This window comes from Malurus melanocephalus, unplaced genomic scaffold (genome assembly GCF_030028575.1).
Source record: "Malurus melanocephalus ecotype Western Australia unplaced genomic scaffold, MMel_1.1 scaffold_141, whole genome shotgun sequence".
Lineage (NCBI taxonomy): Eukaryota > Metazoa > Chordata > Aves > Passeriformes > Maluridae > Malurus > Malurus melanocephalus.
The window spans coordinates 1,713,050-1,845,768 of NW_026623373.1; the positions used below are offsets into that span (position 1 = coordinate 1,713,050).

The window sequence follows — 132,719 nt, forward strand, 5'->3', positions numbered from 1 at the left end:
AACATCTGCCAAAATGTTTTATCATTTCAGTCTTTCCTCATGCACAGTTTATCCTTGCTGCAGTTAGTGATTGTACTAGTTTGGCAGAATTGCTGCAGCAAGTACATGGAAAATATCAAAAAGTCACCTGAATGTGAAAACATTCAGGACATTGAATTAGGGTCTTTGCCTTTGTCTCCAGCATAAGAAGTTTTTAAATTTGCTGTCAGAAATGGCATCTTCTCTAARTGTTCATTGCCATGTCTGCTATCTGATGCTCACCACTTGCTGAAGTTTGTTGYTCCGCTAACAGACAAGCCTGGATATGTTTTTTGATGTCTATAAAAATCTATTGCTGAAGATTTTTCCTTTCTGAAATCTGTCTCCTTTCACTTTCTGGATTGATTCTGCCTCTTTATTTTCTATTATTGAATTTCTATTCACTATATATATCTTATTAGACTGACCAAGACATTTCAAAACTTGGCCTGGTCACAAGGGGAAATCTTCACTAAAATTAAGCATTTTTAAAAGTGTGTTCAATGTGATTATTTCTTCATTTTCTCAAGTGACCTCTGTCACTTGACCTCAGCATTCTCTGAGGACACTAAAACTGGACTTAGTATCTGAAATTCAATCACACAAAAAGCGTAATGCAGAGTTCATGTATAGTGAAATGGGGAATTTTTATTCAGACTGCATAAATTACATTSCAAGTCAGGCCACGGTGTCCCTCTAAGGAGTTATTCTCAGCCACTTGTTTGTCWAGGTTTCTAGCATTTGTTCCAAAGCAGTAATTCCCAGGAGAGACTCCTAATTCCTGGAGGCATGAATTGCATTTCTTGTTTTGGATGGGTGATTTAGACATTCGTATTTCATTGTTTGAGTCCGGATTATTTAATGAGCCTTGTATGAGCTGGTGTCAGGTTCAGAAYCTTAACTGGGGCTGAAGTGCATCCAGCCATTGATCATGCCACAGTATTTCTTCTAAAAATATTGATCAGTGTAATGCAGACATGAGAGTGAGTTTTTGGAAAGGTATCTCAGCATCATGTGAACATGTCTGAAAAAGTTTTAAATGACCTGCCACCATGATTTCTGCATGRTCAATGGTGCCATTTTTCACCCTTCCACTGAGAGCTGCACAAACCAGGGCTTCAGGCAAAAGGTGTCAGCAGCCACCTTTAAAAGCAAGGTTGTATTTCAGATCACAGTTCCTTTTGTGTCTGGTCTAGTGGAAGCATCTTCCTTCACCCATGGTTAAAAAACCAGTCTTTGATTAAATGCTGAAAGTCTTTCATCAGAAAAGTCCATCAATAACGAGGTGAGGGTAGAAAAGAAAGTCTCTTTTAAGCTGTAGTGGGAGCAGAGAAGCCTCCCTTCCTCTCTGGTGTCTCTCTTCACCAGTAGGAAAGCCCCCAGATTTATGTTTTATTCTTGCAGCATTTAGCTGTGCCTTAGTCTGAGTGCTCTAGTCAGTAATCTAGAAATATATATATATATATATGATGTATATTCTTCACTTAAAACAGGGGTAAAAAATAGTTACTTCTTTTCCAACCTCTCCATACCTTTCCAGCCACTTCAGCTGAAGTCTGGGTGGGTACTGGTGCTCACATCTTCCTTTCTGGATGGATGGGCCAGGCAATATTCATCTGCACCAGGATGGTAGTGGAGCCTTCTGAGAGGATTTTTCCTGGGACCAGAGGAGGGGTCAGGAGTCAGCAGCCCCAGRTGGGTCACTACAGTCACAGGGGCTGATCCCATCCCCATGCATTTATTATAAGAAATGCAATTTTTCTGTTTGCCCTATAACATCAGCTGAGGTGCTGTAACAGGCTGACAAATGAAAGSTTAATTCCTTCAGAGCCAGAAGGCTTTTATGCTCCAGACCCAAGCTGGCGCAAGGTGAATTTGCTGTAAATTGGCAATACCAAACAGAGCTCAGTGATCTGGCAGAAGAATGGGCAGAAATAAACCTGCAGGTAGCTGCAGAGCGATGCTGATCAGGGAGCAGCTCTCTGTGAGGGGATCTGAAGCACAAGAAAATTGAGAAACTGGGAGATGGGCAGGAAATCAGCATTCATCTTCGTCTGCTGAATTTCAATACAGCTTAAGAAATCTTSTTCAAATAAAAAGTACTAATTTGAGTTTGCAAATCCAACTTTAAATTAAAGTAGGACTATATTGAGGGTTGCTGCAATCCCAGTGAAACCAATGGCTCCCATTAACATAGAGGGGTTTTATTTCTTTTTTTGGCTTGAATAGTACATAAGATTGAAGGGTTTTGTCTGAACTTTCATTTCACATGAATGTTAATGCATTTAAGAACACCCTGYCTTCATTTTAAGTCCTTGAAGATCCTTTGAGGGTATTTTTCTTAAGTTACCAAAACATTCTTATTAAATTTATCAAAATGCATCTCTTAGAACATTTTCACATATTAAAAAGAAGCATTTGTCCCTTTACACTGCAGTAATCCAAATGACATTGTTTATAATTAATCTATTGCAGTAGTCTSTTTTAACACCAGAATTGGTCCCTTGAAAATTTCCCTTAATGTATTTCTGAGACTTTTCAGCTTTTTCCCYCTTACTGTACTTGTATATAACATTTCTTCTTTCCAGTCTCTTTCTTTGTGCACTGAAAACTCTCACTAACTGCTGCAGTATTTAGTACTGTGCCACTCTTGCACATCCTCATGCTATCAGTAGATGCTGTAATCTACTTTTCTGGATAAATAATGGGAGTTTTCAAGCATCCTGCATGTGCTCCCAAAACAAGGGGGCTGTGTGACAGCATAGGAGTCTCAGGACAAACTGAAAGCCTGTGATAAAACACACCAATCAATACAACTAGGAAGAAGGAATGAGTCTTTTTTCCTCCTCTGTTACTGTGTCAGCAGCCTGAGCTGGAATTGGAACAGGAGCTTTGTCTGAGCTTTCCTTCCTCCCAGAATTTGGTATCCTTTTAGTACCTTAAGTGTCCATTGCAGGTGCAACACAGATGGAAATCTGCTGCTGRGGGAGCTGACACTCCTGCACAGCCTCTGGTGAAAATGCTGAGWGAAGTTTTTCATCCTCCACTCCCTGTGTCTGCATATGGGGTACTCTGGAGMAGAAAGTGGAGCAGGAAGCTTTGCTGTGGCTCTGACGGCCCTTTACATGCTCATGGATCAGTCCTAAGGAACCTTCCCTGGGAGTGCCTGACACTGGAGATCTCTCTTTGCAGTGCCTCAGCCTCCAGACTGGAAAGGACAAGAAATAATTCAGACAGTGAGAAAGCAGAACTTATTTACTGTATTATTGACAATGAGTTATGGTGCTAGGAGTGAAATGCTATTCGATGCAGACACATGGCCTATATTGCRGTTATTTTTCTTGGAAAATACTTACCTGTCCTGGTCAGTACAATAATATTTTTTTTCCTAACATAAAATGACGAGTTTTATACTTAGAAAACATTTTTCATTTCATATCTGTAAAGCTGTGCTCATTAAATGTGTTTTGCAAACTTAAACATAATTATTTCCAATCATACACTTTGCATTATTTTCTGTAAAGTTCTATTTCTTCATACCAATATTTACAGCAGTCGTTTTTCACTTATACAAACCAGAATGAGGATTGTTTGCATTCACACTTGAATTTATGCTAGAAATGCTTTTCTAGGCATTTCTTTACTGCATTGGGAATTCAAATAAAAGCAGTAAGGAGAAGATAGAAAAATAAATTTTATATTGTGAGTAAGACAAAAGAAAACCAATTGTGAAGTCTAATTACTGGAAATAAACCTGATRTATTACTGTCTCTTTTCTTTAGCACTGAGAGAAAACAGCTCTTTTTAAATCATGAGTTCATGGACCTTATTAAATGCAATATAAGCTCTTGGGAAAGGTTTGGTAGAAAAATACTTGAATATTTAAAACATTTGAGACCTACTTACTCCTGTTTCATCTCTCACTGAGGGTTTTCAGCATCTCCTGTGCATGTAGCACACTGAATCAGCCAATGAAGGGGATCAGGATCCCTTGATTTGCCTGGCTGAATCACAYTGGGTGAGCTGCGCTCATCAATCCCAGTGCTTCAGGACCAGAGACACACTTGCTTTTGAGGGGTCTCTCATGCAAAGAAACAAATGATCTTAGATGAATAGTTTCAAAATATGTAAAATCTTAGGGGTGAATCATTGTCAATTCAAACAAAATTTTACTGCAACTATGCAAGCTCTGTCATAGATCAGGGATTTATCTTTTTTAAGCCAGCATCAAAACTACAGACATCTAATTAAGCTGAATACTAATTAAGGTACTCAGATAGCTTTTCTACACCATTAACTCAAGAAACAGATCAGCAAGTATCATACAAGTGTGAAAGTGGAGTCACAGATCATAGCAATGTTGGTTGGGAGAGCCTCAGGCAGTCCTCGAGTCCCATCTGCTGCTCGGGACCATCACCAATGCTCGACCAAGTCAGCTGTGTCTGTGCTGAGCCATAAATCTTGAAAGCTTCCAAATATGCAGATTTCATGGGATTTTTTTGAAAGATACATTACATCCTCAGTGAAAAAGTTTTTCCTAATACTCARTTTAGTCTCACATACTACAGTGTCTGGCCCCTTGTTGTATCATTTGGCAGTGCTGAGGACCTGTGGGTTTTATCGCCTTTGCTGCTATGCTTCAAGCAACTCATGGTTGCTCTTGCAGTCCTTCCTCTTTGCCCAGTTCCTGCAGCCCCTTCTCATGGTGCTCTTGGTCCCTTGGCACCTCTCCCCTGCCTCACCACTTYGTTGGCACTCCTGAGCTGGGGACTCCCAAAGTAAACCCAAACTACAGCACAGCAACTTTCCTGCATGTGCTGGACACAGACTGTAGTCCAGAATGCAGTGCAGTTTGCTTTACATATGGGAAGAATAATAAAATGGAAAAAAATCATCCTGAATTTAAGATGTTGGGAAATGATGTCATATGAGCAGGTTTTAGAAAGTGACCTTGGGGTTAAAACAAGTCCTGTTGATGAAAATACCATCTTTGAGACCAATAGCAGCAATGTAGTGAAGAAAATGCCATGCCAGAGGAATGATCAGAAAAGGAGCAGAGAACAGAGCACAGCATCATACCCTTGTTCAAGTTTAAACCAGTTTTGTGAAGTTGCAGTCCTATTTCAGAAGGACTCACTAAAACCAGAAAAGATATAAGGATTACAAAGGTAAACAAAGACTGGATCCTTACTAGTCAYAGATACTATTAGTAATTCAGAATTCATCAGTCTGATCATCAATCAACTGAGTGAAGGGAAAAAGAGGTTTGTGAAATTGTGAGTGGCGTGGATGAAAATGGATTTTTAAAGAAAATAACTAGTATYGCACTATCTGTTTGCAGCATATCACACTATCATTTTGCAGCAAAAGATGTTTTTAATAAAATGAGCAGCTATTCTGTAATTTCCTTCTTACCACTGGATGTTTTGAATGCTGGAATTCTACCATGAATCAAAACCAAAATCTGGACAAATAAAGAAAAATCCATTGTGGATTATTTGAATTCATATCTCTAGCTTGGTAAGTGCTAGAGATACAGATTGCTAGAGGGTGAGAAAATACCCTGGAAACATATTCACCACATGCTTGCTGTCTTATCTGTGTATTCATTAAGCATTTTCTRGTGGCCAGTGTTGGAGGTAGGACACTGGGAGCTACAATATTGCTTGGTAATCCCATACAGCTGCTTGATATCCATGTTTTACCTTGTTACAAAAATAATATTTATACSTTTTTTTTATCCTGAATTTAAATAAAAAATGGACCATGATACATAGGTTTCTAAATTAGCTACAGAAAGAGCACTTCTGTCCTGTTAACACCAGCCTGTTTCGTAAGTCTAGTGGTGTGAATGGAAAGATGTGAGCTGACTTTATTACAAAGTCCAGTGAGGATATGAGRACTGAGGAACAGGCAACTTAGAAAGTTAATTCACTATGCTGTCAAATATTTGTCATATCTTAATCCCCCTGACACCTCTCCTGCAGGGAAGTAAAATAATAAAAAGGCTCTCTAGCCTTTTTGTTATTTTATGTGTTTTGTTCCCAATTAGCAAGAGTTTCCCCTTCCATGTATAGATGTCTTGCTTATAAGATTTATGAAGTTAGAAGCAAGGCTTCAAAATAGCTGGTGACAGCTTTTTCTAGGGCTGGAAAAGATTTTTTTGGGACACTGTGTTTCTAATACAGAAAATGAAAGTGTTCTTCCTAAGGTTAGCACATGCTTCAGTTTTTCACATCAGCTACAGTCCTCTTCAAAACTATGATCGTGATTTCTTTTGTGCTGTCAACACAATAGTGAGACATTTGTCCCCTCGCTTTTCAGTGAAACCTAAATAAAAGTAGCAGAGCCAATTACAAAAGACCACTTGAAGACATTTTGCAAACGCTGCGCTTTAAATTARCTTCAACATATGAAGCCATACTCTCAGAGCATACTAAACAAAAGCTGGATCAGTATCTAGAGAGCCCCACAGCTTTTCCCTCTCTGTGCCCAGGATCAAAAGCCGTTGAAGTTCTTGAGGAACTTTCCATTTGACGTCRAAGGGCTTTATACCCAAACTAATTGTGGAATGCGACAAATCTCTGTAGCACCTCTGATACAAACTTTTAGTCAATTTTGTAGCTTCAGTTAGTGTGTGTGGGTGTTCAGGGCTCTTTTACTTCCATGGGYATAGCTGTCTTGTAGACAGTAACCTTTTTGCTAATGTGAGCATCTTAATAGGTAACAATAGGTAACAGCCTATCTGTAACTACKGTTGTGTTTTAGAAGTGTAATCCTGGGCTCTTGTAACTGCCACTAGAAATAAAAAACAAACAAACAAACAAAAAAACCCCCATAAACATAAAAATAAAAAAATAAGTAAATTAAAAAAAAAAATAAAAACCCAGTGAAGAGCAAAGCTGAACCTGTTGTATAGAAGGTCTGTAGGGTAGAAATAGTACTATATGTTATTAGTATGTTATATATTGCTGTCAGTGCTTAAATACTGTTCACATCTCCACATTCAATATCACTTTTTAAAGCTCTCTTCTAATACTTTGGATTGAAAGAAGGAAGAAAATAAGTTCCAGCTTTTTGCACCACTCTGGCAAAGGCAATAAATCRCTTCCTCTTTGGGGATGAATTTATAATCTCCTATATAATCTCTGACCTTAATAAGGAGACAGAACAACCAAAGCAATTTCTTTTGTTATTAAACTGTGCATATATGAACATTTTAGAGAACCTGGTGACTCTTGATAGGAGTATCTGAAGAAAAGCAGAATTCTCAGAGAGACAATGAATTTCTATTACTAGGCACCAGAGAAAACTGCTTTGAATGCTTTCAGAGATGTATTAGTAGGATGCGGAATTCGTATTATACAGATTGCAAAGCTGTAATCCATACCTTACTTCTAGGATGCCTCCTTCAAATAAAAAAATGGAAGAGAGGAAAGTTTCTAAACCTAGACAAACATGAAGAGACCTGAGGAATCGTAGGTTCATACTCAGTGCAGAGCCCTGAGTTCAGAGTAATCACAAAATCTCTCAGCAGGTCATGCCCACCCTGCTCCTCTGAAATGTCCATTAATAAACTGTTGCACAGTATCAGTGATAATAAAGAAGGAAATAATTACTGTATAATTGGTAATGCTTTTTTTTTTCCCCCCATGCAATTGGTAACTTTGAGCTTTGATTTATTTTCTGATCTAATTCTATATTACTGTAGTCTGTGTTCCAAATGCAGAGCTTCATTAATTCAAGGTAGGTAATGGATATACGCCTTGAGTTCTTTATCATTTTACTCTTAAAATTCCTTTTCCTCTTTTTTCTCTATTGGTAGTGAATTCCYAAGTCTGAGGTTTGCATAGGATACCATTTGATATTCTATATTGAACACAAAGACTCCATGAATAACACAGATTTTCCACATGATCACAGAATATTCTGAGTTGGAATGGACTCAGAAGGATCATCTAATTCAACTCTTGAGTGAATGGCCCATACAAGGATCAAACCCACCACCTTACTCACTGTGCTCTAAGTAACTGAGCTAATGATGCCCTGTGAAACCTCTCCAGAAAAACTTCAAATAGGGATTCATTAAATTTGATTAATCACTCACTTGTGTCAGTGCAATTTAAGCAGGATTCATTTAAATTTAATCAGGAGAAAAAGCTGGTCAATGTGGGCCATTAAAGCCCAYGGACCAGGGTTCTCCTGGTGTGGTTTCCAGTTCAAAGCAGGCTTTCTCCCCTGAGCCAGCCCATAGTTCTGTGTGGCACAGACAAAATGAAAATTCTACCCCCACGTGATGGTGCTGGTGGCCTTGTCCTTCACCTCTGCAGTCTGCACCTTTCAGAATGGGGACAGAGGGTGAGTCCCAGGAGTGAGAGGACATGGGGTAGCAAGGGGTGGTTTTGAGRGGCAGTAGGTTACAGCCATAAAATGGCAGAGCATGGGGATGGGCTGCAGTCACAGAGCTCCGGGCAGGAGGGACATCTGTGTGTCTCCCCTCACTCACATGTGTTCCCTTCTCTGCCAGGTGTGTTCTCCCAGCCCATTCTCCCTGCTGGAGCTGAAGACAATGCTGGGAGCTGCACTCCTTCCTGTCCCAAACCATCCCCTGCCCCAGGGTCAGCATGAGCACAGATTGTTCAGGCATCAGCAGCCCTTCTATCCTCAGGCTTTTGAATGTCCTCKGCAGCCACCTGCTCCATCTACTTCTGTTTGCAATTATAAAGGTTTTCTACTCTCAAATTGTCTATTTCATGCCTAAGTAATTCTAATCTTTTTTGCATTAATAACTGTAATAGCAATGCTTTTCTTGGTTTCATCTACACTATCATTTCCAGCAAAGGACTGTATTCAGCAGCCATAGGAGTTAAAAAGGCTGAGGGTTTGGGGTGGAATTCTGTGAAAACGTGAACATGATATAAGCAGCAGATTATTTGATTTTATTTTCAGGAGTTTGGTTAGATTCTTATTTCTCTTGTGATGATACTGACTCCCGTACTTCAGATATTTCATGTTTATAAGTCAAGGAAGTTTTTCTCAATAGGATGACACATAGAAAAAAATTCATCTAAAAAAATGGATGCATTTGTTTTGGTAGAATCATAATAGGAAGAATAAAAGATTTGGTAAATTTGTCCTCAAACTTCRGACATAAATGAAAGGCATTTAATTACATTAGCTGTTTTACATGGTGAGAAATTAAAGCTCTTGTATTTATAACATATCAATCTAATCCCAAGAATATGCTTATGTAAATGTAAATATTCTTTAAACCTGTTCAAGTAAGGGCTAAATCCCTCATACGTTAAAGCTAAAAGATGACAAAGCAGAGGCCATAATTCAAAAACCCAACATGTGTTTACATTTCATTATTCATAATAGACAAATTCATTTTTGCTTCATATATTCAACTTTTTTTTTCTAGATAACTCATTCATAACATCAGATGGTGATATCAGCTTAAAGCTAACTTAAATATTTTAAACCAGTTAGTGCAGAAAGAACACATTTATTAGACATATTACACTGAATTGGTCAAAGCAACAATGACAAGGATAAAAGGGAGAGATTGTTCTATTTTTTTTTTAAATGTGTTAGCCTCTCTTTGAACAGCTCTCAGTATRAAATTCATGTGAAACATCACTCAGATCCTCCAGACGAAGCTCCTGGCTGGTATGTTAGACAAACCCCCATCTTTGGTCTTTCAAGTCTTATGCTGCATGGCAAAAATATCCAGTATCTTTATCTTTTCTGAAGATGCTTGCCAGGATGTTATAGATGCCAGTCTGTCATSCCTAGAAAGCTCTTGGCTTGTTCTTGTCTGATTTGGCTCTCCAAGAGAATAGTGATTGTGTCAGACACAAAAAATGGTCCTTGGTTTGTGCAATGGAATGGGTTGCCTTCAGTGTTTACAGACATTGCTACAATGATTTTGACATTTCATGAAGGCTCACATCATCCAGATTGATGCTGACTGCCACAACAGCCAGAAATATCTTAAATTAGAAACATGATCAGGTAYTGAAAGTTGAATGTACATGAAGCTCAACATGTCAGCTTCTTTAATACGAGCAATTTATTTACATGTTTGTCAAGACTGGAAGTGTTCTTTTGGCTGGCACCCACTTTCTCAACRTGTAGCTTAATCTTAAATCTTGTACTTAAATCTTTCTGTCATTTGGTGTAAATCCAGAACAGTTCAGTTCCCRTTCTTCACTCCTGTTTTTGCTGTACTCTGAGATTGATGCTGTGTTCCAACAAAACCATGGATGTATTTCACAAGAAAATGATGCGACTAAACATGAATAAATACAGAGTTTGTAAAAATGATTGGGATCATTCATGATGAAAGGGCAGTTACAGATGTCAGATGAAAGTGCAAATAAATATTTGCTGGCCTAGATTAATGCTACTTACTGATATGACCAGCTGCAAAATACAGCTAAGTTGACGAGAGCTTGTATGGAACAGAATACACCTCTGGAGATTACCCAAATTGGTATGAGACCAGATACTTGAATTTTAAATTTTTCATCACCTTAAATTAAAAAATGAAGGAAGATACTTAGAATTCCTATCTGGACCCACGTGTTGAAGCTCATGATAATAATACTGTTCAATGTATTCAATGGTTCTTTGGACTAATGTAGCCTTTGTAGCCTTTTAAAAAAAAAAAAAAAAAAAAAAAAAGAAAAAGGTGGAAAGTTCATATTTTATTGCTTTAGTTTGGATTCCCGTGTTTGAAGAGATTGACAACATAAGGCAAACAGTCAGTTCTACCTTGCAATATAGAATGGCCTTTTCCTTTGCCAAAATGCTGATTAAGAGAATCCCAACCTATATTATTTTTTGCAATAGTGACCTTTCACATGCACAAAAAATGGAAGTACTGATAATTAACTTCAATGAAATGTGACTTAAACAAGGTACCAGATTTTTATAAGTTCCTRAGCAAAATATTCTTCTTATAATACCTGTGAATGATTCTGTGTGTGGTGCTGTAATCACAAAGGTTCAGGCTAAAGGCTACATTTAAAATGCAATTTTCAGAGACAAAGCAGGTCTCTGTAAATATTTTACTGAGTACCTCCAGATTTATGTTTAAAAAAACAAGTGCTTCAAGACGCTTCCAACCAAACAATTCCACAATTTTATGATTCTAAGTCCATGAGTTTAACCTTTCTTGCATCATTAATCTGTAAGTATGCTGGCTACAGAACTGCTCAAATTAAGTCACTATAACTAATTACTGACAGGCCTGGGTGAGCCTGGAGTTGTACCCAAGAACCCAGTTTGCAAATCATCCTTTATTATTTTCTGAAAAAAATAATCTGCATCTGAACCCTATAAAATTTGTCTTGGGGCATTAAAATTTGAAGATYAATTTCATGGCATGGGTCGAGCATCCAATATTTATTCTGGCTGATGAAAGCACCAGCTGTGAACAATCAAACCCAAATAATAAATACCTGTTTTCTCTATTGTGTTTCTGGGGAAGAAGCCATTTATTGTACTTGCTTTTGCAGCTGGCYTTTTGTCAGTTTATTTTACATGAATTGTTTGTGGGGAATGAGTTAGTCAATCAGTTTGTAGAGCTGGCTCTTGCAGGAAAAAGATGTCCACTGAAAAATATATTACTACAAAAATATTTGTCAATTTTTTGTCCATTGGGTAAAATAGAAAAAAAAAAACTATAAAATTGATTGAGAGATGAACTGATGATTTTGGATGTATCAAAGRGACAGAAGAGATTAGCACCATTAATATTGTGACATTATCACCGTTTTGACTCTGTTGGAGTCTGTGATTCAACAAAGGATCAACATTTGTTGATATGAATTCATGTCCAGCATCTAGGAAATAACAGTGTAATCCAGGAAGAAATCTTTTTTTTTTTTTTTTCTGTCTAGTAGACATGTCAGGTGTAAAGTTTATGCAAAAGCCAAAGGTATCTATTTGCATATTAAAAATAGATATTTAAAATATATCAGGAGGTTCTGGATGAAGTTTATACAAATTACAGAGAGGATGGCTATCTTTTTTTATTTTCTTCTTTCCATGTTTAATTTTTCTTTTTTATTTCATCTTTCCAGCAGCAGTCCTTTTMCACTTGAAAAACAAACTGAAAAGTTTTCTCACATTGCATGGATATCCCACAAACAACTTCAATGAAACAAAATAAGTGAGCTACCAGAGATAAATGAGAGGCAAATCAGCAAGGCAGGTACAGGTCAGTGCTCTTGTKATCTTCTGGTCTTTTGTGATTTCCTTTGTCTGTCAGAGCAATTTGGAGAGCTTTTCCCTGGATCTCTATAGTGAACAAATATACCGAAAGGAAATTCAGATTGTGGTGATTTTAGAATTTCTGCAAAGTGAATTAATTTTTAACTATTTTTGTATATTTATTACTTACAGTCCAATGCTGTTTCTCAGTAAGTCCTAAGAAAATTATTTCATAATACACAGTGYCATCCCAGTCAYTGCCTATGAGGTTTGTAGAGTTSCTGACTTTTCTTGTAGCTGWAGGATTGTTTGACTTGAAACYRCCAACTCTTTACTCTTGGWGTTTGTAGCTGCTGSCATCCAATTYAATTGAAGCTGAATGAGATTTAATKGTGGTAAATTGTCTGTATTGGYCCCTGTGCACAGCAATCTGTRTAYGTRTGACAGTTTTGCACGTGACAGAAATGTCTCATCCACATCATGTGGATATAACATGGAGTAACACATTGCCCTTTGTAGGAGGACATCTGCTGCCCTCTTTTACATGGTTTGAAAACCCAGAAGGGCCACRGGGGTTTCAGTTCTGATCAGTGTATCACCACAATTCCCACTGCTCTGTACATCATCATTGTCTGTTGTCAAAGTTCATTTTTTCTGATGTTTACTCATTTGGACACTACTCCAGTATCAGAAACTAAGTCAAACAATTCTGCTCCATTTGTCCGCTCATAGTTTTTTTTTTTAATTTCAAAGAGGAGCTGATGGTACTGCTTCTATGAATCTCAGGACTTSTGAACAACTTTCAGATGGAGGAGCCTGTATTCAACAATGCAAATGCCTTGATTTTCCTTCCCTGGAAAAGGTCTGAGTTGGGCTGAGTATATCTGAACATAAAAAAGTTGTATGAGAATAGAACATGGATTAAGGTCTTCCAAAGAAAGCAGCCCTCTGCTCCACTTACTACTGAAAGTGAGCTCTGAGCTCACCACRCAGGATTTACCTTAAACAGATTTGGGAGAGAGAATCTGGCTCATATCCAACAACATTTCATGATCACCTTACTAAGACATGTTCTTTGATCCATATCTGCTACTGCAGATGCTGAAAGCAGGATGTTTTTATTGTTGCCTGTGAATTGTTTGACTTGTCCTTAATCCAGCACTTGATTTTATCCATTCCAAGACACTGTGACATGTATTGCATAGCTTCATCTTTCAAATCAGTCTTATTATGCAGTAAAGTTTGAAAGTCAAACAACTTCTCTAAACAGTGACATCAACAACAAATAGACCTTTCTTTAAGCAGCCTCCTGACAAAGCTATTAGCACATTTCACAGATACAAATAGTCACAAACCATTAAGTCAGAAAAACACAGCTGTGTTCATCTAATCTCACTTGGGTAACAGGAATTACAATGGACAATTATCTGGAAATAATTAATACAAAGTACAAATCCATGCAAAGTATGAATTATTGTTGAAATTARGGAAATTATTATGTTGCTGTTATAAACACTGTTCCTCAGTAATCAGTATTTTCCACTCATGGAGCCAGAAATTCTTTCATGTCTCATCCCAGTATAATGAGTGAAGTTTGGCGACAGAAACAGCACAGGACAATGACCAAGCCTGTTCGACACTTTCTGAATTCAGCTGCACCATGGAACAGGACAAAAGTAGCAGAGTCCAAACAGTGATGGTGGGAGAAGTGAGCCATGCAGCTCAGAGGTGGACAAGGTTTTACAAGGGATTGGTTTGTTGTTTTTTTTTTTTTTTTTTTTTTTTTTTTTTTTTTTTTTTTTTTTAATACATAGTCAAATTAAATACCTAAATTAAAAGGAAATTCTAGATATAGAATTAAAAAACTCACTTCAAAAAAGATACTGGTGGAGCAGGAGAAACTTGTGGAAAGGGATAAACCTGCATCACAAGTAGGAGAAAGGGATTCTTGAAATTCTGTGGACAAAAATGTTGCTGCACTGAGAGAAGGTGTGTTGGCAGGTAAAGATATCTTTTAGGGTTCTTAAGAGGGCACTAGTACATGGATGAAGTAATGTTATATCAATGTCATTAACTTGAAATGTCATTAAACTTCAAAGATTAGTTACACCAGAATTACTGTCTATGAAGCAGAAAAACAGTTGWCACAGAAATAAAGCTTAGGAATAAAAATAAACTTTTATCAGGTTCCCTCATTTCCCTGAATCTGGATCAATATGTCCTTAAGTAAATGCAATTTAACTATTTAATTTTAAATTAGACAAAGAACTGTGTTCTCATGATCTACAGAATCTATTCCACTCCAAACTGCAGAGCTTATTTCCTTGCTATCCAGTTAAAACACCAATTAAACACTTCACCTTGTTAATCTTTAATCAAGAAAACGAATGCTACTTTTAAACTCTTATTCAAGTCTCATATCATAGCAGAACAACAACAATTCCTCTCATTTATGAGGGCTTTGATGTTGCATCCAGCTGTGTTGCTAATGTAACAGCCACGCAGTGCTCCCTGGTTATTTGTGCTCTTTTTATGTAATTTACATGGTAGTAGAGAAGACTGAAATATCTTGCCTAAATTATTAAAATAATTTAATGCATTTTTCACCTATTTGAGAGAAGCACCTAGCATGTTCTATCACTTTTCTTTATTAGAATTTATTTTTCTCTGTTTATATCAAGCTTCTCACGCTAATGGATCCTGAGAGGATCTTTGTTTGTTAGTTTGTCTTCTTTTGYATTATTTTGTCTTTTAATTTTCTGAGCAGTGAGTGACTCAATCCTGCCACATGTACCTATCATACACCTCTGTCTATGGTGGTGTTTGTTTCAGATAACTTTTACATGGCACATGTCACTGGGCCAGTGTGAGATGTGTGTTGGGAATCCCCAAAAGTAATGGTGGTAAGGGATAAATACCTCCAGAAAGMCAAARACCTGCAGGATAAATCAAGKTGTCTCTCAAAGACAGACCAGGAAYTGATTTTRGACTAAGTACGTGCCCTGAAGATGCCTGTTTATRTTTTACTGGAAGTGTTTGGTGTGGAGATGGAGGCACAAATGGTGAAAACCTTTTAGGGATTAGCTCTTGAGAATTTGCCACAGCTTGGTCTCATTTCCAAGACTTTAAACTGTACATTTCCACTTAAGTTGTACCCATACCATGGTCACACAAGCTTTGTTTTTTTCTAAATCTCACTATTCACGCCCTGCCACACAAAGTTTTAAGTTTTAGCTCTGAGGCCATGACTTAAAGGACATGGGAATGGTTTGYATTAAATGAGTGGTAATACAGTAGTGACTATGGGCAAAATAGACTAAATAATAATTGGATTTTCTCTAGTAGAAATAATTTACAAATAGAAAAATTAATTTAAGCAATGCACTACACTAAAAAGCAAATTCAAGTGTGTAACCAGGCTTGTAGTCTTTTCCTGCACCTAAATGTCACAGCTGTCAATTATAATTTCACACTGAAAAAGTGGTCTTCAAGATGTGTGGTATATTCTTAGTGATCAAGATTTTGTTAACATGGTATTTTGAGCATGTAAATGAGGATGGATCTGAAGGAAGGAATAATTCCTTTTATCAACCTAATAAAATGGCAACTAATCTTTCGGACATAAGAGCCATTTTTCAGGTATATATTTTGCCTTTATCTTCTAGAAGGAGGATGGYTTTCTTGTGAAAAATTGTATAATTTTGCTGAAAGGTATTTTCACTGAGAGTTGAATTTACTTTGGTATGATAAAATTATTGCTCTTTTTGAATTCTTTTTCTGAGATAATTGCTTCTTTGTTTTTATTATTTCCAGATTTCTCAGTGGAGGAAAAAAAGAGGAAACAGTTGGCAGAAAATCATATCAGTAACAGCCTTCTTAATAAGCTGGGGTTGTGAGTTTTTTGAAAGTGTTCCTCTTGTAAATGATTTTTTTTTTTTTAATTTTAACACTTTATACTAGATTTCTTCACTCATATCCAGTCTCCTGAGACCTTCATTTTGGATCCTGTGTTTTATGACACTCTTGTTCTTTAAAATTGAAAATGCATTGTTCTCACTTGTTGATATTAACTACAAGAAAAGTCTCCCAACAAAATTTACCATCTCAGTAATTATTTCTTGTTTTGCATTCTATAAATAACTGTGTGGAATATTTGCTATGAATTCACAAAATATTCACTGAAATGCATGAAGTAGGCTAACAAATATGTAATGAAAAGATGCTGTGGTATTTTTTCTAGGAGTTGTCTTCTGATACCATAGATGATTTGGAATCTGGCAAGAGATGTTGCATTTTAGGGTGTTTTGCTTCATCTCATTTATATTTCCATCTGTGAAAAAGCCAGCACTATTCTCATTCCCCATGCTATCAATGAACACAAAGGAAAATTTCTATTTGTTATCATCTCCGACTAAGGCTATTTTACAGCTTTCAAAGATCCTCTACATCCTGTCAATTTGGTGCATGAGAGAATGAAGTTTTTGTGTTATCAGGTTTCACTCCTATCTACCCAGGCACTCATGGTTGAGAAGTATGCACATCACTTGATAAAGAAAAGGTAATGAAGTGTAATCAGCTTTTGCAATAAATGACAAACCTCCCAATCACTGAAAGTGTTTAGTACTTTTTTTTTTTTGTTTCATGAGCTCAGTTTGCAAAAGCATCATGASGCCTTTGCTTCTAATCCTGCTCTGTGTGCAGTATTCTTGGCCAAGTTCAGCCCTCTGGGCATGCATGCTCTCAGCCTTAGCTGTCCTCTTCAGGATTTTAAATTCATTTATTCCTTGGTAAAAAAAAACCTCATATCCACTTTGTGGCACTTTTGTTTGTCTCCTCTTCTCCTGAAACTTGATTTGATCTTTTCCATTTAAGGAGTCCTTTTGCAAAGAACTGACTTTTTCTTTCAAGAATACTCAATAAAATCAGAATTTTGGCTTCATAAAGGAAACTGATCTCTTCATAAGAAAATAATGGGATTTTTCAGACTGTTTGGAAGAAATTTCAAATTTTCCTCTCCTGTATTTTATCTCTAGTGAACTGCTTTTTCCTGATTTAGATAAGATGCTTGTATCTGCAGTCAGAACTGTCAGGAAAAGCAGCAATGGCCCAGGAAAGTGTGCCAGGCAYGAATGCTGTTGCTGTGCAATTCATCAGTGTGTGCAGAAAGAGCTTTGGCAAAAGCCTGAGATCTCCCTGGCTCTTCTGACAGTGCAATAAATGGCAAACCTCCCAAAATTACCAGAAGATATTTTTGACTGCCTACATGCAGGGGAACATGGTGACCAAAACCTGACTCAGAATCAAAGCCAGATCTGGGTGGGGACCAGTCCTTGTTTTTGTTGTCCTGTGCCAAGACCAGAAGTCCCAAGGWCACAGAGAAAATGTGCATTAGCTGGAGCTGCATGGCTTTCACAAACTGGGGAGGCATTGGGATGAAGGTACTACCTTGTTTTAGGATACATGGAAAGAGTGGGAAATGCAAAATTACCTAATTACAAGAACTCTTTTGGTATTCAGATTCTGACAGGGCACTCATCAGAGAGCTTCTACAGAAAAAGACTTATCTACAGATAAATAGATTTGCACACTGTGGCATCAACACAACTGAATACTTCACTGTCTACAAGTCACTGTTCACACCTTCAGCTTGGAGATCTCATAAAATAACAGAATCATAGAGTTGTTTGGGTTGGAAAGGAACTTAAAAGATGGTTTACTTTCAAACCTGCTGCCATGGGCAGGGACAGCTTTCACTAGACCAGGTTGCTCAGACCCCCATCCAACCTGGCCTTAAACATTTTCAGGGATGGGACACCCACAGCTTCTCTGGGATACCTGTTCCAAGGGCCTCACCCCCTGACAATTTCCACTTGGACTTTCTTGCTATAGAGTAGGCATTTTGATGGCTATTAAGAATTTTGTTCTGGGGATCACTTTTGTATTTGGTATAAAGGACTTCCTTTGTCCTTGCCAGGYGGAGACTGTTCATGTGCATTTGTGTGATTTGAGTGGTCTATTTCTTYATTACTTCACGGATCATTAAGATGTGGTGATAAAATCGAAAATACTCAGAGATGATCTTTTAAAATGGGTTCCAGTGGCCTCAGATTTCTTACTGACCCTTTGTGCTAACTCATTTTTAAAGACTATCCATAGATGTGATAACTTAGAGAAACAAAGCAATAAGCTAAGAACCATGACAGTTTAACTGTACTTAATCTCAATGATGCAGCACACTCATCTTGAGGGAAAAATGAATCTGTCAGTTTGCAAGTTTTTCATATGTGTCCAGAACTTGAAAACATTTTACAACCTGTTTTTAAACTGTATTTCAAAATAATGCTTTYACTATCCTTAAAGAGAAAACAACCTTGGCAAAAATGTATGAGAAACCCCAAGCACTGAAATTTTGAAATGACAGATTAAATTATTTCAGTGAAGGCTGGGGACATTAAAATCTTGGGCCAATTTTACTGTGAAACTGCAGTGAAACTATTTTGCATCATTGCCAACTACCAGCTAGTTAGTTGGCCTGAGCCAGTTGTATAATTTCCTTAAATTGGACATGGGTTATTCTCCAAAATATCAAACCAAAATATTTCCAAAATASTGCAAGATTTTTTTTGTGGTGTTGTTGAAACATTTCTTTAAGTCATATTATATTTGATGGCACAGTGATGTGTAAAGCTAGTGCCTTTTGCCAAGTGTTCTTTGAAACTCTCAAACCAGAAATGTTCCTTGCTGTTATGAGACACAGTGAGGAATTGATAACTGCCAATTGTTTTAAGAGTTCCACTTTGCTTTTTAGAAGCAAATCATTAWACTTCGTAACTTTGACATGCAGAAAGTTGCTATTTGAAATACAAGCGATATTAATAAATTGTGTCAAGTTTACTACCTCATTGAACTGAATGTATTGGTATTTAAAATTTTAATGGCAGAATTCTGCACTGAATAAGACAACATGTGAAGYGCTATGTGCAATGGTCACAGAAATAATCTTCCAAAGGGAGGGKTTTTTAGTGCACAATATATTCTCCATTTGAAAACATACTACATGCAAAAGAGCAGAACTGGGCTTTATTTGTCTATCAAAACATTTCTCAAATTTGGAAACAGAAATAATACAGTCTGGCTTAGATGATCCTTCATAAACATRCAGAACAAATGGATACCAACAAAACAGTGTATCATTTGTACAAGGTGTTTGGCAAATACTCATGATTGTCTGATATGTACACAGAAATCAAGGCYTGTTTTTGGCTGATGTGTACAGAAAAAAAGGTTTGCCMGTGTATTAAAAATTAGACCTGTTCTACAGTTTCTTGTGAACTGCATTCAAGTGTAACACACAATTTGTTGAAAATACTGCTGACCACTGCATCTTGGAAGACTATGTTACCCAGATTAATAAAGCATAAAATAACTTTTTCTTCTATTGTTGGGTAGAGAAAAGCATTATATAGATAGATTAGAAAAAAGAAGGAACATGGAAATCCAAAACCCAAGTAAAAAATTTTTGTTCTTTTTTTTGTGTAGGGAAAAGACTGAAAAAGAAGTATGAGAACCCAAGCCTTAACAAACTTATGAACACAGTTATTATAAGCTGTTGCAAAACTTGAAGGCAAATTTCAGAGAAAGTTAGAAAAACTTTTGACAATCTGTWAAGTACAATAGAGCAAAAACCTCTGCTTGAGCACAGCCCTCCATTCAGCCTAAGTATAGTTCTAAATTAATAAATACATTATTCATATTTTTAAGGGAAATCATGCAGTAACTGTATTCCTTCAGTAAATACTAATCTCCTTCAGCTTTTTTTAACGTGCACAGAAAATGTTCAGTACATTAGAGATGTAGATCTTCAGACAAAATTTAGATTGCACCAAATTATAGAATAAAGGAGGAATCCCTGTGACATTTTCCCAGATAAATTGCAGYATGTCTGTGAATGCTTGTTAATTCAACAGCTACATTCCCTAATTTACAGTTATGCAACACACCATTAGATCTTCCCTTTTATCAATTACGTCAAAGACCATATAAGTAGTTTTAGCTATTGCAGAACAGAATTTTTTAACACACACAATGTGAGATGAGATGGTGCTGTGTAAAGTAGCAGACAACCCCACAGCATCAGTGAACTTGGCAAATAGAGGCAGCATTCAGATACAATTTCAGAAAGTTTGACACTCCCTGTCCATTCATCTCTTCTGCTTTTTCCCAATGATCCTTGTTGCATTGTACAGTATTGACATCATTCCACAGAAATTAAAGTGTCAACTGCAAATCCATAAATACAGGAAGAAAAGTTTTCTACAATTCTGTTCCTATAAACATGTGTCTTGTGAACATACTTAGGAAAACAGAATATGTCTTAATAARTATCTTGTAACAGTTGGAAGCATTGTGATAACACACATTTGTCATCAAATGTGAGAACTGTCACTCTCATGTGAAGGAAGAATATTATCTCTATAAATATGAATGTGCTTACTTTTTCCCATATTTGAAACAGTCTCTAAATAAGTTGAMTTTCTAGTTTTTCTGTTATGATATCAGTAGGATGAAGGTTCAACTGCTAAGAAATGAAATTCATATTAATTTTATGATTTGAAAACTGCTATTTATATTATATTCAGCTTTCTGGTACTGTAGTTTGAAAAGATTAAGGCGTTGATATTGGTGGGTTTTTTAAAAATTCTTTTTATGCCTAATCATTTTCAGACTAATTCCTGACTTTTGGACACTAAATATGTTTTCCAAATGAAAGAAGTGTGATTACAATAATCAGTAGATAAATGCATTGCAGTAGTAGACTAAGCATCCTATAAATAGGGTAACAAAGGGTTTTAATGGCTTTGGAAGGAGGTAAAAAKGTGCCTAAAAGATCAGTTTATCTCTGAACACTTTGAAAACAAAGAAAATCTGTAAATATGAATGCTATTTCCAGAGACTGACAGGGAGAAAAATGCTTAAAAGAAGAATGTGACTTGGGGTGCTTGACAGTCATCTGGTCTATGTGTACTATTCCTGTGCTAGTTTTAAGTACTTTATCCATAATCTGAAGAGAAGACTAAGAGATATAAAGCAGAGGCTTACAGATAGACTTAGTGAAGACAATCCCACTTGAAAAGAGAAAGTACTGTTAGTTAAAAGTAGTAAAGACAATTGGGGTTGCAGACAATGAATTAGTAATGCTAACATTTAGTAGAAAAGAGAGTCTGATTTTTTTCTTATTTTGATATTTGCCAGAAAACATTTATTTTGTGGGCTGAAGGTTTTCAAAGGGTCAAACCTGAAAAAACAGAGCCCACAAAAAATAACACTGTGCCCAAATATCTAGTGGTCTGTTGTGTATGGCACTCAGTGTAGGAGACACAGATTTAACTCACTGTTTTACTGTCTACCTTAGAGAGTAGCTCTTGCACCTGAGGCTGAGAAAAATACATCTTATGGTCAGTAGGTCACTKCTCTCCCTTCAATTTAACAAAGAGAAGATACCAACCAAGGACAGCAGTTGTCTTGCCTACTTTCAGCCAACTAGAATTTGAGAATGAAGGAAAAACAAAATCTTGATTTAGACAACTACTTTACTWAATAGACAAAAATGTTTCCTGGTAACTGTCTTGGATGAGTCCTCTCCAAGATGCACTTATTTGTCCCTATTGGCTATGGCAGAAGTCTGGACAGATCTTTTGCAGTGGGTTATGTGCTTTGACAAAGGAATCAGTGCTGAAGTTCTGGTCTCTTTTTCATACCAGAGTAGAGCAACAAGTTAGCAGCCTCATCAAACCTTAATGTCCCCTCAGCCCAGGTAATTTCCACTCTGAATGCATAAAGATTTGCTTATTCTCAAGGAAAGAAGAGATGAAGTCCTTGTCACTCAGAGTATTCTGCAAAAAGCTTTTCTTGATTGTATTGGAATGTGGAGCAAAAACACTTTTTACCCCCAAAATATTTCTGGCTCATTTAAATGACTAATATTAATGAAATTTGAAATGCAGCATAATGGGAAAGGCAAGAACAGCATTTAATGTCTGGACTGTTTGYATAACACAAAATGTTGTAGGCAGAGGGCTGTGAGCTCTCATTTTAAAGTTTGACCAAAAGAGTCTRTTCACTTCTAATATAATTTCCTAAGTGTTACTTTTAATAGTCTGATCAAATTTATGGAATTTACATTCTGTGAGAGGCATATGTAATAAARTTCAGTATTCAGCCACTACAACATCCTTGAGTGAGTACAAAATTTAAGTGAAGTTGTATAACTATCCACCCAAAAGTTTCTCAAATAATTCTGTATCTCCCTCAGAAATAAATATACTGTGGTCTAWAGCTGACTGAATAATGCAAGAAGTTATTAATGGGCAATTATTCTGTGAGAAATGGTCAAATTTACAGTAGGTTTTATTCACAATAGATTATTTGACCAGTTTCACTGCTGTGAATCAAATTTTCTAGGCAGCCTGGCTATCTCCTGTATGAAATGCACAGCTCAATGCTATTAAGTAAAATTAAGTATTTCTGCAATATTATTCATGGTTCACTGTAGCCAAAGAAATACCTTATACTCTGCAGAGGTTTTTATGGTGATATAAAATACTTCAAATACSTTTAAAACTATCAGATTATTGTCTCAGGGTTTGTCCGCAGTTAAATACCTTCYTTTCTGCATCACCATTTCTGTATCATTTTAATATTTGTATTTTACAATGCCTGCCTGTTGGCAGTCAATACACTGGCTTCATGAATAAATCATTTATTTGCAGACTGCTCTCTGATTAAATACCTGTGAGATCCAAGGGGTTTATTGTACTTCAGTAGTRTATAATATATTTTATGATTATTTGCTTATATCTTCTAACATCTTGCAGTAGGAAGAATACTGTGGTGATGAGAAACAGAAAATGCAGCTGATAAAACACATGGGTTTTTTTCAAGGGCAGGTAAGTGATTTTAAAGGCATCAGGGCTTGCCTGAACTGCAAAAAGACCCACCCTGAGCACCCAATGAGCTCATGGATAAAGCTGAGAAAGGGCAGGGYTGTAAGCAAAGGCAGAAACTGCTTATTTTTAAGAAAATTAAATTGATTCTATGAACTGGTGTGGAATGGTTCTTTGAACTGCAGTTTAGGATGAAAGATAGAAGATTATCCTTCAAATTTTACCATTACAATTTTAAAGCCCATGAAAGTCATTATATAATTTTTCCCAACTTGCAGGAAAATATATTATACTATGACTGAACAGATTTTTACCTGATGTCTATAGGGAAAAAAATATATTCAAAATACTAATTGTAAAAAATGCCTATATATCAACCAAGAGGAAAGTCAGTATCACCCTGATTTGTGCAGGGATTGCATCAAATAAAAATAAAACTCTCAAAACCCAAGTCTCTGTTCCTTCTTTTCTAYTGTCTTTCACTTCTAGTTTCATCATCACAGTCTTTGTCAAAATGAGAACATTGGTTACATTTCTCTAATTGATTATATTTTGATTTTCAGTCTTGTACTTTGTCACAGAACAGTCTTTAGTTAGTCCTTATTGGTGCCCCATTTTACTGAGGAGTTACTATGTTTCCAATGTTTAAAAAAAATGCTTTATTTAAAATTTCTGTCTTTGAAAAGGCCAAGATAGTAAAATTTCCCAGACCACTGGTGCTTCCTTRCTTGTCCTTTATCTTCCATAACTGACATAATTTCCTCCAGCATCAGAACTTTGAAAGTATAAAATAGAAAAGTATTAAAAATGCACCTTTTCCTCTCAGTGACCAAAAAAATACCATATGTATTTAATACGATTTTGAGATAGACAACTTCTACATATAGCATCTCAAAATAGATGCATGGCAATATTTTGGGATTTATTGAGGTTTTTTGGTATGACACATCTTTGCTGGTTCACTGCACTTACCAGGACAGTGGTTCAGCAGAATCACTTCAGASCACCACAGTGAAACTCTCACACCTTATAGCCCAATAATTAATATTCCTCTTGTGTGATATGGGAAAAAATGGGACAAGAGACTCCAGCTGGTACCTTGCAAATTTGCTCTCTGTCCTCTGCATCCTGAGTGATCTGAACTTGAATCTCATCTCCTAAAATTGTATAACTTGAGAATTCTGGCACTCTTSTGAGTGTCAAGGGCCTTGGTCTGTGTTCTCAAGAAGAAAATGTCTTCTGTGGAAAACTAAGTGGAAAATYAACCACRCCTTGTTTAGAGCAGAAAATATTTTGCTTTTGTATGGGCTGACTGGAACCTGCTTACCCACAAATCTCTCTCTCCTTCTGGCTCTACATTAATTTCCTAAAAGTCTGAAATGGAAAGTGAAGTGACTGTCATGATTACAAACACATCAGTTCAGAATTATTTTGATTAGGCAGAAATWTTGTCCTTCTTCCAAATGTTGCTTCATATTTACCATAGTTTTGAAATGTTTTCATTTGGATCYGCTGGAAAGTAAAAAAGAAGCTACCTCACTGTTTTCACAAATTTACCAAGGCTTATATGGTCTAATTTTGTCTCAAGATAAAAATAAGCAGGTTGAAGTTTAGCACCTTATTCCTCTCAGCTTGTGAAGGATAACYTACTCCTGAATGCAGCAGGGGTTTTATGGCTATCCACTAACGAGAAAAATAGATGTTAAAATGGAGCTTAATCAAACTGAATTTTTTGGCTATTCTTGGAGAAGGTTATCAGTCCAACTTCAGGAAAGAAGAAAAAAAAAACAAACCCATTCATAGGAAATTAAAGGCCATTGATACATGGGCTGTTGTTTTCCTGTTTATAGACAGAGATATGTTCATTTCATTTGACTGAGTTACCTCAGTGCTGGTTAAAAATATCTGAAAGTAAAATGGAGAAGGAATTAGCTAAGTGTAATAGGAAACCAAATAATTATCGCTGCAATTTGCAAAACTTATTGGGAAGGCAAAAGTATAAGAAACAGAAACTGAGTCAAATGCACCTGGAAGTGGATTTTTACTGTCCCAAAGGTATCTTGTGTTAGTTAAGACAACGAGTGGGAAATAAAGTCATTATATGGAGGCTTATTTCTCCTCTATCTCATTCTGAATGTGATCTAGCATCTCTCCAGGGGAAATGTGACATAAAAGATCCGGAAGAACTCAGGGAATACATTCTTCTGAATTAAACATGCACAGTCTATGTAGCAAGTGTCATTATAATGCATATAATTTCAACAAAATCACAGCGAATCATAATGAAATGATGTTTTTTTTTGTTCACTTTCTTCAATAATTGGAATAATTATCTGAGGTTTCAGTTGTCAGCATTGTGTCTGGTGGGTTTCGTATTATTAATGCCATGATCTGTGAATTGGAAGTGGAATTGCTTTATAAATCTGGTGACAGCACTTGCTGAGAAAAAAGTAAAGGGTACAATATTGACACTAAAGGGATCAGGCTTGTTGTCCAAATAATATTACAGAAAAAGGGAGAAAGACACTTAAATATTATTGTTCTGAATGTCGGACTGGAAAAATAAAAGGTTATATGATTTTTGTGTTCTAAAGACAAAAAAAAAATCAAGATTTGGGAAGGTTAAATCATAGCATTTGAAATCTAATTTTTTTTTATAACTATTTTGCTCTAATTTACTCGTGGAGGATTGTGAATGCTCATGAACCTCATCAGAAAATATCTTAAGAAGTTTCTTATTAATTGCAAGATGTGAAAACTGGAAGTCTGGAGGGATTACTAAGCAGAACCTCAGTTTTGCAAAACTCTTGCATACATTTGTAAGAATATGCATCCATATTCAGCCTAACATCCTTGATGCCAAAGTGACTACTCAGGATAATGGTGTTGACCTCAGATTTGGGCCCAGGAGAAATTTGTGTTGAGGTCATGGGCCACTGGTGTGGGGTACAGGAACACAGGGGCATTTCATACAAAGTACATATTAATCAAGAGTGTTAAGCAGAAAAATGTATAATTAGGAACCTTTATCTAACTAATCAGTGTTCCYAATCTACTTCAAATAAACTAAGCTAGTGTAATATTTTCTGTCAARACTGGCATTAAGATTTCTAGCTTCATATTATGCTGAAGAAAAAGGAATTGCTTCATGTTAATAGACATAAACCCATTTTCATGTTATTATACTTTTCCCTAAAAAGCAGTAGGATCTTTCAGAGGGCCCCAAGTTAATCCCCAAGCAAGAGAATACAGACAGGGAATGCAGTAATCATTTATTTGTTATGTCACTTTTAACAATCCTTCTCTTCAAGCTGTGCTAGAGATTTAGCACTGAAAAAGATAAAATTATAAAAAAGTAGCAGTTTGCAGAATTATGGAGTTGGTGACATATAGKATAAACCCAGAACATAAAAATATGAGAAAAATAGGTGCATTAATGTCTTCTCTAAAGTAACTGCAACTACTTTCCTCTCAGCTTTACCAGCCTAATGATCCATAAATTTTGCTGCTTCTCCTRGTATAGTAGAAATATGAGTATTGCCTTAAAAACTAATTGGAAGCCTTGCTAGGTAAATTCTGATATAATTCTATTTTAACTCTCTCAGCCTCAGTTAAGATTGTGGAGGATTTAGAGCAAAAATAATTATAATAGAAAGCTTTTTCCTTTAAAGTATGGTATGCAGGAAGCTTTTATTGCTGTGTCTCTTTTTAGCTGAATGTGGGAGTYGGTGTCACTTGAGAAGAGTTCTTTATGGATCAAGATTTTGCTTTCTTGATAAAGCAGGTTATTTCATGTCAGGATATGCAAAAATCTAAGTCATAAGCCATTTGCTCACATCCAATCTAAATGTTATGGTCTGTGACTTCAACTGATGTAAATCAACACACATCTTGACCCCAGTGATTCCAGGTCAGCCTCTGTCTATCAGATGGTCTGATTCCATTCCCTCCTACCTGTATTAAAGGACAGTGGTAAACCTTACTGATCTACTGTTTGAATCACAGTTAAAACTCCATAAAATCCAAGAGTGCCTATCAACCTGTCGTAGTGTCCATGAAGGAAACTAGCACGATTTATTCCTTAGGTTTCAGTGTCACAAGTACCTCTAACATTTAAAATAGACAGGAAGAAGACATCTCTGTGAGTGGGCATATGCTGCTGGTTTTTATTTTGTTCCAGAAAAGAAATAAAATTGAGGTGTCAAGTCTACGTAGAGAAAACAATGGAAGACTGTAGTTACTTCTCTTAATTCATTTAAGTTATTACGTAATAATTGTTAATTCTAAAACCTTACATTATTGGGAAGCTTAGCAGGAACTCACCAAAAGGTTAGAGAATTGCTGCAGACAAATGATGTCTCAAAGCATGAACCAGCCATTGGCAGGTGAGACTTCAGGTGGACTGTCCCCATGAGGAGTTTATTCCAGAGCGATCTACCCTGAAGCACTTTGTGGCTGTCTTGGAACATTGAAGTGATCACTTTAGGGTGCCTCTGTTCCTAAAAATACATGTCTGTTCTGCTGCCTTTGAGGAAGAAGTGCGTCAGTTTGTCACAAGATGTGTTTCTGTTAGAGCAGAAAAGATATTTCACAGTGGCAAACRCACACAGAGTTTAGTTTCTCCACTGGAACACATTAAAAATTAGAAACATGAACTGTGAGGTATGGTTCACCCTGAAATAGAGAGAAAAAAGTCTCTTCTACAGTGCTAGATGTCAGAGATCCCCAGCACACAGTAGGACACATGCTCATTAGCTTTCCCTCTCTTTGCAGGCACAGCTGGATGGCATTTCAGCTCCAAAAAGCACAACTGATGATCAGGACTGAGCAGTTCTGCACAACTGGGGCTCTCCCTTTCTCTGCAACATTAGACTTACACTGCAGAATTTCAACTGCATTTCTTCTGTTTCACAAATAGTTAAAGAGAAGGAGAAATTATTTTAGAGCACAGAATTTAGGTGCACAGGWCAGTCAACAAGTCTGACTTCCCATCTGCACAAGCCAAGCATTCTATTTGCATTGCTCATGTGTGATCCTGGGGGCTGCAGGCCAGACTGGGAAATGAAATGGGAATACAGAGATCTCTGCTACTGCATGTTTTTCTTCTGTTCATTAAAAATGGAAAACAATACTTTCAAGAGACTCTGCTGGGACAGGAGACACCCCAAGGATGGGAAGGSAATGGTGGAGCAGCAATGGTGGAGGGCTCCCATCCAGCATGGTGTAAGTCTGTGACTTCTGGCAGCGAGAGAAGGGCTCCATTTCAACCTGCAGCTATTTAGCCTTAAATACACTCCAGTGCCCTGGCAGGAGAGGAGAAACAAGTCCTGTTGGGGAAGGATCCTGGGTGAGATATCACAGATTTTACCATTGGGATCAATGCTACAAAGAAATAAGTGCAAGTGGAAGAGGCCTGTCATGAAAAGGAGCATTGGCATGGAAGGAACAGGCAGCCCAGCTTAGATATGAGCCCAGAAAAAGGAGGAATAATTGGAATCTCTGTTGAGGAGACCTTAGAATGTTGAAAGACTACAGGAAGAAACAAGATTTCAAAGTGAGATGGGACATATTTTGCTATGTTGTGGTGAAGGTCAGTAGGTGGTGGTGTATGGGCCTTAAATGGCTGTTTCTTATCCACGTGGGGAGCTTTCATACATCTGGAGGGCGGCATCATGGCATTGAGCAAATCAGGAAGCTGAAATAGCCAAGGCTTTTTTTTTTTTTTTTTTTTTTTTTTTTTTTTTTTTTTTTTTTTTTTTTTTTTGTGAATTGCTGCTTCCACCAATATGGTTGGGAAAGAGAGAAGCAGGTGACAGCTGAGGAGCAAAAGCTTCAGGGAAACTATTTAGAGCAGCTGAAAATCTTCAGATCTGTGGGATGAATGGGATACATCTGGARGCACTGAAGGAGCTGGCTGAAATGATGGTGACACTAATCTAAGAAAATTCATATTGATCAGAGGAGGCTCCTGCTGACTGGGAAAGAGCCAACACTGCATCCTTCATTGAGACAGATGAGGAGGAGGTGGAGAATTACAGCATTYTCACTGTWAACCTSATGGAGTCTAGGCTGGATGAATGARAAGTTTTCAACAACTTCACAGATTTTTAACAGACTTTTCTGAGTTGTTTCCAGTGTTTTCTGTCAAAATGGGATGTTGAGAAACTGGAAAGAGAAAGCGAGAGCAATATCACTGACCAGAGATACATTGCACGTAGAAATACCTGTTCCTGGTTGCTTYGAAGACTCAGCTATGGCTACTGCTCATCTGATGTAGTTGCTGGAATAGTCTTGCTTGGGGCAGGATGATGGGCTGGTTGACCTTCAGAGGACTCTCCCTCCAACATTTCTAAGGGTCTGTGACCACCACAATAGAAAGATGAAAATTAGTAGTGTAATTTTGCATGGGCTTTTTGCAGAATATTTTGCAGAACAGTTTTCATTCATGTTTTTTAAAACCCTCAAMCACATAGGTTTGGTGTCTGACATAATGTATGGGTTTTGTTGTATTTTTTTGTAGACATGTAGTATTTTCACCAAGGACATCCATGCCCAATAAATAGCATTTAAAACTGTCTCACTGGGAATGTCTTGGACTCTGTTGGATGAAACTGAAAAAGGAGTTTTCTGCAATATAATAAAAGATAGTGGGTTCTAAGAAGTGTTCATTGTTATAACCAGCTACACTGGAGAGCACTAGCTAATATTAATTGTAAAATAAGTTGTCTGGCTATAATCATTCTGTTTGGCTTATGCCATTTTATAAACCCGGCTTTATTTTCCAGACTGAAAAAAATTTTTTTTTCTGGGGAATAAAATAACTTTACTTCATAAAAGATCTTGTTTAGTTTTGTAACAATAGCTTTTTATTCTTGCAGGTCTGAATTATGGATGTGTCTGTAGCCTAAAAGAATAAATTCAGTCAGTACTCAGATAATGATGTTGACTACAGAGGAAAACATAAATATCCAAATATCCCCTCTATAAAAGCAGGCTCTGCACTATAATTAGATCAGTAAGAGCAACATGTTGATTATATTTACTAGAAAGGAAGGAGCAATAGGCTTTTAAAATTATTTGTTGTAAAGTTCTAAAGGAGTCATGAACAGTTAAAAAAATAGACTTTAGGGAAATGGAAGCATTTCTCTAACACAGAGTACTTTTGTAATTTTGGTACGTATCCATTTATTTAARTTAAGTTTTAGGCAACTAATCATGAATCAAACAATTGCTTTTGCAGAACAAATTTTGCAGTTCAATCATATTCCTAATTTTACCTTATTTCTTTTATACTTTATTTAATTTATAAAAAGATAGGTATACATTTATACAGCATCAAATGTTATTGTAATAGGAAGAGAATTTAGAGGAGGATCAACATTGTGCTTAAAATGTACCTTTCCAGGAATGGGCATGCTGCCATGCAGCAACAAATCAACCATTACTTGTGCTATACTCTTTCATTTCTCAGTTGGGTAATAAGAAATGAAATTTAGATTCTACAAACGTGTGTAGATAGCAATTTGGTGGTGGTGGAGGACAACACATATGATTAACCTTGCCAAGGTCAGAACAATTCCTTTCCTTCAATGTCTCTGGGACTCAGACTCTATACCCAAAAGATCACAAGTYAGAGAAAAGCAACCCCTTTATTTCAGATTGATTCAAACATTTTTCATTTTTTCAAAGTGCGTCTGTAGTGTGATTTGACACTCCACTYAAATCCCTCAAAGACAAAGTAAAATATCAATGTTATAGTAGAGGTTTATCTTCAATCACTGTCTCTTTCTTCCTGTGAGATCTGTAGGGATAGTGTAAAGCAATAGAAGAGCCAATATATCTAAGGGTCTGGCTCAAAGCCAAGACTAAAAATAAGTGCAACAAAAATCTCCCTGTGTAACATCCAAAGCAATGCTATGGATCAAAATGAATTTATAGAGAAATATCTTCCTACTAGAGGGCCAGCTGTGCCCTGGAATGCATCAAGCACAGCATCACCAGCCAGCTGAAGGAATTGTTCTGYTCTACCCTGCTCTGGCATGGCCTCATTTCGAGTCCTGTGCACAGTTTTGGGCACAAAATATATATATATATAAAATGAAATTATTCATGTCCAAAGGAGAACTGTGAGGATGGTGAAAGGTCTGGAGGGAAACCTTATGAGGAGTGCCTGAGGTCACTTGGTCAGTTCAGCCTGGAGGAGATTGAGGGGAGACCTCACTGCAGTACTGAACATCCTCGTGAGGGGAAGAGGAGGGGCACTCATCTCTTCACACTTGTGACTGATCTCAAGGAGATGGCATGAAGCAGAGCTGGGAAGTTTACATTAGATACCAGGAAAAGGTTTTTCACCCAGARGGTGGTGGAACACTGGAACAGGTTCCCCAGGGAAGAGGTTACAGGACCAAGCCTGACAGAGTTCAAGACGTGTGCTCTCAGGACCATCTCCTCTCCTGAGTTTGACGTGTCCTGTGCAGGGCTGGGAGTTGGACTTGGTGATCCTGATGGTTCCCTTCACAGCTCAGCATATTCTGTGATTCTCTGATTCTAGTTGTTTAAAATATGTGTCAGTGCCACCAACATGCCAAGCAAGATTTGGAAGTGTTTTTCTGCACTGCACTGCATAGTGCACTTCTGATGCTGATGCAAATGATTTCTAATATGGCACAAGATCTTGGCATGAGTTYTGCACACTCATTTTAYAGACTGAAGACTGTATTGCAGAACRCAGAGTGCAAACTGCCCAAGGTGGCACCACTACTGTATTTCACCAACTGTGTCAATTCTGCAACATCACTGCCAAACCAGAGATGGCTCTTCTTTCACAGGAAAGATGAACTCTGAAATTCTCTGGGTTTCTACTGAGACAAAAGAAAATGATGAAAATCAATCAGACTTCAATTCTAAAATTTATCAAAACCCAGTAATGAATTCTTACTCACCACCCACATTATCTTCTTTAATTTTTATATTTTATTTTTAATTTTTTTTTGTCTCATTCAAGTAATAAATTGCAGCACAGCTAAAATAATTTTCATTCTATGCTGTATCCCTCACAAAAAGAAATATGGGGTTCATGGGCCTTAAGTTGAGATTCTTTTTAGGATTATATATATATACATATTATATGATGTATAATTAATCTGTCTCAGAGAAAATCAACTACTATGAACAAATACTTCAAAATAAGTAATCTAGTATCTGTACATCTGTATATCAGCATGTCCTTTATATTCCTCTATCTGACAAGGATGCATTCCTGTTAAGCCAAAGGTTTTAGTAAGAAACATTCATTGGCTGATGAAAGAAGCAAAATRCAGTACAAGCAAAAATTGAATTTAGATGATGGTGAGTGTCTTCTACAGGTCAAGGGCTATGATATGAATAATTAGGTAGTAATTGTTGAATGAGATAGCTAATAAAATACAACTAAATACCTATCTTTCTATGTCCATATTTTGYTTTTTATCTTCATCATTRCATAATTTTTCAAAATTTTATGCATAGTAAGAGACTATTAACTACATTGAAAGGATATGCATTATACTCTGATGTGGTGTGGTTTTACAAGAGAAAGAGAAAAATCACTTTCACTAACATGAAACCGGGTTCACAGGTTAAGTTTAATCAGCTAAGCTCTAGGGGTATTTTTCTGTCTTTTTGAGGTTGGTCAAAACTCTGGTAGAAGAGACAAGAGTCTTATACTCATAAACACACAATGAGTCAATCTGTCCCAATCTTTTGATTTGTCTGGYTGAAGTTCAGCTTACATACTCTGTGAAGCAACAACACAGCAGCACAAAAGARATCCTGGAGTTTCTGTGTGACTGGCAACTCAAGATCAATTGAGAAGCTCCTTTATTTATGTGTTTTAGTCTGAGAAGCRAGCTCTCATATGGCTTTACTCATAAGTTAAAAAAAAAAAACAAACAACCCATTCTTGTTGTCCTGGTAATTGAAGCAAGGCCACTGAACTTTAAAGACCTGAACTAATGTACAGAAGTTCAGCAGTTTACACTTTATTAATTGATCTATRTATCTGTAGGTACAATTAATTGATCTACATGTCTGAGGACTGGTTCACAAGTGAGCTGCGTAACTCACCAAAAAAGCAGCCAGGTAGCATTTTAGACACTGAAGCTGCTAAGCTGATAATTGGTAACASCAACATTTTACAGTATATTCATTAGTCAAARTATTACAGTGAAACTTCATTAAAAYTACAAAATAAACTCCAGGATTCAAGAAAAAACTTCTAGAACTCAAGCTCTAAGGATTAAAGGAGCTGCAGATGTCTCTCCCCTGAGAAAACTRTTTCCACTTTCCAGATGTTCTCATGTGCAGACTGATAAGAAATAATTCAAGATTGCATCACCTCCAAGACAACCCTTAGGAAATAAAGAGTGTTCTGTATTTTCAGATGCTGTTCCAGATGGTGCAGTTGTAAAGTTGCATAAATTTCATGAGGATCCAGAAAGAAAACCAATTAACAAACCATCTCTCCCTACTATTTGGCATAATTAGCATAGTCTAATTCAGTTTTCTTGCTCTTGAAATCACACAAGCCCACTGAAACTCATTTACAGTTCTTGGTCTTAGAGATGTTTTCCTGTTTCACAAAAGCTGAAAATTCAAAAGTTTAAAAATATCACTACTGGCATGGTTTTCCTTCCTTTTTCTGTGGTGTGAATTTTGTCTATCACTTATGTCTGATTTTTTCTTGCTCTTTTTTTTTTCCTTTTAAATGAATTGGAAAAGGTCATTTTGCAGCTTTTCACACTTTCTCAGGTCTGAAGACCAAGAACACATATTCACACATGCAGGGAAAAATGCATGAAAAAACATCCTGGTTATTAGGATAGATACATATCTTTTGTATAAATTGAATTTACCACTAAATGCTACAAGGAAAGAAGAAACAGCAGCAAATTACCACGGAAGAGCAAAAAATATGTTATAAATATACATGCAACATGATTCTAATATTATAATAAATGTATAACAATAATATTTCCTTCTCTCATCGATCAGAAGGCAGTGTAACCACATTTTTGGTACTGRGTAGAGTGTGGATCACAAAGAGCTCTGCAAAAAAAACCATCAAGCAAATGTAAATACCAATTTGCTGACTTCAGAGAATGATGAAATATTTCTAGGTTTAATCCAGACACATACACTGAAAGAGGAGATAACACTGCACTAAGCAACACTTCAGTGTACTATTTTGCCTGGAACTGTAGCTTTGACTTTATGCAACTTTCTCCTTGGGAAACTCATTTCACTCTTCTTTGTGGAATTAGTACTTAAAAGCTCCTGGAAAGAGCAGATATTTATTATTCTGATAAGAACAAGAAGAAATGCACAGGAAGGGAAGAAGAAAAMTCTATTTGCATTGTCCTTGCATCCTTGTGTTATTATTACAAGCTGAAGAGACAATGTTGTCTTCAGTTCCACTAAATCAAATGTGCGTGCAAATCACAGGTACAGTCTAGGGTATCAAATCTGATTTTTTTTTTTGCAATCTATGCTCATATCCTAGGATGAAATAACTATACATTCACTGCTCCAGTGTCTCTTCAAACCCTGTGTCCAGTTCTAAGCCCCTTTTTCAGGAGGGACATTGAGCACGTGCTGGAGCACGTCCAGAGAAAGACAAGGGGCCTGATGAAGKGTCTGGRGTACARTTTACAAGAGGAGGAGCTAAARGAGCTGGGGGTTTTTAGCCTGGAGAAAAGRAGGCTCAAGGGAGACCKTATCACTCTCTACRACTCTGTGRAAGGAGGTTGTAGCCAGGTAGGGTTTGGGCTCTTCTCCCAGGCAACCAGTGACAGGACAAGAGGACACAATYTTGTGAGCAGATACTCCAGGGTTAGACATTAGGAGGAAATCCTTCACAGAAAGGGTGGTTGGATATTGGAATGAGCTGCCCAGGGAGGTGGTGGAGTCACCATCCCCAGATGTATTTAAGGAAGGACGGGCTGAGGCACTTGGTGCCAGAGTCTGGTTGACGTGGTGGAGTTTGGTCACAGGTTGGACTTGATGATCTCAGAGCTCTTTTCCAGTCTGGCTGATTTTGTGACTGTGTGAGTACCATGGGATGGTCCCTGCCCTAGTCCAGCTGCCACACTGTTGCTGACAGAGGTCAGGATGCCATTGGCTTTCTGGTCACTTTGCTGGCTCATGTTCAGCCCCTGTTGACCAACACCCCCAAGTCCTTTTCCACTGAGGAGCTTTCCAGCTGTGCTGCCCTAGCCTGCAGTGCTGCCTGGGGTTGTTGTGACCCAGGGGCAGGACCTCATTGAACCTCACACAGCCCATCCATCCAGCCTGTCCAGATCCCTCTGCAGAGCCTTCCTGCCCTCCAGCAGATCAACACTCCCACCCAGCTTGGTGTCATCTGCAGAATGCCTGAGGGGACACTCCATTCCTCATCCAGATCATTGATAAAGATAAACAAGACCTGTCCTGGTACTGAGCACTGGGGTACACCACTTGTGACTCAGGTGTAATCTAGAAATTCTCAGAAAACCCAGTAATGCTGCTTCTCTCTCTAAATATARTTTCAATAATTTAGAAACTCTTCTCTAGGATTAAGACGTTTGTTTTATGGAGGCTGTCAGACCCTCGTAAGCAGCAGAAGTCAGCACTGCAGAAAACCTATCTAGAGGTAAAACATGACCTCTGAGTTTTCAAGTATATGCAATGCTGTATGGAGGACAGAGGGAGACGGAATATATTTTTCTTTATAGCACCTTTGAGAAGCAGACTTTGCTGCCTTGCTTTTTCCAAGTGAAATCAATCCTTTTCCTAGCAGAACAGCTATCATGCATAGACAAGATTTGTTAAGATATTTTTTATTGACACGATATTATTAAGATAAATTAGTTGTATCTTGAGGACTGCATATCAGCAGTAAAAGCAGAATAGTTGTAAATATGACTCTCCCTGTGACTGAATAAATATTCTTATTCCTTCAGTKCAGGGTTTTAGGCATTGCTTTTTTCATACAGGTATGAGTGCACAATCAAGGGTCTCAATGTGTTTTTCCTTCAGTGCACCMGGGGAAAAAGAGAAATAGTATTGTGTCTGTGCTTTTTGTTGTAAATTATATAGTTCAAAGACTGCTTCAGACTTTAAATTGCAAGCTGGATACAAAGTTAAAAGGATAMTGCACATAGAAAAGTGACTGAGACTGAAAGAAGAAATCCAAATATTTTAGAAAATTATTAGACTTAACTGCTTCTCACTATTTAATACTTCCTTTTAAATAGTTTCACTTTGCACTAAATAGTCAGTAATTCTCAAAGGCATGATACTGAACTTCCACTTGCTATAAGTCTTTGCTTAGATAAAAAAGACTTTTTCTGTTAGAAAGAAATAATTGCTCTGCTTTCCAAATTATAAACTCAACAGATATTTTGGTGATTTCTTTCCAAACAAATTGATGCTTATAAATGCCATTTAATAGTGTCTTTATATTTGCTGCATTCAAAGACTGTCAATTTTACTGTAATGGAAAATATGCAAACATCAGAAGAATTAAAAAGAGTGAGAGAAAATGAAGCTGTGTATTGAAAAATCAAGCTGTTCATAAACAACATTCAGTCCTCAGAGATGCCTCACAGATACCAGAGTCAATATTAAGGCAATTATGATGACTGCATCAGATTTTATTTTTGTTTGTTTATTAAATGGAGAAGAGATGGAACTTATTTTAGCACATAAATAGGTGTCTGAGAGTAAAGTGTGATATTTTTTTTTAAGAGTAGCCCAAAGCTGTGTCAGACTTAATATTTTTCTAAGTGAGCTAAAAGAATTAGATGTTCATCTGCACCAATATGTCAGTAAGGATCAAACTTTTCTGGGCTTCTCTGAAAATCTGAGCGTGAAGAGTTGCAGTTGGTGGTGAAAGATGTTTATGATTTCCTTCCTTTGAGTGATATTTTGTTTATGGAAGTATTAAATTTTAGTATGCCAAATTACAAATTACAACAAAGGACAGGACCTGGGAAGATCCAGGATTAAAAATTAGGTATATTTTCCTAACAGGAGGGCTTGCAGAGTCTTATAATCAAAAGCCATCCAAAAGGTCTCAGGTGTATTTTTATCTGCATTGTTTCAAAGACTAAAATTTTGTAAACAGTCAGTACTATGGCAAAACTGCTTTCACATTCAAGTATGAAAATACAGGCTGATCTACACTAAACAGGAGGGGTGTACATGCAAAGCATGTAATTGAAATTACAAATAAAGAACATGAACACAGATTTTAAAAAAATTGCTTGGCTGTTGGCTCCCTGGTCGCATCATCATAGCCCAGGAAAACCTCATAGCTTACCCACTGGTACATGTGTTTTGCACCTCCAGTTACTGATAGTTTGGGTTGGATTGAGGCAATCTACTTGAATTAAGTTTGAAAGGAAATAAAAGCTCTKGCAGATCATCTTCACCTGGTGTCAGACCAGACAAATTCCAAAGGAGTTTTTCTGTTTTTCTTCCCTTTCCTGGCCTCACATTCACCCTGCGTTCTTTGTGTCATGTGTTGTGACTGTGCACTCAAGCTGGGACCAAGCTGGAAGTCTGACCATGCAAAAACCCCAAACAATATCATGCTCATCCTCCTCTGAAATGATGAGATCCTTTCCATTAGCTCAGTAAGTTGATTTTACACACTCCACAAGATCAAATGTGGTGGCTGCAGGGCAGTGGACAGCACTACTGCTGCATGGGATAATCCTCAACTGGGGAACTTCCTTTCACTTGCAGCCATCAGATTGATCTAGTTTGGACTAATGGGTTTTATTTTGCCCTAAAAAAACCCTAGAGGAGTGCAACTTGCCACTAACAGTCCTAGCTGGAAGTCTCGTCACTTCCTGTGCTCCTCACTAGGTGTTTGTCACCGGATTAAGCCAACAACCCTTAGCAAGGATATCATGTGGCCTCCATGCTGGGGTTCAAAAAGTTTCTCTGAGGAAGAATAAGTTTAAAGACTTCCTTTGAACAAAAACCTTCACTTGCATTGAATTGATGACATACAGTCCTCAAACCTGACAATAAACAACACAAAAAAGTCCAGCTGGAATTTCTCAGGTTCCCTTCCTTTGCCAGGGATTGTGAATGCAGGWTTGCCAATGGGCAGATCACTGGGGACAGAACAAAGGTCTCATACATTGCCTTTCCTTTAAGGTTTCATTGCTAAATAAATATAACACATAAAGTAATTAACACTTTCTCTTGAAAATTCTCAGAAAAGTGACTTTTAGTTCAGAGTAAGTGCAGCAATTCTGCTTATGATTTAGCACACTTTTTATACATAAGAATAGGATGAATCGCTGCAAAACTGAGTGCAAAATGATGCCGTTTCACCCAGAAAACTCTCATTTTTATGCTGATAATAAGAGATGCATCACATTGTGYCTAATCACAGCAGGCCAGGAGCCTCCAGGGTCCCCAGTCTAATAGCAATACAGAACAGCTAGGAATTATCACTAGATTAATGGTAAGCAAAAGAACCCATACTGCAGTGTTGAGGTGTGGGTAACTGTTTTTTAGCTAAGCCTGAGCATAAGAGATGCTCTTGTGCCTTTTTGTCTTCCAAAGAACCAGGAAATGCAGGTGCAGTTTCACCTCCTGTGCTACCAGCAGTGTATTTGTACTTTTGGGAAGCATGAGAAGTTCATTGTAAGCTGAAACACAATAGTATTCTCTTGCTTATGCTGTGAAGGAGTCATTACRGAACAATTTTGCTCAGTGACACTAAAAATATCCTTCATGTCTTCTAAGCCTCAACTTGCCTCTATCAWGTCCTATTATACAGTCTGTGATCATGTCACACTTCAAGGGTGCAGAGAGAGGTGCTCAAAATTCCCAGGTAAATACTAATGGAATAACCTGTTTCCACATTTCCTTTGTGCTGTCAGTGTTTAGTTGATGCATTGGAGAGAAAAACAAAGGTTATGCCTTTCTTAAAAGAAGAAATATTSTGTTTAAATACCATTGAAGTTTTCATTGTTCACAGAATGGCTTATCCCTTTCTGAATGSTATTCCAGCTCTTGGTTTTTGTTACTTAACTCACAAATAAACAACTTTATCATTGCAATTCAGGAAAGGTGCTTCAGACACTGCAGTGCTATCAAGACCTTCAGTTGTAGACAAGAAGGACTCTGTGAAAACTGAAAACTCTGTAAAAAGGCTCTGCATATCTGTATTAGTATCTTTTGCTTTTTATTCAAATTATAAAGTGGAGTGTGGCTCAAAATCTGTTATATCTGTCTCAAAAGTGATATCCCCAATGCTGTTTTAGCTGATGAGGTTCTCAACAGAAACTTTTGCAGTAGATATGTGAGTATGTGAGCATAAAAATACAGTGCAACAGAAGTTTAGCAAGGCAAAATACAAAAGAAAACTACTGGTCACTAATCATCAATGTAGTGCCAATACAAGAATAGGTAGGTCTTTGGAAAAAAGCACACAAAAAAGGCCAGTGTCTTGTAGAAAATCTTATACTTTTGTCCTTCCTGCTCCTTTCATGCTCTTCCGCATGGATGTCCCGTGACAGCCAGAGAAAGACCCAGCGTACTTCTTCACAATAGCAGGCATGCACATGATCTCCATATTCAAAAAGAAACTCATTAGATTTCATCTACAATAAGATTTTAAGAAACCATAGTTATCCCGTTTATATTGTTCTGCTGCTACTGAAACAGAGGGACAAAGAAAGGTCTTTGTAAGGATGGCGCAGCCCTTGTGGGAGGGATTTGCCCTGGACTCAGCCCTCCCACCCCTGAAAATGACTGTGTTGGCCAGGGCTGAGTTCTTTCCAGCCAGAGCTGCAGCTGGGTTGCAGGGCTGCTTTGGTGTAACTACTGAGTAAAACGTCTCTAACTCTAAAGCAGAGGTGAACCTGTAATTCAAAGGGGGAAAAAAAGTCCATAGCACTTTTATGTTCATTTCACAGTTCATGGTGAGAAATTATTCTTATTTTTCAAGTTCCTGCAGGGCTAAGCTGTGAAAATGGGCCTTCAGTAATTTTCTTTTAATTGGGAGCCCAGCAGTACAAAGATGGCACAGGTTGGGGTATATTTTGAAATTGCCTGCTGCAGCTTGCACTGTGGCAATAATTGAATCTAGGTGTGACTAAAGTATAGTCCATAATAGGTGCCACAGTCTGGTGTTCTTTCATAGGTGATAAAAGGATAATTTAGCACATGCTATATCTAATTCTTATTTTCAGTGGGTAACACCAAATCAGGTTTTCAGTTCCTACWTTACTTAACTATTATAGGACTTACCAGTAACTTTGATTTCTTTTTGCTGCAAACTTACTTTTTTTRCCAGCTTTGTCCATCCTGCTTTCCAGTTTTCTCTGAGCTGCTATAAGAAATTCTCTGATCTATGAGCAGATTTTTGGAAACTGTYGTTGACATGAATGCGAATTACACAGTTATAGGTTCTACAGGTTTGAAAATGCATTCAAAACTGTCCCTTGACTTCTTGGCCCTTTTTTACTGGACTGCCCCCATTTAGCCTATCAAAACRTGACAGTTAAAATTGGAACTCCCTTTCAGCAACATAAATATCTATAAATCTTGAAATTGTTCAAAAACTTACATCCTTCTCAAAACTGAAGTTTCTTCTTCTTCTTCTTACTTCTGAGTAAAGTCCAAGTAACTGAAACACCCTCCTGGAACTGGCAGGTACTATGTGATTCTTATTTATTTGTGGACAATCTAAAGGGGAATCTAAAACGGCACAAGACATCTGGTTTAGTGTTTAAAATTGCTTCCTTGATGTCTCAGTTTTGGGATCCTAAGGAAAGCTTCCTGAGGATTTGAGTGTCTGRTGTTGGCAGTGACTTGTGGTGTCTCAGTATTTCTCCAAGCCACAAAGACTGCAACCACTGGAAAACTTGTGTGGTTACAGACACCTCAGGTCAGTCTTGCACTCCTGGGAACCCGTACTGCTTTGGTTCAGGGAGCAAGAAAAGGCTCAGTCTGGATCTGGGCTGAGTTGCCATAGATTTAATAACTCTGTGTGTCCTGTTAGYGCAGCTCATGCTCACACAGGAACTCACCCCACCTTGTGCTTTTGTGTGATTATCTCATGTGTGTATTTAGATGTTCTACTCTGGAAAAGCACAAAACATAGATTTTCATCCAACTGGGATTTTGGCTACAGGATAACCTCTCACTCTGCCCTTTAACAGCTCTACTGTCCTCCCTGAGACCTGCACTCCTGTATTGTGTTCTTTGGGCCAAACACTGGTTCCTTGGCAACTCCTTGCTGGTCTCTCCCTCTGGTCTTCCTTTTATTTTCCTTTCTGCAGTGTCCTTTAGCCACCATTTGCTGTTTGCTTCCCTGAAGTAATGCATGGCCTGCCTTCTTGGGATTCATCTTACAATGGATCTCAGGAATATTTCTTCTCTATGGGAAAAGCTGGGATCAGTTCTTACCCAATCCCACCCTTCCTGCAGCCCTTCTTTRTCCAGCAGCTCCCTGCATAGCACAGACAATTCAGAGATGGAATAGGCAGGACCAGCTTCCCTTGCTGTCTTGCAGGCTCTGAGTCTACAGCCACGAGCTCCCTGATGCAGGGCTGCAGAGTTTTCTGAGATAGGGCTTTCTTATCCTTTCCAGCTGAAACGGTTCCTCTTTGACTGAGCTAAGTGCTCAGTGACTGTGAATGGATGTTCATCCTGAATAGGATGAGAGAAAGTAAGCTGAGCGTGACTTCAGAAACTGCAAAACTCTACTGGGGAAAAAACCTTCCTGCTTCAGTAAGTGATCGTGATGAGAATATTTTAAGTAGAAACAAGAGATTATTGTGATGGAGAATATACATATAAGGTGGGTGTTGCATGCTGGTTCTGGCATGCTCCCTATGCACTTTCAGCATCTTTTTAACATAGGTTTTATAAATGTCATTTTATGATAACATGGAATCACAGCATTCCAGAATTGTTGAGGTAGGAAGGGGCCTCTGGACACCCTCCTGTCCAGCCGTGTCATGTGTTACTCAGCCACATCTGTGCCAGTAGGTGCAGAGAGAAGTCCTGGCCCTTCTTGGCACAGTGGATATTCTGAAAACCTGAGCKGGCAGCTGTTAAGCTGACACTAAGTTTGGTGGGAGTGTTGATCTGCTGGAGGGCARGAAGGCYWTACRGAGAGATTTTTACAGACTGGATSARTGGTCTGAGGGCAASGGTGTGAGGTTCAACAAGGCAAAGTGCCAGGTCCTGCCCTTGTGTCACAACAACCCCAMRSAGTGTWACAGRCTGGGGGAAGAGTGGCTGGAAGGCTCTCAGCAGAAAGGACYTGKAAGTGTTGATCAAMAGCAGCTGARCATGAACCAGCAGTGCCCAGGTGGCCAAGAAGGCCARTGGCATCCTGGCCTSTGTCAAAAATAGTGRCCAGCAGGACCAGGGAAGTGATTGCCCCACTACACTTGGCACCAGTGAGGCCAAGTGCTCTGTCCAGTTCTGGGCCCCTCACTTCCAAAAGGACATTGAAGTGCTGGAGCATGTCCAGAGAAGGGCAACAGAGTTGGTGAAGGGTCCTATGAGGCATGGCTGATGGAAATGGGGCTGTTCATCCTGGAGAAAAGRAGGCTCTGTGTGGCACCTCATGGCTCTCTACTGCTACCTGAAAGGAGGTTGTAACGAGATGGGGGTCAGTCTATTCTGCCATATCACAAGTGAAAGGACAAGAGGAAATGGCCTCAAAGTGCACCAGGGGAGGTTCAGATTAGATATTAGAGGAAAAAAAAGTCACTGAAAGAGTGGTCAGGCATTGCAATAAACTGCTCAGGGAAGTGGTGGAGTCTTTGTCTCTGGAAATGTTCAGGATGCACCTGGATGTGGCACTTGGGGATGCAGGGGTAATTATAGTGGTGCTGTGTTGACATTGGACAGGTGTCCAATGAAGACACTTGAAGGTGTCTTCCAACCTTGTTGATTCTGTGATTCTCTAGGCTTCAATTTCAGATTTATTGTCTCAGACTTGTTTATGGGTCTCCCTTACACTGACTGGCATTCTGTGCAAATATGCTTAATTTTTCAGACAGGTAATTTGGACATTTTTATTTATTAAAGCATACAGTGTTGCCAAAATTAAAAGAGAAAATACACTACAATTCATAGTTCAGCAAATTTTATATTTGTTTAAACCAAAAATATCCACAAAGAATACGAAAGTGGAAATATATTTTTTTTTCTGAGAGGCGACATGCTACAGTAGTATGATCCTTGCTCAATTATAGTGATKTTTTTGTTGCTATACCTTATACTTTTCAGTTGCAAATGTGAGCCTAATTTTCTCAGCACTCCTGAAAGCTGATCCTCAGTGCATTCTTAATATTATCCATTTCTGAATTTGCTGTTGAATGCATTCATGCTTTTCTAAGTTTTCACCGGAATTGCTATGGAGACCACTAAAATCTGATTAACATTGCTGAGGGCACCACCTTAGCTTGAAGAGATTAAATAATTTTGATTTTGCACCCTATTTGCTCTAAAACCTGGTTAACACTTAGAACCACCTCTACTGGGGTATTTTGCTGGAAAGTAAAATGTGGTTTTTGATTTAAACTCCATTACTATGCTGATTATTCACAGCGGTGAAAATTTATATAGCAGCATGATGTGAAATATTTAGTTTAGGAACTTTGCCCATAAGGAAGCACAAAGATGTGATGAATTGTAACACCAGAGTCTTTCAATCTGTAGTGATTTTACCAGGCCAGGGTCCTTTGTCCTCTGATCATCTTGTTACCAGCAGAAGTCTGTGAGAGAGCAAAATGTCCTCTCCATGTCCTACACCCCTTCTCTATAGCTAAGAATTGATTCAACCTTCTTCTTCTGTGACTACTTGAGGTTTGCAGATGAAGAACAATCTCTAAATCCATATTTAAAGAGGAGCTCATAAGCTCTGTGAGAGTTTTAGTCCTTCAAACTCAGYCTCTTGCAACTTCAGCCCTCAGGAGTTAGCCCTGAACGTGGAGAGGGGATCTCCTTTTGCAGGTCTGGGGTGTGTGTAGGTGTGCACAAAACCATTCAGTCACACTCTTCATTCCTGGGAGCACTTCCCTGCTTTTGTCCTCTCTGAAAAAAACTTGTAGTTCAACATATGAGACAAATAAAAACACATGAAAAAGATGGGGTTAAGGTGGTGGGAAAAAAGCTTGAACTTGTCCACTATAAAGACTCCTTTGAAAAGAGCTATCTGAGGAAACTGCCAGAAATCCAACGTCTGGTTAGGTGATTCACTCCCTTGAGTAAGCAGGAACAGTGAAGGTGCTCTCTTTGTAGAGAGTTTCACAGAGCTTCCCTTGAATCTACAGTTTACATCTGCAATTCCATGGGCACTGATTTTTGTCATTTTTCTTACTGCCTTTATTGACTGTCTGCTTCTATCRCGCTACCTTGTGACATGACTTGAATCATCCAAACCCAATGTGAATGAATTGACCAGAAGGAGACCCCTGTAAACTGATAGCAGTCCTGTTTCCCCACTTTGTTAGCTTACAACAAGAATAACTCAGAACTCGCAATTCACCTACAAATGATCCTCATGTAATTGCAGCAGTATCTAAATTTCAAAGGTCACTCATCCTTGAAATCAACACAATTGATTTTATATAGCTTGCTGTCAAAAAACACTTTTATGTTTCTGATCCTGATAAATTTTCTCTCCAAAGCCTGCTACCTGAAATAATAGTGCTCAATGAGCAGATTTGTAAAGCATAACTTCATTCACTGGTGCATTGATTATAGATAAGGCAACACACAGTAAAACTGACATATGTCATATGGGTGTGAGATATATATGAGATATCAGGGAGAAGTTCTTTAATGTGAGGGTGGTGAGACACAGGGACAGGTTTCCCAGAGAAGTTGTGGATGTTTCATCCCTGGAAGTGCTCAAGATCACCTTGGATGGTCAAGTGAAAACTCTTCCTGTCCAGGGCAGGGGTATTGGAACTGGGTGATCATTAAGGTCCCTTCCAGCTGAAACCATTCCATGATTCTATGATCTACAGTTTTTCCATCAATGGAAGTGCAGATTTACAGTTAATATAACCACTCAAGTAAACCGATCTTTATGAAATTCCTCCGTTATATTGTGGATTAAACATGAAGGCAAAAATTCTGAAGAAGKGGCAAATGTTTAATGTTATTGACTGTTTATTAATTATTATATTAATAATTATTATATATTTATAATTATTATAATATTAATATAATATATATTATAATAATCATTATTATATTAATAAATATTATATATTAATTATTATTATAATTATTGTTGAACTTGTAGTAAGTTCAACCAAAAGCAGATGCAAATTTTGAGGCTCAGCTCTTGAAAGAATAGTAAAAATCATGGCATGCCAGCAGAGATGTGAAAACAAATAAGTATGTGGGGGTGGGGTCTTCAAATGTTAGATATCAGCACAAGTGCAAAACATCCCTTTTCAATAATTTTCTCAGTCTTCCTGAGGTAAAATCCTTGCAAWGCTCATTCAGCCCAGAATCAAGCTGCAGTCCTGCCATGCTGTGTATCCCCTGTGTATCCTCCACCATGTTCCAAAGTGCTCCTGTTGCAGAAGCAATATTGGCAGCAGCAATATCATCATTCCTTCTTTCTTTAAATAATGTGCTAAATGCTGCAGTTTCTGCTTAAGAATSCAGTTGGAGTGGACACTGAAGGTACTCATTTAATGACAACCGACAGGGATGGGTTTGATTCTTTTTTTTGCACAACTTTAGTTGTTTCTRGTTCTAATTTCTAACACACAAAGCAATGGAAGGGTGTTTTTTTYCCACATATCCATAGCTACATACCACAGCTACATTCACACTCAGTGATAGACCAACAGAGTGCTTGTGCAAAGCTTTCTCTCCGTTACCTTAGGCTGCTAAGTTATGTAGCCAGGACAGGGTCAGAAGGATTTAAAGGTAACCTTCAGAAACAGTTTTGCTTGGTTAGTGGGGTTTGTATGACATGGATGCTCTGGGAACTAGTTTACTGTTAAAATACAGTGTGATACTTGTGGATTAATTCTGTTCACACAAGGGTGGAACAGCAATCTTTCTTTGAGAGGTTAATCAGAAAAAAAGTACTTGTTACAGCAACTGCAAAACCTCAAGCTCTTTTTGTCTCAAATGAGTTATTATTCCACCATCCAAAACCCCATAACTATTTATTCACTGTAACACTCTGTGTTTTCTCTAAGCAGACTCTCAGAGGATTTTCTTACCAGTTTTCCAGAGCTGATTGTTGTAAGGGATTGTAAGCACAGGGCTGTAACTGCTGTACACAAATGCCCTTGTTTTATCTTTTTCTCTCATCCCTCATGGTGAGAACATTTCACTGCTGAGAAATGCTCACAGCTACAGTACTARCTTGTCAAGTTCTGCTGGTTTTACTTTATATTTCAGAATAGTCTTTTTCCCCCAACAATACCAATAGAATTAAAAAAAAAAACCAAAACATTCTCATAGACTTTGTGGACCAATTTTCTCTAGCTTGCCTGCATAGCAATACCTTGTGAATGGAATAGGGAATTATGAATGAAAAAGGTATTTRGATACTGAACAGAAAATGGTAACTATTTTTAACATGGTTTTCATAAATTATGTTCATACTGCTGCAATGATACATGAAACTTAGAAGCTTCCAAGATTAAGAAAATGAATTTCTTAAATTCAGTGAAATATCCCCACCGTGCCTCCCTCTTTCTCACYTCACCGAACAATTCCCTCTTTTCAGGAAGTTTGTCACATTTCTTGTCAGTAATTTTTTTAATACAGCACCAGTGCTTGTATTTCTCAAACTATTTAAATGATAGCAAGATTAACATTTTTTCTCCATTTTACTTACCTAAGATTAGTACTTGATATTTTGGATGCCTGTTTCTATTTGGTCTGCTTGGAAGTTGGTGAAGAAAGGTTGCATTATAGAGCCTTAAAAGCAATTTTTTCCATGAGAGAAATATGTTTTTCCTGGGAAATGTCTTAGAGTCACATTTTAAAAGAAGAAATTTCGAAACTGAATTAGTGCATAAATCAGAGAAAATATTTATTTACAGACATGTAAAAATTATGTTACAACATTATAAAGAAAACTTTAATGAACCATCGATCTTCTCTAATGGGCAAATTCTGAATGTTTTAATTCTAAATTGCAGTGGCACCAATTAAAAATGTGACTGCTAACAAGRTTATAGTTATCTACATAGTTTAAGTACAGTGATTTTTCAGAACTAAAAATGGATCCACAGAGAAAATGAATAGGAACCGCRACAATATGTAATACAAGAGTTTACAAAAGTAAAAATATTTTTTTTCTTGATCCAAACTTTAAAGCTTTTTAGTAAATATTTCCATTCATGCAGCTTCCCATGTTTGAAACAAATATCTGAAATACACAGAGCACATGGGTCTGTGTAGGAGGTGAATTGGTTTGATTCAGGACTGCCCATAAAGGAATTTATGAGACTGTTGACTGTCCAGAGAGACTGACAAGATCTTTTCTGTTTCCTCCTCTTCCGTACTGTAAGGGATGAGCAATGCTGAAAAACCCCACAGCCGACAAAACTCGTGTCAAACAAGTGACAGATGGTGATGGCAAACAACACTGAGCACACTGCAGACATGGACAGCAGAGAACTATAAAGYTCTGTCGAAGCCACCAGCATCCTCTGGAGTGATTTTAAACAAACGTGCCATTGTGAAACCTTGCTAGTAATAGACTGCACAGGATAGCAATCTTCTGGCTTGCAAATGAGCCAGTTCCTCATGGTGTTATCAGAGGTGACTTCTTGTGTTCAAAAGTCAGGATGTAAACTGTGGTGTGAAACAATGTCAGCATTATGACTGTGCATTAATTTCTGTGAGTTTGTCATCTAAGGGTAATGATTGTAAAGAATGTGCAAAAATCTAAGAGTGCTTTCTGGGAGTATTAACTCATTTGGAATGGAGGTGGTGGAGAGACAATATACCTGGATGTTTCTCATATCTGGTTTATTAACACCAAAATAGAACTGATCTCCTTGGATGACATTCTGCATCTTTTAAGTCAGCCAACAGTTTACGTGATTTAAATAGGACAAATGCCCCTTGAGCTGCTAAGGTTTGGAGTTTGTTTTGTTTCTTTTTAACTGTCAGCCAAAGACWGAGATCCCAAAATGGCAATTATTTTTTGCATTTTTACAGTTAAAAATGTTCATAACCTATATTAATAGATAGAAAGTGGAGAAATATTTCACCCTCTGATTTGACCTAACATTTCACTTACACAGAAGTAATAGTTTTACTGCACTTTTCTGGGAGAGTCAGCTGTGGTGAATTCTGACCTGCAATTCTTTATGCTTAGGTATAACTACTTATACAAGTCTTTCCTTATTTTAGGAGATAGGTACTACTCAGCGCTTATGTAAACCATGTAACTCCACACAAACAGCTAAATATAAGGTACACAAACATAACTGAGAGTGCTGTTACATAGCTGCCTAGTGAAAAAAAATCTCAGTAAAAGATAATTGAATTCAAATGCTGGCTTCTCTTCCAAATTTTTTGAAGACTATCAGATCTTCTTTGATGATCTCCTTGTCAGAAACCTGACCAGGGACCTTGAAGTCTCATCTGCTCACACCYCCACTGCTTGAGGTGAACCTGTCATCTCAGAAACTGTTTTTAAAATAGAAATTTAAAGTTTGATCTTTTAGAAAGTCTTTCTGGTAYATTTTGTTTTTTCTTGCTTTCAGCCTAGAGAACAATTGAAAGGACAATTGAAAGGCAAGAGTTCATTTTTGTAGGGCTGGATGACCCCAAATTCCAAACACCCTGGTCATGGATCTCAGTGGTCAGGGCTCCTTGCTGCAGACTGGCACACAGCTGGGTCTGTGCTCCATTTGGCTGCATAAAATACTTCCTAAATTAATGTCTGTCCCTCTTGGAAGGCTGTAGCTACTAAATAATTTATTTACCCTGCAGTCACTTTAAAGACATGTCTCTTTCTATATTGAGTACTGCTCACATAAAGATGTAGATGAATAAATACGTATTCCTTGTTCTGTGTCATCTGCAGTGCTGAAGAGGTCTGACTTTGGGATGGTGAACAAGTTGGTACTTTTATTAGACAAGATCTTGTGCCCATATCATGTATGCTTTGATACCTTTAATATCTCAGTAACACGAGAGAAATAATGCATCCATTCTGTTTGAAAAGAAATATGATTTATTAAGAAATTCTATACTGAGATTCCCCCTACAGCATCTGTAATAATTAATTGTTCCAACTTTAGGCTTTTAGGATGCCCTTAGGGGTTTGTGAGTGGAAAGACTACTGCCAGAAAAAAAACCCAATAAGTAATAAGTAGGCTAACTCAGGCTGTCAGATATTGGCAGGGTATAAATAATTTTCCTGGSTAGACAGGAGACTGACTGACTTTCCATATGGTAACAACAAACTGCCTTTAGAGATTTGCAAGAACAGCTGTAACAACTGTCTGAGGAATGGCATCACAGAGAGTGCTTATCTGAAGAAAGGGATTTACAGGAGGATCCAATTTACAGTTTATCAAGGATTGCTCTGTTAYTTTGACATTTTCACATTTTAGAAGCTATTCTATTACTAAATGTAATTATTTCCAATGACAAATAAATTTAATAAAATGATGGGAAATACCATACAATGTATATAATTGTGGCACTGATCAAAATGGTCGTTTGAATTAAGCAGTAAACAAAGAAGTGCAATATCACCTGACTCTATGGTAAAACAGTAAAACGTGCTAATCATAAAAATAGCTTTTAGAAATATACATTTGTATACAGTGTTTTTCAMACTTGTTAAATATGTCCTTCATATTATTATGATACAGTACATTGGCCTTTAAGACATCAAAATTAAAAAAATAATACCAATAATTAGCCAGAGAAAACCACATTTACAATCTAAACCATAAAAATCTGACAATTTTACAGCCTCGAACATATAAGAAATGGAGTTTCTAATATTTGAACAATAACGTCCATTTTCATAGGTAAATTGAGTTTCATACAAATTGAATCAAAGGTGTTGTCAGCCAGTAAGAAACTGCAGTTCACAATTTTCTGTGGGGAAGTCAGAGTTTCTCTTCTCAGCCTTCAGGGGGTTCACACATGACATCTCATCACTTGATCTGTAGAAACTGAGAAATGAAATGTTGGCTTTAGTATGAAGGCACAGAATTGCTTCCAGCAGAACCTCAAAAAAAAACAAAGACAGCTGGGGAAAAGAGCCAAGAGGAGCTATGACTTGGCTTTTTCACAAATCAACCAAATATCACTATCTATAAGGGTTTTCACCTTAAACTATTGAACGTTAAAAGAGGAATAGTGCTCCTGAAGGAGTGGACAGTCAGGACTTAGATGGTATGGCCCAAAATAAYAACAGCAAATCMAGCAAGAGCTTTGAGGCTGAAGTAYACCTCCCCTYAATAATGTTATGCAAACAACTGCTGAATAATTCCTATTTTAGCAGCAGGAAACAGAATAATGCATCTTGGCTGCTTTGTAATGAAATGCTTTATTTGCATAATGGCATTCAATCTAAATAAACTGCATGTGGAATTCTTTGCTTCAGTCCCATCACACTATTTATGTACCACACTCCATATCCCTTGGCTGGTGCTTCCAGCAATGCCTGCAGTTCCCACATTGATGGATCTTTCCTCAGCTGCCTCCCTTTGGCTGTTGCCTATTTTGCTGCTGTTCTTGTGTACATGCCATGTGATATAACTGTACGTCTTTTGATTTTTTTTGTTGTTTTACCAGCCACATTGCACTGGAAAATGCAAAAATCCAGTGTTAGCCAATGCTTYTGAGGGTCATTCTTCCACCAGAGGCTGAAGGAACGTTGCATTCAAATATCTGAGTCCTGCTAGGTGACCCATTAATGCTACCAGCTTCAAGTGGGCATTGAGAGATGCTGAAGCGGACCTTGAGACATACCAGCTCCACCTACCCACAGGAAAACTGACAACACTTTCCTAATCACATSTTTTTGGAAAACTGACAGTAGAAAATGTTAACAGAAGTAGAAGGTTTCTTTTTTTAAAGTGAAATTTTCAACCCAGGTTTTTGTTTAAATTTTGACATGAAAAATATCTGTCAGTCATCCTTTTCTTCCTTTTTTTTTTTTTTTTTTAATGTATATCATCTTCTATAACTGAAAGGGAAAACAGCTGATGAAATATGGTGCACTTCTGATCAAAACCTGAAAAATTTCCAGATATTCTTTCAAGCCAATTTCTGCCTCTTTCAAAAAAAAAAAAAAAAAAAAAAAAAAAAAAAAAGGAGAAAAGGAGGCAATTTCTGTTAAAATTTCCATTTACTGCTTTGTCAATGAAAAAGGTTTTTCCAGAAACATCCGAGTCCCTGCAGGACTATCCTCCTGACCTTTGAAGAAGTCAGGCATCACATTTTCCCCTCACTGTTAAAAGAGCACCAGGTTTCTGGATGTGAAATTCACAGCTAACCAGGATTAGGGAGAAAAGCTCATCTGAGAGATATCAGAACTTTCTTCTTGCAGTTAAARCATCCTGAAACTATTATTCTCTACTTGCACAGAGAAAAATCTTCATCTCTCCTATTTTAGGTCTGATCCCCAGAGAGACTTAGCTATATGAAAAAGGATTTTTAAATTCTCCCCTTAAGTCTGAGGGAGGCCTAATGGTTTCTAACTAGCTATTCATCTTAGAAGTAAAAAAAAAAAAMCAAATCCCACTGTACATCCTTGTAGCTCCAAAGAGACTTCCTCTTTTCTAGCCTTTTTTTTCCAATTGTGCTTTGCTGTTCCATTATGCCATTATAAAAAGCAATAATTATGAAAGCAAGAAGAGGCAAATTTTCTAGTTATTTATTGAAACTTCTTTYCCTTGCCATAAACCTTTCAAGCATTTACCTGTCACCAGCACTAAAGAGCTTCATTAGGTTACTATTGTGAAATATTAATGTTGTTAACCATCTGGATCCAAGCCATCAATGTTGCTTTACTGTTGGATAGAAATGGTGAWAAAAAATTACCAACCCTTCCAGTTCAAAATATTCTTGTGTTCTTCCTTCAGTGAATGGATTTCTTATTTGTCTCTCACTACAAATAATGTTAAAGTCTGAGAASAAACATTAAAATCTGAATGAGGCAAGCTTTTATTTTCCATGGAATGACAGGAATCCAGGGCTATGATTAATCTTGAGTAATGCAATGCTAATTTCATTCAATTTCTTTCCTCTGAATAATGTGCAGTTTATCATCTGGCTTTATGGTAGTACTGATGATATTAAAAAACCCTCTTGATGACTAGTGGGATTTTTAAAATTTTTTCATTTCTTTCCCCTTATATATAAAAATACCTCCTGACACAACAAGGATGAACTGAATTACATTTGAGCCAGCAATAAGGCTTTCATTTGATGTAGTTCTAACAGAAAATCACTTTAGAAAGCGGGATTTGAACATAATGAATTTTAAGAATTTAATAACTCAACTGGGCATATAGACTTGSCATCCATATCAAAGAAACACTATATACTGTCCTAATTGCCATCATAATCTCTGGAAAAAAAAGATGGAGAGAGGTTATAGAATATTTATTGGTTCATTTTCCACCTAACATTATTTCTGCTGCTTTTTTTAATATACAGATGGCTTTTTGAGCATGAGCTATCAGAAACACTCTTAGGCATAAAACTGTATTTCAGTCTTCCAAAAATGCTATTGATGCTGTTATTATAGTTCTTGTATAATCCTTCTGGCATTTTCACCAAATTCAAATTCTACTAGATTATATTAATTTTAACTATACACCATTAAAATGTATATAACATTGGAAAGCCAACATTAAATATTAAAAAACCTCGCTAAATGAAAGTGTAGTTCTGYTTAATAGGCCTTAAACTATAATAATTACAAATGATGGAGTAAAYCATATAAAATTCAGTGAAAATGTAGCGTTTTCCGTCTTGCCTTTTAAAGGTTTAATGATTTTATAACTTATCTCCCCTCAAAGCCTAGCTAATTCCTATTTTTAAATCAGTAGATTTTTAAGAATGGTCTGCATGTAGAGCACATTTTCTTGAAAGAGAGCCTGGCCATCAGATCACCTGCCAGGGGACCAGCTCCTCTGAGCTCTGTGCTTTGTAGTCATGGAGCATGACATAGCAYGAATGGCTGGCACTCTTTGTTGCTTCTAAAAGCCTTTTGTGAGAAGACAAGCTCAATATGTGGTAGAGATCTGCAGAAACCTTCCTTCTTGAGGAGGATGTGCCAGCCCCTTTTCCCTGGCCTACCCAAGCCACTGGAAGCTGTAATGGTGACCCTTCTGTGGTGGGGGAGCTACTGACTTTTCTAAAGTTGTTCAGATTGACTTTATTTGTCTGCAGGAGATGAGTTTTGGTCTTTGCTAACTGGATCCAAACAGAGCTCAGCCTCTTTCCTGCTCTGAATTATTTGTTCTTCCTTACAGTTCTGGAAAAGGGGAAAGAACAGAGATATGTTCCTTCATCCCAATAAATAGCTAGTTTCCTTCTCACAGGGCTTATAGGAAGGTGGGCTGAACTTTACCATGCTCATCTTCCAGACCTAAATGTACAGGAATAAATCTGTCTATATGAGAGCATAAATGCAGCATATATTTTTGTGAGGGCATATTAGGAATGTGCTATGACTAAATAACACAAAAGATGTACATGATTAATGTCTTTCCTTGTAGTATATTAAGAAATTATTTGAAGAAATGTCCCACAGAAGTATGAGTGTAACAGACTTAACTTTATGRTTTACCTCACAATAATTATGAGCAATAAGAGCATTCAAAATATGTGGAAGGTATTTATCTGACAAAATGCATGTTTTTAAACAGTCACTTGCTCTAAATGTCTTTTGTGATAAAATTAATCTTAGAAATTTTCAGAAAATGCAGCTAAAAGTGGATGGATAGGTGATGGTTCACACATACACATGAACTTGAAGCCCAAAGCTTCAAATATCCTTCCTCTACTCCCCTGCATTGTTTTCCTTGCTTGACAAATCCATTCTTAGGACTGGAATTCTGAGTTTAATGACTGCAAAGGAGGCATCTGAAGTGACCATCTGCTGACCACTGCTTGGTAAAATTGCACATCTATCTCTTGCAGACTCCTATTGAGTAAAAGACTTGACGCCTGATACTCATCTAGGTGTGTGGCACTTCTGGTGTCTGACTGYGTTTGACAGTGGGTTAAGTGACTGCTGTACATCACTTTCTGCAGAAGCCCCACTGAAAGGCATCAGGAGTGCTGTCCTATCACTCCCAACACCGACCCTCATACCTGTGCTACCTCAAACTGCAATTGTGGCACAACTGCTTTGATTGGACCTGATGCTCACTCCTAATACTGATATCTGYACAACTGAGAATACTGAATCCAGGTCTACAGATGCTGCTCTCATGCCCTCAAGGATARCATACTCTGTTTCAATTCTAATATTTTCTTTTGATTATGAAATGTTCTTTCTGGACAGCCAAGGATGTGAAAAATGGAATCTGTCTGCAGAACAGGCATTTAAAACAAAATAAACCAGTGAAACAACCAAGAACAACAAAACAACCAAAACCTAGTTAGCCATTATTGATCTAGGTATTTACCTAAAATGAGAAAAAAATATAATGCAGTACAGAAAGTAGTGGTGGAAATTGTCATCCTGTTTATATGCTATGTCTAACTCAAGACAATATCCCTTTATCTTAAGCAGACAGCTCACACTGACTGCAAACTCCAGTAATTTATGGTTGTAAGTTACCATGGGCCATGCACTTTTGCTGGCTTTTACACAGCATTCTTCGTCATCAATGGAAAGCCACAAGGAATGAGCCAGGCATACCAAGAAATTTGTATTTCTTTTCATATTGGCTTCACAGCTGTGCTCATTTGAGGTACACTTTGCACTTTGTCCCTTGATTTAAAGCATGAAATCTCTAATTCAGTCACAGTTGCATAGGTGGTTTAGTTTAATGCCCCCATATGAAATGCAAATGCTCAGTTCAGTAGGTGTGAGCAGGGGAATATGAATGGGTATCACACGTTTGCTGCTGTCAGTTGCAACCCTTGTAAAACACAATAAAGAAAATGAGGGCACTAAAGCAATTTTTTTTTTTTACAATAAACTAATGATAGAATATGCACTGCATTTAACAAATAGAGGGATTGTACAGTTTGATAAATATTAATAAGGGATAATTAAGGAACCAGTTGCACCTTCTTTAAACCTTTMTTCAAATGATGACACCTAATCATTATGTTTTGGACCCTGCCAATCATACTTTAATTGCTAAAAACATTACAAAATCGTTTTTCTGTTCAGTGAACAGCTTAATTGCTTTGAAGTGTTAGTACTTATGTGAGGATGATTGTTTTACTCATCAGTGAAAACAAACTTCAATCTTTCTTSTATTAAAATGCTCTGTTTCTCTTTGCCCAATAAAAGTCAGCAGGAAAAGTAAGATAGCCCTATCAGATACAGATTTTTCTCCTAGACTAACATATGTTCTCTTTCTCAGAGTCTAGGCAGAACTGAAGATCCAATATTTGGAAAGTGCTCGTGAGGACTCGCTGCAGTTGAGATGATGGTCAGGCATGAGACTGAAGGAACGAGTTTTAGAGCAGAGTCCCCATGATAGCCTGAGTGAAACATGAGGGAAAGCAGTGGATCTACCCACTTAAATTTAGGCTCTGTGTTTTTCTCCTGCTAGATGGCTTTTGCAGCAAAGTCTTCCTCTGCTGGTGTCCTTTATAGCAGCAGGAGAAGTCAGGGACTAGCAGCACAGTTTATGGTGACCATGAAAGGGATCTGAAGCTGGAAGCACTGGGCATTTGCAGAGTGTGGGGTGGGCTGCAGGATCTCCCAGTAGATGGTGGAAGAGGTGGGGAAGATGGGTAGGCAGTGTTTTTGCAGAACTCACTGCCCTGAACTCTTTACCAGGATGCACCCRCATTGCTAAAACTCTGTTCCCACCAAACTCCCTTTCCCTTTCTCTCTTGGCTGACAAACACAACCCAAACACAGCAGGGCCTCCCTGATGCTGTCCACAGAGCTCCTTCAGTGCATACCAGTGTTCCTTGAGAGAAGCTCAACATTTTCATGGGACCCAGCAGAGAAAAAATGYCCCAGCTTCATTAAAACCTGCATATGAGTGGATATTCATAGCAGATTCTCAGGGGCATGGCTCTTATTGGACATCTCTAGATGTTCTTTGCTTGTTGGGAACAAGATTTCAAGAGACATTCATTCTGCCTGTTCCATGAGTAGCAAGTCTAAATCCCAACATGATTCACAGTAAGCATTGCCCTTTATCAGCCTTTATACCACCCTATCAGGGTGGTATAAAAAAAAGGTGTTGAATATAATTCCTATTGAATTAATCTCTGCTTGATGTGAGGAGTAGGAATTCTCTAGTGTGAGGTGGTGGTGCAATTAATATTAATTCTGCAGGCAAAAGTTCCTGTCCTACTAATGCCAAGGGTGCAGATTTGGACACACAGTTTAATGCATATAGGATCTACTAAAATTTGTATCCTGAGGCCATTTAGTATGTCTACTTTTTAAATAGTGTGTTTTTAAATATATGAAAATAAGAGCTTACAGAGAGAAYTGCCTTAAACTAATTATGCAGAAAGCAGCTACTAATTTTTCCCGCTATTCCTGAATTAGAGTTTAGATTGGTATCAAAAACCAAAGTGCACACATTGCTGGCAAAAAAAAAATAAAATTGTAGGGAATGATGGTATTGAGATGAGGAGTGTCCTGGCTAACAAACTGGAGATTTTTCAGTTAATTGGAGGCAGAAGTTTTACTCAATTGAAAGACCAGGTAGAGTGACTAAAAAAAAAAAAAATAGAAAAGAAATGAGGAGGACAGAGTGCTGGAAGATGTTGGAAGCACATAGCATGAGACAGAGATACTGGGAAAGCCCAGAGTAAATCACAGGAAGAGGGAGCAGAATGAGAACAATGCAAAATGAATATTTAAATAGGGTCATTATAATGAATTAAGACAGTTGATGAAACATAAAGGATATAGAGTTTTCTGCTTAAAACTGTTATCTGTGGAARTCTTGGTAAGGGAATGTGATCCAGKTGGAAATAACAATAAAAAATGGTCCTATTTTAAACAGTTTTTGCTTTTCATTTTCCTACCTGATACTTATTTGAATGCACAGTGCACARTAATGCATTATATTTTGGTTTTATGAGGATTTCAAGAGACATTCATTTTAAAATAAAAATTACAAAGCAAAACTTTGCCTGGACTTGGGGTCACATTGTGGTCTGCAAACAGTGCAGAATCACCTACTAGCTGAGAAAGGATCAGTATAATCWGCAAAGAGGAAGTAGAGAAGAATGTAGCCTTTTCATTCTCTGTTTGGTCTGGAAAACACCTTGCTCATTTTGAAAGACTACAAAACTGTAGTGTAGTTTTAGAAAAAAATAGCAACAAAAATTTGGAAACTTCGGATAGACATAGCAGCATGACAGGCTGGCTAAGATGGTATTTGATTAACTTCCAAATCTTCATTTTGGCAGACTGAGCTTGTTTTATTCCTCACTGATTGCTTTTTTGTTGAAATGGCAATTACTGTTCTATCACCTTCTAAATAACTTCCCTCTTCTGAGGTGTGTAAATGCCTATGTATGGATAAATTCAATCTACCTTTCATGTTTTGATATTAATCATGCAGAAAATCTTCTTAGTAACACATTTATATTTTCTTGAGAAATAGAGACCTTTTGGAATAATTGGGTCACTAACTGTAGTGGCTTTGAAATTGTATTGAAAAAAAAATAAAAGCATTTTAAATTTCTGCCTTTTATTATGGAAAAATAGCAATCCTTTGGCTTTTCAATGTTTGCACCTTTTGTGTGAAGACTTCCAACAGAATAACGTTTTCTCTGAGGGTTTTTCAGTCAGCATTCCTGATGCTCAAGGATGCTGATAAAGCTTGTGAAATGACTGTTTTCTAGGGTAACTAAAGCTATTTATTTTCACAGACTGACACRCCAGGAAAAATGTGTGATGCATGACAATTGCTCAATTTCAGTTAAATCTAAGAAYTTGATGATCAAGCTGATAGACTCAAATCCATAGCACAGCCCCAAAGGCTGGCCTGAGTTGTTCCAGAGGATTTCTGTGTCCCAGTGAGTGCCTAGAAAACACCAGTGTCCCTCTTGCCATTCATGACTTTCCCAAAGTACCTCATATTGATGCTTTGGTATCTATAATGGGTTACTATTCTGATGCTTATTCTACCTACACACAGATGGGGATTATTGGCTGAAAATGGTGGGTGAACCAAACCAAACACATCCCCTTCAATAAATCATCCAAAGATTACTGGAGTCAACCAAAGTACAGGGAAGGAGAGCTGCTCCTGCTGAATTAGTTAAAATTACATTGGCAAAAATATTCATGGGTGTAAACAGAAATCAGTCATCTTATTTAAAGTGTTGAGTCACTTAAATGAATTTTTGATGTTTCTTTCCCAGCCACAAGGTACAGCAAAAAGCTTGTGATATTTTTTTAAAGTCACTATCACCCTTACCTGAAAAAGGGTCCAAGTTTGTTTCTGAGTGGTAGATGTTTGGCTGTCCTTCTTCCTTCACTCAGAGATTGACTCTATGCTCATAAATTTTGGACTAGTAAAGTCTTTGGAGCTGAGTCTGATCTGCTTAGACTGAATTAATATAATGAGGCTACTAATACTGAATATTAAGGTCAGCTGTGTTWTAGAGAGGAGTTAATCTCATTTAGCCAAGTATTTTGTTTACGTGTCTAAGAGAATTTTTGGCCTGATGTGACAGCATTATTTGCCTCTGATTAAATCCACAGATTGTTGTGTGATTTTGTTTGTTCTTAAATTGGAGGCAAAGCAATTGTTCTTGATAGAAGTTGAGCAATTAAAATTAAATATWTCATGTCTCAAAACCATCAAGCACCATGACTGAGACTTCAGACAAGTCAAGACATGGCARGGTGCAATGAAAAAGTAAAACAGATTCATTGAAGAATGTATTCCCTGTTGTACAACAGGTATTTTTTCTTAACTGGAAAGCAYATAATTTTTTATAAGTTTAAACAATTGAGAATGCTCCTTTGTTGCATGCCAAAGAAAGGCCTGACCTCAGAAAGAGCTGCTAATTCTACCCKCACATTAAGTCTTCTGAGACACATTGCCCACCAAATGGGCTCAGGATAAAAACCAAGAACAGAACCCAAAATTCCTGATCCCCCACACTTTGCTTAAAAATGGGATAAACAAAAGAGAAAACACATTATTTTCAAGCTCTTTTTTTATCAAATCTGTAAGATTCTAATGGCTGTAAATTAATTACATTATTTATATTCTAAAGTTTTTAAAAGTTTCATGATTTTAAGTTTTTGAGCTTTTTTAACTGGGGACTAAATAACAGGGCAGATTCAGAGGAATAGATGTGAAATCCAGGAAATTAGTTGGCTTGTTTGATTTACAAAAATGCAATTACAGGCAGGAAAATCCAGTAGAAAGAAACACAAATTATGTGACAACTGCCTGCATTTTCTGCAGGTTCCCATGTGATATGATTTAAATAATAGGGTTAGGATTTAAGTAATAATTAGAAAAACATTATGTGGTAGGTCAGAAACCAGTARCCTGGTTAAAAGGCTGAACACCACTTAGGAAGTGTTCCTTTGATAAATTGACTGCCAGGAAAAATGGGGAGGAGGAGCTGGTGGCAAGGTCCTTCCAATGACTCATGCAACAGTGGGTGAACAGCAAACACATCTGCTGTGCCACTGCATACATTAAATATAACAAAAGGGCATGTCAGGAAGTTTCTTACGATTTTTGATTTCATGGCATGCTTTTATTACTTTCTCCATTTTTTCAGTCATAGGTTATTAGATATACTGCAGCTTTGGAAGGTACAAGAAATTAGTATCTGTTGGGTATGGTGCCCCTAATGACTTTTTTAGGTCGCTCAGGTACAAACAACTTGCACTGATATTTATCAAGTGAACACAATCTTTTATCTATTCATTTTTCTTGGGAATGAAGAACATCATGTTTCCCCTGACACTGAAAGCAAGATTTAAATGGATGGCAAGTGTGATAGAAAAGACAAAATTTTGCATGATCTTAGTGATTTTTAAAGTAAGCTGAACAAGATTTCTGACACAACATTGCTTCAACCATTTTTATTAATTAGAAGTTTTATCCTTTATTTTCTAAGTAATATCTTGTGTAAGTGCACTTGTGCAGTAAGCAAGCTGCAAGTCGTCAGAGTAGCTCCTGATCTTTTTGACAAGCCTAATCAGCCCTAATTTGGCTGCTAATGGAAGATTCAGTCTCRCCTGCCCTGATTCAATGGACAGAAAAAGGTGCATCTAAAAAGACAATGAAAAATCTAGTTTAATTACAATAATAAATTAAGTACTATCAATACTATCACACAGTCACATATTTGATCAGTCTTGCTATTTGAGATAAGCAAAACTGGGTTTAAACAAGATGAAATTAAGCAGATAAATTTTTGTTCTTTTTCTGTAGATCTTATTTTACTTTCTGCTGAGTATTTTAATTGTTTAATTCTATGCAAAATAATTAAAAGAAGGAAAGTTTCAAAGTTTCATACAGATTTGCCATTAAATTAACTTCCCTTCAGCTACTCATAGGAGGGGTGTGATGRATACTCTTGACCCCTTAACCAAATCAGTGGTAGTTTGGTTCAGACTCTGAAAGAGGTAAAGGCCTGAGGTAGAGCCTGGTCAGCAAGAATTCCTCCAGCTGCAATCTGTTCTCTGGAGATTCACAAAGGCACAGAGTGGCACAGAGAGCATTGATGTGTGTGAGTTTGGAACACCCATCATGCAATTAACACATCAACAGCAGGTAGCTTTTCAAAGCCTCATTAATCAAGGAACAAAGTCGTAGGTGCAAGTCTCATGCATGCTTTTCTCATTGCATGTAATTTGACAATAATCCAACCATTTTATTCCACAAATCTGAMAGCCTAAATGAAGAGCCTGGCTGCACAATGGTGGTCTCCCCTTGAGCTGGGATGTCTCTCAAGGTTGCTCCTTGAGGYAGAGAGACCAGTGGCAGATGTTTGGGAATGACTGATATTATTCAAAACCTTTTAGTTTAGTGACACTGATTTGTGCCTTGGTAGCTCTGATTTATGCCCTGGTAGTTTTTAATCATTGTTTAAATGATTGTGCAATGCAGYAATACAGTGAACCTTGCCACTGAACTTGGCTAACTCACACTTTTACGAGATYGTATTAAAACCACTTTTGCTAATAYGTTTGACAGTGTGCCTTTCAGCAATCTAAATCACCCATTTGTGACAAGAGGAAAATGTTTTTGATGAGCTTTAGCCACAGCACTAGTTGGTTCCATTGATTTAAATGGTAATTGCATCAATTCCTGCAAGAAATATAGCTATTATTMTATCATAATGGTTTTACTTTTGCATAATGAAAATCTGTGCAGCAAGAGGATTATCCTGAGTTTTATGTCCTGGCAGTTTCTGGTATTAATGTTTGAAACATGATTCTCTATCAGATGTTAGAAACAAATTTCATAGACTGAAAACATGCAGTGTGGGGGTGGAAAAAGGACAAGAGGAAGAAATCAAATATCCCTGAGAGGTAAATACAACTGAAATATACTCAATAGAAAAGGCACTATAATTGTTATTAAAATAACTGCTTAAATCTATATTATAACCAGAATTAGACCTTTTTACAGTCTCTGTATCTTTGCTTCTAAAATAATTTAATAAAAATGCCTCTTAAGACATCTCATTAAAGTTGACTCATTACWGTGGAACTCCCATCTAATAATGCTTGTGTGGCTTCATTATTTTTAGCATAGCTACACCAGCATAAAAACACAATGCTGTGACTGTGAATATATCCTTCAAATTCCAACCAAGCACTAACCAGAATCTGATCTGATTTATGGTGCCATAAATCCACCATATTTGCATCATATACTCAACCAGAAAGCAGTTTGCTGTACTGAATGCTCAACTACTGAGCCATTACTGTGGTATTGCCATTATAATTATTTATTGTGAAAGGTTGACAGTTTGATAGGAGCTATTATTTTCAGACAATGTGATGCAGATATGAGAGCTTGTGTATAATTCATTCCAGTTAATTATTTTGTTGGTATTTTATTAAGCTTTGGCCAAAAGAGGGKTTTTTCCCCCAAATCTGTAATACTTCAGACTTTCACTGAAGTAATTTGCAGCCACCTGTTTTAATTTACAAGGGGATTGCAATGACTTTGTCAGTGCTTCCTCACAGAGACAGATTAGCACTCTTTGAAACAAGTTCAGAGAAGATACATGAAGGGTTCTGGGACTGCACTGGGTTGTCCGTTTGCTAAATCAGCACAGTTAGGGAAGTTGGTCTGAAACCTAATTCAGAAATGGTTTTCCTTCAGTCTTTCAGCCAGGCTGCACCATGTTCATGYTATTTCTAGTAAGGAGGGGCTTATTCTAGAGGGATTGAGGATAAACTGCCTCTCAAATATCATAACATATGTTGGACTGTGTTGTAAAAGTGACTTCTGTTCTCCCCTGTGCAGCCACAGGAACAAGAGATTATTTGTTTTCCTTCCCTCTACTTACAATTTAAAGCCATGGCAGACACACAAAACCTGCTTGGTGCTATTTGTTTGGATTTGTGTTTGGCTAATTTGTGACCTGTTTGTGATTTTTGTATGAACTAAATTTAGTAAACATGAAGATCTTTCTTCATAAGAGCTGGTTTTCTGTAAGATGGGACAAGAAACTGCATGGGTGTGTTGTTTTCTTCACAACACTGTTGAGGACAGTTTAAAATAAAAAAAAAATAGTGGATACATTTGCACTAGGAAGGTAGAAATTTATAATTCCCTGCTAGTAGAAAGTGTTCAATGTTAGGAGTGGAATAAAAGCCTGAATTATGGGTCCAGTAAAATCTGGGATAACCACCTACTTGTTCTTATACTTAAAAGGAGGAAAGGAAACAGACCTGAAATTTTCAACCCCTCTCACTACCTCTAATGGTCAGTTCAGTGACATGGATTGCAAAGTAATCTCAGGAGAAACATAACCAATTTGTGACTATATAATATATATATATATGTATATATGTATAACTACAATATATGTATGCCTTTGTACAAGTGGGAGTGAGAGGGACAGAGTAAGAGAATGTGAATTAGAAGCTTATGGCACACTTTACTGGGCAAGGTKAAGTCAACGATTTAACATATTTATACATAGATGGATGATTTTTCTGAGATTACCTTTTAAAGAACTTCTCAGTATGTCAATGCAGCAAAATTCTTTGGGAAGATATCTAGGGAAATCCTCAAACTGGAGTGTCTGGAACACTGGACATTTACTGAGAGACATTTGTGGGCAAAATATACAAAAGAAGCTTTCCCAAGAGGCGATGTTTGATGACTGCAGTGAGTTCTTCAAATGTATCATGTCCTGAATTGGAGTTCAGATGGGCAATCAAGTTATTGCTCCATAAAACTTTGTCACTCTTCAGCTGAGTCATAACAACTGGTTGTGGGCATGACTTTAGTCATAAAAAATTACAATGCTAAGCTGAACAACATCCTGGTCTAGATGGTGGATGAAGGTGTGCAGCTGTTGAATATGATGTTGTTATGTGTGTGCAGTCAAGCAGACAACTGAAGAGGCTGAAGGGTCCTTAAATCTATGCCTGACTTAACTCAGCCTGCAGGCTCAGCTGCTTTGTCTTTCTTTACAGCTGGTCTAGGCTGAAAGCAGGCATGAGGACACCTGCCATCACTCCGTTAATGTGCAGTAACCTGTTCCTTCAAACAGACAGCATGTGAATTTGAACTGATCCCACCACCTAAACCCACTGCATACATCCTGGTAGTCACTTCCTTCAAAAGTTAGAATTAGAAATAGTGAAAGGAATGTATTTTTGAGTCCCTTCCTGCAAAGATGCAGGCCCACAAATACAGATTCAGAGGCTCCATTCTGGCAGCACCTGGACTCTGGCAGTGGATATGGCCTTATTGAACAGATGCCTTTATTGACTGCCTTAGGAAAACAGAATTCTGTTCAGCAAACCTGCAGCAGGTTTTGGGAAATGGCCTGACAGAAGATTTACAGCTAAATCTCAAGAACTCAATAAAGGTTAAGATCTAAATTTAAGTAATTTTCCTCTTTCCTTCTATTAATATTTTTCATAGTAGACTCACAATGAAATTTTAGTGCTGAAATGGCTCCAGAGTGTTAGCTTTGCCCATTTAATATAATATTTTTCTGCTTCYTCTGCTGGTCTTAGTGATGAAAGAAAGTATTTTCTTAATCATTGTCCTAAATCCCTTTAGCTTTATCTTTACATTATACATTATAGATTTCATTTTAAAAATACCTTTAAGAGGGGTATTTTTCATTCCAAGTCCAGTGTTACTATTTTACACATGGAAAGATTTTCTTACTTTTATCACATTTAACACTTTTCACTCTTAACCTCTCTCTTTTTTTCTTTAAAAGGTTTGTAACTGGCCTCACTCAAAAATTATAYATTTGCTCTTAGTCAGCTCCCTTTCCTAAATAACTTAGTTTTTATAAAGCAGAATAACAATATCTGTTAGGACTCCTTACGTTATAACAAGCTTATATATTTACTTTACTTTTCACAAAACACAGGGCAATTTAAGATAACAGGGCACAGAATGAGTAGAAGCAGAGTGGATTCCCAAACATTTCTACAGSGGTGTTTACTACATCTTTGATAGTATTGTAACTGACTTTTCCTTTATAGACCTATCAATGACTGGAGTACAAATTAAAGTTTATAGGAATTGGCCAATATATTTACATAAATATATGTTGGAATAAAAGTCTAAATTACAACATGCATCAAAATCTAACATCTTCATATCATAAATACAGGCCAGTACTGCTGACGCTTTGGTTAAAAACTATGATGAAAGATACGTAATTCAATTTATAGTTGCCTTTCTGTGAAGACACCCATACCCTGAGATTCCCTTGAACTAATGCTTTGCTGAGCAATCCTTTATCCAACCCACTGTAGTTCTGYATTCAGTGATCTCCCTGGGCTTTGCAAAAGGAAGCAAGTGTTATTATCCCATTGCATCAGGCAGGAAAACTAAGGTGAAGTGGCCTCTTCCAAAACTTGATGGAARTGGCAAAGGAGGATGAAAGAGACCAGGACTTTATCAGGGACAGTCCTGGTTGTAAGTTTTGAAGTTTACAATATTGCCAGCTTCTCAGCTAGAGTGTCCCAGCCTTTGAGAAGGTGGAAGGGATGAGGCTAACTGGCTCCACTGCCTTGGCACTGGACCAGGCTGCACCTGACTGAGATGATGCACATTTATCCTCATCCTTTGCCTTTCCTTGCTACCACCATGTTGGGGCTGGGGGATGCCACTCATGCTAGGATGGATGCAGTGCAGAACACATCACTCTCCACACGCAGCGATTCACCTCCTCCCAGCACTCGTGCACTCAGTGATGACACGCAGAGAGACTGGAGCTGGTTCCCCACCATGCCTTAGATGTGTGTGTCAGACCTCTGAGCTGTCTTTGGAGCTGTGTCTGCAATGCACTGCACTTCCACTCATTCCATAACAAGAATCTTGGAAAGTCCTTTTAACTCGGAAGCAGCGGTGTGCAAATGTGGCAGTGCCAGTTCCAGACTTTCCCCRCTAATGAACCCTTCTCGTGCTGCTTGCTTTATAGAGCCTTTCCTGCTGATGCCTTTGATAGATGAAAAAATCCTTCTACATCTTGCGTCATTATAGAGTGTAGATATATGCAAAGTGTGTCACACCCACAGGGTGAAACAACAGCACTGAGCAGAGTCTAAAGCATTTTGTGTTAGCATCCCCACTTGGTTGTTGGTAACAGGGAGTCTGGTGCCTAATTAGTGCAAAACCCACCACTCTTGTTAAATGTGGTCACCCTCATCGCTAAAATCACTTCASCATGTATTAGCCATGGTGGGAGATTATAGTTACAATTATTTGTTAAGTACAACATTTCAACTTCCTACAGAGTGACAGCTTCTTACAGACATCCCTCATATCTGAGCAGCAGAACCTGTCCCTTTGAGAAAAAGGGGTAATGTCATCTCTTCCATATTACATTTGAAAAGACAAGGAAATTCAGGCTGTAGGAGCTTCTCCTGGGAATAATGTTATTCAGAATACAGAAATTCAAGAAGATCTTGTGCTGGCTAAAGGGACACAAACCTGCAAATTACTGTTGAGTTTGTGTTTGCAGGAAGCAGGAGAAACCACTGATTATTCATGTGCCCTGTTACTCTAGCCTTGTTGTTGGTTCTGCCGGGTCTCTTGTTAACTGAATTCTCCTTCACTGAATGATTTTCACAGGATTAAATGTTAAATGCAAGCACTGACAATGAACAAAAGTGCTTTCAGCTCAAAGCAGAATGAGAAAGCCTGGAAGGGAGGGAGAGTATCACAGAGGATAAACCAATGTGACTCTTCCATCCTTATTAGGAAAGCATAGAAAGGTGTAAATCTGACTTTCCAAATATATTTTAATGTTGCTTTAGAAGAACTTAGGAGTTTTGCGCCATCATGGGCATTTCATGAAAGGCGCAGCCTCAGGTTGAAAACCCAAACATTTCTTAGCCAGTCATGTCTTAATGAAAAATCCCTTCATCAAAAAAATCTGTATCTGCCAACACATCTTGCAGACTATACACATAGAAGATAGGGACTGTGGGTAGCACATGTTTATTAATGAAGAAATTAACTATTTTAGAATCTTATGTAATTTTGAAATGCACAAGTTAAGAAAGAAAAACAAAAAGCACAATACATTCTCCTTTCTCATCCACATTTCAGTAAATGCAAAATAATGAATCTAAACYCATTTAAACTACATTTAATTTTCTTTCTAAACTCATCAATTGTATTGATAAGTCTTTRTCTTGCTTCTCCCCAGAGGTTCCTATGCTTAATTGCTTTACAGTGTATGAAGAGTGCAGGTCTAGGCACTGGTTACAGAACATCACACTGCTGCTGTGAGATCATTTTGGTTCTCTGTGGTTACTTGTAGGAACCATATACAAGACATGGCATGATTATTCCTTACCAGCTCATTGCTGCCATCCTCATCAAAATCCTCCTCTATCCCATCAGTCATATCTTCTCCATCCCCATCTGCATCTGGCCCTCCTTCAATAGGTTCTTCCGTAGAGTTATCTGCATTCTCTGATATGCATTCCTCTTGAATSAAATCAGCATTATCTTCCATTTGTTTCTTTTGGGCTTCTGTAAGGAAAACATACTCTAGAGATTCAGTAACCTTTCCTATTGGTGGCAAAGTGCTCTGCAGAAAAAACCTAAGCTCCCATCTCCAGATGTGTTAGCTTTGTAAAATTCTATGTGGTAACATCTACCAGGCAAATGCGATAGAGAACTTTTCTTTCAAAAAATAGAGCATAAACCAATCACAGTATCAATATGGTCATCTACCCCATCTATGGCATGCAGTGGATGAAGGCTTGATTTACCAACAGATCCACCCTTTTGATTTTCTGTTCTTGGAATCCAGTTGGCACAGGCACCATATGTTTATTCATGTGCAGCCAATGGGAAGTACATAATTCTCTATGCTCTGAGGAGCAGAAGGCTGTTAATTGCCAATAAATGAACCAGAATTTACATGAATTTATTTGGAATATATCTCAACAGCCATGCATGTAATAAAAAAATCCTTCTAGACAAGAAAACATGTTTTTTATAAAGTTTCACTGATTCCTCACTGGTATAATGTGCTTGAGTAACTGGAGAATGCCCCCCTCCAATCAACCAAATTTTGGCTTCCTATATTTTCTGCAAAGGGGTGAAAAGAAAGTTCACTTCCATAGAGGCCTGAAGAATCTTTTATGGTTGAGTTCATGCAGATAGCTGCGTTTTTGTGATTATGAATTGTGAAACTCCTGGATGTGCTGAGGACCTTCATTCAGTTAGCAGAAATCCAGAGGAGGATTGATGGAGGAACAACAGAGACAGACTGGCCAGAACAATGGTTGGGGGATCAGAGTCTTATTCCTATGCACATCARGAACGTAGATGAAAAAACTTCATGTATTCAAAGTGAATAGGGCCCAGAGAATTTTTTATGTAGCTAGATAAACAATGTCTTTTCAGTCTGAGGGTGATCAATGATGAAATTTCTAGGACAAAATATTTCTTCCTTGGTAACAAAACATTTCTTCCTTTGGAAGACTAYTGCTCTGTAACAGTAGTAGTCCTTCATTCCCTGTCTTGTTGGACAACCAATGAATCAGGGATTGCCTTGAATCTCTGTATTTTTGAAGCCCAATGAGAATATTATTATTTTACCATAAATTATTAMCAGCTACACATACTATTCAAATCTGCTTGCCTTCTTCTGTTCCATAGTCTTAAACTGAGACATTTGTTTTACCTTTTGCCTTTGAACATGTATTTTGCCTCTTACATTCATCTCTTCAGATTTTGTTAGTCTCTAGTCACTCATTTTGAAATTCATTTACTAAAGAAACAGAACAATTAAGCTTTTCTCCCTCAGTCACCTTATGTCTTCAAAAAGATTCTTGTATTTAAAAAATAAAAAGTCATCTAAGACAACCGCGTCAACAGTACTGTAGTCACATGTATTAGTAAAAGATTCAGCCCAGGGAGCCTCATCTTCTGTTGATAAGGTGTATACAATGCCATGCTAATTATAAGTGATTATTTGCCTTAGTGCAGAAGGAGATATAGATAGAATCACCTATGCCTACCATTTCTGGCCCCACCACTAAGTGTCTTAAGCCACTTCTGAGATCACTCAGCTGTGGAAATGACAACTGAATCTACTTGGGTTAAGGTTTTCAAAAACAGGGTTGCTGAGTTGACAGAAAACACATTTAAACAGGAAACCTTCTAGGATACAGCTGCTAGAAAGTTAGGGCGCTTAATTCTCCTAATCAGAACATAGAGTAGGTTCTTCAGAGGAGGTTCAGTACCTATCTCTTTGAGACTCTTCTGAGAAGCTAAATGTAAGATTTTAACTTTCAGACCAATCTCTACTATTACAGGAAGAATCTCTAATAATTTTTTTTCATGTCAAGAACATCTTATTCCCAGCTTCCTGGTTCAGATTTTTGCAAACAAAGGAGCTATTTCTACAGTTTTCCTGTGTACAGGAAATCCTATTTTCTATATTCCCCTATTGGAAAGGTTAGGGGTTGATAGTAGAAAAAGCCAGAGCATCAAAGGTTAGGGGTTGATAATAGAAAAAGCCAGAGCATCAACTGTTACTGTAAGGAGAGTTATCGTGCTGCTGTAGAGCAGTAACCAATGTATGCACTGAGCTTGTCTGGCCCCTAAAATCACATTCCTCCAGTTGTAACAAGTTTTAAGATTAAAAATTAAATATCCTTCAGGACAGTGATTCAAACTTAGAGAACCAAAAGGGCAAGATAATGGCCTGATTTTTGCTTTGTGTAAATGAGACACAACTCCTCTCTCTGATCCCAKTCTYAGTGAGGSCACACYTTCTGGCAGAGGAAAGTAAGAAATRATRTTGCCAAACCRTRGARAAGGAACAAAATCATCTCACATYTGACACTGTAAATRAAATAGTTCAGCTGGTGKAGCTCACACAAATCTTTTAGCTRWGGAAGCAATCATYCACAGACTAAYCACCCAGGCTGCACAACCYTCCTCATCAGCTCRGGAGRCTGAAATGGGGTTCCATGCTTACTGGGATCTCTGAGGTGYTGTTCTCCTCATACCCTCAATGAGAGGCAAGGAATATGAGGGATGAGTTTTGCACCTGCTGTTTTAAAACAAATATTTTGAAAACGGCTTTTAATCTGAGGATATTCATTGCTTATTTTCAAAAGGCATCAGACTGTGATTCAACACAAATCAACATTTTCCTGTTTGAGCTGATTTCTTTTTAAATGAGTTCACTGCAGTCCTTTAACAAAAGTGAAAATTGGAYATCAAAGTACAATGACGTGCAGATTGTTTTGCGTAGGAATGGTTTTTTTTTATAAAAGCTCTCCAAAGTAAGGATGCACAATATCAGAATATTTCAGTACACAAGTAGTTCAATGGAGTGCCTTGCAATTACATCTTCACCCATTATACCAACTTTTAYCTAACTTGCATAWAGTACAAAATAGAATCTAATGAATRCATATTGTGCACAGTTCTTCTGAAAGAGATAGTCACATTCTGTACTAATGGTTTACCTTGGACTTGAGAAAAAGCCCTCAACTTTGTGAGATAAACGATAACAGCTGGGGGACTGGTCCTTGTCTGTCAACTTAGGAAATTATTGTAAAGAAAAGTAAGACTATTTTTGAAAGTTTTTTGTTGTGTTTTTTCTTTTTTTTCTTTTTTAAAGTTACTTGGGAACAGGAGTGATCCAGATCTAAATTCTTATTTTGACTGTCTCAGGTTCATGACCCTCAGGCACTAATTCCCAGTGATGTTTTAGACWGTCTTGATGGAATTCTCTTTCTGTGTCCTGATGGGTTTTTGGCTTCATGTAACTGAATACTGTCCAGACACCCAGGCAGTTCTGGGCTCTAAGGCAGAATTTCTTTCACACATTTCASACAAAGTACATAAAAAGATTTCATCACAGAATGGAGGGATGAAAAAAATCATTCCGTTTTTCATGAGATAAGGCTTCCATTTCTCTGCTGGCTCTCATAAAATCAGCTCACTAGTACACAGCTCCTGTAAAAATATATACCATGCGATCTATAAGGAAATAGCAAAGAAAATACCATAGACAGGCAAAAGAACTGAGATTGTTTTCTATATATACCATGGTGAAAGTACAATCTTATAACTCTCAGAATGACTTTAAAGTGCTGCCAGGTGAGATCATTCATCTAACAAAATGAACGCTGCAATGACAGTAATAAAGCTCTTGATTAAATTATAGTATTGGATTTTTTTCATTCCCAAGGTTTGCTCTAAAACAAAACATTTTAAGCCAGAAAAAAAAGCCAAACTGGAGACATGGCCAGTTTCACAAAGAGGCCACAGCTTCACTCAGTAGCTGAGGCTGGAAGACATCTCTGGACTCTCCAGGTCGAATCCCTCTTCAAATCAGGGACAAATTCTTATTTTGGCTTAGGTCCATTGGTTCTCAGCCCGATGAATTTTGAACATCCTCAAGGATGGAGTCACCCTGCTCTCTCTCGTCAACTCCCTATACTGCTCAGTTACATMTCTTTTCCTTATATCAAACAGAAAATTTTCCTTGCTTCAAAGTGTTAATRTTACCTATTGCCCAGGCAATAATTCCTGTTATACACCATACTCTTAATGTGGGCAGCACAAGCATCCCCATGGTCAAAAATCTCTAATTCAATACTATTCAGTCAGTTTTGCAGTGATGTTTTGTCTTCACAACATCTAGAAAGATTTTTTTTTTCACTTCACCATAAAAAAGCAGTTCTTGAAATGATGGTGCGTGCTCTGTGAAGAATATTAATCTATGCTCCCAGTAGTTCTACCTGAAAGGCAATTTACCTTGCTTCAGGCCTCCATTAAGCAACAAAATTTCAGAAAACTTCCATTCTCTTTGGTCTGTCTGCTTGACTGGTAACRTGGTTCTAATTTAATTCATTTCACTACAAATGGCTTTTACCYACCTGCTTCAGCTCTTTGCTGCTTTTCGATCTTTTCCAGTCTCCCTAGCAAGGAGTCAATTTTTGTTTTGATTTGGGTTAATTCTTTCTTGATTGTTTGCAACTCATCTGATTTCACTGTGGAAAGAGAAGACAATACAAAACATGAAAAAAGCTGTATTTGTGGTAACATTCCCCCCCTGCCCCAGCAATGCATGCTCATTTTTTCTTTTCTCTGTAATAGAAAATCTACTCACTCATTTTTGTCAATATGTTTAAAGATTTCACTTTTAAAATTATTATTATTATTAATTAAAAATGCTGGATCCTAGARATTTATAGGATTCTAAGCCTTAATGGAAATATTTCATGTAAGGTGTGTTTCTCTGTAATAATCATTTCAGGAAAAACTCCTTAAGGACATAAATCTTCATAAATCCAGGTAACTTTTACTGAAAAACAGACTATAGTGAAAGAATGATTCAACCGTGACAGACAGATCACAATCTTGCAATGTTATTTTGCTGAACTATTTTGTAGTAATATCAACAATAATAGCAGCATGTATTCCTCAACAAGAGTGAATGGTAACATAAGTGCTAGGGCAGCCAGGAATGCAAGGTTATGGTCYAGTCAAAAACCTCTTTCCAATAAGAAAGAGTTAACTTCTGCTGYTTCAAAAGCTTTCAGTTCAGTTTCAGTTGGCAATTTCTTGTACTTTTTCCAGCTATGGATAACATATAAAAATATTTAATTTTATGCTCACATTCAAGGACATGGAGGCATTGCCTATAAATCATTAGCTGAAGTTTCAAGATCCTTATTGCATTACTCTTCATTTTTGTTTATTATTGCACTCCCACTGTCTAACCTAAGAAGGAGTAAATGCTTGGGAGGTGTTTTGGCTTCAGCAGAGACAGCACTACAAACCTCATTACATTACATCATTATTATGGCAWGCTCAGAAGATGTTTGTATGTTCAGAAGGTAGTCCAGTCAAGCTCACTTGCCCTGTTTGTGCTAGGATATCATGAGGAAAAGGTCAAGAGGAGGAAATGGCAACCCTGTGCTAGCATGRGAGAATAAAGCCACTTATAAAGGGCCAGAGCAGGCAACAGAGCTGTCACTCTTACAAGTCTTGTAGGAAGAAATGAACTCTCACCGTGATGGACTGGCAGGGGAAGAGCACTGAGCTGTGTCACTTGTCCCCCACTGCTGCAGGAGGATGTGTGTTAACTTTGGTGTGTGTGTGTGTKCCCAGAGCATGGATACACAAAATAGGAGCGCCCTGATTGAGCCTGGGAGAAGGGATGCTCTGCTACAAAGAAAGACACATTCCCTTTCTGTCAGAAGAGGCCTCTGGCTGCATCTTGCTGTTCAGTGACCCTTGGCCATGTCTGTTATCATGGTGTCTCAAGGCGGTTGGCATSGGACAGTCAATCTGATGATGAGGTGTGCAGACAGGCTATTGCCTGCTTCAGTGTGTTTGCTTCAAATCAGCCTTATTCCAAATTGGTAGCACWTTCACTGAGGTTGAAACCAAAGATTTTTACCTTAGAGTTTGGGCCATGTGGATTATAATCATAATATATCAGCTAAAGGCAGTAGGTTGCTACATGTGCTAATGCATTTGTTTAATCATGCTTGTTTAATGGTGCTTATATTGAAAAAATTCATTGTCTTACACTCTCATAGGCTGAAACCTCTGATCTCACATTGAATGAATAGAARGACTTAAAGAAGAAAGTATAAAACTAATGTTTGTGCTAGACTCTTATATGCAATACTGCATTTGACAGAATTAGTTTGTGTATTTATAGAGCAAGGCCTTAAAATGTTCTCAGAGAAATAACGGGTCACTGTCCAATCCCACAGATCTGAAACTAAGTGTTAAGATTCTGACAACTGTATATTTAGAAGGTTACTGATTCCTCAGGGGCAGTGTCTGGTCCTTGTTGGAGCAGCAAGGTAGAGCAGAATCCAGAATGAAATGGTGGGAATTGTTCCAAAAGGGAATGCTAAGTGTTGGCAGCAAACGAGTGAAGCCAGCTGGCAACACATTCCGTTCAGCCAGGCTGTTGTGTCAGGGATGCTCCCTTGACTGGCAAACTGCAGGCTGGCCAAGCCCAAAAGGTCAAAACTCASAAGTGACACAGCAAGGACCTAATGGTATTTGTTTCTAGTCTATTAAGCAAAGCAGAAAACATTTGCACTTCTGAGTTTGTCAAGGAAACTGGCACACACAGAGGGCTGCTGCTCAACTCAGGTCTGCTGCACAGGGGCTTCTGTATGGTGTCTCTGAAAAAGTAGTTTGGGAAGAATATGGCACCAGAAGGAGCAGAGAAAAMAATGAGGATTCGAAGAACAAAGCCCAGTGAAAAAGGACCTGGGGGTGCTGGGCAACAGATGACTGATCATGAGCCAGAGTGTGCCCAAGTGGCCAAGAAGGCCAATGGCATCYTGGCCTGTATCAGCAGCAGAGTGGCCAACAGGACCAGTGCAGTGATTGTMCCCSTGTACTGGGCACTGGTGAGACACCTCAAGGGCTGAGTCCAGTTCTGGGCAYGGAAATTGAAAAGGATGCTGAGGTGCTGGAGTGAGTYCGGAAAAGGACAATGAAGGCAAYGGAGCTGGTGAAAGGTCAGAGGGTAATTCACATGAGGAGCGACTGAGGGACCTGGGGTTGTTTAGGGGAGAACTTATCACTCTCTTCAAGTTCCTGAAAGAAGTTGTAGCYGASTGAGGATAACCAGGGACAGGACAARAGAACCTAGCCTCAGCTGCACCAGGGGATGTTCAGGCTGGATATTAGGAGTAATTTMTTTATGGAAATGATTGTTAAACATTGGAATGGACTTTCCAGGGAGGTAATGGGATAGCTATCCCTGGAAGTGCTTAAGAAAATACTGGCTGTGACATTTAGTGCTATGGTCTAGCTGATGAGGTGGTGATGGGTTAAAGGCTGGATTGGATGATGTTGGAGGTCTTTTCCAACCTAAATGACTCTRTGATTCTTGTGATCATAGAGTCCATTGCTTCAAGTTAACACTAAAAAGGACTGAAAGAAAAAAAATTATTCAACCAATCTGCATAAGTTTCAAATTTTCACTCTGCTTCCAACATTGTGATGGTGTAATTATTTGAATTGCTTATTGTTCTACTTTGCAGAGAATTGTACAAGTCTTCAAAATTATTTTCCCCAAAAAATTCCACTCTCAATTATCGTGTGGCGGGTATTTCTGTAGTAAGCAGCAACTACCAAAGACAAATAGGGAAGGACTSTGGTGAAAAACAAGTTGGGCATGAGCCTGATCTTTTCCCTTTTCACAGTTCAACCAAATCCAGCAACTAAGCACCACACAGTTATTTAATTGCCTCCAACCCCCAGAAGGATGGGGGAAAGAAAATAAGGAGGGTAAAAGTGAGAAAACTCATGGGTTTAGATAAAAACATTTAATAATAATAACAATAATAATAATAATAATAATAATAATAATAATAATAATAATAATAATAGTAATGGAAAATAACAGACAAATAATTAAAGTCCAAGAAAAAGAAGCGATGCAAATAAAAACACCAATGAACTGATGACCTGAGCAAACTCTGGCCACCCTTTCCCCTAATTTATTGCTGAACATGTTACCATGGTCTGCAACATCCCTTTGGCCATCTGGGGTCAGCTGTCCCAGTTATATCCCTCCCAGTTCCTTGTGTACCCCCAGCCTGCTCTTTGGTGGGGTGGGATGAGGAGCAGAGAGGATTTGACTGTGTGAGCTCAGCAGTGACTGAAACATCCCCGTGTCATCAGCACCACTTCCAACACAAATTCGTAACACAGCCCCATAGTAGCTACTGCTAAGAAAATTGACCCAACGCAGCCAAACACAGCACATCCCTCTGCCTAGCACTTGTGAGGCCATATCTGGCATGCTGTGTCTACCTCTGGGCTCCCCAGGAATGAAGAAGGCAAAGCCAGACCCTTCTCAGTAGACCCCATTGACACGCCAAAGACCTTTGRCATAAATTAAAGCATGTGGAATTGCATCTATACACAAGATATTTTTTTTTTTCCTGTGGGTATGCTCAGACACAATCCTGGGAAATTTGCATTGTAGGGCACTCGCACCTTCTAAATTCAACCATTTTGTGAGTCTGTGATTCAGTGGAATAGCACTTAGGAAGAACTTCAGACTTTTTAGGCAGTATTATGACAAAGATAAAATGCAAAGATTATAATTTCTTTGCTCCACATGTCCTGAGTATGTAAATTCTTCTTTAAAACACCATGGATTTTTAAAAATTGATCTCAGGCAAGAAATAAAGCTGTTGGTAAACATGACACCAGAGCAGCACRTGTCCAAAATATCCATTCATCTGGTTTTGAACAATAGAACAGGAAAATAAAATATCTTACTGTTTGAATTTTTCCCCAATTAGCAGATAAACAAAGGCCAGCAGGTGACAAAAGTGCACATATTGAAAGGGTGAGAAATTACTAATGAAATTTCTCAAGACCTGGCACCAAAATATCTTGAACAACTCTGACTAAAAAACTAAATTAACAGGTGAAATTTCATGATGACGTGAAATTGAAAGACATCATCTATTCAGAGCAAACTGGAATGAAAGAAGAGGTCAGGTGTTTTTAAGGCACGTTACAGTAGGGAACATGAGATGCAATTGCACTGAAAATACATCCTAAACTTAACAACAGAACTCCTACTCTCAGCACCAAGGCACCAGCAGAAAAAAATGTCAGTGACAGAATTATCCTTGAGCTGATAATAGACTGTCACTATAAGGCAGCCAGGAGAAGGAAAATAAGGTGCTAGGATGTGCCAAATGATGCAATGCAAAAGGTGAAGAAGCATAATACCTTTGTATGAGAACCTGGTGGGTACAGGTGGAACCAATGAATTCTAGCAGGTAAATGTGGAGAACAGCCATGAAAATGGCCATAAAAATGGAAAGCCTGTGGTGTGACAGAAGGGTTTTGTTTGTTTCCTGAAGACAAAAAAAGAAAAAAGAAATAACACTTTTATGGTAAGACAGTGTTAGCACAAAAAAAAAAAAAAAAAAAAAAAAAAAAAAAAAAAAAAAAAAAAAAAAAAAAAAAAAAAAAAAAAAAAAAAAAAAAAAAAGAATATGGGAAAATGAGAAACAAACTAGGCTGGAAATGAAAAGAAACAGAGATGGAAAAACCCCAAACCCTAACTACCTTTATGATGCAGGTTAAAGGATTAGATGATACCTCTATTTGCAAGAATAAAGAATTTGATTAGGTGACCATTTCCAGCCTTTTGTGGCCTTCCAGAATGCATCTTTCATTGAAGCATCTAACAACAAAGGAGACAAGCAACATCTACCCCATAACAAGAGATATAAAATTAAGATCAATCACATTTCTTAAAATGGAAGTACTAATGTCAAACTACAGCTATATTTGTCAAACATTTCTTTGTTGTAACTGCAAATTGATTCATCCACAAAGCATGATTCAGATTTTTTGGAAAGAAATGTCATATATTTTTATCTAAGCCCTTCATGTTTAATATACAATATTTTATCATACTTTATTACTTCAGATATCACTGAAAAAGGATCAGCTGAAGAAGCTAAATATAAAGTCTATGAGTCAAAATTAATTCATTTAAAGACATAATTCAATACATATCATAAGTCTTAAGTGTCTACTCTTTAATTTCAAGAACACAGAGTAGAAAAGATTTGATTAGTATTTTCCTCCTGATTTCAGGTGTGTGAAATGAAAGTGCATACTCTGAGAGCTTCAGTTTCTACATTTCCAAAAAAGTGAGATTTACCCAGTTCTAAATAGCAATTTGTATGTACTGCTTCATACCATTAACATGAAGAATTACTATGTGTGATTTACCCACAACAGGTTTCATCTTGTGAGTTACTTCTGGTGATTTAGAAATGATGATTTATGTTTTTTTCCTAGTTTTTGGAGTTATAAAGAAAACAAAATATTTACAACTTTTCCTGGAAAAATTATGAATTTAGGAAAAAAAATCAAATCTTCCTAATGTATTTTTGGTTTTGGAAGCACATTTAAAACACATATTGTCACTTTTTAATTAAACAGGAATTTACTGTGCTGGCAGACATTATTTTTGCATATGGGCTCATCAATGAGCAAGGCATTTTTGGTACTTTGTYTTTTTGTAACATCTTTGCACAACAATAAACTTCTGCCTTTGGATTGTTGTTTCGCAGAAGTGAATTCTTTTCATTCTGGTGATTTCACTTAGGGGTCTCCTGTGTTCTGACCTTCAATGTGACATATACGGGTTCATTTTCTGGATCCAGTCTGAGAATGGACAGTGTTATATCCACGAGATTTCCCCTTACGTCTGAAAAGTCTCTTACGGGAAGCGATCTCATGAGAGTTTTGCTATATGGGAATGAAAACTCAAGCATTGGCAATACAGTTTTGACACGGTTAATTCTAAACTTGCAATTAAGATATTTTATGGTCTCACATTTCATTAAAACTCAAAATAGCTCCTTCGCACAAATTATGTTTCTCCTTATTGAAGAAATCCTTTATTTAACTAACAATCAGTTACCACTAGAATCAACTGAGCATTATCCCAAGGGGTTCAGATTAGCACTATAGAGTAAGGGACTGCAAAATATTAAATTGTTTCATCCYGCAATTCAATATAACCGGCTTTTCCCAGAAAATGGCACAGGAAGAAGCAAAACATAGATTTTCTATTTTCAAATTGAAGCCTCTAAGGGAATGGCTGTTTCTCTGATAAGAGTCTTACAGCAAGCTGGGTACATTCCTGTCCAAGTCAACAAAACCACATTTCTATGTTTATGATGTGTTGACTGGAATGGACAAAAAAGTAATTCTATGGGAAAATTAGGCATGAAAATCTGTATACGGTGTGCCTGATTTCTTTTAAAGATGTGCTGCACGCAGAAAGAATATTTTGTGCAATTTGTTTCGTCACAATAAAAAGTCTCTGCATCTGTGTTCCAATTGTCTTTGTAATGAATTGAGGGTAGAAAGCTAACAAAGGTCAAAATGTCAGCCCATGATTTCAGTGACAGATCTTGCAGCTCTCCCATCCRTTAAAGAATTGGATCCAAGGATAATCTTGTCACCTGGAGCTCTAAGACTGACACTTTTCGAGTTGAGATCACACCTGAATACATTGAAGGATACTTTCACTGGGGCATAGCACTGTCTGTTAGGATCTGACACTCCTGACTGCACCTCCATTAAATAATTTACAGGTTATGCAATATTTGCCATGTTATGCAGGCAGTGTTTCGAAGTCTCATAGCAAGTGGCTGTGTATACTTGGACTAGGGTTGAATCCTACAATCTTATGCATTATTTAAGTCCTGGCACAGTACTACAAAACATTTCTTGAAATGCAGAAGAAATAATAAAGAAAATTTTGCAATAATTCTAATGGACAAATATCTATATGGTAATGCAATATTCTCTGTCTCATTCACTACCATGAAAATCCAGATTTCTGGGTGAGAACTTTTCTTAAAATATGTTGGGACACTAACACTAAGATCCTCATCTCTCTAGAAGAAATTAAGTCGTTCTGGAGAATGAGAAAAATATATAAAAAACTTATCTGAAAGTAATTCCTCTTTTCATGGCAAAGTGAGTTGGAAAAGCCCAATCTTATTAGAGCATTCTTAAGGACAGTTAGTGCTTTGAATGTACTGATTCTTCTATTTCTTCATAGAGATAAGACAACAGTAAAAGATGAACAAATCAGATCTAACTAAAGCTTTGATTCACTGTGTGAAAACCCAAAGATTCAAGGACTGAAAAGGACTAACAAAATAATTTAAGTTCTAAGCTTTCTAAAGTTCTTGAGCTGCATGCTTTCTTTTAAAATAATAGAATAAAACACCATTTATTGCTTAAAGTATTGAGGAAGGAGTTACTTGAAGGTGTGTATGAAAATGTCTCGACTCATGTTCATCCTCCAGAGAACAAAAGGAAGTGTTGCCACTCCCAGACATCCTTTTAGCGTCTGAGTGAGCTTCATAATATGACACTGAAATTTATATATCTTCCTGCGTGTTAGGCATCACAGCTCCTGTCAGTGGTGGTGGACATCCAGCCCATTCATTCCATGGAGATTTGTGAGTGATTGAAATGAASAGGCATCAGAGCCTCTGTTTGTGAGAACATCACCCTTTCCAAGGAATGTCTCAAGCTCCTTGTTCTGAGTGTACAACATTAGCTGTGCTTACCACATATCCATTTTTTCAGTCACATGCATTTACTTGTTTATTGCATGTTTTCCTTCAACATCTCTGATATCATCAGGTTAAATGATAGGATCAWGAATGGATCCTAGCAGGCTCACTAGAGGTCCATCTTCTTTTTTAGATACAAGCATGAGATATTTGATTATGTTATTCAGAGTATGTGCCTCAGTCCTGCTGATGCCATAATTAACTCCTCTGGCAGTAAGATGTTCTGTAGATGGATTCACTTATTTAGTGGCTGTATGTAAGACAGCAGGATGTTTTGCTGGCCATTCTAGTACTTCAAAAGGCTTATTGAAGTTCCTTCATTCTTTCTAATATCTGATCCCTACCTGATCTTTCTCTTCCTCTTCCAATGATGCTTCCAAGGACAGAATCACTCCACAAAAGGGGCAGGGGAAGACGGGTGGGTGCTGAAAGATGCACGAAGAGGAAGATGAAGTTCCCAGGACATATTACGGAATGGGGAGCTTAGTGAGCTTGGATTAGGGAATGCCTACTCTTCMTCAGCTCTTCTAAGGCCAACCCACTAAAGAGGGGTTAAATAACCCCAAGATGCCAATACTGTTTTGAGCTTCCTTTAAAACAGACAAAAGCACTTCGCCTTTTCTACACTCAAAGGAATCTGGTACAAAAAAAGTACACATAACCAAACCTCCCCTAGCCACCCCAGTCCACCCCCTCCATCATCTTACATACAACCCTCCAGTCTCCCAAGACATCAGTGGACATCTCTCTGTCTATAACAAGATTGTTATCTTTGTTTTATTACCAGCTGTTCATGAGATCTCATGGTGTGTGAGCAGTCAGGTTGAGAGGAGATTTTAAACAGGCTTCTTCTGAGGTCAAGGGAGCAGGTCACATATTGAATTTCCTTCAAAAAAGTCAAAGACTGCTCCTTGACTTGCAGGAAAGGCCTGGGAGCTTTGGTAATCAAGACAGTTTTTCAAGTTAGAGACTGAGGGTACCACAGAGCTGTATAGTAGAAGATGTCTGCTTGCAGAAATTACTAGAATAATAATTCCAATGATTTTCAACTGATTTGAGCAACTCACATTTGGATCCTGAGGAACAAGGCCCACTTGAAGTGGATCGTGATGCTCCTTTCATGGAGAAWACCCCTTTGCCTCTCCGAGTCGATGTCACAGCCACACGGGGACGTTTGAGTGGAATCACTGCACGGGGCGGTGGGGGGACCCGGCCGTGGTAATCAAACAACCTAGAAAAGATTAAGTCAGCTGAACTACATAAAACCCTCTGTGATTTCATGTCATGGAAGCTCTGTCAACTAGATTTGCATGTTATCTTTGAGAAAATTACCCTTTGAAACCATAATCRCTTTATATCAAGTCAAATTAGATTTCAAGGACCAATGCACATTAAGCGTCTTATTCAGATTTCAGTCACAGACCAGTGCACAGACCAGCTCAGACTTTTTTGTGTGTGATTTAAATGAAGATGGGACTTTGCTATTTGCCATATGGAAAATCCATAACTTGCTTTCCACAAGTCCACACCATTTCATTGCACGCAGCCAACAGCAGYACATTTTGTTGTGACATTTCAGCTCTTCCATTACATGCATGGCTTAAATTCTAGTTTTCTATCTGCTATCCTTAAAGATGTAAAAGTGAAGTACAAAAAAGAACTTTTCTGAAGACAACTGTCACCATAAAGAAATAACCTGCAGTTTGTGAAATAACAAGTCTTTGCATATGTTCTCTTTATTAAAGAATGAATTGGTTTAGAAATACTAAAATATCGAAGCATGCTTAAAAAAAGAAAAAAAAAAAATTGTTCAAACCAAAACCACTGCAGCAGGCAGATATTCAGACTTTTACCACTACAGCCAATAAAAGATACTCTATGACAAAAACGATCTATTGTTCCCAGGTAGAATAGCCCAACCCTAAAAATACAGTTATCAATAGCAGGTAGCTAACGTGTAGAGGAAAATAAAGGCAGTAGAAAAGGTGATAAAAGCTACAGTTATATTCGGAACATAAAAGTTATGGCTTCTCAATATGAACGGTTAGGAGAAAAAAAGTTCAGAAAATGAAGATTTTTCAGTTCAGAGCCTGAAGCAGAGGGATAAGCAATATCATCATAAAATTTTCTCAAATTTACTTGCAACTAGTAATTACGGAAATTTATAACTGCRTGTTTAATTTTCGCAGTGGTGAGTACTGTCACCCAGCTGGGCAGACACACATTTGGAAACAAATACACAATAAACAGTATTTCACTCACTACAGCATTTATCAGTATGAACAGGAAGCAGAGTCAATCTTAAATCTTCTAACCCATTTTCTGGCAAACACATATCTAGTGCTTAAATCGAACCAGACTTCTGTCTGCACTGTAATCCTAAATACAATGCAACCATCTCCCTCTGTTTCCATAGCTGTCTACAAAATGTMTCTCAGAGATCCTGCCACACTCACTGGATGTGAAATCTGTGGCYTCAAATATTCTCACAAATTAGCAGTTTCTCGCCATTGTGAGCGTAACGAGTCAATTGTGTGTGAAGAACACAAAACCATCTTTTTTCTACTTTAAACAATATTTTTGTTTATTGCCACTCATCATTTACCATATTGGATCATCGRCACGTTGGTCACAAAATCCTTTTGGACATTACTGGACAAAAATGTTTCTGATGAGCTGAAAGCTGTCATGCAAAAGTTCATTATGTGATTATTACTCTAAAGGTAATTTATTTTTTAGCTTCCAATAGTTTGTGTTACTTCTATAGTGAAACTTGAAACTSTTTCCATTTCCTCAAAATACATAAAAGAACTATTATCTAAGGGACTCTTATCTATCTACTCCTACTTTTGTTTATGAAATTATGCAAAGCTTTGGGGCTTAGCATTTTGTTTTATCAAGTTCTACATATTCCATTAATATGCTTGCTTATAAAAATCAATGTTTCCAATTATAGTTTTGAGCTACCATGCCTGTTTTCCTTGTTCTTATAATAAGAGAAATGATAAAAAGAAATGTTCAGTTCTAAAGCAATTCTTTCCCCCAGTAATCACTAATGTGAATACAACTATGCCTTTTCTTTCAGTCACCATTCTAAATTTACAGTTCTGGTCTTGCCAGCCTGTCTTCAKATAGATTTTATTTCAAAGCACTATCCATTCTTGATACTCTTTTCTGCCCCATCACTGCTTTAATTAAGGTAAAAAGACATGTTCTTCCTTCAGGAAGGTTGGGAARTAAATGGAATTAATTATTTCGAATATTAGAAAACAAGATCTATGGTTTGGGGTAAAACACAGAAATTTGGAAAGTTTAGGAGCTCAAAAGTTCAAAGAACCATGATTGTATTTCTTAATTTATATTTCCTATAGACATTTTAATAGTTGATACATCAAATTCTCCATGGGATTTTTTTCTTCCATGACTACTATATTGAGATTTTCATCTTTCCCTTCCATCAACTTGTATCTAAAAGAGACTGTTAACCTCCTATGGTTTTTATTGTCAACAGATCAGCATGTCCAGACTTATGAGGCCAACCTCATATTCATGCTTTCTACCATAAAATTTCTGCTGTCTTAATTCTGAAAGACATCTAAATAAAAGATTATGCTATTGAATAGATCTGTGGATACATTTCACCATCAGAGGTTTTCCACAACAACACAATTATCAAGACAGACACCAAGTTCTACAGAAACAACCTTTAATGCCCCATAAATATTTCTTCATTTTTTGGTGAAAATTTAACCATTATAGTTAATCATTTCTGCTACCCATAGCATACAGAGTTAGGGAAGAARCCTAGACATATAACTTTTATAATATGTGTGATAGATGAAAAACACTATTCTATTTAAAACCACAATTCCACAGATTAAATTCACAGTTGTAACCTTGGAAAAATTAAATAAAAGCCCACAGGAACTAACTTTTTAAAGACATRTGCTGCTCCTACTGTAAAGGCTGGACTGAGCAGGATTAAACTGCATTGATAGCTTTTACTCCATATGTTTATATCTCCTTATTTTTATCTTAGTCCAAAGGGAGCATAGTGATTTACATGCAAAACCAAAACTAGTGGCTCAAATTGAACCCACATCAGAAAAAAACAAACTTGAAAATATTGTTTCTACATTTTTTCTACGGTTTTCCTRAGCAGAAATGTATATAGCACATGCTAAGTTAAATTCAGGGTGTAAACTGCTCCCCTGCTACTGTCCATTGCTTTACATAAAATAAATCTTAGATTAGAAAAAGTCAATGGAGCAATGCTTTGTTCCTCTCTGACTCACTTATCCTGTGCTAAACCAAGCACTGCTGGATCCTAAATTGGTTACCTGTGATCATTCATGCTACTCCTGTGATGTGGGGATTCTGTTACATCTGAATAAAAACATTTTCACAGTGATGTGTCTAAGTACTACAGGCAGAATCTCAGGTATCCAAATTATTTTTGCCCTATAGAAACACACTTGTTCAATTTGTACTTTTACTTCTCWCAAGGTTTTTCTGCACTTCTAAATGTTCTTGGAGGGGATATTGTATCTTTTTGTACACATGGATGAAAAGACAAAGCCAGAATGTCATACTGATGAATTTTGCAGCCAGTATACATTGCAGTGAAAGTCAGCCTGGAAGAACTCTGTTAAACTACCATTAAACTCTTCAGCACAGCAAATGCCCCAAGCTCTTAGACAGGGATAAAATCAAAGGATCTGTTTAGTAAGCACACATTTGGTGATGATAATGTTCTCTGTGATGTATTCAAATAGTCTTCTGATATACAATAGAAATAATGCAATGAATAATACATAAAATCAGAACTGACCTGTTTAATCAAATGATAGGATTATATTATAAACAAACATTAGAAATKATGTAGGATGTACAAAAATATAGGTACACATACCGATTGTAGAAATCATCTCTGTAGTAATCATAATCAAAGACATAACCACTGTGGAAAGACACAGAAAAACAAGAATGAGCTARTTTATGGGAAAATACACACTGATTAAAACTTTGGTGGTAATATTGGCTTATTCTCAAATTTCAATCTCTTCTTCAACGTCCTTTCACTTCTTTTATRCAACCATAAAATGTATATTATGCTTGTCAATGCTGTTGTCAGCTATCACTGTATATTTGGAAATGTGAAGTCTGGGGCAGGAAGAACAGGGTAAACAGCTGACAGCACATACAGAAAGGATTTAACACRGTGAGACAGCTCTGTAATTAGAAGCTCATTATAGTGTAATTCTCTGAGTGATCAAATGATGTTTGCATTCCAAAACTGACACCCTCTTCTTTTCTGGTCTAACATAGCAYCATCAGTGGAGTAGGAAGACAGTTAAATACATGAAAGAGTGGTAAAGGAGTGAGAAGGKGAGCTGGGATTAGACAATTACTTCRATTTAGASAAACMTGAAAAGGATCAGACTGCTTGCTGGTCCTTCAGTCCACCAAATTATATTCATCAAAAAGAGAAAATGTAAAAAGTTAAGAAAATAAATGCTAAGTGAGTTTTACAGGAATGCATTTTCCCTCCGGTTCAGGAAGGAATACACATTACCATCTGGGAAAAGATGGGCACCATCAAGGAAAATAAACAAATGTGAAATTGCACAAGTCCATGAGAAAACTRTTTTTGAGCTGTCAATATCAAAGTCAGTCCCAGACTGATCTTCCTGGTTTTGCATTCCRTTACCAACTTTCTACTTTTGTAGTGAAGAAAGAGCAAAGAGTCTTATCTATTTCATACATCCCACAAAAACCCCAAACCCAACAAAACAATTGAGCAGATAAAGGCTCTGCATAGAAAAGTCACAAGGCTTTATTACTCTGCCTAGTAACACAAACTCTTTAAGTTTTTCACTGGCCTGAGAAGGATGATTAAGAATATAAAAGGTAAGAAGCATGAGAAAAGTATCACAAAAGAAAGAGAACCTTTTAATGAGAAAGGAAAAAGGTAGAAAAGAGAGAGTTAGAAAGGACAAAGCACAGAAGAAAACTGTCCTTGAAAATAAAGGGAGATTATGGARTGATAGTGTGATTTAGATTGGAAATGACCTTACAGATCATCTAGTTCCAGYCCCTCAGCATGGGCAGGGTCACCTGAATGATGATAGCTACATAGTAAAGMAGATTTTCTTACAGGGAATGGACTTGCCGATATTTTCTGCTCTTGAACACTGAGCAAAATGGTTTGTCTATACATAATTTGAAGAATGTGTCAAGAATTCTACCAAAGCAGATCAGGGCAAAATTCCCATCTCTGCCACATCTCTTTCAGATGCAAGTSCCCAATTGCAAATGATAGATTAAGTTGTACTGTCTGCCTGTACAATACTACAGTCGAAGACCATGAGAGTTGAAGACAACTGTGGTTCAAATAAATCAGGGAAAATAAATCCCCATATGTATTTCATGTGAAACACTTACTAAATTAAACAGCCCTGAGAGAACAGAACGCAGCAGCAGGTAAGCTGTGTGTGGCAGAGGATGTGAAATATCGTTAAGTAATAATAAACCATTTATAATGATCATGTTTCTGTACCTTAATATAAAACCAGCAATTTTTTTTCTAAACTATATGATAGCTCTTATTTTGTGTTTCACTTCAGTCTGCATGAAACTAAGAAGTAGCAGGTATCAAAGCTATTAATTTATTTACAGCTATTCACAGCTTCCTAGTGGTTTTATTTAGCTAAATGATTAATAGCTTCAGTAAGCCCATACTTAATATTCAGTGTGTGTTTTAAGTAGAAGATAACAGACAATTTGAAGAAAAAATATTAAATTTTAAATCCCTGTCACATGAAACCTTTCACCTGGGGTTGACATTAATTTAATTTGCATGAAGAGTGCACAAATTCACTTTTTCAAGGTTGAAGACCATGAAGCTGGAGAATGATTCACTTTGAAACAGTTAGAGTAAGGTTGAAGGACAACAATATTTTTCTGTAGTAACTCAGGTCTGACTCACAGAACAGAACAAGGACTGCTGGCCCCTCACKGGATATCAAACTTTTTTAAGTTGAATGGTGATATTTCAGCAGTAATGATATCTTTAAGAGATTATTGTGTGAAAGCAACCAGTACATCTCTCCACCTACAGCCATAATTGTTCCTACCTTTGCATGTCAAGGGACAGACATTAGATTTGGTCAGTGATGTGCTATAACACCAAGCAGAAAATTAGCACAGATAATCACTGGCACTGAGATCAAGGTGACTGCAAGTCTCTTAACCTCTTGAGAGATGTTCTTTAGCAACCCAGCAGCCTGTGTAATGGAGGCCACAGGAAATCACTCATACAGTGTTGAATACCAAATACTCAGCAGGTCAGAGGCAGAGAAAGGTTTAAATGAGCCTGTGAACTGGTGGAGTCAGCAGTTTCCTAATGGCACTGCAAACAGGCAGATTRCTTACCCTCAAACATATGCCATCTCCACAATATTAAAAATAGAACTGTGTGCATGATGCTGATGTTAGTGCAGAAGACAGTAAAAGACACTGCTTTATRTGTGTCTCAAAATGAGACAAAGAAAAGTAATCAATAAAGTGTGCTTCTAAAATGCAAAATCCATGGTTACTTTTTCTAACTTAGTGTAATCAAGACAATCAAAACAAAATGTCTTTTTTTGGATTTCACATAACACTATACATATATTTAAAACTGTGTGTGCCTGAAGAATGAAGGAGTCCCTGGTGACCAAATATTCAGAGCTACAATGCTGTATGTATTCAAAGTTCCTGTGCATGTCAGCAGTAGCAAATGTGGCAATCAGGCAAATACAATGTTATGCTTCTGCATCTTTGAAATAAACTTACAGTTGTTATTTTGTCTTTATGGACCTGATGCTGAAAACATATTAAGACAGTGCAATCTTTTCTGCGTTTTGTATGCTATGTCCACAAATGCTGTTTAAAAACTAATGATCACATATGTTTTAAATTAGTCAGCTCCAAACTAGTGAGTATAACTGCGTGGAATTATTCTAACTTTAGGAAAGTTAATGCAGAACAGAGCAAAATTACATTTTGTTATTTTCCTGTCAACAAGAATTTTGTCTTGCACGTAATTCAGCCTTAGCTAATAGCTTTTTCTTTCCACAGGTACAAAGATATATTTAAATCATAAATGTTTACAAACCAGACATAATGTATCTTAGTTGACAGTGCTAACATCGTTTATACTGTCAGTTGTTTCTCTGTCGTCAGGCCTGAACAAAAATATCAAATAAAAAAAGCAATATTCTTTCAATCATGCTCTTTTGGGGAAGCATATATCAACTTAATGGTTGAAACAAGTATTCCAGTAATTTGTAAAATAATTTCTTTTTTTTCATGTGAAAAGAGTGTAGGAAATTGTTCCTGTTGAGTGCAAAAGAGAATCAGTMTAAACTGATAGGATGTTAAAAAAGTAGTGGGTGAGGGTAACTAGATGATTTAGAGAATAAGCATTGAGAGAYGGAAACTTTCCCCGTTAGAAAATCAATCAGATGGAAGTCACTTTCATAAGCTGTTGAAAAGAAATGGTGGCAATTTCAGGCCATTTTTCAGTGGATAGTTATCCACACTCCCAGACATGAATCAAATTGTTGGGCTGAATCCCACCTTTACCTTAAAGACAATTCAATTTCAGGTAAGGATGAGAATGCTGATAGAAGTGTAGGGACACTGCTCTTTTGCAGTTCAGGCTATATATTCTGCAGAGAAAGAGGACATTCTCCAGAGTCTGCTTTTTTGCTGACAGATTTACTGTCAAAAGGCAAACTTTTTCATTGATTCCTTCARCTCATATATTTGATATTTACAGGAAAAAGGAGGGGCTGGAAGAGGAAAAGTAATTGGAGAGAAGTAGAAGTATTTTACATGCATTTCCATAATGCAGTTAGGAGGGTAAAGAGGTAGAGTTAAAAACAACAACTTAACACCAAAAATCCCCAATCACTTGTCCCAAACTTATGCCAAAGAATKGAACATAACCTGCTATTTGTATATTTCAATTAAGGATCAATTTGCAAAGTCTCCATAAGTAAATAAATATTTTGGTTTTATTTTTTTGTAATTCTGTGCATTTATTCAATTATTAAGAGCAAGATATATTTTTCCCTGAGTGGGGAAAAAATATGTTTTTTTGTTTTTTTTTTTTTTTTTCTTTTTTGTAATTCTGTGCATTTATTCAATTATTAAGAGCAAGATATATTTTTCCCTGAGTGGGGAAAAAATATGGAGTTAAATTTTAAAAAGTGAGCAAGGAATATAGTACCATAAATGGAGGGTTCTTTTCCACAAAACTGAAAAATTTTTGTAGTTCTAATCTGAAGAGGTGCATTTTGTCATTTTGCAAGACATATATCCATGAAAAAGCAGACACACAGAACTCCATTTTCCATTAAGTATCTTTCTGCAGGCACGAGGCAGAATTTACTTGCAATATGATTAGGCTGTATTTTTTCTGTCTCCAGATATGTCCTTTCTCTACTCTCATCCTCTCTTCCAAGAACAAGTTTCCCAGTGGAATGTACTTTGGGAAAACTCTTGAAGTTACTTTGGAATCTGAATTTTAGACAAAACTTGGGCAAATATTCATACATACATACATACATATATTCATGCAAAGTTGCATATAGACAATCAAGTAATGAAATCACTAAGACATTTCCTGATGAGGATTAGGTTAAGATTGTGAAGCAGAGAATAACAAAGACAGTGAGATCAATATTCAGACTTTGGGGATCAGCTGTTTTTGTGACTGTTTATGGCAGCCAGACAGACATGAGCAATGCAGGCACAACTAAATTCCAACAATTTTCTGTACAGCTAAGTGCTAAATATTAGAATTCCTCCTAATTAACRCTACTAAGTGTGGCTGCAGGCACAGCCCATGGTTAACAATGTTATCYTGATGCTTTCTACAAATAAAATAGTAGTTTTTAAAAGTAAAGATACTTGAGTAAATCTACTTAATATCTCCCTGGCTTTTTCCTCCTGTTGCAAACCCTTTTTCTGATGTCTAAAGTAATGTCCAATTATTTATGTTTCCTGTGGGAACATTTTACAGCAAGGAATGAAAAAGCTTTGCAGCAGCCTAACCATTTCCCAAGGTGTCCTTTAATTGTATAGTCTGACTGGGAAATTCGTAATRTCCATATGGTAGTTTTTCTTCCTTAGTACAAAAGAAATGGATCCTGCCTCTTAAAAATCTGTTTTAAATTCAGGGTATTCAAGGTACTACTGTCAAATCATGCACCTGTGATTGATTACCCAATTTGTTAGTAATATTGTATACATTGAAGGGCTGTCATTTGGTTTGGTTTGACAACTACAGCAGACTGTCACTGACAGGTGTACGAATAAGTGATGGGTTTAGTGCTGSTACAGCATTCCACCGAAGAGCAGATTAAATTAAAATTGTGGTGGCAGCACTGGAGCTGAAACAATAACTATTAAGATTACAAAAACAGATTTCTGAAACTTTATGTACTTTCAGAGAAGCTGTCTTAGAAGCACTGAATGAAACACAAAAGCATGGTTCACAAAAGCATGGTTCACAATGTGAGGATGTCAGAGTTAATGCAAAAGAAAAAAAAACCTAGAAAATTGCATCACATTATTTCCTCTTCCCTTTTCAAACTGCCAAAAGGTGTAAATTTAAATTAGTGGTCTCATTCTGATGTAATTGAATTATTTTGGATTGAAAAACTCAAGGTTTAGAGCATCACAATGGAGATATGAAAGACACAGAACTGTCAGTGTCCTGAAGTGCAGCTTGTGAAGACATACTGATTGTTTTTCCAAGAGTGTGCTTTGCAAGTGAAGTTACAATATAATTTAAGATACCAGCTACTGTGAATCTGCAAAAGCATTCTTGTATTCCTGACCCACTGTGCAATAATTTCCATGGTAGATGGATGTGGGAAGTGCATCTGATGGGAATCAGGGGATCCTTCTACAGCTGACTGAGCACAGAACTCAATTCCCTTCCAGTCTGGTCAGAGATGAGTGGAAAGGGCAGTTGTGCATCACACAACTGGCTGTGCATCCTCTAGACCAGKGCTAACTACATTCACTACACTTCCCTTGATTTCTGGCAAATCTTCCTAATCTTCATTGCTTTGGAAGAGCTTGTGTTCATTCACTTTCTGCATGTGCTGTGAAGAAAACATGATTTATTTTGTGTAAGGGAACAAAAATACACAAGAGAATTCCTAGCATTTCAGTGGGAAGGCATTTTGATTTACAGAAGGATATTCAAGTCACCACTCTGAATTTACCTAAATCCAGAATAATGCTGTTGAAATAAAAAAGATAATATATATTTATCTTAAACATATATCTGGATTTTTCATTATATTCATTCTCATAATGGAAAGAGGATTTTTGTCCCAGGTGGCTCATCTGCCACCTGCATGTGGCAAAAAAGCCTGGTGGCTTGTCATGATACTGGTATTGAAGTTTCCCTATACAATGGTGGACACATGGAAGAGCTGCTGATTTCTTGTCATTCAGATATGATGCAAGCAGGAATCATCTAGCTGAAAATATTCTGCACATATTTTCTAATTTACAAGAAACATTGTTTGATTCTTACTAAGAGACCTTTTTCCCCTTAGGGAACCCTGATACTGGTTTATTTTGTGGCTTTCCTCGTGTCTCAGCCAACTCAAGAACTGAGGTTCTTTGCCTGTGAAGAATGTCTTTTTTGCTTAGGSTGGGATCTTTCTCAGGTTTCCTGTTACAGTTGTGGTCCTACCTTCCATGCCATGGAACACTGCAGTCTGGATACTCTCCTGCTTTACTCTGCCTGGCATATTTCTTTATGGTTACCTCCAATTTCTAAGGGATTGTTCTACTCCCTTGTTCACTGTCAGGACATATGGGGTATTAATCACTTCCTCTTCCCTCACAGAAGATTTTTTGAGGCACATATTCAATATAGAGTTTAATCAGATTACATTTTTGGCTTCAGGTTTTACCTGATTTTCCCATGTCTAAGCTCCTTAAAATACAATAGTCACATTTTTTAAATTGCATGTTGTAGACTCYGTCAAACATTTTGGTAGCAGAATTGATTATAAGCTAATATTCTACAGTCTGGCTGCTATTTCTTTAAAAAAAAAATTAAAACAGCCAACCCATAATAAATTTGGGGAGTATAGTATTTATTTTATGTGAAGGCTCCTTTATTGTCTCTCTTGCACTTGCTGGATGTCACAGTATTTCTGGAGACTCCCTTGTATTACTATTTTATGCTCCAAAGGACAGTTCCACAGGCTGACATTTTGACAACTCTGGCAAATTTCATTCGTTGGTTGTTATTGTCTGTTAGGAACACAATACCTGAGCAACCTGGTCTTGTGGAAGTTGTCCCCACCTGTGGCAGGGTGATTGGAACTGGATGATCTTTAAGGTCCCTTCTAAGCCAAACCACTCTGTGATTCTGTGATTTGTGCAAAAAAAGGTTCATGGAGCTTTTTGCTCTCATTATTGCCATTTTCTGTAAYATTTTCCCCTGGACTGTGTTGTCACAGTCCCTGAGAGATGAGGGCTCTGCTTGCACTGCTATGAATCATGGCCAGTAAACATTTAAGGAAAGTTYCATTTCAAGTGGTTTCCCYCTTGAACCWTTAGAAGTTAACAATACAGRCACAACWTGGACTAAATTTAGTTTTATACAGKCTATTGAATTAAGCTACCAAAACAATTTAGTGCTGAGAATTGCTTCCAGCATGTCTTCCCAAAATTCTGTGAAGGAATGAACACTGTTGAGGTCTCTCTGTCTGACTCCTTCCCACTGAGCTCCCCTTGCATGATTTTTTTTTCATTTCTCAGCAAAACCATATTACAATTACTCACCCTTATACAACTTACATGGCTGGAATTTTACTTTTTGTGAATGCTTTACACATCAGGACAGTTTTATAGCCTATAAGGACTCATCCAGAACATGAAAAACACCTAACTACTGACACCTAGACAAGGTCAGCTTGAAAACAAATCATACTTGATTCCAGATTTAAAGTATAACCATGATGTATGTGTGTGCATAAGGGAAAAGATTCATTTTGCAAGGAAACAAAGCCTTATTTGATACCTCTCTGGTTCCTCCTTTTCTGCTAAAGAAATGGGAACACTTTGCCACAATACTGATATGTAAGCCACAATARGAAGCYCCAGTTTTGTTTCAATAACTTCACYRTCTCAGAAGAYRTAGCTTYCATTTCCATCCCATAYCCATCTGTACACCAAGAAAGGACAGATTTGCAGTATGAATTAGATTATTTGAGAAATGCTTCAGTTTYCCTCCTTCATATATTGATCCTAATTTCTGTGAAGGCGTTAGATATTTTCAAGTAGTTTAGAACAAACAGTTCATGCGGAAAATGCAGTCTGAAAGTTGGTAATTTTTCATTTTGACTATTTKCTGTTCACAGTGTGCCTGGAAACTTCTATTTACATTCTGTCCCTTGATTTACCTGTCAAGAAAATAAACAAGGCCGTATCTAGTAGGTACTTTCCAGTAAAATAAGTGCTTCTGGCAAAAGGCATCCAGAGTGTTGGTTGAAAAGAAGCTCTGTGTTCAGCAGCCTGTACTCAGAGTCCATAAAGACATTCTGGGCTTCATCAAAAGAAACATAACTAGCAGGAGAGGGAGCTGATCCCACTCTATTCTGCTCTCATGAGACCCCATGTAGAGCACTGCATCCAGCTCTGGTGTTCCCAACAAAAGGAAAACGTGGACCTGTTGGGAAAAGTCCAAAGGAAGGCCGTGAAGGTGATCACAGGGCTGTAGMAGTTCTCCTATGMAGACAGRATGAGAGAGRTGGGGTTGTTGGACCTGAAGAAGAAAASACTCTGGGGACACCTCAGRGCAGCCTTYCAGTACCTTAAGGGGCACAAGAAGGCTGGAGAGGGACTTTTGACAAAGGCATGTCACTACATGAYAGGACAAGGGGGAATGGCTTTAAACTGAAGGAGGTAGATTWAAATCAGATATTAGGAAGAAATTTGCTGTGAGGATGGTGAGACASTGGGATTGGCTGCCCAAAAAATTGTGGATGCTTCATTTCTGTAAGTGTCAAGAACAGATTGTCTGGGGATTYGAACAACCTGGTCTAGTGAGTGGCACTAGTTGGAAATAAATGATCTTTAAGGTCCATTCCAACTCAAACCATTCTGTCAGCCTATTAATATTTACAATTTTTTAGGACTTATATGTACTTTCTGGTGTCTATCTGCGTGGTTATCAAAATGTCTGATAAAAGCAGCTGGCTACAGGATGCTACAGCTGATTCAACCTTGCATCTTTATCCCTGAGAGTAAGGGCTAAGGATTCAAGTGTGGAAAGCTCAAAAAGTTTTTTTGGTTTTGGATTTGTTTTTAGTTTGTGGTTTTTTTTTTTTTTTTTGTACACAGGATTAGAGGCAACTGAAAAGAAAAAAAAAGCCCTCTTTATTTGTTGGAAATTGGTCTATGATTTTCAAATTAAACAAATGTTTTGGCATTACCAAGAGAGTGACTGCCATAACAATGTCAACTGTCAGTTGTTGGTCGTGTATGACAGATTCGCTCTGTTATTTCTACTTCACATTTAAGGCTTAGTCTCCAACTTTTAATTATACTCTAATATGTTGTGAAGGATTTAATTTTATTGAGCAAAGCTGATCCTTTAATGATATCAGAACCAAAGCCGAAGACTTTAGAAATGAAAGAATTTGAAGGGCAGTAAAGAAACTGCTGGCAATAAAACTCTCATCCTATTGCCAAGGCAGAATGTGACTTAATTCCCATTTAGTTTTGAGCTACATCAGCAGAAAAATTGTTATAACCTGTTATACCTGTGTGTACACACSCACTACAGTGTGTATAGCTGAAGTTTAAAAATTGCACTTTGCCTTGAAGAATGATGAGAATGAGAAGAATCTGGCCTGAACCTGAGATAAAAAAAAAAATCCCTGAACTCAATGAATAGCTACATAGTGCTTTCGGATTGCAGTTCATAATAAGAATGAAGCAAAAGTACCCCCAAACAAAACTGAAACCAAATCAGCCAAAATCAAAACCTTTGAAATCAACATCAGTTTGGGCCAGAGACTATGGAACACGATGATAAATACCCTTGATGGAGTTGTGCATCTTTTCAAATAACTCTGYGTAAAGGCATTACACCAATGGAAGTGGAAAGTGGTTTGTAAACAAGGTCAGATCTCAGACCAAGCTAAATTTGTACAAAACAATCTGTGATACAATTAATTTTACTGGTTGAAATCTTGCCTTATATCTGGACATACTGTGATTTTATTTCAAATTAGGATTAAACTGCAATATGCTAATATACAGTGAATGATCCACAAAAGCAAGCTGTGATTAATTGTTCCTTAGTATCACACACAAGGCTATCAACAGAGCAGCATTAAAGAAAATAACTCCGAGCCTGAAACTCATTATCTTTTGAAAAATCTTTAACAAACATGACAGAGACATAGGAAAGCTCCAATTTGCTCTGCATAGGAAATGTTTCTCTCTGATGTGCCACCTTCTGCGCTGCCTCCTCTCTTTCTCCTGATTTCACAGTTTAGAAAGCCAAGGTATACACAGACTGGTGCAGAGCAATAACTTTTGAAGCAAGTCCACTAACTGATTGCTATGATCATGGTTGGGCAAACTCTAAAGAAGAAATCTCTTTATTGAGGAGCTGCCAATTATAGCACTGCAGAAACGTGGTGAGTGGACTGTCAAGCAAAAGATCACACAGCAGACCTGGCTGTCTTTGTGGGGTTTGGTCATTTAAGCATATCTTTCTCTTKTAGCTCAAGTGCAAGTAAGATGTTGGGTAGATGGATCAATCTGAGATTTCACTTTCTGGTGAAAAAGACTGGAATGATTTCAAGTGTGGAATCAGAAATATCAGCCATCAGATCACCTCTGAATATTTAAGTCCTAATATGTTAAAAAAAGAGTTTCAATAGTTGCTATCATACAAAAGTTAGAGAAAAACAGGCTAAATAGCAATGACCTAAAACAGGCAGACTGATTTGTACAGCATTATAGGGAATTTGAAGCTCAAAATATAAAACTTCACAATTATATCTTTCAATATACCTATAAGAAGAAGATATTGAAACAAAATTTCTTTGTAATGATGTGGAAAATTATGAAAAAAATAAAAGATATTTTCCCATATGCAACAGCCATAAGAAGGACGAAAAWCTAATGATATTTCTGCACATGCCTGTAAATCTGCCACAGTAAGCTTATTCATACTGAATATTCACAGGAGCCCATACAGACTGCTGGGGCAAGATGCTACATTGATGTTTCAGAAACAGGAAACAGGAGTGCTGCTTACACAGGCTTTTTCAAACACTATTTTTTATAACTCATGGATCAGTCACTGCTGTTTAGGAAAAAATAAACTGATTTGATGCAAGTTGTTTTGTCCYACAGCAAATATTGCCCTTCCTCCCTCCATCTTCCATTGTAAGAAAACAACTCCCTTTTTCTTTGTGTTGTCCTGTTCCCTCAACTTCCTCTCTGTTCTTACATACCCAGATTTATTTTCATTCCTACACTCCCTGAATATTTCAGCCCCCTGAATTACCTTCAGAAACACTTTTTTGCATGTAATTTTCCTTCCTCTAGAAAACCTGCTGACTGGTGCATAAGTGAAAGTACAAATACTCAGTACTGAGGAATTGTTCATCATTAACCCAACACACAAATTATATGGATATGTATTGTTTTCCTGTAATTGCTAGTGAAAGGGAAGTCTTGGAAGACAGAAATAACAGACAGTAAAAAAAAAAGGAAAGGGGAACAGAATAAGCAGAAGAGAAAAAGTGATCTCATGCTCTTGCCTTTCCCAATTATGAAGAACATTGTTATTGATATTATGAAGAACATTGTTATTGATATTATTAAAGTCAGAGAGGGGGATAAGAATTTATTAAGTTGAATATTTGTCGAGTTTGTTGGTAATGAAAGTTAATTTAGGAATTAGCAAAATACCTTTTTTTTGGCTAAATTCATTAGTCTGATTTCTATGTAATACATATATACATATTTGTGTAGAAGTGGAGGTGGTGTAGAATGAAAAAGGCAGATAGAGAAACCTCAAAATAACTAGATTTAGGCTGCAGATCAGTAGAAAAAATACATAATCTAGGATCTTTAAATATTGAGTAATGTCACAAAGCCACTGAAAAATTCAGTCACAGCAAAGGAACAACATGATTATTACCGTAGCTTTGTAATCACTTCTTCTGAGAGAGCTTCAAGCAAGAAAAAAGAAATTACAGATTCATAAAACAGTGGCATTCATGCCTGTTTCAGAGTCTTATAATAATTGAAAGTAGATAATTATAGCAAAGCTTAAGCCTGGTGGGTTTTGAAAAAATGGAAGAGAAGTATGKCAGTAACACTACCTGAAATTAAACCATGCAGATTCTCAGTGTCTGCCCCAGGTATCCACATGTGCTGTCATCCATCCCCCAAATCYCTCCTGTCCCTCTGTGACTGCCCTGAAAGCCTCAGCCATAAAAGAGCCTTTGCAGAACCCTGACTTGTGCTTCTTGCCTCCAGGCTAACCTCACACGTGATCAGAGAGTTGGTTCTTTTAAAGGGAAAAAGAAAATTGCAAAAGCAGATCTGCTGCWGCCTGTCTCAGTCACAGAGCCCGAGTGGTTTTAAACATAAGAAATTACTGCCTGGGTCTAAACAACGAGTTTAAATAATTGTCAAGTGTGTTCAGTGCTTTTCATGAAAACAGCTCCTAAATACCTGGCCTGAATATGAATGAGAGTTACAAGATTAAGTTCTGGTTGGTTTTTTTATTGGTGTTATAGTAACAGAGCTAAATGAGTTGGCATCTCTTCTTTTTGTATTTGTCCTCTGCTGAAGGAAAAAAAAAATTCTTAACTCTGTCTCTTCAGAAGCTGAATAGGAACAGTAGAAACAATGTCTGCTCCTTCCACCAGTGCTACCTGATAACCAGGATGAGGAACAAGAATGATGGTATTTGCTACAGAAGTTGATAGGTGGCTACATTCAGGTTTGCGCCCTACAACCTATTGTCCATTAAAAATCAACAACAAACCAAACCCCCACAAAATCTGACTGGGAATTGAAAAAAAAATGCATAGTTTGGAAGTAGATTGAGTATTATACTAACAGACCCTGCAAGGACTAGGCTTTAATTTAAAAAATCTCATTTCTGCAGGATGGGATCCCTCAAACCAATGTAGGAGAGCACAACTTTCTATAGATCTTCTGCAAAATGACCTTGTGGGAAGGAAAATACTACTGAGCAAGAGGAAGAAATCTGAGTGACAAATTCAAGTTATTCAGTGTATCTTAGAACAGTTCCTCCTGAAGAAAATTAACAAATTTTAGTTTTTGTATTTTAAACGCAATTTCAAGTGCTTCCAAGAATCTGAACCCATCAAAATTATTCTGTCTCTTGTAGAAGTGACTACCTATGTTTAAAAGGTACTGTGACGGGGATGTTACTTGGAAAAAGCTTGGCTTTTCAGTATTTTCCRCTGTCAAATACTTCCTAGAAACAGRACCTTGGTGRAGGAAAGTAGTAGTTCATACAGACCTCCAGCATTTTCGCTAAGAATGTAAGAAAATGCATTAACTAGTGCYAGTTTTATTTGTATCTCTCTTCTTTCTTCCATGACAGACAACTCTTCATTATTAAATAAATGCATACAATGAATTAATTGTCACTTATGGGCCACACACTCTGGGCTGTCCACCTGAATTTATACTGCTTGTAGCAAACAATCAATAAAAAAAGACCCAGGTTGAAAAAGTCAGAGATCAGATTGAATCTCAGTTGATAAACAGACATGCATTTTCAAAGACCATCTCACTGTAGAGCTGCTACCTTCTTATCCAGAAATAATCCCATTCTTTGCAGCTAGCAGTAATTGAATCTTTCACTAGACTAAAAAAAAATCACTTGTTTCTTTCTTTCTCTCTCTCTCTCTCTCTCTCTCTCTCTCTCTCTCTCCGTCTCTTCTGAATTCAACAATATGTGACATATTATTAAACATCATCTAACAGAAAGGAAAAATATTTATACATGTTTGACAAACTTATTAGTTGGTGTGATGGGATTTTATACTGCAGCATGTGTTGAAGTTATATTGTTATGGAAGTTACATACAATTATAGTTGGATATCAAAAAGAATTAATTAAAAGAATTTCTACCATGCCACACAGTTACAAAATAACTATGGTCTCTATTCATCATTKAATACTATTACAGGCCTTAAAAAATGGCTGTGTTTTACAAAAGGGGATTTTCATTTCAAAGCTCAGAGCAATGACCAGTTACAAATCTGCATGCAGTATTAGCTGAAATTTATAAASTGCTAAACTTTTACATGCAGATAACTATGATAAATCCGCTGCCAAGAAATAGCTGGTTAATAATTAGATAACCAATCTAATAATCTCAAGAGAATGATAACTGTTTTGTTGCGGTTATGATTATGCATCATCACTATTATCAAATTACCAAATATGGAGATCTGATGTGGATAATTAAAAGCTGTTGACATTTTAAATATATATTTAAAAAAAAATATTGTACATCCTTTGCACAAAATAAGATGAACTTAATATGAGCTGGCATTTAGTTGTTCTTTTTGCAGCAACCACTTTCCAGTATCCATGTCATTTTATCAAGAATCTTGATCAGCCTTGTGTTTTTAAGTYTGAATCTTTTAAAATTTTCTGCATGAAGGTAATTTGATGCATTGTCAGTGTTCTTAATTTTGGTGGATTTTTACCAAAACTCTTTCCTCTGATATTAAAGTCTTCAAGGCACTCTGACTCTTTGCAAAACTTCTCTTTTATACTAAACTTCTATGAACATGAATGCTATATAATATAAAGATGGAAGAAAGTCCACACACSTCTCAGTCTTGCTTAGGTTTAATATGATCCAAATCACCAAAAAGTGTGGAAATAACATTTCTGGGGAGAAGCATCCTGTGCCCTTACAGGCTATCACTCAACATTCAGCACTAACAAACATCTCAGGCTCTGCTAAGGATTTTATCTTCATCCCTAAGAGGCAAAGGAAGACAGCACATATCTCAAATTCAACTTTGTATTCCAGCCCAAAATCACAATATTGCATTCAGATACTCTTATCTGAATTGTAAACCTGATGAATTTTTTCTCCTGAATGCTACCATTGGAAACTCTCATTAAAGAAGTTACTATGGCTTCATTGCAAAATTACACCCTTGTCTTGAACAGGGAATAAAGGAGAATTGATTTTTCTTCTTTGCTAGGCATTTTGCATAGTAAGAGGGATAAATGGAATTGCCTTGACCAAGGGAGTACAAGAGCTGGGGTCTGCATTTGAGTTATATCCCTGCATTTGAGACATAAACTACAACAGCAAGAGCTGGGKTCTGCTTCTCTCTGGCAACTTTCTAAGAGCAGGGGAAAAATGCAAYATTTTTTTCAACCATTTTTCCTTTGTGGAATCTGGTGTGGGAACAGTGCAGCCCTGCACATACACACAGAGCTCAACAACCTGTGGCAGCCTTGAAGTCTTAGGTTGCCACACGCCGTGTTCTGTTCCCCTGCCAAAACAATTAGCAATGGAAAAGCACCAAGAAGTCGTGGGCTTAGGCACAGCAAAATGAAAAAGCTTAATTAGGTCCTGCAGGCAGTATAATGAAAATGTGGAAACAAATCTCTGTTACAGAAGATAGCTCAATGGGAGGCTGGTGTGCAGGATCARGCCATCTGTGGGCAGCCAAAAGTAATTTAGATTGGTGTTTTGACCAGCTCTGGCTGCRAGAGCCATTAAGGGCACCCATGTGTTAGTTTAATTGCAGTCAACTCAGCATTTCTTTTGCAAACACTACTGTATTTTAAAATCCTGGTGGCTGCAGCTGTCTGGGTTAAAAATTTAGATACAGGTCCTGGCACAAGAGCTCATTCCCTGTTAAAAAAAAAAAAAAAAAAAAAAAAAAAAAAAAAAAACCAAAAAAAAACCAACAACAACATTTTTTTTCGGGACTAGGAGGAGCATCTCTTTGACACAATACCAAGGAGGTGGGTGTTGAATTGGGCCCCTCCTCAGACATGATGGTCTAACACCCTGGTGCCCTCCTTGGGGTGAAAGAAATACAGAAGTAAAAGGCAAAAGTAACGCAGAGGGAATAATTTTGGGGAGTTTTTATCTATCTTCATTCTTATGAACTTGCATAAAACAATTCAAGTATATTACACACAAACATCTGAAAGGTTCTGGAAAAAAAAGTTAAGTCTGTTTGCTCAGATTAGAATTCCCAAGARAAATCAATTTTAGTGACAAACTCACATAGAATAATTATGTGAACATAATGTGGATTTACACAGTGGCCACCAATCTGCTGATATGGAAACAAACCCAAATCCAAAACACAATATTTCCTCCTAGGTAGAYRTCCCCAAATATCCTAAAATTGCCASCATGGTTCTTAAGCTCATGATCAGAACTACAGAAATACTCTTTTGTGGCAAATAACTGTTAATATTGTCTTTTTTATTTGTTTCCTGGATTTTTATACTTTTAACTTTGCTCCTCAGTCACAGTGGCATGCAAGTTCTTTTTTTAATCTCAAAGTTGAGATTTTCCAGTAATCTTTTCGTTACGAGAGTGGAGACCTCAAAAAACCAACTCAATGGGACAAGTTACAAGGCAGAGTAATGGGAGTCTTTAACAGAAGAGACTGATTTTGATAATGAATTTGGGCATTTCAAAGCATGCAAACCAAGAGCACTGCACCCTGCATATCCCCTCCAATTATTTTCCAATAATTTTGAGTTGGTARAAAGTAGAAATGGCAAACAATTAATTCCAAATTTACTCAAACAAACCAGAGAWACTTTATGCTACAGAAACCAAGACRTATCTCAGTCCTGTTTATGCTAATTTGTTGAATACTTTTGATCATAATTTACATGCTTTCTTGCTTGTTAACTTTAATTTGCACTTCAGAATTTGAAGCTGACTTTTAGTTCTGCAGTTAATACAACAATTTGGAAGTCAGTGATAATTATATGGCAGAACTAACCCTTAAATGGATGTTTTGCATGGGATCTTTTGTCTGCAGTTTATATTCTTGATAGGATGAAGTATGGTGTGAACAAAGGAAAATGAGAGTGAAGGCACGTGAAAAAGATACAGTTCTGAAGGAAAACAGGGAGGGAGAATGTTAGGACACTTTGGAATATTTTAAAGAAAGAAGCTGAAAGGAAAACAGTGCATGAAAAGTGAAATGCAGACTTGGAAGTAAAATASAGATGATTACCTCTAATGTATATACTAGTTGACATTCTAGAAAAGAATGGTATTTTTTTTAGAATACAACACATTTTAAAATGGTTTTTTTTTTTTAGAATGATGAGGTATTATTTTATTGCAGAGAACATATAAATGGCTGTGACACTATGAAGAAAAAGGCTTTAATATGCAAATCAGTGCAGTGGTCTATAAGTTGGCTAAAAATATGATTTTTTTTCTCTTTAATAAATTTGATTTTCTTTCTGTTATTGAAGTATCACTCTTTTTTTTTAAAAGGAAACAGTTATTTTTTAATCGATTTACATACATATAAGTAGTTTAGATGATATTTAGAATTGTTTCTAAATAAAGTCAGTGAAAAAAAAATTAATAAACTAGCTACCTTTTAATATAACATTTAACTCCTACATGTATTTTAGTGCAACTTTTGTTTAGTCAATAAAGCTAAAACATACTTCAGAGTACTTTTTAAGAAGGAAAATATCCATGACTGCTGAAMTTATTGACTAAAACCTACTTTTTCTAAGCTTAAATATAATAAACAACAATAATGCTGAAAGAGGATGTTTATGCTCAGCATAATCTTATAAATTATATTGTATTGTTGAATATATAAATAGCCATGAAAATACATATTCCTACTCACCCAACGGACAGGAAAGGCTCCTTTGATTCAAGTCTGTCAAGTAAATAAYAAAATTTTTAAATATATGTATTTATTGTGTTTATGAACAATTATACAATTAATTTAAAACAGCCATTCTCAGTATCAAGTTTATTTAATGACAGAATTTTACATCAACACAAGGGTCTGATCCATTTTACTAGGAGCTTAACTCTGAAAAAAATCCCATTTTCCGAAAGGAACTTTGGTCTAGAAATCAAATACTTACAGAGAAACACATCTAAGCCCTTAAAGTTTCACAGATGCAAATGAATGGGGCAGATATTTGCATGGAATGGCTAGAGTGAACAAGAAATAATTTGCTCCTTTTGTTGCTTATTTGTTGTTGTTGTTCATGCCATGATTTGACTTTAAACACAATTTTTTTTGTTGTTTTTCTTGTTGGTTTCCAGCAYCCCATGCTCATATGACATGATCACTTCATCATTATGGGAACTTCTGTYCCATTGAGCAGAGTTGGCCTTGTTCTGGGTCTGGGTGTTACTGATTTGGTAACTYCAGAGTCATGCTGAGGACCAAACCCAGTTTTTTAAAGTGCTCTCCCTCTCCCTGCTGTTGGTGCTKTTCTTGTACACCACCACACACTGGYAGGAGTCTCTTCTAMAAGCAGTCTCCATCCAACCCAGAGACAGATATAAGAGTCTTCATCTATGTTATCAGAGTGTTCCTGTTCTGGTATCTGCAACATGCTGCCCTCATTTTTCAGTGTATTCTGGCTTCAGTGAGTTTACTGATATCAGCTGCTTGATAGGACCATCAGGATGTGATTTTTAGAATYCTTTATAAACAAATTTAAAGCATATTTACATCTCAGTAATTCTGAGTGGCTACATGATGTGCAAAAATGTTCTGTTGTGATGATTCCCTCTGAGCATACTGTGCTAGGAAGAGCAACCAATAAACCTTCCATGTCATCAATATCTCTTTGTAGCCTTTAAGAAAAGAGTTTCTAATGAAACAAAATGTGTCATATGTGGAACTGAACATTTCATTTATGAACCCGAAACCAATTAAGTCCCACAACAAAATATTTGAAATTKAATTAATTTTAAATAATTATAGCAAACTGTAAACAAAGGTACTGTAAATAACAAAAGTTTTAAGAAAAGGATTTCACAAAAGTCTTCTTTGTAGAAAACTGAGTACCGTTGCAGTTACTTTTCATTCAGTAAAAGTTTTGTCCAAAAACTTCACAAACTGATAGACTGGTTTAGTTATTGCCACCATCTGAAATCCAAAATGTATTGAAAACACAGTCCCTCTTCTGTTGTCCTAATCACTATAGCTCACCATTCCATTTCTTTCTGGGGTTGAAATCCACAGGGRACTAGAAGAATAGAACAGGAAACACTGATGGCTTTGCATATACTTAGAAGCATGATAGAAGCCCCAAGCTGTGGTCAGGGGGATGCTTATCAGGGAAGTCCCAAGAAAATCTGAGTTTGGCTTCTCTGTGCTCAGGCAGTGCTGCCAGAGAGCCATAAAAAGTCAGGGATCTTCATTGGGGAGGTTCATCCTTTCTCCTGCAGGTTCTGTGCACTAGTGTTACTCTTTTGCATCCTGTTTTTCTGCTCAATGACATGATTCAGACAGGGGAAACACTCAGTGTTTGGCTGGAGAAATTAATTATAAGCATAATGAGCAAAGAATGAAAGTCTCAGAACATACTTACATACTTCATATTACAGAAATTTTGTCATGAAGAGAGACCTGGCACTACTCTGATGGAGGACATTCTGGTGGATTTTACTTGTAAACAAAAAGTGTGTGATAGGATGCCCTGTGGGCAAAATACTGCAATTAAAAATCTATTTGAAATCCATTCTCAAGCTGGAATTCAATTTGATTTAAATGATGCTGGCCTGGGTTTGACCTCTCCCTCTATTTAACTAAATGGTTTTAGATAATTTGCTGCATTGCTTTTAATTAGTTTAAGTGTTCCTTATAGTAAAGGAATACAATTATCTGTTGGCCTTTTATTTGGTAATTCAGTACATGGCAAATTAATACAAAGGTTTTAAACTGCAACACAATATGAAATAATATCCTATATCATCTTTACTGGTGACATTTATCAATACATATTATAGACTTTTTAATTTTCTTTTCAACCTAATGTATGCTGAATTTTCCAGAGCTTTGAGGAATTCCTCCATAATTAAATATGATATTGCAAAAAGACTAATCCTRATAAGTTTAGAGAAAGGCTCTCATACACCTCCAGAAAAAAACCTAAAACAGAAATTATCTCTTTTGCAAAAATATATTTAATGTTCAAGAAATATGAAGTTGAACGTAAACAGAAAGAATCATGTTTTGATTATGTGGGAATGGTAATGAATCAGGAAAGATTGAGATATTTTCTTTCTTTCTTTCCTGAAATGGTTTTCCCATCAGAAAAATTCAGTTTGTCAATATGCCACGGCAATATATCCATTTGAACAGGAGGGAGGGATGCTAATCCTTGGCATAACTGGGACAGGGCAGACTGAGGCTGTGTTTCTCTTTGATTATGAGCTAAGATTTTCTGAAAGGCCTGACTTCCTTATCCATATATAATTGATAAGTTTTGCAGGAGGAAAACAAATGTTTACACTACATAAATTGCTCAATTGAAACTAGTCACTATGAATTGAACAGGCACAGGCAATTGATTCSTACCCATTGATATGCTACAGTACTGTCACATTGTGTTTAAAATAAGAACCCCAGAAATTCCACATTTAGTGTTATTCTCCTCGCAGCCTGTCTTGGAGAGTTACAAGTTCCGATTAACGCAACTGTGAATTTTATTATTTTCTTTGCTGCTAAGTATGCTTATATAAATGGCACTTATCAAAATTCCACCTTTGACATGGACTAAACATCCAGATGGACAAATGTTCAAGGTTTGCAGACAAACATATGGGGAAACGTGACTGGACTAAGGGTGTGTGAATTCCTCGTTGACTTGTAAACAAATCTTTCAACGACAGGAAGATCCCAAAGTAAATTCTACTTTCCTTGCATAGTTGTCCTATTAAGGTTACAGGCAAGACTTTTCGTGTGTCTGAGGCCTGAACCAAGATATATAAATCTATATAATTTCTTGTTAAAAAATTGTCTCTCCTCCATCCCAAAACTGTTTACAGGACAAAGTGAATAGCATTTCTAAAAATATCAATGCAGTACAYAAGCAAATGGATTTTGGCCAGGGATTCTCCAAGGTAATTAATTATGAATCAATATATTCTTCYTTGTGGTGGTCACATAATTTCATCTTTAAGCACTTAGCAGGAAAAATACATGTAGGTGAAAGAATTTGTTAAGGTACTTATTCTGACTTGTTGATAAAACAAAATTCTCTTCCCTGGGAAGGGTCAGGAACCAACATTCTTTTTTTTAGCTGAGTCATCATTTTGGGTAACAACCTTCATATCAGAATTCCTGGGGTGGATTAGCTGAGTGAGTTGCTGACATCACACATTTGCTGTTTGGCTATAAAATGCATGAATAGTGACTGCACTTTTCAAGGTGATTGGAATAATTTTTATTCAAGCCACATAGAAAAGTCAGGCCAACTGAAAAGTTTTTTGGATTTCACTATAGGATTAATGTGTATTTGGACTCGCTGATGTTCCTGACATATTTACCTGTCAAGGATATTTTTTTTTTTTTTTTTTTGTGCTGTACCCAGTGATAGCTCATCACTTCTTACAGAAACNTTTTTTTTTTTTTTTGTGCTGTACAGCTTTAAGAACCAAAAATTTAACAGGATCAAAGATTTAGCAGAAATATGTGTAGTGAAAGAATATTCAGATTTATGGCTCACCCTGTTTATCAATGCATTACATTTTAAAATGAGAAGAGCAGCTCAAGGGACCTTTCCAAAGAAACTTAGGTTGCTATTCACAGTAATCAAACATGAATGCATTTTTCTCTGCATGTTGTGTTTGTGGTTTGAAGTGATCAAAAAACATCTTCAGAAATTTTTAAAGAGTGTTTTATACTGTCATCTATTTTCTTTCTTTTTAAAGCATGTGCATTATAACTTTTGCTACCTTTCAATATTTCTATTCAATGTWAGCAGGCCTAATAAAAGCATGTCTTTGTTTATAGAAGAAATATAGTTTCATGTAACTTCTGTGATCTGAGTCTGAAATAACAATTCCTGGTGCACACCATGTAATCCTTCCTTTCTGGTTTCTGTGACTTAATTTCAATCCAAGATAATTTTCTGGGACATTGTCAGTAACCATTGTCTAACAGAACTAGGGAAGAAGCTCATTTTGTCTTCTGAATCTTTCATAAATATGTTTGTTAGTGTTGGCAAGCTTTATTCAAGAGACACAGTCATATTCTGGAACAAATAAACACTAGAATGACTGTAAAAGATCTAATCTATCAGAAGTATTTCAGAAGAAGAGGGAATGGAAGAATAATTTACAGGTTTATGTCAAATTTTACGATTGCTCCTAATAAATTTAATAACTTCTGCTCCCATCTGGTGGTTGACATTGCAATTGATGRCTCTGATTAAGAAAACAACAACAACCAGCCATTGTTTTCATGAATATTGCATTATGTTAAATACTGTGTGTTAGTTTTCGCAGTGCCTCGAGAAGTTGTATTCCACAGAGCCAAGTGCTTCTGTTATTTATTGAAACATAAAACTTCTAGAACAAAATAAAATGCATCACTCAAACCACGGATGGAAACTAATGCACTGTGAACTCAAAGTGTCATTTCTCAGTTCAAACTGAGTCCTTTGACACAATAACAGACTTAGTAGACAAAAGATAAGACAGATGACAGGTAAGACTTGGTCTCATTTTTAAAGCTCTTGATATTGCCTGATAGGAGAGTCTCATAATCAAGCTGAGAAAATACAATCTAGCCCCAGCATGACCATGCACAAAGAATTATACCAATGGGAACAAGTGGCCCATTGAATAATAGGAAACCAATGCCATGCTATATTTAGTTTTGGTTTGCATAAATGATTTGAATTTCAAAATTGACTGTGTGTAAAACTGTTAACAAAACGCTGGTCTTTAATAATCAAATGAACAGAGTTGAAATCTGATATTTTTTTATAAATTGAAGGGTTTAGTGTAATTTTCGGTGTAATAAGATTTAAAAAAGAAAAGTAGAATGAGAATTTGAGAACTAATCAATACCTATATGAAATGAAGGACAACTGTGTGAGCACTGCAAAAAAGAGGTTACWGGAGAGAATGAACTGAGTAACAGGAGACTGCTAGTTTTGGGGACATATTAAAGTATCTTTCCACAGAGCTGATTGAGAAGTGTCCTTTAATCAGCACATGCTTCCTCTGTTCTAGTCTCAGATCACAGTTAATCAAAGTTCACAACTGRAATATTCAAGTGTACTAAAACTAAATTTTACAGTTACTGAAGAATTTATTCGATAAGAAGCTACTACACTAGTAAGCACTCTAGGGATAAACAGATTATCAAACAAGATTATTCCTTTGGCTACCAGGCTCTCTCTATGCAGATCTATACATAATACTTAATAGATGTATAATACATATTTAGTCCCTTATGAAAGGATCACAACACATTACGCATTCTGTCTCATTAAAAAAGATCCATTTTTTTAATATTTTGTGACTTTTGACAAGGTTAATGGTTTAAAATTAAGAATAACTTAGATTATTTCTTGAAACATTAGTTTTTTCCCCAAGTCCATGAGGAAAAAGTTGCCCCCTGAAGAAGGTAACTTCCCAAGGTATCTGTAGGTATGATGTGGATATGGGTCATACCTATCTGAATTTCTGGTCATAGAGAAAACTGAAATTATAGTTGGTGCCCATGAGACAGCTTGGTTTGAGCATTTTCTGTCTAGGAATGCTTCTGCCCACCCTTGGGTTTGGTTTGCATTTATGYACTTTGCATTTAATATGCTGCAAAAGGGAAGTGCCTTTAGTCTTTTCAGTGCTCTGAAGTGAAAGAAATGGAATATTTGGCCCAGCATAAAGTTATCACATGACTTGAAAACATTTTATAKGTCTGGACATCAGAAAACAAGTGGAAGGTTTTTTAATTAATAAATTAAATTTTACTTTATTTTTTTAGAAGAAAGTGAAAAGCAACAGCTATTGATCCAGTGCACTTTATTTCACCAGTTCTACTTTGCATCTAACCCCATGACAAGGCAGTGCCACAGCACTCTCTGCAGGAAAGGTTTTTGAGGGAACMCTTAGCACAGGATGCTGTGCTGTTGTATCGATACCTGATGTCATCCCATACTGAAGTACAGAACCCACCAGACATACACAGCACATGACCCAATGTAACTGGTATCCTAGTAAAATCTGTATCTTACATCATTTGAAAACATGGAATGCTTGACATACATACAAGTTCCAGGGGCCTCTAGGATTTTCTACCCCATGAGTGGTTAGGATAGATAACATTTTAGCAATTAGTTAATAGAAGGTAACTAATAGTCTGTTGAGAATTATCTTTGAAGTTTGACAGCTGAAAAACTGAATAAAAGGTATCTTCCCCTACAGGGACAAAGTGCTTTAAAGAGACTGTCTCTTCCCTACAATAATTCCCTACTACTACAATTTTCACAGCAGCAAGGGGCTTGGATGAGACAAAACCAGCATGTGCAAAAGTTGGTTTTGATATACACAAACAAATGTACATTGTCATGTTGGGTACTGAATGCATTACTGTTATAACATGGGATGAAATGGTTTTGGGAGTGTGGTAGCAAAGGGTGGGATGGAGAGCTAAGGGGAACTAAAGGTAAAAAGGAAGTAGTTTCCAACAATAATACTCAATAATGGTGGGCCAAAACTTTGGCAGCAAGAAGAGAGCAAAACTTAAAAACTTTAAGTAATTTAAAATTAGTACCTTATCTGATTTTACAGGTTTGCTTTTAATGTATCTTCCTTTATGAATCCAAAAATTGCAAAGCTATCTAAATGGTGCCATGGATCCTCATAGTTAATATAAATACTGGAAGTATGTCTGAGGAAAACTAAATTGTGATTTGGATTGAAATTGATTCAGACTCTACATTTGAAAACCTTCTTAGATGATTATGGATTCCAGTTTCCTCCCATGACATCCAAGAGAAGATTCCTGTTGCCAAACCGTGATAAGCTACACTGTATTTAATCCATACATCACATCTATGTGAGGTTGCCAGTCGTGAAGTAATTCATGCTCAGATTCAGATGGTTGCAAGTTTCCCAAACTRAAAACATGCTCAATCTGGTACCTTTGCTCAAGAAAGCAAAGGAAGCAAATCCTGAAGAATAAAAAATAACTCCGTGCTGCTGCCAATTTTTATATGCTTTTACCCATGATTTGTAATAGTGGCTGAATTGTGCAAAAAACGATGCTCCAAACAAAAGAAGCAATTTTGAGAAAAATACAGTGATGTAAGTAGTGTGCCTTGGAGCTCTCTTCGTTGCAGGTTTAATCATCCTTTGCATGAAGCTGATCTCACCTGACCCTCTTCTGCTCTAAATCAGAGGAAGAACATTCAGGTCAATATGTACTGATCTAAAAACATCTGGAATGAGTTCATCAGGGTGGGTTGAACAAAGCAGTGTTGACTGATCYAAAGCACACGATCAATACTACTTTACTGTGTGGCTATTTGCAGTCACAAACAGATGAAGGTTAATGCARGCATTGCCTTTCAGGATCCCAAGGGTAGAGGCTTAATATCCTTTTTTCCCTCAATGACACCACTAACACTTAAAAGCAGTTAGAGGAGGATCACTTCTCTGACAATGTAAGATTTGTGTTTGTCATGGTGTTTCCTGGAATAATCCCACTCATGCAAAATCAAACAATGCAACATTCATTTTTATATCAATAGGTATCAGAAAACATGTATTTATTAGGATGTAAATCACACATGATTATGAATACATTTTATTTTTTTTACTTTTCAGTAAAATATCCAACGATTTTTTCAGAAGTTTTGGAAATATTTGTAACATAATCTGCCAAAAAGGCATGCAGTTTGTAACCTATTCTTTAAAAAATAAAATYGCATTTGACATTATGCATCAACAGAGCCAAGTATCAGTTCTGGCAGGGTGGAAAACATATCTTCAGACAGTACTGCTACAAGACAATCAGAATTCTCCAAGAAATAAACCTGCATGGTAATTTTATTGTTAATAACTCACTGCACAATCATATGTTGGTATTGTCCCTCAGTGTTGCACACAGYCTTCCATGCTATTTGTAATACCACTTAACAATCCCACTTTCTTTTAAAGTAAATGTACTCTAAATTTCTTCTTCTAATATCATTCACAGGACTTTAAAATATGCTACAGTCTCTCATTTATCCAACCTTCCTGATTTATTCTCAGAGTACGAAATTTATAACCCAGCATCGTATTTCTGTTGCTCTTTGTAAGCCACCTAAAGGTGCCCTTGCAGTACCCCAGCAGCTCCCAGACCAAATTACAGCTTTCTGTATAATTAGAGGTGTTACATTATGTGAGAACCAATGCCTAATTGCAAGTGCACTAAGTGGTTCTCTGAAGCACAGCACTCTGCAGCTGTGATTACTGCAGCAATTAAGGGTTTACTAAATTCCTGAAAATGAAGAATTCCCCTCGTCGTTTGCGATGTCAGGACAGGCCCTTCTCTGTTCTGTGTCATGAACCCTATGTCCTTACTTTTAAGAATTAATTATACAGATTCCAAAGAGCATTGCCTGTAAATCTGGATACCGTTTCCATGATGCCTTCCTCACTAAAACTCAAATTTAGAAAAGATACCATGGTGTCAGCTTCTAATTTTTTTTTTTAATATGTTGAAGGTACTATTATTTTTTATAGCCTAACTGAAATACAGTAGAACACCTACAAAAGACGTCATCTTCATATGGAAGACAGCATGTTGAGTCTAAACTGTTTATTTCTTAATTAAATGCAAGAATCAGTGCAGTAATAAAGAATAGAAATCTCACATGTAATAAGGGATAGGAATAGGGCTCAGGCTGTCAAGATTTAAAGTGAATGCATGACTAAAAGTACTATTTCTGTTTGCCTGCAGGCGAACCCATCAGAGCTCTGGAACTTTTAGGAATGTACTTTTTGATTTATAAGCCAAAGCATTTTCCATTCATATTAGCAGCTAAAATTCTTGGATAAGARAGGAGTTATAATAACTTCAATGCAATCAGAAGGTTGTGAACATGTTTTCTGTTCTACTGTGATAAAAACAGTGATTAAAAACCATGAAAAAAATAAGATAGCTTACAGTTAGATACCTTAGCTACAGTATATTGCTTCTGGTTTCATAGCAGAAGGAAAAAATAAGAAAGAAAATTAAATCCCAGGAAAAAAACCCGCAATAATAAGAGAACAGACTATTCTCCAAATTTGCTAATCTCTGAGCATGACTGTGGTTATGGTGTCTGGGTTTTTGTGGAAGAAAACAACATAATTCACATGATATTATATATCACCTTCTGCAAGAGGAAGAGGGCTGAGGTAGGAAGAGGGATGCAGCTCYTGTGCAGATGTGTGTAAACTGGTGTCACTACCCCTTGACAAAGGAAAAAAAATGTATAATTCTAAGGAATAACTTGAGAAGAGATTGTAACAAAGACAAGTKCTACTTCTTATGTATGACATATTTCTAACTGAATCTATATCAAGCCCATAGTTTAAAAACTGAAGGTGAATAAAAGCAAGCAACCATGAGAAAAATGTAAGACTTATAGTGATGATCTGAGAGGCAAGATCTTCTCTAGTCCACTTCTGTACGGGAGTTAGCACAATTTTAAGAATAATGAATAGGAAGTTTTAAAAAAGAAAGACAGTTTTGTTGTCCTAGTTATTGAAGTTACCACATTAGGAATTATACTACTGAATGAAGAAATCAAGATGCCAGTTGCATTTTATGTCTTTTGGTCCATTTCTCTATCTGTGACTTATATAAAAATGAAGAGAAGCAAAAGGTTTTCCTGAAAATTGCTAAGGATGTAAGGTATCTTTCTCTCCCCCATTTCCCCCCTCTCCAAAGCTATCAAGTGCTGAATATTYTGGTCATGTGAAAAGGCAAACTTAAACCTTTGGTTCTCCCAGCCCATCTGAGCACTTGCATTGTTTTAAACATCCATGGGACCAAACTGATTGCAATTATCAACATAATTCAGAAATTAAGACCTGCATTAATATCTGCCATCAGCAGATATTTTAAAATTATTCTTATTATATTAGTTATTTCACATGGGGTTCTTTCCTAGGAAGAAAAAAATTAAAAAAAAAAAAAAGTTGATTCAGATCAAACTGAATCACTGGATCTTCTGTAGCTTTGTAYTTGTACCTTTAAAGATTTTGATGTAATTGAGAATACTATTTAAATTCTCAACACAAGCAAAATTTATGCTGTTCAAGTGAGAATTTGAAACTAAATTGCATTTTTCTGTACAGTAATGATTGTTTCAAATGTGACCACTGGCAACATTCTTTGACGAAATGAATATAAGTAATATCTTAGTAGAGTTAGAATTCTCTCTATTTAAACAAGCCTAGAAATGTGGGGATTTTTTATGGAAGCTAAATCTTTTGTCAGAAGAGCTGCAGAGCAATATTCATCTTAATCAATTCCACTGCACTGAAATAAAATAGTTTTTTTCATGAAGAAAGGTAATCAAAAGCATCAGGAGGATAAATTTCTTAAAAAAGAATSAATTTGATTCAAAAGAAATACCATACTATGTCTTAATATGACGTAGTCATAGAAAGATTATGCTCCATAAGCATAAATGATTTTTTTTGGTTCAATATATTGAATAAAGTAGAGACATAATCATAATTTGATGCAAAAGTGAAGCATTAGAAAATACTTGATCCATTTTGTTTTCTTTTTTCTGAACTGTATTTTTAGTCTCTTGTATGCCAGGGATAATGATGGACACTCAAGTTCATTAAGAAAAAGAAAGTATAAAGAAAAAAAGTTGTTGAAAATGTAGGACARTATTCAATTAAGAAAGATACTTATTTTTATTATATTCCAGGTTTAAAAAGATTGCTAATACACTATGAGTGACACACTGCCACAGTAATTATGTAAAATCCTGCAGTATTCTAATGGAATAGTAAAGCATGTCTGGCACAAAACTTGTTGAGTTTATGCTACTGCTTTAAGTRGGAAGAATGATCTCAAGAAAATTTTTATACTAGAAGAAACAATCAAGTTGCCCATCACTGTCCTTTTCAGACTTTCTTCTGAAATGAAGTGTGCTTAGAAGTGCTCAGAAAATAAACTCAAATTAATTGATGGCTCTGAGGCAAACCAAACYACACCAAACTCTATAAACAATATTAACAATAAATGCAAGAAGCAGAGAGCAAGCAGAGAAAGACTTTAAGTAATTCTTTCAGCCTCCGCTATAAGACTGAAAAACCAAAGGAAATTGCAAGATGTGTAATATAATTAAATCAGKTTTGTGATAGAGATTTTAAAAGTAAAATGTACTGAGGAAATTGATAAAATATTTGTATCAAAGAAAAATAAAACATTGATGTAAAAAGTAATCATAACATGTAAATAAAAGAACATCCCTTTCCAGTATACTAATATTAGACATTTAAATAAAATAATTTGTTCCAGAGGCCATGGGAGTTATAAAATTGAGAAATAAATGCTGTTTAATGTAGCTAATTAGTAGTATGTTAAATCGAGCATGTTGAATATACATTTCAATTGCATTATGTGGAGAAGTGATTGGTAATGGGAAATCCCTGCACTGTCTAGCACCACTCAGGGAGTGCTGAACTGCACACCTGAAGTTTCAGCAAGCAGCTTGGAAAAGCCTTGTCCTGGAGGGAAACCTTTGCAGGGTCACCATATGCTACAGCTGGGCAGTGTTGTGGGAACTCAGTGCTGTGGGTGGTTCTGATCACAGCCAAGTCAGCACAGTGAGAGGCTATTTCACCCAGCTTTTCCTGGCTTTTTAAATCTGTTCTATTAATTGTCTCATGCCAGAATGTGCCTCAGCAGGATGGTTCTTGGGCTAGACAGCATCCTGCCCAGACAGCGTTAGGARTACTGGGAGGACTGGGGACTGAGTAACTTTCCACGGAGCCTTCAAGATGTTGCACTGAGATACAGCCCATTTTCTTGTGGCCCTCTAAAGAAGCTTGGAGTTTGGAAGGGTGAGAATAATCCACATCGAGAGGGCTGTTCTTAGATAAGAGTCTTGGAAAAGTTCATAGGTCAGTTACAACATTAAGCCGTAGAGCAAAGAGAGTGACTCGATACCCTGGCAGTGCCCACTAACTTGCCTCTCCATTTTTCTTCCAAATCCTAGTCCCCTGCTTTCCTACACTGTACAAATATCACTTTACTTCTGGGGATTTGTCTTTGGTCAACCAGCTAGCTTTCTCAGAAAGCAGAGTCAGGGACACTGTGCTTTGGGATGCTGTTCTCAGTTGTATGGGTACCACCACACTGGTTTTGACTCCTCACACCCTGTGAGGTCTCCAGCAAATTCCCACCACCCCATGCAGCAGAGCCTGCAGTAATTGTGCTCATTTTCCTAACAATAAAAATGGCACCATTCTTACCCCCTGTTGCATACTTTTTTTCCCAAAAGACCCACAAGTAGGTGTCTCTGTTATCTTTCTCAACCCCTCTCAGCCTTGTTACTACCAGAGGGGTGTCAGAGAAGAATTTAACCCCCACCATGCTGACAGCCATGCAGGAAGRACATGCCATATGTCCTGAGGGCAGGACAGCCAGAGGCAACATGGGCACTGTAGCTCTGCTTCTYGTGTCCTGCAATCCCAGGATAACCCACTCCTTGAGCAACTGGGAAGGGTTGCAATGTTAACAGCTGCCAGGGGAAGGAAATACAAGAGTCTCAACCAGTTTTAAAAAGAAACAAAGGYTTCCAAAATGAAGAAAAGCTCTCAGGTATGTACTTAACATGTCATAGAGCATGGTAGTGGACTGAAATGAGCAACAAATAGTTAAAAAATTCTTTTATGATGTCAAGAAGCAGAATGCCATTCCATCGGAGTATTTGTGGTTGATTCTACTTTGGTGTGTTGCAGCATAAACACCGAGTCAAAAAAACAGTAAGTGGGTGCTTTCACAGGGTGACACAGAGTTGCTTTAGTGAAATACTGATCAAAACATCACTAAATTAAAAAGACAAAGTGTGATCTTTTATTTTACCAAAACATTCCTCCCCAAGAGTGCTTTAACACATTTGTGTCAGCACCTTTAATCTTCACCTTGTGTTTCAAAGGTACTAAGATTTGCCAGTAAAATTAGTTTCTGCTGGCGGCTAAACCAATATAACAAGACACAAAACAATTTTAAGATGCAGATTTTTCAAGCATGTGATTTTCTGCAGAAGTGCTGTGCTGAAAAGAAAATTCAGAACAATTTTGAATCTTCTGGGATTTAGGTCCCCACTCACATACTGAACAGCAATGCAAATTAGGATGAATGCTGCTGGAGCTCACAGCTRTGTTAGATTTTAGCTGATTCCTGAGCATACTCTAAATACATTTTAAGATATTCAGTGAGTATTCTTAATATTAATAATGTTTTTAACAGCTTTCTGAAGCAAAGACTKAATGTTCTCAAAATATTTTTAAGGCCTAAACAAAATCAAAAGTCCTTTTATAATTTATTCATCTGGTTTGCATCTAAAAAAATTTATGTGTCTTCCATTTAGGCTCATGCTAAGTTTCACAYAGGTAAGGTTAAATGAGATTATTTTCACACAGTTCATAAAACTAGAAAAGTTAAAATAAAGGAATATGTATCCTGAACTGTTACAGAGTTCAGTAACCATTTTTACCATCACAGGAAAAAAAAAGAATCTAATGACTTGGACACACAAGCCAATTATGAGAACATAACACATCATAGACATCAATTGTTCTGTATTAACAACTTATTGTATATCCAGCTATAAATGTGTCACAAWCTTCTTTTCAGAGATGCAGAGTTCTTTGAACACTTTTGAAGCCTCAAGAACTTCAAAGCAAATAAAATCATGCAAGTCTGTGCAGCACTCCTGCTTGCTTATCTTAAAATTGTTCTTAATGTCTCACATATCAAAAATACCATGTAAAATCTGTAACAAAGGCAATTGAACAAATAACAGTTGTGCACAATATTGTGTTGTACACAGTCATTCTTTTTCCATTGGATTTCTGCCTTAAGACAGTTTTTTTCCAGACAAATTTCGTGAATATGAGTATGAAAATTGCACATAGTAAGTGTCAAAGGTTGTTTAAATGACTGTCCTAGTTTTGTCAAGGAGAGGATTTTTTTTTTTTTTTTTTTACGGTAGCTGGGTGTGGTGGTGTTTTCCCTTGGTCCCAGCTACTGGGGAGGCTGAGCCCACAAGGGCTGAGCTGATGTGCACTTTGCTGAGCTGGCCCGCTACAGCCTGACATTGAATAACATCTTACATCAGTTCCAGGAGTGGGGGTAGAGGACTTTTTCTCCGGCTTCTGGGAAGAAAGGCATTCCTTTTCCAGTTGGGAGAAAGTGTGGTGTGGTGCAGAAAAGATGGTTGGTATTTGTCATGGGCTTTCCATGTAAAATACTTTTTTGTCTTATACATTTTGTTATGAATATTTTTTTCTGTTACTGTTCCCATTTTAAAAAATCTCATTGCTGTTTCCAGTAAATTGTTCTTATCTCAAACTGTAATTTTCACCTTTTTCTACTTCCAATTCTCAACTTCATCCATGGAGCAGCAAAGGAGAAGGAAAGGAGTGGGAGTGAGCAAGCAGAATCTGGTTTGGGAGAACCTTGGGGTGCCCTAAATTGGGAGTGTCACTGCTAAACCTCAGCAATGACCATATAGCACATCTCTTTATGCATTAAATTTGTTGTCTTGTCAAAGAAGGAAATTATATTGCTTCATCACAATATGATCCTGATTTTTAAAACAATTCATTACCTTCTTGGTCTTGATAAATTGATTGCTATTAATGTGTTCTGGTACATTTCTTAGAATCAAATCTAGCCCGACCTAATAATTTGCTGGATCTCTTCTTCTCAAAAATAGTTATAACACCTGCCCATGGGTGTTACATTACCTTACATGACCCCCATAAACTTTTGGGAACTATGAGTAATAGTGCACACACAGATTCAGCTAGTCCTTTGAACACACTGCAGTGAATATTRTCTGATATTTCCAATGAATTCACTTAGTCAAACACTGGTTAGCCTAATTTTTTATTGAATAACCCCTGGTTAAAATTGATTTTCTCTAGTAGCTGGTCAGCTAACCACTTTTGCTGAAGTAAAAGAAGACTTTTCTGTATCATATACTATCTGCTCTCCTTTCCTCCTAACTGAAAATCAGAGGATGTTACTCTAACAACAATCTTTTTGTTACCTTTTATACTGTTATGTGTTTTAGCCTTTCTGATATCCTGCAGGATGACTCTGCTCTTCTTTTCTACTTCCAAACATGGGGTTTTGATTCCACATTTTGTACAATTCCTTTTCAATTTTTAGAATGTTAAAGAAAGTTGATGCTGCCATATTATTCCTTTGTTAGATTTTTTTTTCTGCTTCAGGAGAATTTTCTGTTCTACCTTAAGCACAATCAGTACAAGATTTTCTGCACTCCTTTTGTCCCTCAAATTTCTTTACAAAAATMTTTCTACTTACCAGGTCTCTGAGCTCATTTAAGTCAGTCCTTTYTGAAATCCATTATCCTATTTCTACTGCTTACAGTCCTTCCYTTTAACAGTGGCTGTTTCATGACAMCTAAATTTTTAACCAGTGACTCTCTTAGTGCAAACAAATCTAATGTAACCATTCTCCTCTTGACTTTCTGAGTCCTGTGGGTGGATCCTGTCCAGCAGCTAAGGACTTACACAGTCACTGTCTCACTCTCCTACCATTGTCCCCTATCTGGATGAAGAACAGACCAAAAGTGAAAAAGCCTCMTGGATTGAGATAATTGCASTGTAATAAGGGAAAGAARGAAGAAAAWAWMCCAAGTGATGTAAAGGCAATTACTTTTCAAATCCCATAAGTAGTCAGGGCAGTGTCTGAGCAACAGCTGYTTTGGAAGAAAAACCTTCCCAGTTTTTATTTCTGRCTATCTGAGAGAATATTTCTTTGGMCAKGTWGGATCAGCTGTCTCAGAKGTATTCCTTCACAWCYTCTTGTCCAACCCAARYCTATTAATTRCAAGGGCAGAATAGGAAAAGGAGAAAACCATGAGGCTGTGTAAACACTGTTCATCAACAGCCCAAACACTGGTGTGTTTTAGTAACAAATCCAAAACTCATATGGGATCTGATGAAGAAAGTTACCTCCATCCCAGTCAAACCCAGTACAGTGTTCTGAAATAACTAAATGTTCTCAGTGTTGCCAAAACTTCATTAGTCATTGACATTTATCTTCTCACATGTTATTAGGTTAACAGATACTGAGATAAAAATATTTCTCATTATCATAGAATCATGGAATTGGTTGGGTTGGAAGGGACCATAAAACAACAGAGTGGTTTGGAAGGAACCTTAAAGGTCATCTAGGTGCAATCCCCCCACACAAGCAGGAAGGCCATGCACTGTATCAAATTGCTCAGGACCCCATCCAGCCTGGCCCTGAACATTTCCAGGGATGGGACACCCACAACTACCCTGGGCAACATCTTCCAGTGCCTCTCTCCCCTCTGAGTGTAGAATTTCTTCCTAATATCTAATCTAAATCATTCTTCTTTATRTGAAAACTGTTCTCACTATCTGCCCATACAAAAAGATGCTCTCCTTCTATTTTATAAGTTCCCTGTAAGTCCTTTCTTGTGCTTAATACTCCAGAGTAGGACACGGTACTCCAGGTGGGGCCTTACAAGGTCAGAGTAGAGACAGAGAATGAAGATGAAGGCAGAAAGGGAAGGATTATCTTAGTTGCTCAAAAAAGCCTCATAATCTTCTAGAGAAATAGTTTGCACTGCATTCATGAAAGGACACAAGCTAGGATATTTTTCCTCTTTAAAATTCCTTTAGAATTTTCCACAGGTCTCTCTCTTATCCTTGTCTTTTCTGTAGAACAGGTATTTTTGAGAAAGCCTTCAAATGCTCAGGGGTGGAAATGTATATAAATGACAGAAATCACAGATCATCTTTCAAAATCTTTTGAAATACTGGCAACCAGGACAGAGTAGACCAAGGTTACCAGGAACACCTACAGAGTTTAGCAGCTTGCAGTTAAGAGTAATGATGAAACAGGGATTTTCTTCTCCAAAAATAATGCTTCTATCACTTCAGTCAAGGGCAGCTTTATGATAAAACTTCAAACTGCTTCTATGTAGCACAGAGTCTCAGACTTAAAATGCTCCTGGTCCTCTTATTCTGAGATYCCACCCTTGAATTTCCATCTGAAGYTTTCARACCAGAGAAGGCATGAAAARGTACTGCTCAGGTGTGTCTGAATTCACTGCCAAGCTGCTCTCTTCATTTCACCTACAGCAGAAGTGAGCCCTAATTCCTTCCATGGATCTGGAGCATAAATTCTGTAGTACTTTTATGAGAAGYRAKRTTTTTTGAGCAGAAATACATATGGGCATGGTAGCCCTAACAATCTCTAGTGCTTTACTAAATGAAATTGGTTTGGAAAAAAAAGTGGATGTTTCTTCAAGTTTGTACAAACTCTATAACAAAAGGCAGCTGAGAATAAGAGAAAGACACTAGCAATGCTCTCCTGAACAGCCAAGAGAGAAGTCATGTTTTGTCAGAACTTGGTTCTCGCCCTTGGCAGAAGAATACATGAGAAATCAGTTTTGTTGCTCTGAAATTATTTATTTCACTGATCACTATAAATAAAAAAATTCACAAAAATTGAATCCATAGCCAAGCACTGAATCATAAGGACTGAAAGTTGAAATAGCACTCAATTAAGAAAAAAAAAAAAAGATTAATATTAGTACTAGTAGTGGGAGCATTAATAAATACTTAGATCACTGCAGAGGTCTTTCTGTCAGTAGACTCAGTAAAAGACAGATTTCTAATTTTATTGTGTACTTTATTATAATTCTGGTAAAAATTGCACAGTGCCACTGGTAGATACATTTTAGATTAGCATGTTTTTTTTCTGATAAAATTTGTATTGGGGTAAGTTAAAGTGAAATCTCAATTACCTGTAAAGTGCTGAAAGTGGCCGCTTGTTGCCAGGTTTTGGTCTGTATGGTTTTGGCTCTCCTGCCATGTTGATATCTGAAAGCAAACATTTTATATCAATAAGTCAAACATCCACGAGTTTGTAAAGGCACCTTCAAGTCACTGAAAATGAGTAATAAGCAGTGAAAATGGAGAGCATACCTAAAACACCTGACTAGTTTTTACCTCTTCTGTATTGATGCTGTGAAATTTTCCAAAAAGTTCTTACTTTTATGCATGAAGATTTTAGACAAAATATCAGTTGTTTACAGAGAGAAATTAAATTTTTTAGACACACAAATTTCTACTAAGTGAAGCCAACAGCATATTTCCATTACAGAAGAATCTTCAGGAGGTAAATTAGATGGTGAAACAAACAATGGTCTCAAGTCAAATTCTGCTGTGAAGGAACTCTTCTGAAGAGTTTGTTTTAGGATCTGAAGAAATACACACTGATCTTTAACTGCTACTTTACCATCCACTCAGAAATTAACTCCTCAAAAATAAATAAGAGTGTCTATTTCCTACCTCAAATACATCTCTCCTTGGAGAAAGAGAAAATGTGTTTTTGCAAGTGCTTTCTCTTAGGAAGATACTTATTATTCTCAACAAGATCAGAAATCTTATGAGAAATTCAAAAGTTCACTTATATCCTACCTGCAAATTTAGCCTTGAAATATATATAAAAAGTCAAGAATCTATAGACATTAGCAATGTTTGCTCTCAAATTTCTCTCTTCATTTGAACTACACTCAAAGACATACCAGTAGATAGATGTCCCTTGTTATGTTTGCTAGAACAGTCACACATAGAAAAAGAAGCACAGACCCTTTTGTGGAGAATACTTTCTTGAGCTTAGGAATCTCTCTGCTTAAACACAAATCTATATTAAAGATCTTCTCCACTGTGACTGAATGCTGCAAAGTCGACATTACAACAAATCACATGGCTGGAATGAAACTTCTGGTTAGGAAACAAATTTCATGCAATCTGAGGGATGCTGCAGCTAAATCCCTTCTCAGCTTCAATAATATAAAGAAAAGAGTATAAGACAACAAAATCATTGGAATTATTTCAGTGTAAAATTGCTGTGATAGAACATCATAACCCATTAAATATGGAGCCACGTGGTGGTCGAGACTTTCAAGAAAGCACATGTTCTTGGTAAAGTCTATGTTCAGACCTGAAATTGAGTGTAAAGAGGGAAAAGAGAAGCAGAAAGATGAGGTGTAGGAGTAGGAAGAAACACTAATGCAGTGATGCTAAAAGCTCAATCATTTTTATTTATTATTTTTGACCTCAAAAAATTTAGTAAAAGCCTTAGGCTTATTGACTGGATATTTTTAGTTCACATAAAGCGAATAAAAACTCCAAATCTGACCATTTTTAACAATCAGAAGCATTGAAATTATATGTCCCTTAGAATTTTTTTTGACAGAAAATATTTTTCCAATGGAAATTTCATACTTCAAATATTTAAAGGAATTTAAAAGAATTTTTTTGCTTATTTTTGATATTTTGGGCTTGGCAAGCATTTATTTAAAATTATACAAGGACGTGTAATGAAAAGATTTTATGTAGAACTGTATAATATAAAATACTATAGTGACCTTTTCTTTATATAAAACACTATGGGATTAAATCTGACTACAGCTTCTTTTGTAGGAGCTGTATTACTACTAAATCATAATTTTTCATAAAACATTAATTTTCTTGTTTCACCTAGTTTTCTGAAATTGAATGAATATTGGAGACAGTTTTCATACCTCCTTGAAATGCTTTCCTGCCCCTAATTTTAAGCAATTCTTTATTGAATAGACATTATTTTTTCCTTCCATTTTTATTATAAATTCAGGTATGATGTCCTTATTTCAAGATACATAAATTCTATGATGTTGAATCAACAAAATAAACACCAAGAATTTCTGGAAGTCACTGAGGAATTTTGTAGCTCTGTTGCATTTCCATTGGCTCTTGGAAATAACAGAATTGGAACAAAATTTTTACCCTGTGATCTTGGCCATAATTAGACTTTCTCACACTGTTTTAAATGTCAGTTTAAGATCATTGACTGTACTGACTTTCAGCATCTCCTACTACAAGTAGAACAGATTTTATTAAAAAAAAAAAAAAAAAAAAAAAAAAAAGTGGGATTATAATCTGCTCTTGGGAAATACCTGAGGCTGTGGTGTTGTTGTCACAATACCATAATCTTCACAAACTTTTCATCTCTCATCTGCTATTGTTTCAAAGCTACACCTTAGACCTTCTTCATAAACCCTAAAATACATGTTTTATAAACCTTTTCATATCCTCCTGGGATAGATCAATACTATCCTGATGACTCTTCTTGTAGACCTACATTTGCAGCTCTACAAGACCCAGTTTTTAAAAAGGTGAGTAGTGTAGAAGGCTGAGGGCTGTTTGCTGTGTGTTCTCTTTATTTCCATCAAAAGTGTCAGAAAGGTGACACTGTAAGAGGCACAAAGGCAAAGCTGTTCAGAATCATTAAGATTCTCTCACACTTAAATAAATCTCCAAACAGTGAACTACTTTACACAGACAGTAATAGCCAAAAATTCTCTTTAGCACAGGAAATAGTTCATAGAAAATCTGTGCACATGGGGCTTTTCTGTTAATATGAAAGTGATTGAATAGCTCTGCAACTCCCTAAGCACTTTGTAGCAAGTTAAGAATGAATGTAGGAAATGCTTTGAAAAGTTAGAACAGATTTTCACTCCATTATTTTTCAGCACTATCTATTCCAGCCTCAATTTTCTAACTAAGATTAGAAGTGAACTTGTCAACATTTYGCAAGATAGATTATTTCTATCCCARCTGGAAATCTTGTGAGATAAGTTGCTCTCTTCCTTCATCCATCATCGGTTTCACGGCAGACATTTACATCTACTAGATCATAAACTGCGTGTCAAATAAATTTGCTGGYTGCAGCAGAGAGATTTACCTGTGCTAATGATTCCACCCCAAGGAATGCAGACATATCACTCCTTGGGCTGTTAAATTAGCTACAGCACTTGTACATGGATATGTACCAGACAACGTCATAAGGGACACAGGCATTCACATCGCTTCTGGAGAGGCATGGATTTGATGAATTGGTGGATAAAGAAATGGCTCATGGTCACATTGAAAAAGTCATATTAAATGGGTAGATTTTCTAGTGGAGACCACTGACGACTGGCGTTCCTCAGGGATCAGTATTGGGACTGGTGTGGTTCAACATCGTTCTTGGGACACAGACAGTGGCATTGAGCACACCCACAGCCCATGACACCAAGCTGTGTGGACACTGGAGGGAAGGGATGCCATCTACAGACACCTTAAAAGGCATGTGGAGTTTGAACATTATGAAGCTCAACAAGGCCAAGTGTAAGGTCCTGCACCTGGGTCCAGGCAATCCCAGGCACTGACACAGGCTGGAGAATGGATTGAGAGCAGGATTTGGGGGTGAAGATGAGAAGCTTGATGTGACCTTGCAGCCCAGAAAGCCAACCGTACCCTGGGCTGCACCAAAATCTGGGTGAGGGAGGGGACTCTGCCCCTCCACTCTGCTCTCAGCTGGAGTGCTGTGTCCAGCTCAGGGGGTCCCAGCATAAGAAGGACGCGGGTCTGTTTAAGCAAGTCCAGAGGAGGCCACCCAAACAATCAGAGGGCTGGAGCACTGTCCCCATGAAGACAGGCTGAGAAAGCTGGGGTTGTTTGGCCTGGAGAAGAGAAGGTTTCAGAAACACCTTACAACAGCCCTCTCCTACCTGCCTCAGGAAAATTGGAGGGACTTTTTAGAAGGGCTTGAAATGATGGGACAAGATATAATGGTGTCAAACTGAAAGAGGAGTGGTTTAGTTTAGTTATTAGGAAGAAATTCTTTGCTGTGAGGATGGTGAGGCAGTGGCACAAGTTGCCCAGAGAAGCTGTGGATGCCCCATCTCTGGAAGTGTCCAAAGCTATCTTGGATGGGGTTCTGAGCACGCTATTGTGGCAGGGAGGGTTGAACTGGATTATCTTTAAGGTCTCTTCCAACCAAACCATTCTATGATTCTATGGTTGTATGATTCTATGTGGGAATGGAGCAGCCCAGAGACTCACATTATCGTCCCTTCTTGTACCAGAAATGTTCACTTACATACCAACTTCAAGATAAATTCATCACTGAAATTCAAAACACCACAGACACATTATGAATATAAAAGTGATTATGCAGAAAACATCACACTGTAATGCAGAGTCCTCATCTGTGCTTTCAGAATCAAATTAAATTACTTTCTTTAAAAAAAATAAATAATTTTTTAATTCTATATGTATTATTATAGCAGGGTTCAGTTAAAGGATGAGATTTAGATTTCATTCAAGGTTTTGTGTCATCAGCAGAATATATTGAATTTTGAGCATGGTATTTTTTTTTTGGTGATTATACTGAAAAATGCCTAATGATTAATGACAAAACATAAAAATATTTTTATAAAGTAGCGTGAATACCATTATAGAGGGCAGTCATTGTATTCTGTGGCTACATAAAATTGCCTGAAAGAACAACTCCACACAGCATGATCTACCTTTCTCCTATCACTGCTTCCTACTGTCTACCTCCTCCAAATGTGAACATCCCATTTTTGGAGAGGCAGTATCAGCCTGGTACTTTGCTCACAGATTTCCTGGCAAAATAAGCCAAGAATCTGGTCCTGAAGACAACAGGTGACTTTAAACAGCCTTTGTCAGTGCAAACAATGATACCTAAAGATCATAGTCTAGAAGCATTTCAGTATTTCTTAGAATACCGGCCCTTTAAATTCTTTGAAAAGTGTTATTTAAAAGAAAAAAAAAACAAAAAACAAACAAACCACCAAATCATTTTGGTTCACAAAAAATGCCATGAACAAGAAGCTTCAACAGGCATTCAACTCATAAAAACTGGATTTTGAGGTTTTCTGCTGCCAATCCAGAGCCGGTGTCGTAGGCTACATCTAACCTATAAAATTAAACTGAACCCTTTCAAGGCACTGTTTCTCATTTACTTGTTATATTAGATTGCTAAATTGTTTCTTTGGATGGCTTTTAGCCACAGTTTACCAGCACTTTCCTATGCAGTTCTGGACATAGGTAGAGAACGGACATGACCCAGTGACCACTGCTGGTATTTTGCCCAGTGAAAGAAAACAGCTCCATGTAGCTATAATTAATACCCATAATTTAATATTAATGATGTGACCTCTGAGTGTGGGCTCCATGTCAGAAAGACTGGAAACCAAAACCTGGAGCTAAAAAAACCTCAAATATCTCTATAGCTCAAAAGCTGATTTTCTAAGACATGTTTCATCTGGCATTCTTCCACATATTCTTGTGACTGGTTACAGAAATGGAGTCATTCCTTGAACAATTCTCCACTTGTTTGACTGAAATTTTGGATTAAAATGTGTATCATTGTGTATTTGCAGACCAGCTCTGCTTAAGGCCAACACTTAATGGAAGAGATGGTAATTTAAATTAGCTTATAGGAAAGAATTCGCTCAATCAATGTACAGTCTATATACAGAGAGAGATACTGATAGAGAGAAATGAGGATATATTTTCTCCTCTTTCAGATGACACAGTGTATGGGACAGAAGAGAAAGACCAAGAGGTAGATGCAATTTAGAGAAAGCCTGTAGCCGTATGATTTATAGCATAACTGAAGACCAGCAAAGCTAAGGCTAATCTATCTTTCTTTTATACTCTTCCATCTACTAATCTTATTTTAATGAAGTCATATGACTTTTTTTTTTTACATAATAAACTTACTTTTTTCTTTATATGTTCTATTGATTACATGCCATGTCCTCCTTTCCCCCATCTCTAGCATGTGAAAAAAGCAGAGAGGAAAGGACAGCTCTCTACTCTCTTCCATTATTTGTCCAAATTACACAGTTGTAAAGATGAAACTTTCCAGAAAATTGAACACAAACTCAAATTAATTCTCAAGGCTAATAAAATATTAAATGAAGGTCTAGGTCACACCTTTTCCTTTTCCATAATGGTATTAAAAATAATTTTCTTGTAGTGCTCTCAGCTGTATTTGGATTTTCTCTTAGCATTGAAGTAATTGGAAACCTTTTTTTGTACAAAGATGACAGCTATTGTTAATGCTTCATACAGAAAGAGCTGCTTGTTGAATAGTATATGAAATTGCTTTGTTCAACCATTTCTTCTTTCATTAAATACTGCTAAAATGAAATGAGGCTGTAGGATTATATAAGCTATCATTCTTAACACCATTCAGTAGCAAAAGTGTCAGGCGTTGTCTTGCAGGGAAGTTTTTTCTGCTCCCCAGGGAACTGGATTGGTGTGAGGTCAGGCCACAGCTAAAAGGGGAAATCCTGTCCTGTCTGTGTGCCCATCACAAACCATTCCTGCAGGCTCTCAGCTGCACAAGGGATGCCACTGCACTTCACAGCTGAGGTGGAGGCCTGCTCTGCCTTGGGTTTTGTCTGTTTTCGCTGGCAGCCCTGTTCCACCCACCCCAACAAACAGCACAGTCTGGGCCAAACTTCTTGATCCTAATGGTTGTGCCATCAGCAGAGATCCACGTTTGTGTCTGGGAAGAGGCACCTCTTGTGCCAGGGGAAGGGGAGAATGCTTATTGGTGTCTGCTGACTGTCCATGGATTCCACCGTGACTGATGAATCTGTGGCCAAGACCCTACAAACTGCTTCTCTTCTGGTGCTCAGATCCCTGCAGATGAATTATTGTGACATGGCAGGAGTACCCCGGGGTATTGGGCTGCAGGGGAAGGGATGCCACAGAGAATATGGAATGCCTTGTGAAGGGATTCCTACGGAAGGGAGCAGCCCCATTGATGGCAATCCTACCCACTCCTCCTCCTCAGCTCTGGGCTTGTGCCTTCCCTGAAGGAAGTTCCACACTTGCAGATAGAAGAGAATCAGATTCAGCTTCAATGTGGCCAAAGCCACTTATCTGCACACCAGCTCTGTAAGAGCTGTGAGGTTTCACGTGTTAACTGTGGGAACCTCAGCCTCCACCATGGAGCTGGCTCACATGAGTAGGGTGTCACTTCACCCCACCAGAGCCAAACTATAGGTGCAGGCAAGTACAGTCTTCCCGTAAGAAGGTCCTTTTAATTTAATCAGGCTTGCAGCTTCTGTTTCCCACCCAGAGAACAAGATTTTTACATAGCAGGTACTTGTTCAACACATAGACTAGCAAATTCTGCACATGCAGGAGATTAATGTTGCCATGAGGGTAAAAGAAAGCAATGGAAAAGTACATCAGGAACTTTCTGCTGCTTTCAGGAAAAAAACCCCAAAGTTTTAAAGCAAGCTTCGCCATAAAGAAAAACCAAAACAAAACTAAAAACAACAAAACAAAACAAAAAAAAAGAACAAGCAAACAAAAAACAAACAAACAACAAAGAGTTCAAGCAAGGACTCTCATACGATTGCAATCCCTGCTTGCTCTTCTATCTTCTCACTGATGTTGTTAATGGGAAACAGAACTAGTCCTTGACTTACAGCTTTTTTTTTTCCAGACAGTGAGGTGCACAAGGATTACCTTTGCTTTCTCTTGATCACAGTAAAGATGCTGCTTACAAATAAAAAATGGAGCATCTGTCTGCTTTCAGATCAAGCACAATCATTACAAGGCAGCAGCAGCCAACAAACTCTCTTCTGCTTTTCTCTGATAACAAAAGATGGTTATTACCATGAGACTCAGACAAAGCCTCGTGTTGACTGGATGTCTGAGCTTCTCAGCATTGCAATTAGCCCCAAGCAGAAACATTAAACAGTGTAGTGGGGATAGGGTATGAAAGTCCCTCATCTCCTTCTTTCAGATTTCAATATGATTTATTCTACGGAACATGCCCTGAACCTCAGTAATTTTCAACTTGTCCTCAGACTACTTTTTTTCTGTCTCTCTCCTAATACTTGGCTACTTTCTCCGTCCTGCGGCCTTTCATCTAACTCTCCTACTAATGTTAACTTCATGCTCCTAGCAATACTTTTTCATGACAATTGAAATCTGTACTGTACAAAAGAGTTCACAATCCCCATTGTCCCAATACTTTTTGTCTTTCTCACTACTTCTCCTGCAGATGGTCAACTTCTATAATTTTAACATGAAGAAAAAAAATTTTCCCCTAAAATAGCCATCACAATAACAACATTTTGCAAAAATTACCAATATTATTTTCATAATCATTCATGAGGAAAAAAATGTCCAACTGGTGTTCACTGTCTTGTCTAGCTCTATGTATTTCTTAACCCAACTGCAATAGAGATTAGTTTGCAAAGCCTTTTTTTGCAAACATTTGTGATGTGCGTTTATGTGCTGCTTGCTCAGAATAATCACATTTTAAAGAAATAAATTGGAAATCTCATGGTCCCACAGATTTCTGGGGAAAAGAATTCAGAGTGAAGGAGTTCTTGGTTTCTAGGATTTCTGAGCCAACTCATGTATTTGTTTTGTGGGTAATAGAAATCAATAGTTTTATGGCAAAGCTGGCTTAGACAGAAAATGGCACTGAGCAACATAGAAGAATGGTGAATGTTCAATGAGAGCTTCACTAGCACAGGGTATTAATAGGCATGGAAATGACACTTTTTCTTCTTTAAAATCAAACTGAAATATGTAATATTGTCCCTTTGGTAATACTTTTGATATTGAGACTTGATTTAATGAGTTTCAAAATAATTGTTTTATTTTCTAATAGGATTTTTAGTAACCTATTACAATTTTTCCTGGTATTGACTATTTATATATTCAAATTTATGTCATTGATAATATGTAGGACCTTAAAACTTTTGTGAGAGAACCTCTGAAGCAGCGTGCATATATAAGTATACTTGCATGCAAAACCAAGTGTAGAACTACAAAAATAAATAGCAGACCTCCAATAAATTGCATGGAGAAGGATAATGTTTTATGCTTTGAAAAAGGGTTTCTGAGATGATTGCTATGATTTTTGTTATTACTGATGAGCAAAAAAAATGGTTGCTGAAAAATGCTGTGAGGGGGTGAAGAGTAGAGGGATTACAAGACAAAAACAAAGTTCACTTTTTGTTGAGAAACATATTTTTTCATTAAAAATTACACCAATATTATATATCAGCAAGAACAAAATAATAAGACATTTATGTAGTCAGCAAGGCTGAAATTGCGGTGATTTCCAGTCTCAGCAAGTACCAGTTAGGTACTAACAAAATCAGTATGGGAGGAAAGATAAAACATGCTTTAAGATTTAAAGTAATCCTAAACTGCTAAGCATTTTAGGAGGAGAATCATGCTGAGATGATAAGAGAATGGGGGGAAAATAATCATATTTCTACTTAGTTCGCGGTTCTTGTGTCTCCTTCCAAAGCATCTGGGGCAGCTGAAGGCAGAAAATTACAGTAGATGAACTATCAATCTGACAAGATATAGCATTTTCTCTATTCCTGTCAACTCTTCTATTTGCCTTGCAGGAGTGCCACAAACATACAAATAAAACAACAATGCATAGCACTACTTTTTGAAGCTCTTCAGAATTTCCAATTTTTAAATGCCTTTCTTTTGCAAGAGACTTCTGTGTTGTTGCAGTTTGGTTGCCAAATGGAATGCACTGGGAGGCCTCAAAATCTTCCAGTGAAAGAGCATTAAAACGTGGTTACAACAGAAGCGTTGCTGTTATGGAAATATTGGATTTGGCATAGGGTTTTTTTTTGCATATCACCTCCACAATAAAATTCCTTCCATGTGCCAAATTTCAATGGAATTATCTCCACTTCTGATATAATTTCATTCAACCCAGCTGTGGCATTTTAATAAAAAGGGTAAACTTCATGTTAGTGAGTTAGTGAGGCCATTTTGAAATTAAATGTTTGTACATGTTGCATACCCCTACCCAAGGTTTCTGCATTTTCCTTTTCCTTAAATATATTATTTGTATGTGTATACTCATGTGTGAAAACATTTGAAATAGAAGCATGTATTTTCACCTGGAAAAAATTTGCGTGAAGTTTTGCATATAGTTTTTATGACACATTTTCGAAAAATAGAAGATTGCAAATGAAGACTAAGGAATAAGGAATATTGTATTCCTGAATCTAGAGTTAAATGATTGTGTTGAAGTGGGTGTTGGACCCAATTTCTTTTGGATAGAAAACAAAACACTCCTCAGTCTCAGAAATATCATATCTGAAATTCTTATCTAGCATTATTGCTAAAGGAAGGCACCAAGGACCTATCTTAAATCTCAGTACCTGCAGCTTTTAGATGGTTAGGTTGTTTTTTTTTTTTTTATTTTTATTTTTATTTTTTCTACCCTGTGCAATAAGAAATTCTAGTGGCTGTTTAAGTGAAACAGCTCTCTAAGCTCACCTGGAAACATTAATCTTCTGGACATACTGCATAAACCACTAATCTCATGCTTGTCATTTAAAATGAGGAAGGGAGTACAAGGAGAGATGAAAGATGCAGGCAGATTTTTAAAGCCTTAGCATTGTTATTTTAATTCATTTCAAGAATAAATAAGACCCCTAAATCTTACTTTGCAACAAACAAAATGGCCAGAGGAAAACAATGGGATATATGAACCCACTAAATAAAAATGAATGTGATTCAACACAATGCTTCAGCACACTGTCCACTTATCTTTTGCTTCCTCTTGTTCAACTCCTTATCAGACATTGCTGTTAACATCATGACAATTTTTTTTGGCTTTCAAGCAGAGCTAAAGACACAACTAAACCTTAAAAAATATTTATGCTGGTCTGACACACATTGGCCCAACAGCCTATGGCCAGCTGTGCAAACCTGTGCTCTGCTGTAATCTCAACCCTGCAATTCTTTTTCCTTTTTTATGCTGCCTGACAACACTTATGAATCCTCAAAGCATTTATAATTCCATACTTAAAAATATTTTTGCCTGTTTCCCAGGCAATTAAATCAGAATGGAAAAGCAGGGTTCGTATAAGAAAGGAGACAACTTTGGATGAGCATTTAAATTCCCAATGTTAGTGTAACCTGCCACTTAAGTCTGCTATAAAATCAGATTTAGCCCACTATTGTTACTTTTCATTTTTCAGTCATATATCATATAATAATCTGAACACTAAGTTTTGTTTTGCTTTTTTTTTTTTGAATTTATTTTTTAACTTACAGAGGTGGAGTCTTAGTGAACTCCAGTAAGAAGGAAGAGGGTTTTCACCTTTTACATTTGCCTCTTGCTCATTCATGTGATCGCTGCCAACCTAAGCTGCTTTATTTTAGGGAAAACAAAAATGTGCATCCAGAAGCAAAGCCTCCCAGGGATTCAGGATCCTGTGGCCTGTAATGGACATGTTCCAAAAGTGAAATTCCATCTGATTGTGTGATGCTTGC

The 132,719-nt window shown here is 37.1% G+C and overlaps 1 protein-coding gene across 2 annotated transcripts; it reads right to left on the minus strand.

Moving 5' to 3' along the window:
* Positions 1-48,983: 48,983 nt before the first annotated feature.
* On the minus strand, positions 48,984-121,402 carry RALYL (RALY RNA binding protein like). 2 transcript variants are annotated; one of them, XM_057371125.1, is made up of 8 exons: positions 121,331-121,402; positions 103,159-103,191; positions 85,094-85,141; positions 81,249-81,412; positions 80,526-80,606; positions 71,938-72,051; positions 67,380-67,558; positions 48,984-50,377 (listed from the first exon to the last, which is right to left on the minus strand). In XM_057371125.1, exons 1-8 carry the CDS (start codon positions 121,396-121,398, stop codon positions 50,360-50,362), a joined length of 705 nt encoding a protein of 234 aa, XP_057227108.1. In that variant the 5' UTR covers positions 121,399-121,402; the 3' UTR covers positions 48,984-50,359. The 2 variants fall into 2 exon arrangements, with proteins under 2 accessions (XP_057227108.1, XP_057227107.1); XM_057371124.1 differs by lacking the exon at positions 80,526-80,606.
* Between the last annotated feature and the right edge of the window lie 11,317 nt (positions 121,403-132,719).